This window comes from Loxodonta africana, chromosome 3, assembly GCF_030014295.1.
Source record: "Loxodonta africana isolate mLoxAfr1 chromosome 3, mLoxAfr1.hap2, whole genome shotgun sequence".
NCBI lineage: Eukaryota > Metazoa > Chordata > Mammalia > Proboscidea > Elephantidae > Loxodonta > Loxodonta africana.
This window is the reverse complement of record NC_087344.1, coordinates 212,215,414-212,359,592: the sequence shown is the minus strand read 5'-3', so window position 1 is coordinate 212,359,592 and position 144,179 is coordinate 212,215,414.

The window sequence follows — 144,179 nt, the reverse complement described above, 5'->3', positions numbered from 1 at the left end:
GTGAATACCCCTTTCCTCATTCCCCACCCTTGTAACCATCAAAGAATATTTTCTTCTCTGTTTAAACCTTTTCTTGAGTTCTTATAATAGTGGTCTCATACAATATTTGTCCTTTTGTGACTAATTTCACTCAGCATAATGGTTTCCAGTTTCCTCCATGTTATGAGATGTTTCACAGATTCATCATTGTTCTTTATCGTTGTATAGTATTCCATTGTATGAATACACCGTAATTTGTTTATCCATTCATCCATTGGTGGTCATCTTGGTTGTTTCCATCTTCTTGTTGTTGTAAATCATACAGTGAACCTGGGTGTGTATATATCTATTCGAGTGATGGCTCTTATTTCTCTAGGGTATATTCCAAGGAGTGGGATTGCTGGATCATGTGGCATTTCTATTTCTAGCTTTTTAAGGAAATGCCAAATCGATTTCCAAAGTGGCTTTACAATTTTACATCCCCAGCCAAAACCAAACCCAGTGCCCTCGAGTCGATTCCGACTAATAGCAGCAGTGTATAAGTGTTCGATCTCTCCACAACCTCTCCAACATCTATCATTTTGTGTTTTTTGGATTAATGCCAGCTTTGTTGGGGTGAGATGGTATCTCATTTTAGTTTTGATTTGCATTTCTCTAATGGCTAATGATCTTGAGCATTTCCTCACTTATCTGTTAGCCACCGGAATGTCTGCTTTGGTGAAGTGGCTGTTCATATCCTTCGCCCATTTTTTAACTGGGTTATTTGTCTGTTTGTTGTTGAGGTTTTGCAGTATCTTCTAGATTTTAGAGATTAGACGCTGATCGGATTTGTTGTAGCCAAATTTTTTTTTTCCCAGTCTGTAGGTAACCTTTTTACTCTTTTGGTAAAGTCTTTGGATGAGGATAAGTGTTTGATTTTTAGGAGCTGCCAGTTATCTAGTTTCTCTCCTGGTGTTTGTACATTGTTAGTAATGCTTCACATACTGTTTATGCCGTGTATTAGGGCTCCTAATGTTGTCTCTATTTTTTCTTCCATGATCTTTATCATTGTAGATTTTATATTTAGGTCTTTGATCCATTTTGAGTTAGTTTCTGTACATTGTGTGAGGTCTTGTATCATCATTTTGCAGATGGATATCCAGTTATGCCAACACCATTTGTTAAAGGGACTGTCTTTTCCCTATATAATGGATTTTGGGCCTTTGTCAAATATCAGCTGCTCATAGGGGGATGAATTTATGTCTGGATTCTTAATTCTTTCCCATTGGTCTATGTATCTATTGTTGTATAAGCACCAGGCTGTTTTGACTATCACAGCAGTATAATTGGTTCTAAAATCAGGTAGTGTGAGGCCTCCTACTTTGTTCTTCTTTTTCAGTAACGCTTTACTTGTCTGGGGCTTCTTCCCTTTCCATATGAAGTTGATGATTTGTTTCTCCATCTCATTAAAAAAAACATTGGAATTTGGATTGGGACTGCATTGTATCTGTAGATCTCTTTGGATAGAAGAGATATTTTCACAGTGTTGAGTCTTCCTATCCATGAGCAAGGTATTTTTTTCCACTTATGTGGGTCCCTTTTGGTTTCTTGCAGTAGTGTCTTGTAGTTTTCTTTGTATGGGTCTTTTATATCTCTGATTAGATTTATTCCTAATTATTTTATCTTCTTGAGGGCTATTGTAAATGGTATCGATTTGGTGATTTCTTCTTCGACATTCGCTTTGTTGATGTAGAGGAATCCACGTGATTTTTTTATGCTTATCTTGTATCCTGATACTTTACCAAAGTCTTCTGTTAGTTCCAGTATTTTCTTGTGTATTCTTTAGGCTTTTCTCTGTATAAGATCATGTCATCTGAAAATAGAGTTACTTTTGCTTCTTCTTTACCAATTTGGGTGCCTTTATTTCTTTTTCTATCCTAATTGCTCTGGCTAGGACCTCCAGCACAATGTTGAATAAGAGTGGTGTTAAAGGACACCTTGTCTGGTTCCCATCCTCAAGGGAGATGCTTTCAGACTCTCTCCGTTTCGAATGATGTTGGCTGTTGACTTTGTATAAATGCCCTTTATTACGTTGAGGAATTTCCTTCTATTCCTATTTTGCTGAAAGTTTTTATCATGAATGGGTGTCGGGCTTTGTTGAATGCCTTTTCTGCAACAATTGATAGGATCAAGCGGTTCTTGTCTTTTATTTATGTGGTGGATTACATTGATTGTTTTTCTAATGTTGAACCATCCCTGCATACCTGGTATGACCCACTTGGTCATGGTGAATTATTTTTTTGATATGTTGTTGAATTCTATTAGCTAGAATTTTGTTGAGGATTTTTGCGTCTAAGTTCATGAGGGATATTGATCTGTAATTTTCTTTTTTTGTGGTGTGTTTACCTGATTTTGGTATCAAGGTTATGCTGGCTTCATAGAATGAGTTTGGGAGTATGCCTTCCTTTTCTGTGCTGTGTTAAATCTTCTCTGAAAGTTTGGCAGAATTCTCCAGTGAAGCTGTCAGGTTCAGGGCTTTTTATTTGTTGTTCTTGGGAGTTTTTAAATTTCCTTTTCAGTCTCTTCTTTTGTTTTAGGTTTATTTAGTTGTTCTATCTCTGTTTGTGTTAGTTTATGTAGTGTGTTTCTAGAAATTTGTCCATTTCCTCTAGGTTTTCAAATTTGTTAGAGTACAATTTTTTTTTTTTTAGTATTCTGTTATGATTCTTTTAATTTCAGTTGGGTGTATTGTGATATTGCCTATCTCATTTCTTACTCGAGTTATTTGCTTCCTGTCCTGTTTTTCTTTTGTCAGTTTGGCCAGTGGTTCATCGATTTTATTGATCTTTTCAAAGAACCAGCTTTTAGTCTTGTTAGCTCTTTCAATTGTGTTTCTATTCCCTATCTCATTTAATTCTGTTCTAATTTTATTATCTGCTGTCTTCTGGTGCCTGAGGGCTTCTTTTGCTGCTCCCTTTCTATTTGTTCAAGTTGTATGGATTTTGGCCCTTTATTCTTTTTGGATGTGTGCATTTGTTGCTATAAATTGGCCTCTGAGCACTGCTTTGGCTATATCCCAAGGGTTCTGGTAGGATGTGTTTTCATTCTCATTTGGTTCTATGAATTTCTTTATTCCATCCTTAATTTCTTCTATAACTCAGTAGTTTTTGAGCACAGTGTTGTTCAGTTGCCACGTGTTTGATTTTTTTCCCTTGGTTTTTCTGTTACTGATTTCTACTTTTATGGCTTTATGGTCAAAAAAGATGCTTTGTAATGTTTCGATGTTTTGGATCCTGTTAAGTCTTGCTTTATGGCCTAATATGTGGTCTATTCTGGAGGATGTTCCATATGCATTGGAAAAGAAAGTATACTTGGCTGCTGTTGGGTGGAGTGTTCTGTATATGTCTATGAGGTCAAGTTGGTTGATTGTGGCATTTAGATCTCCTTTATCTTTATTGAGCTTCTTTCTGAATGTTCTGTCCTTCACCAAAAGTGCTGTGTTGAATTCTCCTACTATTATTGTGGAGCTGTCTAGTTAGGGTCCCTGTGAGTCAGAATGGACTTGACAGCAGTGGGGTTAGTGGGGCAGGGGTCTAATTAGAGTTTGTTTTATGTATTTTGGAGCCTTGTCATTAGGTGCATAAATATTTAACATGGTTATAACCTTCTGGTGTATTGACCCTTTAATCATCATATAGCATCATTCTTTACCCTTTTTGGTGGATTTAACTTTAAAAGTCTATTTTGTCATAAATTAATATTGCCACTCCTGCTCTTTTTTGATTGTTGTTTTTGTGATATATTTGTTTCTGCCCTTTGAGTTTTAGTTTGTTCGTGTCTTAAGTCTAACGTGTGTCTCTCGTAGGCAGCATATAGATGGATCTTTTTTTTTAAAATCCATTCTGCCGTTCTCTGTCTCTTTGTTGGTGCATTTAGTCCATTTACATTCAGTGTAATATTGATAGCTATGACTTTAGTGCTGTCATTTTGATGTATTTTGTGTGTGTGTGTGTGTGTGTGTGTGTGTGTTGTTTATAGTTTCTTGGTTCCACTTAATTTTCTGTGCTGAGTCATTTTTCTTTATATGTTTTCTCTTCCTCTCTTTCATTGTTGTTGATTTTGTGTTTGCTGAGTCTTTAAGTTTTTCTTGTTTTTTATTTTGATTGTTAGTTTCCTTTTTGGTTAACTTAACATTTACCCCTATTTTTCTAAGTTTAAACCAATCTTTTATTTTTTTATATTGCCTTGACTTCCTCTCCCTATGAAAGATCTATGACTACATTTTTTAGTCCCTCTTTTTTGTTTTAATGTTGTCATCTTTTACATAAAGACATCTCTGTTTCCCTGTTTTAAGCATTTTAGCTTTGATTTGTTTTTGTGACTTCCCTAGCTGGGTCGATATCTGGCTGCTCTGTCCTGTGTTGTAGTTTTGGGTTGTTATCTGGTGTTATTGACTTTCTAACCAGAGGACTCCCTTTAGTATTTCTTGTTATTTTGGTTTGGTTTTTGCAAGTTCCCTAAACATCTGTTTGTCTGGAAATGTCCTAATTTTGCCATCATATTTGAGAGATGGTTTTGCTGGATATATAATTCTTGGCTGGCAATTTTTTTCCTTCAAGGCTTTATATCAGTCACCCCATTGCCTTCTTGCCTTCATGGTTTCTGCTGAATAGTTTGAGCTTAGTCTTATTGACTCTTTTGTAGGGGACTTTTCATTTATCCCTAGCCGCTCTTAAAATTCTCTCTTTATCTTTGATTTTGGCAAGTTTGATTACAATATGTCTTGGTGACTTTCTTTTGGGATCTACCTTGTGTGGGGTTCGATGAACATCTTGGATAGATATCTTCTCATCTTTCATGATGTCAGGGACGTTTTCTGCCAACAAATCTTCAACAGTTTTCTCTGTATTTTCTGTTATCTGCCCGCCCCCCCTCCATTCTGGTACTACAGTCACTCGTAGGTTATTTCTCTTGATAGAGTCCCACATAATTCTTAAGGTTTCTTCATTTAAAAAAAATTCTCTTATCTGATTTTTCCTCAAATACGTTGGTGCTAAGTGCTTTATCTTCAGTCTCACTAATTCTGACGTCCATTGCCTCAATTCTTCTCTTAAGACTTTCTATTGAATTGTCTAATTCTGAAACTTTATTGTTAATCTTCTGAATTTCTGTTTGCTATTATCTCTCTATGGATTCTTGCAACCTATTAAATTTGTCATTATGCTCTTTTCTGTTCATCTTAACTTCCCCCCATCTATTGCTTTGTCTTTGTGCTGCTTGGCTTGTTCTGCATTTTACATGATCTTCCTGATCTCTTGAAGAGTTCTGTATATTAATCTTTTGTATTCTTCCTCTGGAAATTCCAGGATGTTCTCTTAATCTGGAAGATTTCTTGATTCTTTGTTTTTTGAGCTGGCTGAAACCATCATGGTCTGCCTCTTTATGTGATTTGATATTGACTGTTGTTGCCGAGCCATTAAGTTATTGTGTTTATTTATTGTATGTTTGCTTACTGTGTCCTAGGTTCTTGTTTTGATCTGCCCAAATAGTCTGCTTGAGTGAGGTGGTTTGATTATTGGAGCCTCTGAAGCTCTAACGTCCTGTCACCAGGTGGTTAGAGCTGTTACTAGGTATGTGAGCCCAGGAGTCTGTTCACTTTTCTTGTATGTATTCAGCTCAGGTGTCCACATAGTCAGTCACCAAGTGTATGATGCAGGCTCTCCCCTACGGTCTTAGACAAGCATGGGCGATTGGTGTAGGCACAGGTATCTGGATGCAGTAGGGAGTCATGCACTGAGCAAGTCAGGGGGCTGATAACCACCCCTGAGTGTCTGCGAGAAAAGCATGTCCTTATTCCCTAGAGTGTTAGGTGGGTGGGTTTGCATCCAGACTACGGGCACCCAAAGCTGTTGGCTGTAAGGACTGGGAGACACCACTCTTTCTTGGACCCCTGTCGCGGGTGGCTAGATGTCTTGGGTGGAGCCAACAGCCCTCAGGCTCCTGTTGTGGGTAGGTGAGGACCCTGCTTAATAAGCAGAGTGGTGTCAAATGATACGAACTTGCCTCTCCAACATGTAGCTGAAACAGTTGAAGTTAGATTTCAGGTATATACTCTGTTGTACTGTGCTAGTGAGGGCCTACACTGTTGAAACGGGCCCACACAGGTCTATGCAGGGGTGAGAGGCATTCAAAGTCTGTGGACCCCTTATGTCTGTGCCTAGGCAAAGGAGATGTTTCTGCCCTGAGTTCCTGGCTTAGGGGAGCCAGCAGATTATTTTTTTTCTCTTTGTTAATTTATTCCCTGTTCAAGGCTGGGAGAGTGGCTCAGGATGAGTGCAGGGTCCTTTTCCCAGCCCAGGGGATGCAGCCGACTGGGACCCATTGCAGAGTGGGATGGGAGCAGGTAAGTGGGTGAGAGGTTTTTCCCGAAGGTGTATTTTTGGATCCATGACATAGGGTAAATGCAGGTACTTACAGCTTGCCAATTGTGGGCCACTTCTTGCTTGGTCTGAATGGTTGAGGAGACTGTCCACTGTTCGACCTCCCCCAATGGGGAAAATGCATCCTGAATGCCTCTGCTCGCCTCACTGCGCTTGTAGCAGCAGTGGAATCAGCCTGCAGGGTGCCGGTTCCCACCAGGTCAGGTCTGGCAACTCCTCACTGCTTCTGAACTGTTTCTCCCTTCCCCTGCCACTCAGTCCAATTCTTCAACTTTGCCTTTGATGTTCAGGGCTTCTAGCTCGTCACGCATAATCGATTCACTTGTTTTTTTTTTTGGATCGTTGTTGTAAGAGGGACCAGAAGAAGCATCTGAGTACTCTGCCATCTTGGCCCCACCTTCCGAGCCTCAGTTTTATCATCTCTAAGGTAGAGATGATAATCTCAGTCTTGAAGACTGATTCTGAGATACAGAAATTCAAGGTGAAAAACACCTAGCAGAATTCTTGACCCCTAGTAGACACCTTTATTATCATTATTATTACTCTTAAAGAAGATGATCTTACAACCCAGCAACTGTGCTTCTAGGTATTTACCCAAATGAGGTGAAAATATATGTCCACCTAAAAACTTGCACATGAATGTTTACAGCAGCCTTATTCATAATTGCCAAAAATTGGAAGCAACCAAGAGGCCTTTCAATAGGTGAACGGATAAATAAGCACTGGTACCTCCATACAATGGAGTATTATTCAATGGTAAAAAGAAATGAGCTATGAAAAGACATGGAGAAGCCTTAAATGCATATTGCTAAATGAAAGAAACCCATCTGAAAAAAGCTACATACTGTATGTTTCTAACGCTATGGCATTCTGGAAATGGCAAAATTATAGACACAGTTAAATGATCAGTGGTTTCCAGGAGTTGAAGGGAGGGGAGGATGAATAAGTGGAGCACAGGCCACTTTTAGAGCAGTGAAACTTTAAGGTCACTGTGAGTCCGAATTGACTCAATGGCAATGGGTTTTTGAAATGATTCTGAATAGTTTCTGTAATTGGTACTGTAATTGTAGCACATAACATTATGCATTTGTCAAAACCCTTAGGACCATACAACACAAAGCTTAAACCCTAGTAAAACTGTGAGCTTTAGTTGATAATGCATTAATATTGGTTTATTAATTATGTCTTTGGCTGGATTCTCTAGAGGAGCAAAACCAGTGAAGCATATACATGCATACTATATATATATATATAAATACACATACATATATATGTATATATACACACACACACATGCATATATATATATAGAGAGAGAGAGAGAGATTTACTTCAAGGAAATGGCTCATGCAGTTGTGGAGGCTGGCAAATCCCAAATCCATGGGTCAGATATCAGGCTAGAGGGTTCTCCTGAGTCATGTGATTGCAGGGGCTGGCAAACCCAAAATCTGCAGGTCAGATGGCAGATTTCTTTCTCACATCCCATGAACCAGAAGACAGAGGATAATGAGTTGGGTGCAGGGTCCAGAGAGGGTGAGCTTTGCCAGAACATCCACATATATTGGAAGTAGGCCACATATCCAGGGAAGCTCCCCTTTCAACTGATTGGCTGCTCACATCAGATCACAAAATGGAGGATGATTACATAATATCTGCCAAACCACTGAGAATCACGGCCTAGCCAAGTTGACACATAACCTTAACCGTCACAGTCCACCCTTTGTCAACTTGGCACCTGTACACACCTCTTTAAACCCTACATAATATTTAAATAAAGATAATTATAGTCGTATGTGTGCCTAACATGATACAACTAACATATGTACCACCTAGAACGTACTAGCCCTGTTTACATCTTATATTTTACAATAAGTAATGGGAGAAGAGAGGGAAGAAAACAAATACATTATATATAATATATATACATACGCATACATACACAAATGCTCATACATATATAACAAAACAAGCAAGAGATACTAAAAACAATTACAGTTCTCTTTTCTGCAACTGGTCACGTGGTCGTAACTGGTATTTTCTTTCACTACCCGTTCTGTATTCCTTTTGCCCTCAGCAAGCCTCTTAGCTGGTTGTGGTTCTATGCCTGGTGGGGTGACCCAAACCTTCATTCCTGAAGAGTCTGGGCCATTAGTAGTCATGTTGGAATGGGGTTGCTGTAGTTTTCCATTAATTAATCATAGAGCGTGGTAGTACTAAGACACGTCCTAAGGGACCTCCTGCATTCTAGACCTACTCTTCTTTACCTCTATAATGTAATATCAATCCGATTTCCTCTTGGCAATCAGGATCAAATTCACCAGCCAATGCGATAACTCCTGTCTTTGCCTGTTGATCCAGAGGCATGAGGAACACAAAGTGGCTGGGTGGCATTCTTAACTTCAAGTTCAGTGGAATCAGTGTTGGGTCTCCTGTTGGGAGCATTCCTCCCTTTCAAATTAAGGCCTCTAGACCCAAAGAGCATAGGGTCATGGGCACAGGAATCAAAAAATTTGTGAATGGGTCACTAGAGGTAACAGTGAGTGATGCCACTCCCATTTCCACCCCTTGATTCTTGGACCCATGAACCCTGGCTATGGAGAAAAAGCACCATATATTGGACATTGGTTTAGAGCACATACAGCCTTCTGGAGAACACTGTCCCAATCCTGCAAGGTATTGGCACCTAGATGGTGCTGTAATTCATTGTCTTTAGAAGGCCATCCCGTTGTTCTGTCAACCCAGAGGCTTCAGGATGATAAGGAACATGGTAAGACAAGTGAATTCCATGAGCATGAGCTGATTGCCACATGTCATATGCTGTGAAGCAAGTTCCTTGATCTGAGGCAAGATTGTGTGTGATACTACCATGATGGTGGATAAGGCATTCTATAAGTTCAAGAATAGTAGTTTTGGCAGAAGCGTTGGTGCAAGAAAGACAAATCTGTATCCAGAGTAAGTGTCTATCCCAGTAAGAACAAAATGCTACCCTTTCCATGATGGAAGTGGTCCAATGTAATCAACCTGCCACCAGGTTGCTGGCTGATCACCCCTAGAATGGTGCCACATTGGGACTCAGTGTTGGTCTCTGCTGCTGGCAGATTGGGTGCTCAGCTGAGACTGTAAACAAGTTGGCCTTGATCAATGGAAGTATGTGTTGCTGAGCCCTGTGTATAAAGCTCCATCCCTGCCACAATGGCCACTTTGTTCATGAGCCCTTTGGGCAATGACAGCAGTAGCTGGGGAAACGTTGACTGTTATCCGCAGAACACATCATCCTATCCACTTGACTGTGAAAATCCTCCTCTGCTGAAGTCACCCTTTGGTGAACATTCACATGAGACACAAATATCTTCACTTCTTTGCCCATTCAGAGAGGTATATCCACAAGCTTTTTCCCCATACCTCCTTGAATATACCACAGACTGCCAAAAGAATGAACAAATCTGTCTTGGAAGAAGCACAACTGGAATGCTCCTTAGCAACAAGGATGGTGAGACTACATCTCATACACTTTGGACATGTTATCAGGAGGGATCATCTCTGGAGAAGGACATCATGATTGGTAAGTAGAGAGTCAGTGAAAAAGAGGAAGACCCTCAACAAGATGGATTGACCGTGGCTGCAGCAATGGGCTCAAGCATAACAATGATTGTGAGGATGGCACACAACTGGGCAGTATTTTGGGATGTTGTACATAGGGTGGCTATGAGTTGGAACTGACTTGATAGCACCTAACAACAACAACCTTGTCACCAATTTTCTAATCATGTTCTTTCCAAGACCCTGACCATCCATCCAGCCTAACTATTGGCCACAGCCTATGAATCAGTATACAATCACATATCTGGCTATCTCTTCTCCCAAGCAAAATGAACAACCAGGTACAATGCTCAAAGTTCTGTCTATTGGGAGGATTTCCCTTCATCGCTGTCGTTCAGGGAGGTCCCAGAAAGAGGCTGCAGTGCTGCCACTCTCTGTTTTCTGAGTTGTGCCTGCATATCATACAGAACCGTCTGTAAACTGGGCACAAGTTTTCTCTTCCTCAGTAAACTTATCGTAAGGAACCCCCATGAGGCCATAGGCACAGATTAAGAGAAGGAATGTAATGTGACAGGAGCGGGGACCATGGGTATTTGGGCCAGTTCTTCATGCAACTTACTTCTGCCTTCAGGTCCTACGTGAGCCCAATCTCGTATATACCACTTCCATTTAATGATGGAGTGCTGCTGTGCACGTCCAACTTTATGACTCTGTGGGTCAGACAACACCCAGTTCTTGATGGGCAGCTCAGGCCTTATAGTGACTTGTTGGCTCATGGGTAAACGTTTAGTCTCTACTAAGGCCATGTAACAAGCCGAAAGCTGTTTTTCAAACAGAGAGCAGTTATCTGCAGAGGATGACAGAGCTTTGCTCCAAAATTCTAAGGGTCTGTACTGTGGTTCACCATTAGGAGCCTGCCAAAGACTCCAAACAGCACCTCTGTCTACCACTGACATCGCAGGCACCATTGGTTTAGCTGGATCATATGGCCGAAGTGGCAGAGCAGCTTGCACAGCAGTCTAAACCTCTTGCAGAGACTTCTTTTGTTCTGGGCCCCACCCATAATTAGCAGATTTTCAAGTCACTTGATAAACAGGCTGGAGCAGCACACTTAAATGAGGGATATGTTGCCTCAAAATCCAGAGGCCTACCAGACATTGTGCCTCCTTTTTAGTTGTAGGAGGGTACAGGTGTAATAATTTCACTTTAGAGGGAATATCTCAACATGCCGCATACCACTGGACCCCTAGAAATTTCACTGAGGTGGAAGCTGCCTGCATTTTTGCCAGATTCATTTCCAAGCTTCTAGCATACAAATGTCTTACAAATAAGTTTAGAGTCATTGATACTTCTTCCTTACAAGCTCCAATCAGCATCATATCATCATGTAATGGACCAGTGTGACGTCTCGTGGAAGGGAAAGATGATTAAGGTCCCTGCGATTAAATTATGACATAGGGCTGGAGAGTTGATACAGCTTGAGGTAGGACAGTGAAGGTGTATTGCTGGCCTTGCCAGCTGAGGACTAACTGCTTCTGGTATTCATTTGAAACTGGAATTGAGAAAAAGGCATTGGCCAGATTAATAGCCACATATGAGGTACCAGGGGATGGATTAATTTGCTCAAGAAATGAAACCATTTCTGGAACAGTGGCTGCAATTGGATTTGTCACCTGGTTAAGTTTATGATAATCTACTGTCATTCTCCAAGATCCGTCTGTTTTTTGCACAGGCCAAATAGGTGAGTTGAATGGGAATGTGGTGGGAATCACCATCTCTGCATTCTTCAAGTCCTTGATGGTGGTGCTAATCTCTGCCATTCCTCTAGGAATGTGATACTGCTTTTGGTTTACTGTTTTCCTAGGTAGGAGCAGTTCTAAAGGCTTCCACTTGGCTTTTCCTACCATAATAGCCCTTACTGCACATGTCAGAGGTCCAATGTGGGGATTCTGCCAGTTGAATATTTCTATTCCAATTATGCCTTCTGGAACTGGGAAAGTCACTACAGGATGGATTTAGAGACCCAGTGGACCTACTGTGAGACTGACATGAGCTAAGACTCCATTAATAACTTGGCCACCATATGCCTAGACTCTGACTGGTGAGCCACAGTGATGTTTTGAGTCAGTTCAGAGCCAGTATCCAGAAATCCCCAAAAAGCCTGATTATTTCTTTTTCCCCATTGAACATCCAGTCTTGTAAAAGGCCATAGATCACTTTGGGGAAGGCTGGAAGATTAACAGTATAAATTTTTGACAGTGTATGGGAATCCTTCCCTGGGGGGACCTGGCCTCCCCTTCATTCAAGTGGGTCTGTTACCTGAATAAGGGGCCATGACTGTCTATTCTGACTATTCAAGTTATACTGCTGTTCACTTGATCTGGAATTCTTCCACTTGCACAGATCAAGTAAATATTTAGTAGATTTCCATCTATTTCACTCTTAGGGACATCATGACTAAGTGGAAAATGCCGTAACTACATATAAGTCAGACTATTCTGATTACTGCTTTGACCCTGCTGTCTATTAAGATAACCATGCACACATTGTCTTTGGTGATTAAGTGCTGCCACTTGGCCCCTATCACCGTGGGGTCCACTCAGCCCCATTATAGTTAGGTGTCTTAATTCAGTTAGGGCAGTTCCCACTGTCAAATTTGCCTTACATGAAATAGCAATCACAACACTCTTCAAGGATGCTGGGGCTCCCTTCACAAATTTGTTCCTCACTGTTGTAGTAAAAGGTGTGTCCTCTGGGTACTCTATGGGTGGAACTGTGGGTCCAACCTGATAAATCTACTCTAGCATGCCAATTTCCCTAAGCCTTTGGATACCTTCTTCTACTGTATACTAACCACTCAAACTGAAACATTGAATGAAGAATCTGTGCTTAGTCAACTTATATTTCACACAGTTGTGGAGGCTGGCAAGCCCCAAATCCATAGGTCAAACATCAGGCTGGAGGCTTCTGCTAACTCATGTGGTTGTAGGGGCTGACAAACGCAAAATTGGCAGGTAAGATGGTAGACTGCTGGGTGACAGGGCTGCAGGAGCTGGCGAATTCCAAAATATGCAGGTCAGACAGTAGGTTGCTGGCTCACATTCCAAGAACTGGAGGTCAGAGGATGACAAGTTTGGGGCAGGATTCAGAGCAGGTGAGATTTACCAGGACATCTATATATATAGGATGTAGGTCACACCCCCAGGGAAACTCCTCTTTCAACGTATTGGCTGGTCACATCAGATCACAAAATAGAGGATGATTACATATTATCTGCCAAACCACTGAGAGTCATGCCTAGCCAAGTTGACACATAACCTTAACTATCACAAACTATAGCAAACGTACTGTAGGAATGCAAGATGTTAACAGGAGAAACAATGCAGAGGGCAGAGGGGGCACATGGGATTCACTGCACTTTCTGCACAATTTCTCTGAAAATCCAAAACTGCTTTAAAAACGTAAAGTCTATTAAATAAACAACCAAAAAACTCATTAAAAAAAAACAGGTAATCTTGCAAGAATGTCTGAAATGTGGATTAACCGTGCCAAGAAAAACCAGAGACAGAGGGAGGCCGAAGGTGGTCAGGAAAGGCTCTGCAGATGAAGAGAATTTTGTTGTTGTTGATGAGAGAAAGGAGCCTACTTGTGGCTTCATTAATTTCTTGTCTCATGCAAAAGTTGACCTGCCTCCTTTCTGGAATCCTACATACTGTTGCTAATGGAGGATGTGGAGCCTGCTGACTCTGAGAAATGGACTGCAGCCAAGATTCAACATCCTGCCCCCGGGAGTTCAGAGGAGGCTCATTAGCTCTCTGTAAGAGCAGAAGGGAGCTGCTCTGGCCTGGTGCAGACATTGGGCTTAGTGGATTGGAAGAGAGTCAGAGAAGGAGGCAAAAGTCTGTAGAGAATTGGGCCCCCTGCGGCTGCTGGACAGGATAGGGGAGGAGGCAGAGGAGAGGAAGGAAAAGAGGAAGTGGGGAGGTTGCTGGTCTTGGCCACTATCAGGCCCAATCACCTCCACCTTTGCTGGATTTCTAGTCCAGTGTCTTGCCTTCACCCCCATTTACCAACCCCAGTCCAGGAGGGTGGGAAGAAAATCCTTGTTAAAAAAGGTCTCCTTAGTAGCAAAGAGTGTCTGCCGTAGCACCGTGCTCTTTTTAGATCTATCTATATGTGGTCAAATTGACAACAACAACTCAAAAAATTAGATAGGAAACTTGGGAGGCAATGAGTTTATGTTAATGGGGGAAGAACACTTTGGAAAAGGAAGGTGAGAATCGTTGCCCAGCTTGAAGAATGAAATCAAGGTCACTGAATCATACGTGTAGAAATTGTTGAATTGGTGTATGTTCTGCTGTGTATATTCTCAACAACATAGACAATAAACTAAAAAATAAATAATAAAAAGCAGATCCCCTGAGGATTATTTTAAATAGGTCATATACAAGAGGTAACCCTCGTGGTGTAGTGGTTAAGTGCTATGGCTGCTAAGCAAAGGGTCAGCAGTTCAAATCCTCCGGGTGCTCCTTGGAAACTCTATGGGGTAGTTCTACTCTGTCCTGTAGGGTCATTATGAGTTGGAATCGACTCGACAGCACTGGGGTTTTTTTTTTTTTTTGGTTTCATGTACAGGAGGAAACCCAGCACACTCATGTCCCACCATTGTTTTTTTCTCTTATTTTCATCCACACACTCTTTACCTCATGCAATTCAATTTTCTTTCCTTTACTTTTAAGGGTCAAGTCTAAGAGAACCGAGGGAAACAGAGGGAACACAGCTGAGGTGTGGTTATGTCTAATTTCCCTCCCTGGGTGCTGGGGTGTTGGGAGAACTGTCCTCTCCCAATGAATTTCTTTAGGGTCATGGAGACTAAAAAAAACCAAAAACCAAACCCGGTGCCATCGAGTCGATTCCGACTCATAGTGACCTATAGGACAGAGTAGAACTGCCCCATAGAGTTTCCAAGGAAAGCCTCACGGATTTGAACTGTCAACCCTTTGGTTAGGAGCCTTAGCACTTAACTACTACGCCACCAGGGTTTCCTCATGGAGACTAAATATCCCATTTTTAGTGAAATTGCCTTTTTTTTTTAAAGCCTTTTTGGTTGTTTTTTTTATGTCTGTCTCTTTTTTTTTTTATATATATATATAGGGCTTCTTACTTGGCTTACGAATCTGATAGGAGTAAGAAGATTAAAAGAAAATCGAGGCTCAGAAAAGCCAAGAGGATGAGATGTTCTTGGTGGCGTTCCAAGAAAGTCCTGGCTGCTGTGGGTATTGGTTTCCACCCCCTTTTCTTGCCCTGTCTGCCATCAAGTTCAGGCAAACTCTGTGCATTTCAATGGGCCTCTTTATTTTAGCTCTGCCTTCTTTCCAGAAGACTTCTTTCACCCCAACTTTGAGTTATTTCCTCCTCCTGTGGGATCTTACTTGTTGGACTTTTTCCACTGTGGCAATGATCACCTTGTACTGTAATTACCTCTTGGTAGAGTGTGCTTCCTTCTATCTTACTGTCACGTAGTAGACATTCAATGCTTTTTGAATGTTGAATGAATGAATATGCCTCCCTTACCCTCTCCTCTACCTCCTGAAGCTTACCTGGCTCCTGTCGTATTTCCCCAGGACCCTCCTGTCTGGCGTCTAAGGTGAGAGTTGAAGTAGAGCTCAGGGAGCACCTGCAGAGTCTTCTTCAGGCTTCATACATATTTTGGCCATGGGTAGACGGTGTCTCATCTTTGTGACCTAACAGCAGACTAAACTCAAGAGTAAGGAATGTAGGCTTTTTGAGGGGAAGCATGGCCTTGAAAGTAGTTGGGTTGTTGTTAGGTGCTGTCAAGTCAGTTCTGACTCATAGCAACCCTATGTACAACAGAACAAAACACTGTCTGGTCCTGCGCCACCCTCACAATCATTGCTATGTTTGAGCCCGTTGTTGCAACCACTGTGTTAATCCATCTGGTCAAGGGTCTTCCTCTTTGTTGTGTCCTCTACCTTACCGAACATGATGTCCTTCTCCAGAGACTCATCCAGCCTGATAACACGTCCAAATTATGTGAGACAAAGTCTCGCCATCCTTGCTTCTAAGGAGCACTCTGGCTGTACTTCCTCCAAGACAGGCTTGTTCGTTCTCTGGCAATCCACGGCACACTCAATATTCTTTGCCAATACCATAATTCAAAGGCATCAATTCTTCTTTGGTCTTCTTTATTTTCACTGGCCGATTTTTTCAGAAGTAAGCAATCAGGTCCTTCTTCCTAGTCTTAGCCTGGAAGCTCTGCCAAAACCTGCCTATCATGGGTGACCCTGCTGGTATTTGAAATACTGGTGGCATAGCTTCTAGCATCAAAGGAACTTGCAAGCCACCACAGTAGGACAAACAGACAGACGTGGTGGAAAGTAGCTGGGAGGAAAGCTAATTCTCTAGCCGCTCACCACTACCACCAGTTGCTGTCGAGTTGACATTGACCTGTGGGAACCCAATGTGTGTCAGTGTAGAACTGTGCTCCATAGGGTTTTCAATGGTTAATTTTTTAAAAGTAGACAGGCAGGCCTTTCTTCCAGTGCTCTTCTTGGTGGACTCTAACCTCCAACCTTCCAGTTAACAGCCAAATTACTTAATCATTTGCACTAGCCAGGGTGCAAAATCTCAGACCACAGAACACTACAGGGCAGAAAGGCGCACACCACATATCTTCAGGTTAGACTTGATTCAGGTGCAGATGCTTCAAAATTCCTTGTCAAGAAGCTAAAATCAGAGGATCTTCATTTTCAATTGAGCACTGAGTCACAATTTCTTCAGAAGTGTGAAGGAAGATGTTAGGGATTCTGTACTGCTAAAATGTGTATCAACTTGGCTAGGTCATGATTCTCAGTATTGTGTAGCTGTCCACCATTTTGTCATCTGATGTGATTTTCCTCTGTGTTGTAAATCCTACCTCTATGATGCTAATGAGCAGGATTAGAGGCAGTTATGATAATGATGCAGGACTCAGTTTACAAGATTAGGTTGTGTCTTAAGTCAATCTCTTTTGAGATACAAAAGAGAGAAGTGAGCAGAGAGACATGGGGACCATATATCGCTGAGAAACAAGAGCCTGGAGGATAGCGTGTCCTTTGGACCTGGGGTCTCTGTGCTAAGAAGGCCCTTGACTGGGGAAGATTGATGATAAGGACCTTCCCCCAGAGCCAACAGAAAGAAAAAGACTTCCCCTGGACCTGACACCCCAAATTTGGACTTCTGGCCTCCTAGACTATCAGAGAATAAATTTCTGTTTGTTAAAGGCATCCACTTGTGGTATTTCTGTTACAGTGGCACTAGGTGACAAAGACAGGAGGGAAAACCTAATGGGATAGAGGAGGAATAGCAAGTCAGAATGAGTCTGTGGGTGGAAAATTGCTTTTCACTCTGGTTTCTGAATAGATGATGGTCAGAACTGGCAGAGAGCTCAGGGCATGTCAGCAGTCCCGGAAAGGAGATGTTTTTGCTGTAAACCTTGTGTTGATTCTCCCCCTTCCTTTTCTATTCCCTTCCCCGTGGTGCCACAGTTCTTCATTACACAGGCTCACATTTCTTAAAGTACAGGGAGCTGCCTCCTTGTGCTCCAACACTTTCCACCTCTATTAGAGTAGGGACCTTATTCTGGCTTCCAGTAGTTAGGGGTGTAGCTGTCTCTTTCTCTCTAAACAAACATAATGTAGTTTTTTACTCATCCACATTTGGCATCAGTGGTTGCAGAGAACTTCCCCATTGTAAGAGTTCCCTAAATATTTTTGTTTACTAAATTCTGCTTTTTGGTTTAGGTGCCTGATAGACAGGGAAATTCACCAAGCCCAAGCGTAATTTTGGCTTCCAAATGGAAAATAGTTGTCTTGTATCTGGAGCCTTACCTGGGTCTTTCTACCATTCAGCCTCAAGACAGTTTCTCAGTCCTGCATTTCCTTCCCCAAATTGCTCTTACCTTTCTACTATTGCCAAGGTGCCAGGATCTCAGCTGACTTTTCCTCTGTTAGGCAATCCTCTCTCACTCTGTCCTTTCGGTGCTCTTTACACTTAAAAGTCCCCTAAGACTGGTCAAAAACAAGTCACAGTCCTCCTAGGTGACCCGTCCCTGCTACCGCTCAAAGGGAAGTGCACAGCTCTTCTTACTGCTTTTCATAAGGGAGAGAGGCTTGAACAAAAACAAAAATACAAAGCTGTCCCTAGTCTTTTATTCCTGGCTCCCCTTTCAGACAGAGATTGGAAACCATGGTGGAATCTGTGCTCTGCTTTTATTCAGGAAGGTGACACTCTGCCAAGACTGCCTCCTCCCATTCCCCTTCTTAAGTATAAACTGGGGGATACAATTGAGGTAGAACAATCAGGATAAAAGCAGACATTTATTGAGAATCTACTGGGCACCAAGTATTATAAAAACAAAGAAACAACAACAACAGCAAAAAAAAAAAAAAACCAACCAGTTGCTGTTGAGTTGATTCTAACTCATGGTGACCCCATGTGTGTCAGAGTAGAGCTGTGCCCCATAGGATTTTCAGTGGCTGGTATTTTGGAAGTAGATTGACAGTCCTTTCTTCCAAGGTGCTTCTGGGTGGACTCGAACCTCCAACTTTTTGGTTGCCATTTGAGAATGTTAACCACTTGCACCACCCAAAGACTCCACCAAACATTATACTAGTGCCTTACATATTGTTTCTTTACTTTGGCCACTAACCCTATGAGGTAAGTACTATAATAATCCCATTTTACTGTTGCAGAACTGAGACTCAGGAAGATTAATTTATGTGTTCAAGATCCCACAGCTATAAAGTGATGGACCGGAATTTATATCTTACTCCAAAACAATAATATTAACTAATAATCACCTATTGATAGATGCCTTCTAAACCCTAGTGAGAAGTTTGCATCTTTGAGAAGGTCATACTGGGTATAAATATACATTTTACTGAAGCTCTGCCTTTCACAGGAATTACCTACTGTAGTTTATTTTCTTATTACTGGTTTAACAGGAAATGGTCTGGTTCATTACTTATGAACTAAGTAAGTTCTTGTAACTAAGACCATAAATTCTTGGAGCCAAGACCATATGTCTTGACTTGGTGCAGGAAGTGGTGTGGTTTTGCATGCTCAGGAAACAGTGACCAAGATAAAATATTTGGTAAGTTTTATACTCTGATTGAGAATTGGAGGCATGGAAGAAATACCTGATCATCTTCCATGCCACTAAAAATTTTTCCACAATGTAATTTTTAATAACTGCGTAGTATTCCATTGTATGGCCCCAACACAATTTAACCACATATAATTTGGACAATAGGGGAGTTACCAAGAGAGCAGGGGTAATTTTACAAAAGAGAATCTGAGAATGTAGAAACTTGTTTGGAACTAGCTCTGTCCGTGAGATAATTTATACAGGCTGTGAGCTTTTCCAGACGATGAAGGAGCTTGCCTCTTAATCTAGCTTCATTACAGCCAACTCCATACAGGTCATTCAACTCAGTCTTGTTGTCTTGAAGAATGTCGAAGATTCAGGTGCCATTCTCATAAACCATCTACAGAAAACATAAACTTCTTAATCCAGTGGGATCAGGCTTATTTGTGACTTAGATCTGCAGAAGCATTTTGTAGGTGAAAAGGATGGAAGCCTAACACCATTTCTGACTGGCTGCCAGTCCTGATAAGAATGCCCAGAATGTGATCCTCTGCCTTAGCTAAGTTTGAAAGAATAGCATGTTCTGGAAAAAAAATGCAAGGAGGGTTAATATGATTTTACCTACTGGGTAAGGATCAAAATTTTGAGAGAGGCATGTTTGGAAGTGAATCTCTCCAAAGCAGGAAGAGTGTGCAAATATTGAATACCCTGAGTTAATTAGTGAGTCATTCCCTAGAATTGTGCCCAAGTACCTGGTCAAACAATTTCCTGTTTTGTTCCAGATCCAAGATAATAGATTTTCACCGTGAACCTTTAATTTAGGTCCCTCCTCCAAACTGGACAATAATGACGATATCTTTCATCAGAAGGGATTGGAGTACTTGGATAGAAAAGGAGATAAAGAACCGTTAAATTATTAGTTCAGCAAGGGCAGGGACCAAGCCTTTTCACCATCATATCCTTGGCACCTGGCACAGTACCTGCGATATAGTAGTAGATGGTTAATGCATATTTTGTGAATAAATAGAGGAATTAAAGGTTGAAATAGAACCGTAGTTATTCACTGCCACACTTGGTACTTCAGCAGAAGGGTATGGAGTCACCCTTCTCTCTATGTTTGGCGTGGGTCTGCCTCAACTTCTTAGCTCTATAGGTCAGGAATTGTCCAAGAGACCATTTTAATTCAGTCTTAGAAATAGAAGTAACTAAGAAGGGATGGTGCGTAACTAGAAATTTATAGATGGGATGAGTGGAAGGGAAGAAAGCTGACTTTATACTGACAGGGACCTCTGTTGTGCTGTTCCTAGGTGCCATTGAGTCAGTTTTTGACACAGAGACCCATGTGACAGAGTAGAACTTCCCCATAGGGTTTTCTAGGCTATATTTTTTATGGGAGCAGATCATCAGCTATCTCTACCCATCAGAAATTCTTTGAACAGTAGGGGCCATGGCGTAACAAAAGACCTGATCGACCTTGACTATTGGTCAGCCTCTTACAATGGAAATGTCGATGGTCACAGATTTAGATGTAAAGAATTAAACTTGTAATAAGTAAAACATAATGCTTCCTGCGTTTGTGTTCTTTCTGGGAAAAAGGAAATCTCTTTGTACAACAGAGGTGTCCTGGTGGTGACATATGAATAGAAATCAGATTCATGATCTCCAGATCCTGCTTTTTGAAGGACTGTCCTTGGATAAGTTAAATAAACTAAAGAAGAAAGGGTCTCAGTTTTCCAAATGCAAAACCAAGTTGACCCAAATTTGTATTCCTCCTTATTACAAGTTAGAGCGAGAGCTCTTGGAGCTGGGATGTCTTTTCTGTATTAAGCTGTCCTCAGAAAGTCTCATTATGTTAAGAAGGAAAACAAACTATTGCAAATGATGGCACTTCGAATGAGAACAAAATTTCTAGACAATAACCGGTAGGTGACCCAGTATTTTAACAATCTATTTCTGTCTTAGTCTATCATTAAGTACGGAGCTTCTCCTAAAGCTACTAATAACAGAATTAATACACGATGATTCAAAAGGGGCTGTATTAGTTTTCTAGGGCTGTCTTAACAAATTACCCCAAAGCATGTGGCTTAAAACAACAGATATATATTGCCTCACTATTCTGGAGGTTAGAAGTCTGAACTCAGGTTGTTGCCAGGGCCATACTCTCTCTGAAGGCTCTATAGGGGAAGACTCTTCCTTGTCTCTTCCAGCTTCTGGTAGCCTCAGGTATTCCTTGGCTTGTGGCAGCCTACCTCCAATTTTCTGCCTCAGTCTTACCTCTGTATCTATGTCTTCACATGGTGTTCTCTCCCCGTCTTATGAGGCTATCAGTCATAAAGAAGCTAGAACCTACCCTAATGACCTCATTTTAACTAATTACATCTGCAATGACCCTATTTCTAAATAAGATCACATTCACAGGTATGGAGGGGTTAGGACTTTAGCATATCTTTAGGACAGAATTCAACCCGTAACAAGGACTTCCAGTGCTGCTGTGAAATGCAGTTCGGTGGTTCCTTTAAAAAGTTAAGCATAGAATTACCATATGACCCAGAAATTCCAATCCTCGGTATATTCCCCAAAGAACTGAAAGGAGAAACTTAAACAGATATGTTTACACTAATGCTTATTGCAACATTATTCACAATCCTCAAAAGGTAGAAACAACCCAAGTGTCCATCAACAGATGAATGGATGGATAAACAAAATGTGATACATACATACAATGAAATATTATTCAGTCACAAAGGGACATGAAGTACCAATACGTGCTACAACATGGATGAACCTCAAAAACAATAAGCTAAGTGAAATAAGCCAGACACAAAAGGAAAAATATTGTATGATTCCATTTTTATGGAATATCTAGATTAGGCAAATGTATGGAGACTGAAGTTTATTAGTGGTTACCAGGGGCTGGGTGGATGAAAGAACGAGGAGTTATTGCTGAAGGGGTCCTGAGTTGGTTTGGGGTGATACAAAGGCTTTGGAAACAGATAATAGGTTGCACAGCATGGAGAACGTAATCAATGTCACTGACTTATACACTTAAAATTGGTTTAAGTGCATGCACAAAAACTAACTCCAAGTGGATCAAAGACCTAAACATAAAGACTAAAACGATAAAGATCATGGAAGAAAAAACAGGGACAACCTTAGGAGCCCTAATACAAGGCATAAACAGAATACAAAACATTACCAAAAATGATGAAGAGAAACCCGATAACTGGGAGCTCCTAAAAATCAAACACCTATGCTCATCTAAAGACTTCACCAAAAGAGTAAAAAGACCACCTACAGATTGGGAAAGAATTTTCAGCTATGACATCTCCGACCAGCGCCTGATCTCTAAAATCTACATGATTCTGTCAAAACTCAACCACAAAAAGACAAACAACCCAATCAAGAAGTGGGCAAAGGATATGAACACACACTTCACTAAAAAAGATATTCAGGCAGCTAACAGATACATGAGAAAATGCTCTCGATCATTAGCCATTAGAGAAATGCAAATTAAAACTACGATGAGGTTCCATCTCACTCCAACAAGGCTGGCATTAATCCAAAAAACACAAAATAATAAATGTTGGAGAGGCTGCAGAGAGATTGGAACTCCTTTACACTGCTGGTGGGAATGTAAAATGGTACAACCACTTTGGAAATCTATCTGGTGTTTTCTTAAAAAGTTAGAAATAGAACTACCATACAACCCAGAAATCCCACTCCTCGGAATATACCCTAGAGAAATAAGAGCCTTTACACGAACAGATACATGCACACCCATGTTTATTGCAGCTCTGTTTACAATAGCAAAAAGCTGGAAGGAACCAAGGTGTCCATCAACGAGTGAATGGTTAAATAAATTATGGTATATTCACACAATGGAATACTATGCATCGATAAAGAATAGTGACGAATCTGTGAAACATTTCATAACATGGAGGAACCTGGAAGGCAGTATGCTGAGTAAAATTAGTCAGAGGCAAAAGGACAAATATTGTATAAGACCACTATTATAAGATCTTGAGAAATAGTATAAACTGAGAAGAACACATTCTTTTGTGGTTACGAGAGGGGAGAGGGAGGGAGGGTGGGAGAGGGTTATTCACTGATTAGTTAGTAGATGAGAACTACTTTAGGTGAAGGGAAGGACAATACTCAATACAGAGAAGGTCAGTGCAACTGGACTAGACCAAAAGCAAAGAAGTTTCCTGGATAAACTGAATGCTTTGAAGGTCAGCGGAGCAAGGGCGGGGGTTTGGGGACTATGGCTTAAGGGGACTTCTAAGTCAATTGGCAAAATAATTCTATTATGAAAACATTCTGCATCCCACTTTGAAGTGTGGCGTCTGGAGTCTTAAATGCTAACAAGCAGCCATCTAAGATGCATCAATTGGTCTCAACCCACCTCGATCAAAGGAGAATGAAGAACACCAAGGTCACACAATAACTATGAGCCCAAGAGACAGAAAGGGCCACATGAACCAGAGACTTACATCATCCTGAGACCAGAAGAACTAGATGGTGCCCGGCCAGAACCGATGACTGCCCTGACAGGGAGCAGAATAAAGAACCCCTGAGGGAGCAGGAGATCAGTGGGATGCAGACCCCAAATTCTCATAAAAAGACCGTAGTTAATGGCCTGACTGAGACTAGAGGAATCCCGGCGGTCATGGTCCCCAAACCTTCTGTTGGCCCAGGACAGGAACCATTCCCGAAGACTACTCATCAGACATGGAAGGGACTGGACAATGGGTTGGAGAGAGATGCTGATGAAGAGTGAGCTACTTGTATCAGGTGGACACTTGAGACTGTGCTGGCATCTCCTGTCTGGAGGGGAGATAGGAGGGTAGAGAGGGTTAGAAACTGGCAAAATCGTCATGAAAGGAGGGACTGGAAGGAGGGAGCGGGCTGACTCATTAGGGGGAGGGCAAGTGGGAGTATGGAGTAAGGTGTATACAAGTTTATATGTGACAGACTGACTTGATTTGTAAACTTGCACTTAAAGCACAATAAAAATTATTAAAAAAATAGTTTAAGTGGCAATTTTTAAATTTATTGTACCACACACACACACACACACAGTTCTTCTAGACCCAGAAGAAGTCATTCCTCAGCGTTGCTCCTGGCTGGGAAAGGTGAGGAGGAAGCAGTGGTCTTGTCCCTGACTTGATCTGTGGTAACAGTCAGGGTATTGGAGTTTTACTTCTTTTCCTGATCCTACATACCTTCTACTGTAGGAACCAACTGTCATTTAATAAAAAGCTCTGTAGCCAGAGGGAAAATAGGCAGAGCAAACAGCCTTAATAATCCACTTAATTTTGATTCACACATCCTAATAATAACGGACAAACAAGAGTAATATTTAATTTCCAATGCTTACCACTTGTGCTATAATTAATGTAGCTTTCTGAACACTGGTACCCACGCCTGTATGTCTTAGTTACCTAGTGCTGGTGAAACAGAAATACCATAAATGGATGGCTTTAACAAACAGAAGTTTATTTTCTCACAGTTTAGGAGGATAGACATCGGAATTCAGGGCGCCAAATCATGGGGAAGGCTTTCTCTGTCTGTCACCTCTGAGGGAGATCCTTGTCTCTTCTGAGCTTTTGTTCCTGGATGATTTCACGTGACTTGGCATCTCTTTTCCTCCATCTCTGCTTCCTAGCTTGCTGTTTAATCTCTTTTATATCTCAGAAGAGACTGACTCAAGATACATCCTACACTAACCCTGCCTCATTAACATAGCAAAGACAACCCATCCCCAAATGAGATTATAACCACAGACATAGAGGCGGATTTACAACGCATATGTTTGGAGGACATAATTCAATTCCTAACACCCTAGTTGGGAAAATTGTTATCTACGTTTCAACTTATTTCAATGAACATTTATGGGATATCTTCCACATTGCAGGCCCTGTGGTCAGATGCTTAGCCAGAGTAAGGAGCCTTCGGGGCAATCTTTAAATTGTGACCCCTCCCAATTTCAAGACGAATAAACTTGATAGTGGTTATGTGTCAGCAGAAATGCCTTCCCCTCTCTTGTCTGGCTGCCTCAGTCAGACGTCTTTCATATTTTTGGCATTTTGACGTGTCCTTCTGCACTGCGTCTGGTGCCCCCTTAGACTTGCACGGGGGGGAAGTTTCTCCCTTCCCCCCTGCAAGCCTCTGCCTGTGCTAAACTTGAATGGGACAGTGTCCCTTCCTCCCAAAAGAGAAGAGGCGAGACACATATGTGAAAAACCAATATTAGGTTAAAGAATTAAATGTGAAGATTTGGAGGCCCAGAGGCTTGGAATAGATGGTGATTTCCTTTACCAGTGCGTGTTGGTAAAATCTTCATTTGTTTTGCCGGAAAAATATACCAAGGGCCTTCATGCTGAATTGACCCGAGAACCAAGCCTCATTTCAAGGCTCCAAGTGGCTTTCATATAGACTATATCAATAAGAAGTATAGGACCAGGCTGTCAGCCTTGGGACAATAGGGACATGATATGGATGAGAATAAAATTTAAGCTTTGCATGACTGTCTCAGGCTTTCCAATTGATTATCAGCAGAATTGAGCTCACACTCCATATCTTGTCCTGCTTCAGAGGAAATGATGCAGCCCATTTCTCTGCTGGGTGGGCTCCCACACATGAGATTTTCTTCTCGGCATTGGGAGACTGCCTCTTTTGTTCAGCCTAGCTCTTTTCCCTGGAGCGTTGTTTTCTATTTATTCCTGGTCTCATGGAGTTTCAGGCTACTGACCACTAAGACAGAGCCAAGCTAGTAGTTGTTGTTAGGGGCTGCCCAGTCGGTCCCAACTCATAGTGACCCCAAGTGGCAGAGTTAGAAATGCCTCCTAGAATTTTCTAGGCTGTAATCTTTAGTGCCCAGGTAAGGAAACCCCGGCGGTGTGGTGGTTAAGAGCCATGTATGCTGACCAAAAGGTCAGCAGTTCGAAAGCAATAGACGCTCCTTAGAAACTCTGTGGGGGCAGTTCTGCTTGTCCTACAGGGTCGCTATGAGTTGGACTTGACTCCACGGCAATGGGTGTGGGGAATATTTAAAGGAGCAGATCACCAGGCCTTTCTTCTGCAGAACCACTGGGTGAGTTGGGACCACTGATCTTTTTGGTTAGGAGCTGAGCGCAGAGCTATTGAGAGACCAGGGCTCCTTAACTAGAACTAGTTGGAAATCCCGCTGGCTGGGGAGAGCCAGGGATGCTGCCGGAGGCATTCCTCCAGTGACCTTTTTGGCAGCGTTAATTCATTCCCCATTCTCTAGAGAGCACTGTAGCTCCTGCTCTCAAGCTCCAAATTTTCTCCAGACGTTGAACTCTATGTACCCCATTGCCTGCTAGATGACCCACAAATCCTCAAACTCAGAGTATGTTTAACATGGAGTTCATTATATTTTTTTTCAGTTGCTATCGAGTCAGATCCGACTCATGGTGAGGTGACCCCAGGTGCATCAGAGTAGAACTGTGCTCCATGGGGTTTTCGGTGGCTGATTTTTTAGAAGTAGATCACCAGACCTGTCAAGGGTTCTACTGTGTCCCCCAAAAATACATGTATCAATTTGTCTTGTCCTTGATTCCCAGTATTGTGTAATTGTCCAGCATTTTGTCATGTGATGTTATTTTCCTATGTGTTGTAAATTCTACCTCTATGATGTTAATGAGGTGGGAGAGGTGGCAGTTATGCTGATGAGGCAGGAGTCAATCTACAAGATTGGATTGTATCTCAAGCCAATCTCTTTTGAGATATGAAAGAAGCGAGCAGAGAGACAGGGGGACTTCATATCACCAAGAAAGCAATGTTGGGAGCAGAACATGTCCTTTGGATCTGGGGTTCCTGCTGGGAGAAGCTCCTAGTCCAGGAGAAGATTGATGACAAGAACCTTCACCCAGAACTGACAGAGAGAGAAAGACTTCACCCTTCAAAGATGACTATCTGAATTTGGCCTTCTAGTCTACTAGACTGTTAGAGAACAAACTTCTGTTTGTTGAAGCCATCCACTTGTGATACTTCTATTACAGCAACACCAGATGACTAAGACAAGGCCTTTTTTCAAGGCGCCCTTGGGGGAACTCAAACCTCCAAACTTTTGGTTCATTAGCCAAGTGTGTTAACTCTTTGTCCCTCCCTGGGACTCCTCATTATATTTACCCTCCCCAATTCTGCTTCCCTTTTTGTAGATGCTAGGAATGATACTAACGTTCATCTGATTGCCAGGCTAGAAATCTGAGAATCCTCTTTGTCTCGCTCATCACCATCATCTAATAAGTCACCGATTCACCCTGCATCTCCCAGTGTCTCTTGAATCTGTCCGAGCCTCTTCTCACCAAATGTCCTTCAACATGAAAGCCCTGGGGGAGGGGAGCATTGGCAAAGACTATGGGTGGGTTGAGGGGTGGTATTTTCTTTCTCTTTGGAGCTGCCATGCTATCCTCATTTGTACTAGTTTCCTAGGGCTGACATAATAAAAAGACACAAAGTTGGTGTCTTATAAGAAGAGAAATTTATTCTCTCACAGTCCTGGAGGCTGTTGTTGTTGTTAGGTGTTGTGGAATCCATTCTGACTCACAGCTACCCTATCCTGCACCATCCTCACAATCGTTGTTATGCTTGAGCCCATAGTCGCAGCCATCTTGTTGAGGGTCTTCCTCTTTTTCACTGACCCTCCACTTTACCAATCATGATGTCTTTCTGGGCTGGCAGGGTGGAAAGAGGGGGCTTTCTAGGAGAGGAGATGGAGAGGAGCAAGTGGAGAAGCAGCAGCTCTGCCAAGCTACTGTTTTTCATGCACTTGTTGTAACCACAATTGTCATGGTTTAAAAGTAACCGGAGGACGCTGTGTCAGCAGCAATGGATTTCCACTAGACAGCCAGGTTAAAGGATGTGAGCATGCAGGCTAGTCTAGAGCCTGTTTCAGTAGATGGCCTTGGCTGGGAGCCTACATCTACAGAGGTCCACCATGTCCTCTGACCAGCTGTGATCGCTTATGGGCCTACTGTAGGCTGAGAATTGAGAAAGAAAAACATGTACCAAGAGAGGGAGCATGGAGAAGGTAAAGGACAGAAGAAAGAGAGGCAGCAATCCAGCTGGAGTTTGGAACAGGCACCTGATAGATGGAAGTTTACCAAGCCTGGAGCTAAAGCTCAGTGTCAGCCGCTTCTTGCTGAGAGGAAAAAGAGGAAGTGAGGTGTGGTGCTTGTGCTAAGGAATGGCTGAGGCCAACTTCTGACAGCAACTTTTCACCTGGTGCTCTTCCTGGGAATCTAGGGTTGCTAAGCTCCTTTAGGGAAGCAGAGAGATTGGCTTCGGTGATGGTCTGAGCCTAAATTAGGGAGCTGATTAACTAACTGAAGAGAAAGGACTCAGTCTACTCACGTTCAGACCCATAAACCCATTGCTGTTGAGCTGATTCTGACTCAGACTGACCCTATATGACAGAGTGGAACTGCCCCATAGGGTTTCCAAGGCTGTAATCTTTTTTTTTAATTGTACTTTAGATGAAGGTTTACAGAACTAGTTTCTCATTAAACAGTTAGTACACATATTGTTTTATGACATTGTGGAACAACTCCATGACATGTCAACTCTCTCCCTTCTCAGTCTTGGGTTCCTTGTTACCAGCTTTCCTGTCACCTTCTAGTCCTTGCCCCAGCGCTGGTATGCCCCTTTAGTCTCGTTTTGTTTTATGGGCCTGTCCAATCTTTGGCTGAAGGCTGAACCTCAGGAGTGACTTCATTACTGAGCTAAAAGTGTGTCCAGAGCCACACTCTCAAAGTTTCTCCAGTTTCTGTCAGGCCAGCAAGTCTGCTCTTTCTTTTTGAGTTAGAATTTTGTTCTACATTTTTCTCCAGTTCTGCCTGGGATGCTGTATTGTGATCCCTATCAGAGCAGTCAGTGGTGTACTGGACTCAGTCTAGTGAAGTGGACTAGTCGTACTGGACTCAGTCTGGTGGGGGCCATGGTAGATGTGGTCCATTAGTCCTTTGGACTAATCTTTCCCTTCTATCTTTAGTTTTCTTCATTCTTCCTTGCTCCCAAAGGGATGAGACCAGCAGAGCATCCTAGAGGGCCACTCACAGGCTTTAAGACCTCGGATGCTACTCAACAAAGTAGAATGTAGAACATTCTTTATAAACTCTGTTATGCCAGTTGAGCTAGATGTTCCCCAACACCATGGTCTCCACGGCCCTCAGCCCAGTAATTCGGTCCCTCATGGAGTTTGCATGTGTCTATGGAGCTTCCATGACCTTGCCTTGTACAAGTTGTAATGGCTTCCCCAGTATTGTGTACTGTCTTACCCTTTGTCAAAGTTAGCACTTACCTATTGTTTATTTAGTGTTTTTCCATCCCCACTACTCCCCTCCCTCTAACCGTCAAAGATTGTTTCTTTTTGCGTGTAAACCTTTTCAGTACAGTAGTGGCCTCATACAATGTTTGTCCTTTTGTGATTGACTTATTACACTCAGTGTAATGCCCTCTAGATTCATCCACATTATGAAATACTTCACAGATTGATCATTGTTCTTTATCATTGCATAATACTTCATTGTGTGTATGTACCATAGTTTGTCCTTTCATCTGTTGATGGACATCTAGGTTGTTTCCATCTTTTTGCTGTCGTGAACAATGCTGCTATGAACATGGATCTGCATATGTCAATTCGTGTGATGACTCTTATCTCTCTAGGATATATTCCTAGGAGTGGGATTGCTGGATCATATGGTATTTCTATTTCTAGCTTTCTAAGGAAGGGCCATATTGTTTTCCAAAGTGATTGTATCATTTTGCATTCCCACCAGGAGTGCATAAGAGTTCCAATCTCCCCACAGCCTCTCCAACACTTGTTATTTCCTGTTTTTTTGATTTGTGTCAGTAATGCCAAGGTGAGATGGTATCTCACGGTGGTTTTGATTTGCATTTCTCTAATAGCTAGTGATCATGAGCATTTCCTCATGTGTCTGTTGGTCATTTGAATGTCTTCTTTGGTGAAGTATCTCTTTATTTCCTATCCCTGTTTTTTAATTGGATTATTTGTCTTTTGTTGTAGAGGTGTTGGATTTTCTTGTAGATTTTGGAGATTAGACCTTTGTTTGGTTTGTAATAGTCAAAATTTTTTCCCCAGTCTGTAGGTTCTCTTTTTACTCTTTTGGTGATGTCTTTTGATGGGCATAAGTGTTTAGTTTTTAGAAGATCCCAGCTATCTAGCTTATCTTCTGAAGTTTATGTGTTGTTGGTTGTGGTTTATATTCTGTTAATGTAGTGTATGGAAACCCTGGTGGTGTAGTGGTTAAGTGCTACGGCTGCTAACCAAAGGGTCAGCAGTTCAAATTCACCAGGCACTCCTTGGAAAGTCTGTGGGGCAGTTCTACTCTGTCGTATAGGGTCGCTATGAGTTGGAATCGACTTGATGGCACTGTTTTTTTTTTTTTTTTTTTTTTTAATGTGGTGTATTAGGACTTCTAGTGTTGATCCTATTTTTTTCTTCTATGAACTTCATAGTTTTTGGCTTAATATTTAGGTCTTTCATCCATTTTGAATTAGTCTTTCTGTATGGTGTGAGGTAAGGGTCCTGTTTCAGTTTTTTGCAGACAGACATCCAGTTTTGCCAGCTCCATTTGTTAAAAAGGCTGTCTTTTCCCCATTTGATGGATTTTGGGCCTTTGTCAAAGATCAGGTGACCATAAGAGGATGGGTTTACACCTGGGTCCTCAATTCTGCTCCATTGGTCAATGTATCTGTCATTGTACCAGTACCAGAAGGTTTTGACTACTGTAGCTGTATAGTAGTTTCTGAGGTCGGGTAGTGTGAGTCCTCCTACTTTATTCTTCTTCTTCAATATTGCTTTACTTATCTGGGGCTTCTTCCCCTTCTGTATAAAGTTAATGATAAGTTTTTCCATCTCTTTGAAGAATGTTGTTGGTATTTGGATTGGGATTGCACTGTATTTGTAAACCGCTTTGGGTAGAAGTGCCATTTTCACAATATTGAGTCTACCTATCCATGGGCATGGTATGTTTTTCCATCATGAAGATCTTTTTTGGTTTCTTGCAGCAGTGTTTTGTAGTTCTCTTTGTATAGGTCTTTTACAACCCTGGTTAGATTTATTCCTAAGTATTTTATTTTTTTAGGGGCTTTTTTTTTTTATTAAAAATGATATTATTTTCCTGATTTCCTTTTCATTGTTCTCTTTATTGGTGTATAGGAATCCAACTGATTTTTATATGTTTATCTTGTATCGTGCTCCTCTGCTGTATATTTCTATTAGTTCCAGTCATTTTCTTGTGGAGTCTTTTGGGTTTTGTATGTACAGTATCATATCATCCGCAAATAGGGACAGTTTAACTACTTCATTACCAATTCGGATGTCCTTTATTTCTTTTTCTTGTCTTATTGCTCTAGCTAGGACTTCCAGCACAATGTTAAATAGGAGTGGTGATAAAGGGCATCTTTGTCTTATTCCTGTTCTCAAGGGGAATGGTTTCAGCCTCTCTCCATTAAGAATGATATTGGCCATTAGTTTTGCATAGATGCTCTTTATTATATTGAGGAATTTCTCTTTAATACCTATTTTATTGAGAGTTTTTATCATGAACGGGTGTTGGACTTTGTCAAATGCCTTTTCTGCGTCAATTGAGATGACCATGTGATTCGTTTCTTTCCTTTTATTTATGTGATGGATTATGTTGATTGATTTTGTTATGTTGAACCATCCTTGTATACCCGTATGAATCCCACTTGGTCGTGGTGCATTCTTCTTCTTCTTCTTTTTTTTTTTTTTTGATATGATGCTAAATTCTATTGGCTAGAATTTTGTTGAGAATTTTTTGCATCTATATTCATGAGAGATATTGGTCTGTAATTTTCTTTTTTTGTGCTGTCTTTGCCTGGTTTTGGTATCAGGGTTATGCTGGCTTTATAGAATAAATTTGGAAGTATTGCTTCCTTTTCTATGTTCTGGAATAGTTTGAGAGTACTGGTGTAAGCTCTTCTCTGAATGTTTGGTAGAATTCTCCAGTGAAGCCATCTGGGCCAGGGCTTTTTTTTTTTTTTTAATTATTTTATTTATTATGCATTAAATGAAAGTTTACAGATCAAGTCAGTCTCTCATACAAAAACTCATACACACCTTGCTATGTACTCCTTGCTGGTCTCCTCCTCATGAGACAGTACTCTCCTCCTCTGCACCCTGCATTCCACGTGTCCATGCAACCAGCTCCTGTCCACCTCTGCTTTCTCGTCTTGCCTACAGACAGGAGCTTCTGGGGCTTTTTTTGGTTGGGATTTTTTTTTTTAATTACCTTTTCGATCTTTTCTCTTGTTATGGGTCTCTTCAGATTTTCAACATCATTTTGTGTTAGTTTGCGTATGTAGTGTGTTTCTAGAAATTTGTCCATTTCGTTTAGGTGTTCAGATTTGTTGGGGTATAGTTTTTCATAATACTCTGTTATGATCCTTTTTATTTCAGTTGGGTCTGTTGTAATGTCTTCCACTTCATTTCCTATTTGGGCTATTTGTTTCCTTTCCTGTTTTTCTTTTGTCTGTTTGGCCAGTGGTTTGTTGATTTTGTTGATACGTTCAAAGAACCATCTTTTGGTATTGTTGATTCTATTGTTTTTCTATTCTCTATTTCATTTATTTCTGCTCTGATCTTCATTATTTCTTTCTTCTGGAGGGTTGGGCTTCTTTTGCTCTTTTCTTTCTATTTGTTTGCATTGTGTAGCTAATATTTTGATTTTATTCATTTCTTCTTTTTTTGATGTGTGCATCTATTGCTATAAATCGACCTCTGAGTACTGCTTTTGCTGTTTCCCAAAGGTTTTGGCATGAAGTTTTTTCATTCTCATCTGATTCTAGGAATTTTTTGATTCCATCTTTGATTTGTTCTGTTATCCAGTGGTTTTTAAGCAGGGCATTATTCAGTTTCCATGTAATTAATTTTCTTTCATTGCTCTTCCTGTTAATTTCTACTTTAAAAGCATTGTGGTCTTCAGTGTTTTTGGATTTTGTTGAGGATTGCTGTGTTGTCTAAGATGTTGTCTATTCTGGAGAACCGTCCATGTGTGTTGGAAAAGAATGTGTACTTTGCAGCTGTTGGGTGGAGTGTTCTATATATGTCTATGAGGCCAAGTTGGCTGATTGTGCCCTTTAGCTCTTCTATATCTTTGTCGAGTTTCTTTCTTTCTGTCCTTTATCGAGAGTGGTGTGTTGAAGTCTACTATTATTGTGGAACTGTCAATTTCTGTTTTCAGTGCAGATAGAGTTTGTTTTATGTGTTTTGGAGCCTTGTCATTGGGTGCATAGATGTTTATTATGGTTAAGTCTTCATGATGGATTATCCCTTTAATCATTATGTAGTGTTCTTCTTTGTCTTTTATGGTGGATTTTGTTTTAAAGTCAATTTTTTTTTTGAGATTAGTATTGCCACTCCTGCTCTTTTTTGGTAGTTATTTGCTTGATATATTTTTCCATCCTTTGATTTTTAGGAAATATATGTCTTTGTTTCTAAGGTGTGTCTCTTGTAACAGAATACTGATGGATCCTGTTTTTTTTATCCATTCCATCACTCTCTGTCTCTGTGTGGGTGCATTTAGGCCGTTTAAATTCAGTGTAATTACTGATAGGTGTGAGTTTATTGCTGTCATTTTACAGTGCCTTTTTAAATTTTTTTGTGATGCTGATGTTTTCTTTGTTCCTGTTACTCTCCTGTGCTGAGTTCCTTTTGTTCGTGGATTCTTTTTCCATTTATTTTGTTTTTGTAGATTTCAGGTTTTTTTTTTTTTTTTTTTGAGACTTTATGTTTTTCTTCTTTATTTTGATGAGAAGTTGGTTAACTTTGTGTTTACCTTGAAATTTACCCTTATCTTCCTAGGTTTTAACCAATCTATTATTACTTGGTATCACCTTGCCTTCCTCTCCATTAGAAAGCTCTATACCTACACTCTTTATTCTGTCTTTTATTGTTCTGATGTTGTTGTCATTTGTAGATTAACCTCTCTGGCTCCCTGTTGCAATTCTTTTGGCTTTGGCTAGTCCTTGAGAGTTCATTTTCTAGGTTGGTATCTGGCTGGTACACTCTTGTCTCCTAGATTCAGGCTATGGTCTGATGATGTTGGTTCTCAGACTGGTGGACTCCCTTTAATAATTCTTTTAAGTTTGGTTTTTACATATTCTCCTAATTTCTGTTTATCTGGAAATGTCCTAATTTCATCATCATATTTGAATGAGAGTTCTGCAGGATATATTATTCTTGGTTGGTGAATTTTTCTTTCATGCTTTTATATATGTCATCCCATTGCCTTCTTGCCTGCATGGTTTCTGCTGAGTAATCAGAGTTTAGTCTTATTGTTTCTCCTTTGTGACTTTTTGTTTTTCTCAAGCTGCTTGCAGGACTTTGTCTTTGGTTTTAGCAAGCGTAATTATGACATGCCTTGGTATTTTTCTTTTGGGGTCCATATGGGGTTTGTTGAGCTTCTTGGATGGTCAGCTTTTCATCTTTCGTGATATTAGGGAAGTTTTCTGTCAGCAGTTCTTCAATGATCCTCTCTGTGTCTTCTATTTTCTCCCTCTCTTCTGGAACTCTGATCACTTGCATATTTTTACTTTTGATTGTTTGCCACATAGTTCTCAGGGTTTCTTCATTTTTCTTCATTCTTTTTTCTGATTTTTCCTCAAACAGAGTTGTAACCAAGTGTTTGTCTTCAATATTTTGCTGATCTTGTCTTCTATTGTTTTAAACCTGCTCCTTGGCCCTTCTATGACACTGTCTGTTTCTGAAATCTTGTTTACCATTTGGATTTCTAATTCTTGTTTTTGTATGATTTCTAGTTGTGAATTTATTTCGGCATTTTGTTCCTGTATTATTTTCTTGAATTATTCCATTTTTTTTGTCTGTATTTTCCATGAATTTGTCTGTCTTTTCTATAAATTTGTCTGTTTTATTTTGGATTCCTACTGAAACCATCCTGTCCTGTTTTTTTTTTTTTTTTGTATGTGTTGATATGGTGTGCTGTCTTCCAGACATTCAGCAGTTATTTTCTTCCTTTATTGAGAGTAGATCTATTTGTTTTGTTCTGCTTTTTTGTTTCATTCAGTTATGTCTGAGCAGGCATGCTGTGGGTTCTTTGTTGTTTGTTCGTCTGTGGTCATGGTACTTTTCACCTCCTTGTCCAATGGGCAGGGCCAGTTGCTCAGTTATGGCACAGCAGGGCAGGTCCTGCTGGTGCTCTGTTTCCTGCTGGGAATTTTGTGAAGCTGTTTTCCTGTACTCCCTGTCCACTGATCTCTGATGTAGGTGGGGTGAATCTAATTGACATGGACACTGCACTTCCTGGCTGGCTGAGCCACCACTGCCAGCCAGGAAGCATGGAGGAGAGCAGTGAGGAGAAGATGGGGGGTGGGAAAGTGTGTATCATTGGATAGTGGGTGCTTTGTCTCCTGTTGGGAGCTCTGTGGAGCTGCTTTCCCCTATTCCTTCTGTGTTGATCTCCGACAGGAGTCCAAGATGGTGAATCTCTGCTGCATTAGCTGATGTGGGACCTCAACATGTATCTCTCTTTGCTCTCTGTTCTGTCAGTTTATTATTCCATTTGGTGCTTGGCTGAGTTCTTTAGCTTTTCATTTGACACTTTAGGTTCCACGGACGATGTTTGCCTCTGTTTTACTTAGTTTTTTGGATCTTTGCTGTGGAGGGACAGCATGGTGCTTCTGTCTATGGAACCATGTTGGCTGGAAGTCCCCAAGGCTGTAATCTTTATGGGGGCAGACTGCCACATCTTTGGTCCACAGAGCAGCTGGTGAGTTCAAACTGCCAACCTTTCAGCTAGCAGTCGAGCACTTACCCATTGTGCTACCAGGGCTTCTCACACTCAAATACCAATACGAAATTCAAGGAAATTTGTTTTTCTGAACCAACCCTTAACGTAGTCACAAACTGCCTCAGAACTCTCTTACACTTTGCTAGTGGGATTGTAACTAAGTATAAACTTCTAAGAGGACATTTTGGCATAATGGATATACTCTTTGACCTAACAATGCCAATTCTAGGGATTTATTCTAAGGAAATAACCTTGGATGTGAACAAAGATTTATTCACAAGGATGACTGCAGCATTGTTCTGAAGGGGTGAAAAATTGAAAACAAACTAAATGTTCAGAATAGGGACTTGATTAAATAAATGACAGAAAGTTCCTATCATGGGGTACAAATCATACATCAAAAATGAGGCTATATTGCCAGTATCTGCAAACTGCAGCCTGTGGGCCAAACCAGCTAGCCATCCAGGTTTTTTTTTTTTTTTTAATGTCCCTTGATCTAGGAATGGTTTTTACGTTTTAAAATACAAATATCTACATGATAGCTTCAATTTTCTCTTTGAGCCTGCAAAGTCTGAAAGATTTACTATCTGGCAATTTAAGGAAAATTTTGCCAACCACTGCTATAGAAGAATATTTAATGAGTTGCAGCATTTTTATGATACAAGTAATTAGGGGAGAATGGATTGCTGTTATGTGTCTAAGTTATCTATTGCTGCAAAACAAACTACCCTAGAACTTAGCATCTTAAAGACAGCCACCATTTTATTTGCTCATGATTCTGTGGGTCAGTACAAATTTGTACTCTGATGAGCTTCTCAGTGATCACCTTGATGGCAAGCTACAGGGGAGTACTAAAATGCAAAAGGAGAGTCCTACCTGTTTTGAAAATCTGTTATAGATATCTGTCATATTCATGGCTAGCCATCATATTTTGAATGACATTTTCAGAGCTGCGGAAATGAGCCCCTCTCTCCTGCAATGAATAAGAAAGAATTCAAATTTCAGGCCTCCTTGCAACTATGATGCGAGCAAGTGAATGTAATGCTTGAAAAAACAACAACAGCAAAGAAACAGATTAAGAAGTCTTGATCTCTGGAGCTAAGCTGCCTGGGTTCAAATCCCGACTCTGCCGCTTACTATCTGTCTGTCCTTAACTGGCTATAAAACCTTTATGTATCTCAGTTCCCTCATCTATAAAAAGGGACAATCATAGAACCGACCTCCTAGCATTGCTGTGAGGCTTAAATGAGTTGATTCCTGTAAAGAATTATAGAACAGTGGCTGGCACACAGTGAGCGCTCAGTAACTGTTAGGATAGGACCTGGATTATGCCAGTCAGGCGTAAACATGAAACTTCAGTTCAGACGTGAACAGCGTGAGGAGAAGCTGACTGTGTGGGGCCCCAGCTTGCTGGCACAGGTGGCTGCAAAGGTGGCCAGTTTCCAGTTGTCACGAGAGTAAAGTGGAATTGGTGCTGGTTACCGGTTACCGCCGGGTTACAGTCACGTCGAGTGGCAGGCGTTTACATTCGGCAGGTGGTTTCTCCATTGGACCAGCTCTGTGGCATGGCTTCAGGGATTATTTCCGGAAGCTTCAATTCTGGTCCGTTTTTACTGGTTGTTCAATTTTATAAATTGAATGTACACCTTTGAGCTACGTTAACAATACATTGTCAGTGCTCATGATGCTGTGAGCTAAAGCATCTTTCAATAAATCCTTTTATTGCTTAAGCTGTACCGAGTGGCTTCTGTTGTTTGCAATCCAGAACGGTGCCTGATATAACTGTGGCGTGGCTGCAGGGGTGTCAGGGAAAGCCTCCTGGGTTTTTTTTTTCTTCTCACATCCAGAATTCTAGCATCTGGGAATATTTCTTAATGGGCTTTTCTTATGTTGACATGCAAATCCTGGAGGAGAGGTGTCACCTAATTTTTCCCTACATAGATTTTTTACAAAAATTAAAAAAAAAATATTGTGATACAATACATACAACAAAAAATTTGCCATTTCAACCATTTTTAAATGTAAAATTCAGTGACATTAGTTGCTCTTACCGTGCTGCGTTGCTATTGCTCCTATCCATTTCCCAAAGTTTTACATTACCCCAAACAGAAGCCCAGCACCCCTTCAGCAGGAACCCCCAACCTCCCCCTCCAAGCCCCTGGTGACCACTAATAAACTCTACGTGTTTGTCTAACCTGGATGTTTTGTATAAGTGGGATCACACATTCTCTGTTTTTGGTGTCTGATTTATTTCACTTACCATAGTGTTTTCAAGATTCATTCATGTTGCGGCATGTATTAAAACTTCATTTCTCTGAATGGCTGAATAATATTCCATTGTGTATATTTTGCTTATCCATTTGTTTGTTTATGGGCACTTGGGCTGTTTCCACCTACAAATAAAGGTGTTAGTTATTATTGTGTAATGTACCTTCTCTGGAATTGGAGTGAGTGAACTTGGATTTCTGCCTAAGCAGCTTGGGTCTGGAATCAGATCTGTTCTGATTAAATTTTCTCCTCCCTTGTCCTCCAGGCCTGGGCAATATGTCGTCACTTTGTCATCTTGTGTTTCCAGAGCTGCCTGATAATGACCAGCACTTCTTTCTGTCTTAGAATGTTTTGCTTTTTTTCTTCTGGGAGATACATGGGATTTATACAATTTATACACTTGTCTGATCCGTTTAAACCAGCAAGTGAATAGACCCAAGAGATACCTTTGATGTCAAGGTTTGGAGCATACCCAGATTCATCTGGAAAATTTTCAGTAGCCATTGGCAGATACTCCCAAAAGATAACCAAGAACGCCAAAAAAAAAAAAAAAAAAAATGCAAACCTTTTGGGACTGGAGGGAAAGCTTGAGTGGCAAGCGGAGACTCCTCCCCCACCCAGATTATAGTCACACTATTTGTGGTGAGGGTAGGGAGCTGAAACTGGCAGAGGGTTGTACTACATTTAAATTCAAGAGGGAATTTTTGGGGGGAACAATGAGGGGATTTTATAAATTGAGTTTATATCTTTGAGTTATGCAGGGATACATGGTCAAAGCCTGTGATGCTGCAAGAATCATGACATGGAATTTCTTAAGATTCCATGAGGCAAAGTACTACCATCTCTATATTAATCCATGAATACTTGGAGGGAATTCTGATGCAAACAACAATGACCACACTCAAGGAGACGAAATCCATCAGGCCTTCTTCGGGTATCTGCTAGCTATGAGATGGTGTTGACTCTAGTAATGGGACAGGGATATGCAGGAAGGAGGTTGATCTGGCTGAGGGAATCAGGCATCTAGCCTGTCAGAGGGTGGTACTGGCTAGGGTTTGAGCTGGGAACAATGGAAGATGAATTGAGGGAGAGCAAAACAAAAAACCACGGGGAGTGAGAAGGGTCACCAAAAATAACAAAGTATTGTTGGAGATAAATTTCACATATTCATTTCACATTTTACTAAGATCACCCTTGCTGAAATGTTTCACGGAGATCTATGTGGCTTTTTGTCTTCTTTCACCCCATGTTTCTATGGAACCCTGCTTCAAGTGAGAAGGACTGGAGCCTGAGTTCTTAGGTTCTTTTTTATTATCTGTGAGTCCTCAAGACTTGGTTCACTTGATGTGTCTCAAAAGTCACATCTGTAAAATGAGAAAATAATACTTATCTTACAGTTGGGAATATTTAATTATGATTTGGATTATGAATTGAATATTATGTGATATTGGAGAATTATTATTAATTTTGATAGGTGTAATAAGGATAAATGCCATGCTGCTTGTAATTTATTTAAATACTTAAGTGAAAAAAAAGATGTAGATATACAGTGATATGTTCATGTTGTGAAATCTAGGAGATGAGTATACTGGTGGTATTAACACTACTGTATTCTATCTGCTGCTCTGCCTGAATTTTTCCATAACTAGGTTTTAAAAAATACCTATCTTGCTTACCTCACAGAACTGCTATGAAAATCAGATGAGAAATGAATGTTAAGTGCTTCGTCAGTGGTAAAGCAGTAAACAAGAGTAAGTTGTAGCTGTTTTTATTATTGTTAGGAACGGTAGAAAGTGAATCCAACTCTGCTCTTACCTGAGTGGGTGCTTTTGGTTTCTCTTTTCTGGCTTTCCTTACCTGGGTAATAAGACCAAAGGGTTGGCCTATTCCAGACGGTTCAAGGGACCTTTTTATAATAATGCTTTCTCTCACTGTACAGAACAGAGTCAACAAAGTCTATGTAGAGCACTGGGGAAAATAGAGGCTGGATTCCATTCCGCTCTATATGTAGGGGTGGGCTCTGGATGTTCTTGCCTTCAGCTAATTACAGTGCGTCATAGCATCCATTTGTACTCGCCAGCACCTGGCTTCAGAGAGACCTACATGCTCGATTCTAATAAATAATGCTTTCAATATAAGACAGAGAAGAAAATAATGGGAGGTCAATTACTGAGGTAGTGTGGGATCACCTTTCAGCCATTTATTTGGCGTTTTCATTCAAACTTGAAATCCTATTAAGAGCTAGTGTTTAGGGAAGGTGTATATATCTATTGTGCCCATTGATCTCCTCTCGTTTTTTCCAAAAATCTAAGGCTGATTCCTGAGAGTAGGATACAGGTTTATTTTCCCCACAGATACTAATGAAAAGGAAATTGATTAGCAGCATGCTGTCCTTTGCAATTTTTTTCTCTTTTAATATATAAATATATATATATATTTCTGAGGAGTTGGAAGTATTGCTCTGAGTAAAAAAAAGACACTTTATATTCAGTTATTTGCATGTTAATGCTGTCGTATCACCCTTCACATGAATGACGTCTTAGTGACACTAGATATTAAATTGCTTGCTCTCTTGTACTTTGAATGGAACTACGCAGTGGACAGAATACTTCAGGCTGGCTAGAATCCAGGCCGCCTCTCTTTCTTTGCAAACCACTAACACAAGGACCTTGGATAATCTTGGAAAATCACTCTGCTTCTGCTACTTCTCCTTCTACCTTCGTGAAATGAGGGTAATGGTGTGTTCACCCCATTTCTTTCCTTGGGGGATGTGACTAATGGGAAGGACATTTACAAAGTACTTTGGCTGCTTTAGAGATGTTCTACTGAAGGCAGTAATAGAAAATCTTATAAATCACGAGACCTCTGTATGGTATGTTGTATGGATACACAATACTCATATTATTAGTTTACTCTTTGCAAATTAGATCTCTGTAGCACAATTGGAATTAGATTGGATGGGCATTTTTTCATCCTTAGAAACTCTATTGTTGTTCTAAGTAGAGGAAAAAAAAAAACAAAAACCCTTGACCAAAGTCATAATAATGATAAATAAGGTTTGCAAAGTATATGAAATAATCCAGTGGCCTGAGAGGAAAATTTTATTAGAAAAAAAAAAATCAGAAAATCTACTCTGTTAATCATTCTTAGCACAAAATCACTGTGAATTACTAAACACCAAATACTCTTCTCAATGAGTTCCACAGCTCACTTGCTAGGGCAGAAACATGAAATCATTGTGGGAAAGTCACGGACTTTGATCACGAAAATGAAATACATTTTGTAGCAAAAACTAATGATGTAAAATGATGAAACCATAACCCTTGGTGTCTTAGTTAGGATTCTCTAGAGAAGCAGAACCAGTGACATCTCCCTCTCTGTCTCTCTAGGTGATCTCTATAATAGGAGAGATCTCATGTAAGCAAATAGAGTACAATAGTTCTATAGCTCACAGAGTTATGAGAAAGAGAGCTGCCTGCTATACCTGGCACAAGAAATAGCCTAGAACAGCAATTCTTAAACATCATTTCTTAAAATACAGTGACTTACAATGTTAGGTACCTTGGTAAAAAAAAAACAAATCTTGGTTATATATAGTTGGGATATGTTGCATAATTTTTTTTCTTGGAGATTCACAATGAAAATGAGTATATTAAAAACTCTGAGAAGTCCTGCAGTTAAAAAAAATGCCTTTCAATTTATTTGAACGTGGAAATACCCTTTGGTCCAAGTTTCTTTCCCCTCTCCCTCTTTGCCTTCTTCCCTGCCTCTTTCCTTCCTTCCTTCCTTCCTTCCTTCCTTCCTTCCTTCCTTCCTTCCTTCCTTCCTTCCTTCCTTCCTTCCTTCCTTCCTTCCTTCCTTCCTTCCTCCCTCCCTCCCTCCCTCCCTCCCTCCCTCCCTCCCTCCCTCCCTCCCTCCCTCCCTTTCTTTCTTTCTTTCTCTCTTCCTTCCTTCCTCCCTCCCTCCTCCATCCTTCTTTTCTTTCTTCTCATTGTCCTCATCCTTTTCTGCCTTTTTTTCTGGCAGAACATGTGTTTAGATCTCACAGAACTCTCATACCCTTTAGGAACTTCTGAAAAGTGTTTTGGGTAACTTTAGTTAATTAGAAAGCTCCATTAGCTAAGAGGTTGTATTCCCAAAAGATTCAGCTAATGGAGATTTACTGTAGTTCCAAACTGTGATTGGAATAAATGTCCCAATGGTAATAAATTAACATTTCCCCATCACATATTATGTAACATGTTGAAGCAATAATGAATATAATTTTGGGAAATTAGATTATTAACTAGCAGTCAAGCAATTTACAGATGTAAAATAATGAACAATTCTTTCCTGTTTTGCTCCAGTTGATCTAATTAATAGACATGACACAAGAAATAACACAGAAGATACAAGATTTTAGACAGCATGTATATATTGGGGATATGGCCCTAGCCACGAAAAAATTCAGCCCAAAACTCTGAATGTAAAAATAGTCCATTTCAGTAGGAATTAATGAAACCACAAGTGTTGGAGCTCTTCTTTATTGATGACATTTTATTAACATCGAAAATTACAAATCATTCCCTGGGGTAGTCAGATTACATAGCTGTTTTTTTTTTTCTTGACATCTCATTTAGTTCAGAATGATTGCAACACATCTCTGCATACTATTTTACTGAGTATATTATCACTATTGCTTGGAAATTGCCTTAGTTTTTATTGATAGGGAGATGTTATCATTTCTTTCTTTTTATACCCTTGCTTAAAATTCTGCACTGCTGCAGTGATCTAAATAATAACCTGGAAATGGCATTTGAGGACCAAGCTGAGTGATGCGCCTCTGTATCATTTGCCAAGTCAGTACCTATGGGAAGTCTAGAGGCCACATCTGTTGGATTTTATTTTTTACATCCCCCCACTCTTGTGTGTTTTATTTTCCAATCTCTTGTAATCTCTGACCACAATTGTAGATAGCCAATACAAATCTAATAACCAATAATGGATGCCCCAGCAAAGTATGCAACAAACCCTACTCATTTGTTCAAATCTTAGCTTTGTGTTCACTTCATCAAGGAAACTTCTAATTTCCCAACACTGGACTAAATACCCTTCTTCCGTGCTTCCATAACATCTTTCATCTATGACACTTTCTCTATTTCCCCCTCTCATTGTCTATCTCAGTCTCTCAGTCTCTGTCTCTCTTTCTCTCATCTCTTGATGTAACAAATTTCCGTATAACTTATATTGTTCCTGAGTTTCCTCTTTAAGACAGCTGATACGTTGCTATACTGATGTTGCTTGTTTGTCTGCATCCCTCACCAGGCAACCTATAAGTTAGGTGAGGAGAAAAATCATGTCTGTATTGTTTATTATGGAGTCCCTAGCAGCTAGCAAAAAAAGTAGGCAGTAAATAAATGTGTTGAATGTCATTGAGTTGAATTGACCCCTGTTCAGTTCAAATGCTGCTACACCTTTTCATGTACATTCTGGGCTGGGACTGCCTTATCCACTTATCAAACAAGACTTAGATTAAATGATTTGCCCATGGACCCACATACAGTGTTTCTGAACTTGGACCTCTGCACTGTATCTCCTAGCAGAGCCTGAATCTGTTCCAGAGACAGCCCGAAATGCTCTGGCTCTCTCCGTCAAGTCATGTGTGTAGACTTCTTCAGAACCCAGGCCTACATTCTACTACTTCAGGAAGCCTTCCTGGAATGTCCCCAATTGCCCCTGTTTGTACAGCTGATAACTTCTCAGAACTTAGGGGCTCACCCTCCCAGACAACAGGCATAGTTGTGTGTTAGCCTATGGTTGACCATTCTGTATCTGGGCTATTTTGTTTGTGGGCTAACAAATTCAGAATGAGGGTAAGGGCGTAGGTCCTAGAACCCTCTCCTTCCTTGGTTACCTCATCTTTTTGCAAGGTAGAAACTCCATTTACCTCTACTTCCTTGATTACCTTAATCTTTCTTAACGTCTTTATGTTTTCATCCTGTAGCTACTCCCCTTTTACATCTTTTCAAGGTAATATGTTTACATTTTATTTGCCCTCAATTTACCCCATTAATGCTCTGGGTTTATAGTCCTATTTGTAACTATGAACTACCTTTTGAGCTTGAAGAAGTGTCTTAACCTCTCTGGAGACTAATTAGAAAGTTGCTTTATGTCTCAGCTCCAAAATGCTATGACTATTGTGCTGTGGAAACCGTGGTGGCGTAGTGGTTAAGTGCTACAGCTGCTAAGCGAAATGTCGGCAGTTTGAATCCACCAGACGCTCCTTGGAAACTCTATGGAGCAGTTTTACTCTGTCCTATAGGGTCGATGAGTCAGAACTGACTTGATGGCAATGGGTTTGGTTTGGTTTTGGTATTGTGCTGTAATTCCCTTTTGGATTAAAAGCACAAAACAAAACAAAAAAACTAGTTGCTGTTGAGTTGTTTCTAAATCATGGTGACTCTATGTGTTTTAGAGTAGATGTGTGCTCCATGGGTTTTCACGACTGTAACCTTCAGAAGCAGATCACCAGGCCTCTTTTCTGAGGCACCTCTGAATAGGTTCTAACCACCAGCCTTTTGGTTAGTAGCAAAGAGCTGAACCATTTGCACTACCTGGGGACTCCCACCTCTTGGGTAAAGAACCATAATAATTATAATACTATAAATGTTACTACACTGTGTTTTCAGTCACCTCATATGCATGTGAAAGCTGGACAATGAATGAGGAAGACCGAAGAAGAATTGATGCCTTTGAATTATGGCATTGGCAAAGAACATTGAATACACAATGGACTGCCAAAAGAATGAGCAAACCTTTGTTGGAAGAAGTACAGCCAGAATGCTCCTTAGAAGCAAGCAAGGCGAGACTTCATCTCACATACTTTGGACATGTTATCAGGAGGGATCAGTCCCTGGAGGAGGATATCCTGCTTGGGTAAAGTAGAGGGTCAAAGAAAAAGAGGAAGACGCTCAATGAGATGGATTGACACAGTGGCTGCAACAATAGGCTTAAGCATAACAATGATTGTAAGGATGGTGCAGGACTGGGCAGTGTTTTTTTCTGTAGTACATAGGGTTGCTATGAGTTGGGACTGACTCAACAGCACCTAACAACAACAAATGTTACTATTACTGTAGCTATTGAAAAAAAAAAAAAAGGAACTAATTATTGAGTATTACTTTGTGCCAGGCACTTTGCATGTATTATTTATGTAATATTCATAAAACACTATTAGGCAAGTAGCATCCCCATTTCACAGATGAGGAAACTAAAATTCAGAAAGGCTGAGTAACTTGCAGGAGGTTGCAAAGTTGGTTACTGGTAGATCCCAGATTCATATTTAGGTATCTTTGAGATTATAGTTAATTCTTTTATGGGCTGACTTTATCTCCCCTTGGCTGGTGCTGGAAACTTCATGGATCCAATCATAGGGAAAATTTTCTTGGGCCCACTCAGCATCTACTCACTCAGGCCCACCTCCAAGGAGTTAGGTCTCCTCTTTTTGCAAGATAGTTCTAAACTCCAGACACTGCAAGGCTTTCTGTTTCCCTATTGTGCCTGTTTTCATGACGTGCTTATCAGATGATCCTCTCCACTAACGACACTGCTCTCTTTCCAGGGCCAAAGCCAGAAACTTTGGGGCCGCCTCTTTTTCACTCCCCACACTCAGTCCCTAAGGAAATCCTATTGGCTCTATTTTCAAAATGTCCAGAATCTGATCACTTCTCATTATCTCCACCTGCTACTAGTCTGGCCAAAACCATCATCAACTCTTGCCTGGATTATTGAAATAGCCTCCTCACTTTCTTCCTTGTCCCTGTTCAGGCTTTTACAAACTCAGCAGTGATGTTAGAATACATTGCCCTTCTACCACCAAACCTTCCTCATTCTGACTGAAAGCCTTACAACAGTCTAAAGGCCGTTCATAATCTGCCCACACCTCCTGGCTCCCAGCCTCACACACCCTCTGTGTCTCCCTGCCCCTATGGCACCCTAGGTCAGCCTCCTCAAGCACAGGACACACAGTGGCCCCAGGGGTCTTGCACTGGCTCTTTTCCCGCCTGGAAATCTTTCTCCAGATATCTCCATGGCTGTATGCTTACCTCCAAGTTTTTGCTCAAATATCAACTTTTCAATGTCCTCCCAACTTGGAATTGCAACTTCCCTGAATTTCCAACTCTCCATTTTTTCTATATCCCTTATCAACTTTACAACATGCTGCAGAATTCTACTCTTTATGTTTATTCCTATTATCTGTTGCTCGCACTGGAATATGAGCTCAGGGAGAGCAGGGATTTTTTGTCTTTGTTTACTAATATATCCCTTCTGCCCAGAATAGTGCCCAACACATGATACATGCTGAATTAACAAGCTGTTGAAGGAATAATGAAATGATTACCTAATTTTTATATTTTACTTGGCCCTCTCTTGTCTCTGCAGCACATTACCAAGAGGATTGCCAAAAAGAGAGTTTGGGGTTTCCAGGTAATGTTTTCCCAGACTTGTGGATCATGTTATCTTCATGATTTTTAAGATTTATCTTATATCTTTTTCTCCAGCTTTCTATTTTATGGTCTGAAGAGCCATTATCTTGTCAGTCTGTCCTCTGATTTCAACTCCTCACCTATTGTCATTTAAATTACAGCTTTTTGGACCTCATATACCTTCCCTGGAGGTGGGGGTTTCAGATGTAGCTGCCTGTCATTTTTTATAAAGCCCATGATTGCTCTGACACTTTTAGTATTCTCTACAATTATGCCCAGCCCTTAGGTGATACTTCAGCCTCAGGTGCATTAGTTAATAGTGTCCAGAAGCCATTAACCAACATCCCAGATGTCTTTCTTGGAGAGTAACTGATGGCTGAACCCATTAACCCATAAATATAGTTTGATTTATATTCCTGCTAGTTGCTTTTCTGCTTCCTCACCCAGATAGAAGAGAACATTCTGCAGGTTCTTGTCACTGATTTGCATTTAACATCAAGAAGACTTAGTGTAGAGGAGGTGGGGCCAAGATGGCAGAGTAGTCAGACACTTCCAGTGGTCCCTCTCACAACGAAGACCCAAAAAAACAAGTGAATCGATTATATATATGACAAGTTAGGAGCCCTCACAACTGGACCAATGAGCAACATCATGGTCCAAAAACATCATGGTAGGTGGAGAGAAGATTGAAGTTGTTAAGGATTTCATTTTACTTGGATCCTCAATCAACAGCCACTGAAGTACCAGTCAAGAAATCAAAAGACTCATTGCATTGGGTAAATCTGCTGCAAAGGACCTCTTTAAAGTGTTGAAAAGCAAACATGTCACCTTGAAGACTAAGGTGTGCCTGACCCAAGCCAGTAGTATTCTCAATCGCATCATTTGCATGTGAAAGCTGGACAATGAATAGGAAGACCAAAGAGGAATGGCTGCCTTTGAATTGTGGTGTTGGCAAATAATATTGAATATTGAATACCATGGACTGCCAAAAGAAGGAACAAATCTGTCTTAGAAGAAGTACAGCCAGAATGCTCTTTAGAAGCAAGGATGGCGAGACGGCATCTTACATAGTTTGGACGTGTCGTCAGGAGGGATCAGTCCCTGGAGAAGGACATCATGCTTGTCAAAGTACAGCATCAGTGGAAAAGAGGAAGACCCTCAATGAGGTGGATTGACACAGTGGCTGCAACAATGAGTTCAAGCATAACAACAACTGTAAGGATGGTGCAAGACCGGGCAGTGTTTTGTTCTGTTGTGCATAGGGTCGATATGAGTCGGAACCGACTCGATGGCACCTAACAACAACAAAAACAACAGAGCCCTGAACATCAAAGGCAAAGTTAAGAAATTGGACTGAGTGGCAGGGGGAGGGAGAAATGGTTCAGAAGCAGCAAGGAGTTGCCGGACCTGACTTGGGGAGAACCGGCGCCCTTCAGCCCCGATCCCTGGTGGCGTGACTGTGGTGGGGCTAGTGGTAGGTGTTGGACGCGGTTTTCTCAACAACTGCCTCTTGGTCTATGTACAGATTCCTCATGAGCACAATCAATTGTTCTGGAATTCCCATTCTTTACAATCTCATCCATAATTTGTTATGATCCAATATGTAGTCAATAAACACAGGTAAAGATCTTTCTGGTATTCTCTGTTTACAGCCACAATCCATCTGACATCAGCAATTATATTCTCTGTTCCATGCCCTTTTCTGAATCTGGCTTGAATTTCTGGCAGAGCCCTGTGGATGTACAGCTGCAACTGGTTTTGAATGACTTCAGCAAAATTTTACTTGGGTTTTTTTGATATTAATGATATTGTTCGATAATTTCCACATTCTGTTGAATCATCTGTCTTTGGAATGGGCAGAAACATGGGTCTTTTCCAGTTGGTTGGCCAGGTGACTGCCTTCCAAATTTCTTGGCACAGATAAGTGAGCACCTCCAGTGCTGCATCCGTTTGTTGAAACATCTCAATTGGTATTCCATCTATTGCTGGAGACTTGTTTTTCAGTGCAGCTTGGACTTCTTCCATCAGTTCTTGATCTTTGGTTCTTGATTATATACTATCCCTGAAACGTTGACCGTTGAACATTGACCTACTCTTTTTAGTACAGTGACTGTGTGTGTTCCTTCCATCTACTTTTGAAGCTTCCTGCATCAGTCAATATTTTTCCCGTAGAATCCTTCAATATTGCAATTCCAGGGTTGGATTTTTTCTTCAGTTTTCTCAGACTGAGAAATGCCGAGTGTGTTCTTTCTTTTTGGTTTTCTAACTCCAGGCCTTTGCATATTTCATTATAATACGTTACTTGGTCTTCTCAAGCTGCCATTTGAAATCTTCTGTTCAGCTCCTTCACTTTAACATTTCTTCCATTCAAGAGCAATTTCAAAGCCTCTTCTGAGATCCATTTTCGTCTTTTATATCTTTCCTTTGTCTTTTTTCTTTTCAATTGTGCTTTAGGTGAAAGTTTCTTGAGCAAATTGGTTTCCCATTAAATAACTCATGCACATATGGTTTTGTGACATTGAACGCCAACCTTGCAATGTGTCAACACTCTCCACTTTGAGGCCTTGGGTTCTAAATTTTCATTTGCCTAGCTTTCCTGTCCCTTCCTGCCTTCTCCTCCTTGCCCCTGGCCTGGTGTGCCCATTTAGTCTGGTATACATGGTTGAACTACCTGTGTTAATGTTTGTTTTATAGGTCTGTCAATCCTTTGGCTGAAGGATAAACCTCAGGAGTGACTTAGGTACTGAGTTAAAAGGTGTCCAGCGCCACAGTCTCAGGATTTCTCCAGTCTCTGCCAGATCAGTAAGTCTGGTCTTTTTTTTTTTTTTTTTTTTGTGAGTTTGAATTTTGTTCTATATTTTTCTCCCTCTCTGTTTTGGACCCTCTATTGTGATCATTATTGGAGAAGTCAGTGGTGGTAGCCAGGCACCATCTAGTTGTGTTGGATTCAGTCTGGTGGAGGCTGTGGTAGTTGTGACCCATTAGTCTTTGGACTAATCTTTCCATTGTGTCTGTGGTTTTCTTCATTCTCCCTTGCTCCAGACAGGGTGGGACCAGTAGATGCATCTTAAAGCTTACAAACTTTTAAGACCGCAGATAATACTCATCAAAGTAGGATGTAGAACATTTTCTTTATAAACTGTATTTTGCCAATTGTCCCCTAAGACCCTGGTCTCCAGCCCTCAGCCCAGTAACTCAGTCCCTAAGGGAGTTTGGATGTGTCTATGAAGCCTCTATGACTTTGCCTTGGTCAAGTTGTGCTGACTTCCCCAGTATTGTGCACTATCTTACCCTTCATCAAAGTTGCCACTTAAGATTGTTTCTTTCTGCCTAAGCCTTTTCATAAGTTTTTATAATAGTGGCCTCATACAGTATTTGTCCTTTTGTGATTGACTTATTTCACTCAGCATAATGCCCTCCAGATTCATCCATGTTGTGAGATGTTTTGCAGATTCATCATTGATTTTTATCATTTCATAGTATTCCATTGTGCGTATGTACCCTAGTTTATTTACCCATTCTATTGATGAGCACTTATGTTTCCATCATTTTGCTATTGTGAATAATGCCGCAATGAACATGAGCGTGCATATGTTTATTTGTGTGATGACTCTTATTTCTCTAGGATATATTCCTAGAAGTAGGATTGCTGGATCATATGGTATTGCTATTTCTAGCTGCACTATATTATTTTCCAAAATGGTTGCACCATTTTATATTCCCATCAGTAGTGTATAAGAGTTCCAATCTCCCCGCAGTCTGTCTACCATTTCTTAGTTTCAGTTTTTTTTTTTTTTTATTAGTGACAGTAATGTTGGGGTGAGATTGTATCTCATTGTAGTTTTGATTTGCATTTCTCTAATGGCTGGTGATACCGAGCATTTTCTCGTGTGTCTGTTAGCCCCCTGAATGTATTCTTTGGTAAAGTGTTTGTTTGTATCCTTTGCCCATTTTTTAATTGGATTATCTTTTGTTGTTTTTGTTGTAGAAATGTTGTATTTTTCTATAGATTTTAGAGATTAGAACTTTGTTGGATATGTCATAGCCAAAATGTTTTTCTCAGTCTGTAGGTTCTCTTTCTACTCTTTTGGTGAAATTTTTTGATGTACCTAAGTGTTTACTTTTTAGAAGATCCCAATTATCTAGCTTATCTTTTGGTGTTTTTGTATTTTTAGTTATGGCTTGTATCCTATTTATGCTGCGTATTGATCCTATTTTTTCTCCCATGATCTTTATAATTTTTGGTTTTATATTTAGGTCCTTAATCCATTTTGTATTAGTTTTTGTGTATGGTATAGGATATAGGTTCTTTTTCATTTTTTACAGACGGACATCTAGTTTGGCAAAACCATTTGTTAAAAAGGCTGTCTTTTCCCTCATTTAATGGACTTTGGGCCTTTGTCAAAGATCAGGTGACCTTAGGTGGATAGATTTACATCTGGGTTCTCAATTCTGTTCCATTGGTCGATATGTTGTTGTATCAGTACCTGGCTGTTTTGACTGCTGTAGTTGTATAGTAGGTTCTGAGGTCCGGTAGTGTGAGGTCTACTTTATTTTTTATGCTTTACTTAGCTAGAGCCTCTTTCATTTTGATATAAAGTTAGTGATTATTTTTTTCCATTTTGTTAAAGAATGCTGTTGGTATTTGGATCAAAATTGCATTGTGTTTATAGATTTCTTTGGGTAGAACTCACATTTTCACATGTTGAGTCTACCTATCTATGAGCATAGTATGTTTTTACATTTATGTAGGTCTGGGCTGAGTGTGTTTTGCTGTTTGCTTGTCTGTGGGCACAATAGTTCTCACCACCTTGTCTAGGTGAGCAGGGCCAGTTGCTCAGCTATGGTGCAGAATGGAAGGTCCAGCGGGGGTGGGGGGTGGGGTGGGGGGACGGGTCATTTTCAGCACAATATGGGGCCAGCAAGGCAAATCTAGGGGTGGCATGGTGGTGTGGAATCTGGGAGTTCAGAGGTCTATGAGGGTCCCATTCAGGGGCCTGGTGCCTGGCGGGGTCATGTAGGGGAATGGCATGGGGCATGGTTCATGGTTCCATGCTGGTGCAGCTCAAGTGCATGGCACTCGGTGAGGTAGCGTGGGGGCGTGCCATGGGGCAGGGCTCAGGGGTCCTGAGGTCTGTGCAAGTGCCACCTGGGGGCACAGCATTCAGCGAGTGGTGCAGAAAGGCAGGAGGAAAGGGAGAGGGTGTGATAAGTGGAGCTAAGTGAGAGAGAAAAATAACAGAAAGATGAGAACAGAAGCAAAAAAAAAAAAAGAAAAGAAAAAGTAAAAATAAATAAATAAAATGATACAAGGTGGGAATCAGTGGATGGGGTTGGGCAGATCCAAGAAGGCCATGGGCTGGTGACTCTCTAGCCAGCAGTGCAGCATGGCTTGTTGATAAGGGGCAAAGGCAGGGCAATGGGCTAAGTGGATGTAAGAAAGGAACGGAAGGAAGGTAAAGAGAGAGTACAAACAAACAAAAATGACACTGAAGGAATCGGCTGTTGGGAACAGGCCAAAAACAGGATGGTGGCAAGCTTGTGTCTCTCTCACTGGGCAGTATGGCACGGCCCATTAGGAAGGGGGGAGCCAGTACAGGGCCTAGGCGGGAGAGAGCAGGAAAAGAAAGGGAAATATGAAGAAAAAATATGGCACTGAGGGAGTCTGTGGATTAGGGCGGGGCAGACCTAGGAAAGCCCTGTGCTGATGGCTCTCTAGCCAAGTGAAGCTGCATGGGCCGTTGAGAAGGGTGGAGGTGGCATACAGGGCTAGGTGAGCAGGAGAAAGGAAAGGAAGAAAGGGAGAGAGAGAAGAAACCAACAAAAAAACAAATATTAAAAACAAAAAATAATGTGGTACTGGGGGAACTGACACCATTGAGGGTGGTGCAGAACCAGGATGGTAGCAAGCTGGTGTCTCCCTGGCTGAGGACCATGGCCTGTTGGAAAGTGGTGGAGGCAGCATACAAGATAGAAACGTGGGGGGTGGGAATGCTTGTATCTCTGGTTACCGGGTGCTCTGTCTCCTGTTGGGAGCTCCGTGAATTTGCCTTCTCATACTCCCTATCTGAGGTGATTGGTGGCTGTGCTCAAAGGAGGTGAATCTGTGCTGCATTAGGTGGCAGGGGACCTCTACTTCTTAGCTTTTTTTGTTCTCTGTCAGTTTCTTCTTTCATTTGTTGCTTGATCTAGTTCTTCATACCTTCATTTGATGCTTAGGGTTCCAGGATTGATGTTTGTATCTGTTTTACTCAGTTTTTCAAGTCTTTGCTGCAGAGGGATGGCATGGTGTTTCTGTCTATAGTGCCATGATGGCTCTGCCTCTTCTTTACCATCATTTTAATCAGAAGAAGTTACAGTAAATTAAAAAAATATTTGGTTGGATCAAAACTAAAGAAAATTAGAAAGATGAGGAAGTTGATGAAATACCTAGTAGCATCCTCTCTTTAGGAAGGGCTGAGCAGCAGGAAATGGCTTTACCTTGCAATAGCTAATGTATGGATTCGATTTTAGAATTCGCTTCCTGGAAAATCACTGTAATGGTCCTTTGCTGGAGATACATGTGAGTAGAATAGAAACTTATTTTGTGGACTGTTAATAAGTGCATTTCAACCTACTTAGACCTGTCTTTCATAATAATTGTTGAGTATACAATGAATAGACTCGAGTGCTTTTCTTTATTGCACGGGTTAGATTCCCTTGCAGCTAGATTTCTGAATGCAAATTAGGTTTCAATAATTGGATGTTTTTGTGAGAGATTTGGAACGCAGAAGTGTGAGTGTGGCTATCTTCCTACTCTGTAAGCTGATTTTTGGCTGACAAACTGGTTTGTGGCAACCTGAGGTTTTCTGTGGCAGCATTCTAGTGCTTACCGTTGAGGAGAAATAACAGCAGGACTCAGCATTTCTGAGCCCTGTTCATCAGGTTTGAGGGGGTGAAGGGGCAGTTGCTGGGAAGGATTTCAGAGCCCAGCATTTTTTCCTGTATCTCAGCCATGGGGGAATTTCTTAAAGGCACCAGCAATTCCAGGGCCTCAAGGTAGTAGTGGCCCTAGAGAATCCAGTCAGTATCCTGGAGTTGTTTGTAGAAGATGAATGTCAATCATGCTACTCCAGTCCTTCCAGTGATTATGCAAGCCTCTGATCCCCTTTATTAAATTTCATCTCCTTGAACACCTAGAGCAGTTGCTATTCTACATGAAATACCAACTGATACAACCTCTTTTCTATTTCAGCAGCTGGTTTACCCTTAAAGGAAGGCTCACTTTTTCTCTAACCTCTCTCTCTCTTTAAAAACAAACAAACAAGCAACAACAACAAACACTAATTTAAAGCTTAAGTCACATGAAACTCACTGCCATGGTAGAACCATATACTTCTTTTGATTTCTTTTCTATTTTAATCCAACAGAATTCAACCTACAAACACAGTTTTTGATGTCATCCCTGTGCATCTTTCAGACTGCCAATTATCTCTACTCTGTCTTTGCCACTAAAGAATTTCATAAAGATGAAGGACAAAGGGACTTTTGAGAGGAGAGGTTTTATTCTCTTTAATAATTCTCCTCTCCCTTAATAACAAAATCATCCTGAAAATAAACTATCTTCACGATACCAGTGGAAGCAGAAAAGACTAAAACTAAACTCAAGATGGCTATTTGAAAGCATATTCTTGGTATGCTATGCTAGCATACTTCTAAAATATAGGTCAGGTGAACTATATAAATACCTAAGACAATATTTTCAGGCACTAAATGCTACTCATAAAAAATTAAAACGCCTTTAGAGTGAATTCAAAGTTTGGTACAAATGACAAATTGAAAACAAGCCAAAAGGCAATATAAATTTCAGTTCTATATTTAGTGTTTAGAAGCCACAGAAATCCCTTGGCTAATGATAATGGAAAATTTAGATTTGAGACCATAAACGTTAAAATTCCAGTAGTGTTAAATTATTTAAAGGAGGTTAAGAATGTTCTAAAAAATTTATTACCTGGTTCATTTCAGTACTAAAATGAATGATTCCACATATTTTATATGCTAAGTATTTCCTTTCTTTGATTTAATTTAATGGGTTAAAAAGTTTTCCATGTGCCCACCTGTCTTAATAGAGTGAAGTCAACTAAGTTGCACACTTCTGTTTTATCTTCTCAGTGTAAGTGCGAAGATCAGAAAGAAGAGATTTTTAAATATATTTTATTTTTGTTGTTGTTGAAAAGATACACAGCAAAACATACACCAATTCAACAATTTCTGCATGTACGATCAATGACATTGACTACATTCTTCAAGTTGTAGAACCATTCTCATCACCTTTTCTAAAAATTTCCTTCCCTGTTGACATAAACTCACTGCCCCTAAGCTTTCTATCTAACCTTTTGAGTTGCTGTTGTCAGTTTGATCGCATACAGAAAGTTCCTTTAAAGAGCATACTGCTCAAGGAAGACATTCTTTAATAATTAAGCTAAACTATTGTTTTATTGTTTGATTTAAAGAAAACTTTAGGAGATATTTTTGGTTTAAGGTTTAAAGATTATTTCAGGGTAATAGGGTCAGGGGTTCACCCAACCTTAATGTCTCCAAAAATGCTGGATTCTATGAGAATTTGAAATTCTGTTCTTCATTTTTCCGTCTTTGATCAGGATTCTGCTACAGAATCTTTGATCAAAATGTTCAGTGATAGTAGCTGGGCACCATCCAGTTCCTCAAGGCAAAGGAAGCAGTTGTTCATGGAGGCAGTTATCCACACATTCCATTTCCTCCTCTATTCCTGACTCTCCTTTTTCCTCTGTTGCTTCAGGCAAATAGAGATCAGTTGTTGTACCTTGGATGGTAGCTTACAAGCTTCAAGACCCCAGACATAACACAATGAGCTAGGCGGTAGAATAAAAGCACTAAAGATTTTGTAAGGTGATGGTTATAAATTTGAGGTGGGGGGGGCAGGAATTGTATTTGTTACTTATTGCACAGTTTCAAGTAAATTAGTAGAGAAAATATTTGGAGGCAAAGATAATAATAATTTGCTAATAGAAAATCATCTTTATTCATTAAAGCAATTTCTCTAAGAACTATTAGATTATATTTTATCAGCCTCATGTATTCCTTTATATATAGGTGAAAATAATGAAACCACATTTTGTTTAAAAGATATTTTGTCATTCAGACTTTTTACTAACCAGATGGGTCTTCTCCTGGTTTGTGATGGTTTTAGTGCATTTTGAAGATTTGGTTCTGGTGACTATCCTTGTTCATGAAAGTCACGCTATAATTCATTTCAGTTTTCATGGTTTCCAGGAGAAATTAAACATTTACAATGAAAAATTCAACATCTCTAGTGTTGCCAATGTACTTTTAGCATTTCCTTCCACTTGGGAGAGAGATATATGATTCATTTATCTCTCTAGCTTCTGTTTAGTTTCCATATCTTTTGTGACAATTTTCTTCACTCATTGTGTGTTTTAACTACAATTTTCCACATTTTAAAGATTTATCAGAAGAATGGAAAATAACACACAGCTTGCCTTTGAAAGTCTATTTTTTATGATGTGTCTTTTTAAAAAACAGAATCTATATTTTGTGCCTTGACTAAGGCAAAGTTGTTAAAGTCAAATTTTTTAGTTCTTTATGTTTTTCAGAAAGGTAATTTCAGGAGCCTCAAAAGAACTGAACAGAAGATTTCAAACGGCCTTTCGAGAAGACAAAGTAAACTAGTATAATGACATGTACAAAGAGCTGAAGATGGAAAACCAAAAGGGAAGAACACGCTCGGCGTTTCTCAAGCTGAAAGAACTGAAGAAAAAAATCAAGCCTTGAGTTGCAATGGTGAAGGATTCCATGGGGAAAATATCAAATGACGCAGGAAGCATCAAAAGAAGAAGGAAGGAATACACAGAGTAATTATACCAAAAAGAATTAGTCGATATTCAGCCATTTTAAGAGGTGGCATATGATCAGGAACCAATGGTACTGAAGGAAGAAGTCCAAGCTGCTCAGAAGGCACTGGCAAAAAACAAGGCTCCAGGAATTGATGGAATATCAATTGAGATGTTTCAACAAACAGATGCGGCGCTGGAGGTGCTCACTCGTCTATGCGAAGAAATATGGAAGACAGCTTCCTGGCCAACTGACTGGAAGAGATCCATATTTATGCCTATTCCCAAGAAAGGTGATCCAACCGAATGTGGAAATTATAGAACAATATCATTAATATCACATGCAAGCAAAATTTTGCTGAAGATCATTCAAAAACGGCTGCAGCAGTATATCAACAGGGAACTGCCAGAAATTCAGGCCAGTTTCAGAGGAGGATGTGGAACCAGGGATATCATTGCTGATGTCAGATGGATCCTGGCTGAAAGCAGAGAATACCAGAAGGATGTTTACCTGTGTTTTATTAAGTATGCAAAGACATTCGACTGTGTGGATCATAACAAACTATGGATAACACTGCGAAGAATGGGAATTCCAGAACACTTAATTGTGCTCATGAGGAACCTTTACATAGATCAAGAGGCAGTTGTTGGGACAGAACAAGGGGATACTGATTGGTTTAAAGTCAGGAAAGGTGTGCATCAGGGTTGTATTCTTTCACCATACCTATTTAATCTGTATGCTGAACAAATAATACGAGAAGCTCAACTATATGAAGAGGAACGGGGCACCGGGATTGGAGGAAGACTCATTAACAACCTGCAATATGCAGGTGACACAACCTTGCTTGCTGAAAGTGAAAAGGACTTGAAGCACTTACTAATGAAGATCAAAGACCACAACCTTCAGTATGGATTAACCTCAACATAAAGAAAACAAAAACCCTCAGAACTGGACCAATGAGCAACATCATGATAAACAGAGAAAAGATTGAAGTTGTCAAGGATTTCATTTTACTTGGATCCACAATCAACAGCCATGGAAGCGGCGGTCAAGAAATCAAAAGACTTATTGCACTGGGCAAATCTGCTGCAAAGGACCTCTTCAAAGTCTTGAAGAGCAAAGATGTCATCCTGAAGACTAAGGTGTGCCTGACCCAAGCCATGGTATTTTCAATCGCATCATATGCATGTGAAAGCTGGACAATGAATAAGGAAGACCAAAGAAGAGTTGACACCTTTGAATTTTGGTGTTGACAAAGAATATTGAATATACCGTGGACTGCCAAAAGAAGGAACAGATCTGTCTTAGACGAAGTACAACCAGAATGCTCCTTAGAAGCAAGGATGGCGAGACTGCGTCTTACATACTTTGGACATGTTGTCAGGAGGGATCAGTCCCTGGAGAAGGATATCATGCCTGGCAGAGTACAGGGTCAGCGGAAAAGAGGAAGACCCTCACGAGGTGGATTGACACAGTGGCTGCAACGAGCTCAAGCCTAACAATGATTGTGAGGATAGCGCAGGACCGGGCAGTGTTTTGTTCTGTGGTGCATGAGGTCGCTATGAGTTGGAACTGACTCGATGGCACCTAACAACAACAACAACAACAACAGAGAAACAACAAATCCAAACGGATCACTTACTTTACATTTTCAGGTGGCAAATTTTTCATATAATTTTATTGGCCATATATTGAATATAATTCCTTCTTTTTTTTAATTAAAATCTCTATTATAAAAGAATATGATTTCACCATGGTGTATGTCTATGTTTTCAATTAAGAAAATTGCTTAGCTTAACTTTCTAAACTTTCTAATCAATAGGGCTGCCCAACAGATAAATTGGACTGCTTCTTTGGGAAAGAGTGAGTGCCTCATCCCTGTAGACACCAGGCCAGCCTGGAAGGCTATCAGGGCACTGAGGACAGGATTCCTTCCTGGGAGAAGGCTGTACTAGAAAGGCTTTACATCCAGTCACTGTAACCTTGGAGTGCTGTCATCACTAAATCCGGAGAACACATCCTTTAGCTATTTCTCCTTTCAAAGCAACAGTTTCTTCCAGGAATACCAGTCTCTGCTAGGCAAGAGTACTCCACTGAGATGGGGAGTGTCGTGTCCTGTTTTCCTGGTGCTGCTTTAACAGAAAACCTCAAATGGTTGGCTTTAAAGAACAAAAATTTATTTTTGGCAGTTCTGGAGGCTAAAAGTCCAAATCAGGGTCTCAGTTATGTTCTTTCAGTTTCTTGTGTCTGCTATTGATACTGGCCTTTCTTTACTTACCGTCTTTACAGATGGTCCTGGTATGGCACCTGCCTTCCTTTGTATGTGTGTTTCCTTGCCTATTATGGTCTTATTATAACTCAAAAGTGATTAGGTTTAGGATACGTGCTACACTGGTATAACCTCAACTGATTGGTTGACTACATTACATTAGATTTCAGCATGAAAGATGATGCATTACATTACATTAGATTGCATTATGGAAGGTAATCTGATCTACTCAAGGTCAGCTGATTTAATCACATGTAACTACTCATGACATCAACTAGACTAGTGTTTGATCAAAAAACTGGGAACCATAGACTAGTCAAGTTGACATGAAAAATTAAAGATCACAGGGGGTCAGTCACCTAGGTTCTGTTTCTAACCAGATATGCAAACTTGAGCAAGCAGCTTCTTTATCTATGAAGTAATTTTGGATTTCAATATTTTCATTCGTGTGGGGTAGAATAGTGATTCCTGATATGGTTCCTTCCCCTCCTCACGTCCGCTGGTTGTCTCAGAGTCTTGTTTTATTTCATCTTCAATCCACCTTGCTTAGGTTTGCAGGCATATAATTAGGCAAGAATATCTTGGTATTTTGTTTACATCATATTTATCTTTTCCTTTTCACTAGAGGGATACAGTGTTAAAGAGGTCTGAATTGTTAAAGTTCAGTGGCATAACATTAACAGGTGGAATTAGTTGTTGTAACATGATGTTTTAAACACGTAAGTATTTACTGAGAACTTACAATGTGTAGGCAGCTAAATACCTAGTGCCACATGCAGGGGTCACTATATAAAAATAAAAGATTCAGATCTCATTTAGAAAACTCTACAGTCTACTTGGAGGTACAATTCAAATACACAGAAATACACCTAACCATAGGAGGCTTTTACTTCCTTATTTCATTTGGTACAGCTCAAATGTTACATCTTTAGAGAGTCCATAGTTGACTACACTACATCAAGTATTATCAGTACACACACACTATCCCTGTGATGATTAATTTTATTGTTTCCAGTTGTTTGACCAAACACCAATTTAGTTGCTGTCATGGAGTAGTTATATGTGATTAAATCAGTTGGTTTTTGGTTGGAGCAGATTCCCCAAAACTCACAACTGTCACTTTGACTCCATCTCACAGAGACCTTATAGGACAGAGTAACTGCCCCATAGGGTTTCCAAGGCTGTAATCTTTATGGAAGCAGAGATCTTTCTTCCGAGGAGTGTTTGGTGCGTTCTAGTTGCCTACCTTTCAGTAAACCACTGCACCAGCAGGACTCCTCAGAGCGGATTACTTTCCATAATGTAATGTAATTACATGTAATGTAATCATCTTTCATAATGCAATACAATGTACTCAATAAATAAGTTGAGGTCATTTCAATGTAGGATGAATTTTAAACTTAACTATTTCTTAGTTATAAAAAAAGATCAGAAGAGTTGTGGAGACACCAACACATGGGGAAGCAGACAACATATGATGACACATCCACAAGCAAAGGAATCCCAGCAGACCCAAAAGCTCTGAGAGAGGCTCACAGAAGGGACCACACAGCTGAGAATGTGATTTGGATTTTCAGCTTCCAGAACTGTGAAAAAATAAAATTCTTTTCTGTAAAGCCACCCACTTGTGGTATTTCTTTTATCGTAGCGCTAGGTAGCTAAGACAGTCCCTTCAACTGTTTTTTTTTTTTTTTTGTCTACATGGAACTGAGCACTACCTGACAACGATATACGTGTGTCTTTGTGTTTATGTTCCTTTATGTGTTTATTGTTTTTCTTTTCCACTAGATTTAAGTTTAAGGAGGGTAAGGATTTTGTTGTTGTTTCCCCAGTGTCTAGAACAGTAGCTGGCACAATAAATATTTGTTGAATAAAGAAATGAATAGTGTATCTAGCATATGTTCAGGGAATATCAAACTTTTTATTAGCTCAAATTAAAAAATAGAGAATTCTGTCAAGAATCTTCAAGAAAATGAATTATTATGGGGATGCTTGTTCTCCTTTTAAGTACTGATGATAAGTTCTAGGCAGTGGCCGTGCAGGTATGAGGGCATGCTCTTAATTTGCTCTCTAGGGTACTTTACAGCAGGGATCAAGATGGGGCAAAGAAAGAGAGCTGGTTGGGCCCACCAACCCCAAAAGCAATACTCATTGGTTGATCTGTTCCTACATGGTTTAGAGAGGAGTCTAAGGAAAAAAAATAAAAACAAACAATGAAACAGCGAGTGGTCTGGAGGCAAAGGTGGTAGAGTCTACATCAGCTGACAGCAGGCTGTTCCCTAGTTCCTCCAGGGTGCGACTCACCACACATGCCTTGCATACAGTTCTTCCGAGAAAAAGGTGGGCAGATCAGTGCCTGTTTGTATTCTAAAGGCCACATCACTGTGCTTTAAAGTGGGCTCTAGGACTGGAGTCTTTATTTTCATGCAGTTAAACATTAAATTTATTTTTATTTCTTGAATTAAAAAAAAAAAATCATGTAGACCCCCAGAAACTATCACATCAGTCAGGGCTGCACTAAACCTAGAGCAGGGCTACCAGTTCTGCCTGCCGAGTATTTTGTGTTGGTGCAGCAGGAGATGGGAATGAGGGCAGAGTCTGGGGTCTTTTGAGCCTCTGGATGCCCCCCACAGGTGGAAAAAAATCAAAGACTCTTTGAGGAATCTTCCAGTCTTGTAGGATCAAGTTCAGCCAAGTGTTATAGAGGGGCTGAGAAAGTATAGGAGGAAAGCTGGTAGAGGTACAGCAATAGAAAAAAGATAGGTTTACTGGGGTTTCTCTTAGGAGCTTTCTCTCTCCTTGGCCGCGGAGGAATGCTTTGTTTGATTTCACCGGTCATGCGTCCAGTTGTTCCGGGGACATACCACTTATGTTTTTCCTTGGACAGTCCTGCTTCTATTTCCAGCTGATGATGTGCAGGGCTGCATCTCCTGACAGGAGTTACTTCACTCCACAGCTGGCTCGTGTTAATGAAGCCAATATCATGACCTCAGTTCTGATTAATTGTCTTTGCATGAAGAACTTGACTTTTCCCAATGTAAAGACCCTTAAGCCTGCTCAGAACATGCATGCTTTTGTGCTGCTGCACCCAAGGGAAAAAGTTGGAGTAAATATCCCCAAGAGAGAAACTAAGGGTATCCTCTTCAGTCAGAAAGGCAGGCCATTAAATTATTATTGTCTTGAATTTGAAATTTGTTGCATTAAGCAAGAGATAACATATTTGTGGGAAGAATTTGGGTGGGGTTTATAATCTCATTCTCTCTGGTTTGCCCATTACTTGGTCATGAGAACTTGGGTCTGTCATACACCTCTAGGCCCCTGTTTGCTCATCTCTAGAGTGTGGAAGGTGGTCAGTGGTTCTCAACCTTTTCGATCAAATTATCTTTAACAGCAGAAAAGAGTAAAAACATATTGATAAAATTGCCATATCTGATGGTGTGAAGTTGTTCACTAGATTCCCTTTTGCCTACAGAATAGTATAAACTCTTTCACTTGGCACTTAAGACCATGTATAACCTGGTTCCAATTTATCTTTCTGCCCTGCAGTGACATTGCTCCCTTTCATGGAGTATCTCTCCATGCATACCTATGATCTTCTGCCTTTGTGCCATTTCTCCTTTGTCCCTCAATGTGGAATGTCTTTCCACCTTCCCCTCCATCTCTAAATCCCACGAATCCCTTAAGGCCTTGTCAAATATCACCTCCTCTGCAAGCTTTCTTTGTTTCCTTCAGAAATAACCTCTCCCCTTTTGTTTCACCATGTCTCTCTTTTGCACACACTTTCTACTTGGTTTTTGGTATTATTATCTTATCTTCCCTGCCAGTTTGTATATTCCTTGAGGTAGATATGGTTTCTTTTTCATCTTGATATTCTCCTCACTGTCCCTCCACCAGTTCAATATCTAGCACAGAATCTTGTGTATAGTATGTTTCCATTAAATTTTATTGAAGGAATAAACAATAAACTTTAGCCATAACATTGTTAAGCAAGAGAATACTGGTGGGGCAACAGAAATATATCTAAATTGCTGGAAAAAACAACTGTAAGAAATTGCTTGGCACGGGGGAGGGGCAGAGGGGGCAAGATGGCAGAGTAATCAGATGGTTCCTGTGGTCCCTCTTACAACAAAGACCCAAAAAAACAAGTGAATTGATTATATATAACAACCTAGGAGCCCTGAACATTAAAGGCAAAGTTGAGGAATCTGACTGAGCAGCAGGGGGAGAGAGAGACAGTTCAAAAGCAGTGAGGAGTTGCCAGACCTAACCCGGTGGGAACCAGTACCCTGCAGGCCAGGATCTGCTGGTGCCAGTGGTGAGGCAAGCAGTGGCATTCCAGACATGTTTTCCATATTGGAAGAGACATAGTGGTGGAGAGGTTACTCATGCCTCCAGAATCAGTGAAAAGTGGCAATCAATTGGCAAAAGATAAGTCTACGGGTCTAACCTACTGCACAGATCAAAAAACACCTCTTTAGGGGAAAAAAACTCTGCCATTTACCTGACCCCTCTCTGCTCTACACTGGTCCTGAGTGGGTTTTGGTGAAAGCTGCATTCCATGGGCCAGAAGTAGGACCCATAGTTAGGACCCGTTGTGCATGCTGAGCTATTCTCCCAGCCGTAGGGAGAGAACAAATTAACAAACAGGGAAAAAATAATCTGCTGGCTCCCCTAAGCCAGGAACTCAGGGCAGAAACTGTTCCTTTGCCTAGGCACACGTATAAGGGGTCCACGGACTTTGAAAACCTTTCACCCCTGCATAGACCTGTGTGGGCCCATGTCAACAGCATAGGCCCTCATTACCACAGTACAACAGGGTATACACCTGAAGTCTAACTTCAGCTACTGCAGCTATATGATGGAGAGGTAGGTTCATGACATTTGACATTAAGCAGGATCCTCACCTACCCACAACAGGGACCTGAGGACTGGTGGCTCTACCTACAACACCTAGCCACCTGTGACAGGGATCCAAGAATAAACAGTGGTTAAAAGTCCTTACAGCCAACAGCTTTGGGTACCCATGGTCCGGATGCAAAATGCACCCAGCTACGCACTCCAGGGAAAAGTGACACGCTTTTATCACAGACATTCAGGGGAGGTTGTCAGCCCCCTGCCTGGCTCATCGTGTGACCCCCTACTGCAGCCAGATACCTATGCCTACACCAATCACCCCTGCTTGTCTAAGATGTAGTTGAAAGCCTGCACCACACACTTAGTGACCGACTACCTGGACCTGAGCTGAATCCATACAAGAAAAGTAAATGTACTCCTTGGCTCACATACCTAGCAACAGCTCTAACCACCTGGTGACAGGACGTTAGAGCTTCAAAGGCATGAATAATCAAACTAGCTCACTCGAACAGCCTATTTGGGCATATCAAAACAAGAGTAAGCAAACATAAAATAAAATAAAATAAACACAATAACTTATTGATGGCTGGGAGACAACAGTCAATATCAAATCACATAAAGAGGCAGAACATGATGGCTTCAGCAAGCTCCCAAAACAAAGAATTGAGAAATCTTCTGAATGCATGAAAAGAACTTCTTGGAATTACCAGAGGTAGATTACAAAAGATTAATATACAGAACTCTTCAAGAGATAAGGAAGGAGATCAGGCAAAACACAGAATAAGCCAAGCAGCACACAGACATAGCAATAGAGGAACTTCAGAAGACTAGAGAAGAGCATAATGACAAGTTTAATAGGCTGCAAGGATCCTTAGAGAGACAGCAAACAGAAATCCAGAAGATTAACAATAAAATATCAGAATTAAACAACTCAATAGAAAACCATAGGAGCAGAATTGAGGTATTGGAAGTCAGAATTAGTGAGCTTGAATATGAAGCACTTGACACCAACATATTTGAGGAAAAATCAGATAAAAGAATTTAAAAAAATGAAGAAACCCTAAGAATTATGTGGGACCCTATCAAGAGGAATAACCTACAAGGGACTAGAGTTATCAAGAGGAATAACCTACAAGGGACTAGAGTACCAGAATGGCGGCGGGTGTGTGTGGGGGGGGGTAACAGAAAACATAGAGAGAATTTTTGAAGATTTGCTGGCAGACAACTTCCCTCATATGAGGAGATATCTATCCAAGATGTTCATCGAACCCCATACAAAGTAATCCCAAAAGAAGGTCACCAAGACATATCATAATCAAACTTGCCAAAAACAAAGATAAAGAGAATTTTAAGAGTGGCTAGGGATGAACAAAAAGTTACCAACAAAGGAAAATCAATAGACTAAGCTCAGATCAGTCAGCAGAAACCATGAAGGTGAGAAGGCAAAGGGATGACACATATAAAGCCTTGAAGGAAAAAAATTGCCAACCAAGAAGTATATATCCAGCGAAACTGTCTTTCAAATATGAAGGTGAAATTAGGACATTTCCAGATAAATGGAAGTTTAGGAAATTTGCAAAAAACAAACCAAAATTAAAAGAAATACTAAAGGGAGTCCTTCAGTTAGAAAACCAATAACAAGATTAGAACACAGGACAGAGCAACCAGATATCAACCCAGATAGGGAAATCACAAAAACAAACCAAAACTAACATGCTCAAAACAGGGAAACAGACATGTCAATATGTAAAAGATGACAACACTAAAACAAAGAAGAGGGACTGAAAAATGTAGTCATAGATCTTTCCTATGGAGTACAAGTCAAGGCAATATAAAGAAAAAAAAAGATTAATTTAAACTTGGAAAAATAGGGGTAAATATTAAGTTAGCCACAAAGGAAACTAACAATCATACACATCAAAATAAAAAACGTAAAGACTCAGCAAATACAAAATCAACAACAGTGAGAATAAATAAAAGAAAATATATAAAGGAAAATGATTCAGCACAGAAAATTAAGTGGAACAAAGAAACTGTCAACAACACAAAAAAAGACATCAAAATGACAGCACTAAACTCATAAAAAAAACCTATCCATAATTATGCTGAATGTAAATGGATTAAATGTATTAATAAAGAGACAGAGAGTGGCAGAATGGATAAAAAAGCACTATTCATCTATAAGCTGCCTACAAGACACGCACTTTAGACTTAAAGACACAAATAAATTAAAACTCAAAGGATGGAAAAAATATATCAAGCAAACAACAAGAAAGAGCAGGCGTGGCAATATTAATTTGACAAAATAGACTTTAAAGTAAAATCCACCACAAAGGATAGGGAAGGACAATATTTAATGATTAAAGGGTTAGTACAACAGGGGGACAGAACCATAATAAATTTTTGTGCACCCAATGAAAGGGCTCCAAAATACACAAAACAGACTCTAACAGCATTGAAAAGAGAGATAGACATCTCCACAACAATAGGAGACTTCAACACACAACTTTTGGTGAAGGATAGAACACCCTAAAAGAAGCTCAATAAAGACACAAAAGATGTAAATGTCACAACAAACCAACTTGACCTCATAGACATATAGAGAACACTCTACCCAAAAGCAGCCAAGTATACTTTCTTTTCCAATGCAGATGGAATATTCTCCAGAATAGGCCACATATTAGGCTACAGAGCAAGTCTTAACAGAATCCAAAACACCAAAATTTACAAAGCATCTTTTCTGACTATAAAGCCATAAAAGTAGAAATCAACAACAGAAAAAGCAAGGAAAAAAAAATTTAAATATATGGAAACTGAAAAACACCATGTTCAAAAACTACCAGGTTAAGAAGAAATTAAGGACAGAGTAAATGTGTTCATAGAATCAAATGAGAATGAAAACATATCCTACCAGAACCTTTGGGACACAGCAAAAGCAGTGCCCAGAGGTCAATTTATAGCAATAAATGCACACATCTAAAAAGAAGAAAGGGCCAAAATCAGGGAATTATCCCCACAGCTTGAACAAATAGAAAGGGAGCAGCAAAAGAAGCTCTCGGGCACCCAAAGAAAGGAAATAATAAGAATTAGAGCAGAATTAAATGAAATAGAGATTAGAAAAAGAGTTGAAAGAGTTAACAAAACCAAAAGCTTGTTCTTTGAAAAGATCAACAAATTTGATAAACCACTGGCCAAAATGACAAAAGAAAAACAACTGAGGAAGCAAATAACCTGAAAAAGAAATGAGACGGGCAATATCATAACAGACCCAAATGAAATGAAAAGAATCATAATGGAATACTATGAAAAATAGTACTCTAACAAATTTGAAAACCTAGAGGATATGAACAAATTTCTAGAAACTCACTACCTACCTAAACTAACACAAACAGAGGTAGAACAACTAAATAAACCTATAACAAAAGAAGAGGTTGAAAAGGTCACTAAAAAACTCCCAACAGAAGAAAAAGGCCCTGGCCCTGACAGCTTCACTGGAGAATTCTATCAAACTTTCAGAGAAGAGGTAACACCACTACTACTGAAGGCATTTCAGAGCACAAGGATGGAAGACTTCCAAACTCATTCTATGAAGCCAGCATAACCCTGATAACAAAACCAGGTTAAGAGAACACAAAAAAAGAAAATTACAGACCAATATCCCTCATGAACTTAGATACAAAAATCCTCAATAGAATTCAACAACATATCAAAAAAATAAGTCACCATGACCAAGTGGGGTTAATATCAGGTATGGAGGCATGGTTCAGCATTAGAAAAACAATCAGTGTAATCCAGCACATAAATAAAACAAAAGACAAGAACCACATGATCTTATCAATTGATGCATAAAAGACATTTGACAAAGTCCAACACCCATTCATGATAAAAGCTCTCAGCAAAATAGGAATAGAAGGGAAATTCCTCAACATAATAAAGGGCATTTATACAAAGCCAACAGCCAACATCATCATACATGGAGAGTCTGAAAGCATTCCCTTTGAGATCAGGAACCAGACAAGGATGCCCTTTATCACCACTCTCATTCAACATTGTGCTGGAGGCCCTAGCCGAGCAATTAGGCCAGAAAAAGAAATAAAAGGCATTGAAATTGGTAAGGAAGAAGTAAAAGTATCTCTATTTGTAGATGATACGATCTTATTAAAAAAAAAAAAAAACCCCTAAAGAATCCACAAGAAAACTACTGGAACTAATAGAAGTGTTCAGCAAAGTATCTCAATACGAGATAAACACACCAACATTCGCTAACACCAACAAAGCGAATGTCGAAGTGGAAATCACCAAATCAATATCATTTACCCCCCACATGTCTGTCAGTTTGTCATACTGTGGGGGCTCGCGTGTTGCTGTGAAGCTGGAAGCTATGCCCTGGTATTCAGATACCAGCAGGGTCACTCATGGAGGACAGGTTTCAGCTGAGCTTCCAGACTAAGACAGACTAGGAAGAAGGACCTGATAGTCTATTTCTGACAAGCATTAGCCAGTGAAAACCTTATGAATAGCAGTGAAACATTGTCTGATATAGTGCTGGAAGATGAGTCCCCCAGGTTGGAAGGCACTCAAAAGATGACAGGAAGAGCTGCTTCCTCAAAGTAGAGTCAACCTTAATGATGTAGTTGGAGTAAAGCTTTCAGGACCTTCATTTGCTGATGTGGCACGACTCAAAATGAGAAGAAACAGCTGCAAACATCCATTAATAATCGGAACCTGGAATGTACGAAGTATGAATCTAGGAAAATTGGAAATCGTCAAAAATGAAATGGAACGCATAAACATCGATATCCTAGAAATCAAATTGACTATAACTGTGGAAAGAGACGATGGAAAAGCTCAATAGCATCAGTGAGAACAAGGCCAGGGGCCGACTATGGAACAGACCTTCAATTGCTCATATGCAGGTTCAAGCTGAAACTGAAGAAAATCAGAGCAAGTACACGAGAGCCAAAATATGACCTTGAGTATATCCCACCTGAATTTAGAGACCATCTCAAGAATAGATTTGACGTGTTGAACACTAGCGACTGAAGACCAGGTGAGTTGTGGAATGACATCAAGGACATCATACATGAAGACAGCAATGGGTCACTGAAAAGACAGGAAAGAAAGAAAAGACCAAGAGGGATATCAGAGGAGACTCTGAAACTCACTCTCAAGCAGCTAAAGCAAAAGGAAGAATTGAGGAACAGAAGATTTCAAAAAGAACTGAACAGAAGATTTCAAAGGGCCTCTCGAGAAGACAAAGTATTATAATGACATGTGCAAAGAGCTGGAGATGGAAAACCAAAAGGGAAGAACACACTCAACATTTATCAAGCTGAAAGAAATGAAGAAAAAATTGAAGCCTCGAGTTGCAATAGTGAAGGATTCTATGGGGCAATAGTGAAGGATTCTATGGGGAAAATATTAAAAGATGCAGGAAGCATGAAAAGGAGATGGAAGAAATACACAGAGTCATTATACCAAAAAGAATTAGTCTATGTTCAACCATTTCCAGAGGTAGCATATGATCAGAGACCCATGGTACAGAAGGAAGAAGTCCAAGCTGCTCAGAAGGCATTGACGAAAAACAAGGCTCCAGGAATTGAGGGAATATCAATTGAGATGTTTCAACAAACAGATGCAGTGGTGGAAGTGCTCACTTGTCTATGCCAAGAAATATGGAAGACAGCTTCTTGGCCAACTGACTGGAAGAGATCCATATTTATGCCTATTCCCAAGACAGATGATCCAACTGAAAGTGGAAATTATAGAACAATACCATTAATATCACAAGCAAGCAAAATTTTGCTGAAGATCATTCAAAAATGGCTGCAGCAGTATATTGACAGGGAGCTGCCAGAAGTTCATGCTGGTTTCAGAAGAGGACATGGAACCAGGGATATCATTGCTGATGTCAGATGGATCCTGGCTGAAAGCAGAGAATACCAGAAGGATATTTACCTGTGTTTTATTGACTATGCAAAGCTATTCGACTGTGTGGATCATAACAAACTATGGATAACACTGCGAAGAATGGGAATTCCAGAACACTTAATTGTGCTCATGAGGAACCTTTACATAGATCAAGAGGCAGTTGTTGGGACAGAACAAGGAGATACTGATTGGTTTAAAGTCAGGAAAGGTGTGCGTCAGGGTTGTATTCTTTCACCATACCTATTTAATCTGTATGCTGAACAAATAATACGAAAAGCTCAACTATATGAAGAAGAACGGGGCACCGGGATTGGAGGAAGACTCATTAACAACCTGCAATATGCAGATGACACAACCTTGCTTGCTGAAAGTGAAAAGGACTTGAAGCACTTACTAATGAAGATCAAAGACCACAACCTTCAGTATGGATTAACCTCAACATAAAGAAAACAAAAACCCTCACAACTGGAGCAATGAGCAACATCATGATAAACAGAGAAAAGATTGAAGTTGTCAAGGATTTCATTTTACTTGGATCCACAATCAACAGCCATGGAAGCGGCAGTCAAGAAATCAAAAGACTCATTGCATTGGGCAAATCTGCTGCAAATGATCTCTTTAAAGTGTTGAAGAGCAAAGATGTCACCCTGAACACTAAGGTGTGCCTGACCCAAGCCATGGTATTTTCAATCACATCATATGCATGTGAAAGCTGGACAATGGGTAAGGAAGACCGAAGAAGAATTGATGCCTTTGAATTTTGGTGTTGGCAAAGTATATTGAATATACCATGGACTGCCAAAAGAAGGAATAAATCTGTCTTAGAAGAAGTACAACTAGAATGCTCCTTAGTGGCAAGGATGGCGAGACTGTGTCTTACATATTTGGACATGTTATCAGGAGGGATCAGTCCCTGGAGAAGGACATCATGCTTGGCACGCTACAGGGTCAGCGGAAAAGAGGAAGACCCTCAACGAGGTGGATTGACTCAGTGGCTACAACAATGAGCTCAAGCATAACAATGATTGAAAGGATGGTGCAGGACTGGGCACTGTTTCGTTCTGTTGTGCATGGAGTCGCTATGAGTCGGAACTGACTCGACGGCATCTAACAACAACAACAATACCTTTTACATAGCCCCCAAGAAGATAAAATACTTAGGAATAAATCTAACCAGAGATGTAAAAGACCTATACAAAGAAAACTACAAGGCACTACTGCAAGAAACCAAAAGAAACTTACCTAAGTGGAAAAACATACCTTGCTCATGGATCGGAAGACTCAACATTGTGAAAATGTCTAGTCTACCCAAAGAGATCTATAGGTACAACGCAATCCCAATCGAAATTTCAATGGCATTTTTTAACGAGATGGAGAAACAAAGCACCAACTTCATATGGAAAGGGAAGTGGCCCCGGGTAAGAAAAGTATTACTGAAAAAGAAGGACAAAGTCGGAGGCCTTGCATTATTTGAAAAAAAAATTTTTTTTTTTTTTTTAGAACCTATTATATTGCCACAGTAGTCAAAAACAGCCTGGTACTGGTACAACAACAGATACATAGACCAATGGAGCAGAATTGAGAATCCAGATGTAAATTCATCCATGTATAAGCAGCTGTTATTTGACCAAAGCCCAAGGTCTGTTAATTGGGGGAAAGGCAGTCTCTTTAACAAATGGTGCTGGCATAGCTGGATATCCATCTGCAAAAAAGTGAAACAAGACCCATACCTCACACGATGCACAAAAACTAACTCAAAAATGGATCAAAGGCTTAAATATAAAATATAAAATGATAAAGATCCTCGAAGAAAAAATAGGGACAATGCTAGGAGCCCTAATACATGGCATAAATAGTATATAAAATATTACTACCAATCCACAAACACCAGAAGAGAAGCTAGATAACTGGGAGCTCCTAAAAATCAAACACTTATGCTGAAAGACTTTGCCAAAAGAGTAAAAAGTCAACCTAAAGACTGGGAAAAAATTTTTGACTAGGGCAAATCCGATCAGTGCCTAATATTTAAAATCTATAATATATTGCAAAACCTCAACAAAAAGACAAGTAACCCAATTAAAAAATGGACAAAGGATATGAACAGACACTTCACCAAAGAGGACATTCAGGTGGCTAACAGATACATGAGGAAATGCTCAAGATCAATAGCCATTAGAGAAATACAAATCAAAACCACAATAAGATGCCATCTCACTCCAACGAGGCTGGCATTAACCCAAAAAACACAAAATAATAAATGCTGGAGAGGTTGTGGAGAGACTAGAACACTTATACAGTGCTGGTGGGAATGTAAAGTGGTATAACCACTTTGGAAATCGATTTGGCAACGCCTTAAAAAGCTAGAAATGGAAGTAACATACAATCCAGCAATTCCAATCCTTGGAATATATCCTAAAGAAATAACAGCCCTCACACGAATAGATATATGCACACCCATGTTCATTGCAGCACTGTTCACAACAGCAAAAATATGGAAACAATATAGGTGCCCTTCAACAGATGAATGGATAAACAAATTATAGTATATTTACACAATGAAATATTACACAATGATAAAAAAAATGATGAATCCATGAAACATTTCGTAACATGGATGAATCTGGAAGACATTATGCTGAGTGAAATTAGTCAGTTATAACAGGACAAATAATGTATGAGACCACTATTATAAGAGCTCAAGCAAAGGTTTAAACATAGAAGAAAAAAATCCTTTGGTGGGTATGAGAGTGGGAAGGGAAGGAGAAGGGTGTTTACTAACTAGATAGCAGAAAAGATTTATTTTAGGTGAAGGGAAGGTCAACACACAATACAGGGATGTCAGCACAATTGCACTAAACCAGAAGTTAAGAAGCTTCCTGAATACAACCAAATACTTCGAGGGACAGAGTAGCAGGATCAGGGTTCTGGGGACCATGGTTTCAGGGAACATCTAGATCAATTGGCATAACAAAGTGCATTAAGAAAACATTCTGCATCCCACTTTGGTGAGTGGCATCTGGGGTCTTAAAAGCTAGCAAGCAGCCATCTGAGATGCATCAATTTGTCCCAATCCACCTGGAGCAGAGGAGAATGACGAACACCAAAGACACAAGGAAAATATGAGTTCAAGAGACAGAAAGGGCCACATAAATCAGAGACTCCATCAGCCTGAGACTGGAAGAACTAGGTGGTGCCTGGCTACCATCTATGACTGCCCTGACAGGGAACACAAGAAAGAGTCTCTGATGGAACAGGAGAAAAGTGGGGTGCAGAACTGAAATTCTAGTAAAAAGACCAGACTTAATGGTCTGGCTGAGACTAGAGGGACCCCAGAAGACATGGCCCATGAACTCTCTGTTAGCCCAAAACTAATACCATTCCCAAAGCCAACACTTCAGACAAAGGTTAGACCAGACTATAAGACTTAAAAAGATACTGGTGAAGAGCGTGCTTCTTAGCTCAAGTACTCACATGAGACTATGTGGGCGACTCCCGCCTGGAGGTGAGATGAGAAGGCAGAGGGGGACAGGAGCTTGTTGAATGGACATGGGAAATACAGGGTGGAGAGAAGGCAAGTGCTGTCACATTATAGGGAGAGGAACTAGGGTCACATAACAATGTGTGTATAAGTTTTTGTGTGAGAACCTGACTTGAATAGTAAACTTTCACTTAAAGCGCAATAAAAAAAGGAGAAAAAAAAAAGAATGAATGAGGTTTGAGCATTATTCTCTTTTAAGAGCTATCTGTAAGGGATCAAATTGAGAAGAGCAAGTTGAAAGACTAGCTAGGAAGAAAAACTCAGAAAAGAAGGTTGAGAGTGGTTGCACAACTCGAAGAATGTAATCTATGTCACTAAATTGTGTGTGTAGAAACTGTTGAATTGGTATACGTTTTGTTGTGTATATATTTTACAACAACAAAATAAATCAGTTTTAGAAGAGAAAAAAAAAAAAAAAAACTCATGAAACAACCGGAATGGAATTAATAAGAATGTTGACCTATTGTGAAAAATGTAATCAATGTCATTGAATGATTTGTGTTGAAGTTGTTAAATGGGAACCTAATTTGCTGTGTAAAGTCTCACCGAAAACACAATAAAATATTATTTAAAAAAAGAAGAAAGAAATTGCCTGGCTGATCTTTCATCAATACACAGTGTTTTGTTTTTGTTTTTTATTTACATAAGTAATATGTATTTAACCCTTCACAATTCATATTTTTTTCATACATCATTGTATTTTATTCTTAAAACAGCCTTTGTGGGAAATAAAATTATTATCCTTTTACAGCTGAGGCTTAGGAAAGCAACCTACTCAGTGTCACAGGCTGCATAATATTGGACCTGGACTTCTGACCCCAAGTCTCTGTCTCTCCATTGCACCGTGATGCATATCTAAGGTACTAAAGGTATTGCACGTGTCCTGTGCGCCACTTAAACGGAGGAAGGGGGCGCCACAGAGCAGTTTCTATTAACCATCGCAGTTTCCATCACCAGCTGTGATAGATCATTTTCCAAGTTAAAACTAATACTTTTTTATTTGAGAGCCTCCATGGGTCAAGGCAGACTCTGTGATCTTGCTCCTCTGAGTTTAGAAAGAGAAGAAACTGAAAAAAATTAAAAAAAACAACTTTGAGTGTGTCATAGAACAATTTCCATCAGTGAAAGTGAGAAACGTGCAGTTGTAGTTTTCATGTAGTGCCATAATGTGTTAAGTAAAAAGATTAACGAGCTCGACTTGTATTTTTGAGCTGACATTATGGTAAAGTTATCTAAGAGAGGGGTGTCCGATGTTTGGACAGGGGTTCAGAGGCTAGCAAGGGGGAGCAGAGGGGAGAAGTTGCAAGTCCAAGGGAACACCAGATGAGGTGTGGAATGATATTCCGAAGCACCACAAATATGAAAGGTGCCTAACTGAGGCAGCGAGACAAGTGGGGGGAAGGTGTTTCTGCTGACTCTCACCACTATCAATGTCTGTTCATCTTGAAATGGGGGTAGAGGGCAATTTAGAGATCACCCCTGGGTGCTCTTTACCCTCCCTACCTTCTGCCCTGATGGTACCTCTACAAGAAGAGTAATTTAGCATTAATATTTTCATTATATTATTCAAACTCCACTAAACAGCTGGATGTGAGCTAACAGATCCCCTTTGGAACTGTGAACACTGTTCCCCATGGTTATTAAGAGCTCCTTCTCCTGTGGGAGGAGCCCCTGTTGCAAGAGTTTGGGGATCAGCAACCTGCTTATCAAGAAGCCCATTGTATGACAGGTGCACACTTTTCACTTTGCCGAGTATGAGGGTAACACACAAGCCAGAGCTGTTCTCTTTGTTGAGCCACAGGGATGCGTGGAGCAAAGGGGTCATAAATGCACAATTTTAATGTCCTTTGTGTAGGGAAATCTCCTTTCAAGGTCAGAGCCTTTGTTATTGGAAGGCTGTCTACCTACCTACCTACTTACCTACCTATCTATCTATATCACCCATCCCTCCACCCACCCATCCATCCATCCATCCATCCATCCATCCATCCATCCATCCATCCATCCATCCATCCATCCCATCCATCCCATCCATCCCATCCATCCATCCATCCATCCATCCATCCATCCATCCATCCATCCATCCATCCATCCATCCATCCATCCATCCATATTTTCCTATCCACAAGCTTCAAGCAACCCTGCAGACCAAGTGGCTATGCCTGTTTCTTACAGTGGGGAAGGAAGTGTAGGTAAGGTTGAAGTTCTCAGGCATGACTGCAGTACAGTTGGTGATTTTTCTAACATCAGTTCCTTCTTCTTTCCAATCTCTTCCATAACTTTTCCTCTGGTCCCTCCTGTTTCCTTTTTTCTTTCGCAGTCTTCAGTGTACTTTTTTATTCTCTGCCTACATGAAGGTGTTACCCTAGTTAAACAGCACATAATATATACCAGTCACAATTATAAGTGCATTAATATAAAAAAAAATTTTTTTTTTTATTAACAGGTAATCTCATTATTATTATTCACATTTTACACTGAACTTCCCCAGGTGTTTCATTTAATTCGTAGCGGATCTGGGATTCAAACCATGGCAGCCAGGTGCCTGAGTCAGTACTCTCATTACCTCACCACATCTCCTTGATTAAGCAGAAATAGCTTTTCTAGACTTTGAAAGTCATGTGAATTTGGGTTCAGTTGCTGGCTTTGTTCTTTAAGTCTTGTGTGACCTCAGTCAAGTTATATAAACTGCCTAGGCCTCAGTTTATTATCTCAAGAGCAAACACTCCCATCCTCAGCACAGCACCACATGACAGAGTAAGAAAACGCACTTTGGGTACATGCTCCCATTTACATCCGTTTTTCCCCCTAGGTCAGAGGAGTGGAAGACTTTGAGAAGGAGTGTCCCTTTTGCAGTCTGTCACTATCCTCCAGCCGAGTAACCATCACCACGACCACCTTCTGAAACTTGCCCAGAAAGGAGCTAGCCCTGCCTCTTATCACACCAGCGCAGTTGCTGGGCCAGTCACTGTGGAGGAAGAGCTGCCTTGTTTAATAAAGGCTTTCAAGAAAGTGAACTGCGGCCTGGAAAACCCAGATATGTCAAGTCACAGTACAGGAATCTGTTTTACACCCCCCGGGGTATTTTTCTTTCTCTCTGTTTTGTGACACCTTCAGCCTCTGCAGCAGAGAGGCTGTGGGCAGGAGGTCTGTGGCTTGGGCTTTTCATCTGGAAGTCCAGCGGAGACGAAGGCAAGCCACAGTCATCTTGCCCTCCGCCTTGCTGTGCCACTCAGTGCAGTGACTGGTGCTCACAAGGCCTTCTGCTATAAGTTTCATCACTTTTTAAGGCACTACCGCCTACAGAGAACGTTTTTTTTAGTTGTGCTTTAGGTGAAAGCTTACAGCTCAAGTTAGTTTCTCATACAAAAATTTATACACACATTGTGATGTGACCCTAGTTGTTCTTTACAACATGACTGTACACTCTTCCTTTCCATCCTGGATTTCCTGTGTCCATTCAACCAGCTCCTATCCCTTTCTGCCTTCTCATCTCGCCTTAGGACAGGAGCTGCCCTTTTAGTCTCGTGTATCTACTTGAACTAAGAAGCACACTTTTCAGGAGTATCATTTTTTGTCTTATAGTTCCGTCTATTTGTCTGAAGAGCTGGCTTTGGGAATGGTTTCAATTCTGGGTTAACAGAGAGTCCAGGTGCCATGTCTTGTGGGGTTCCTCCAGTCTCAGTTGGACAATTAAGTCTGGTGGAGACCTTTCTTAACCATCAAGGCCAAGCTCAAATTCTACCCTGGCTCTGTGGAGTTACTGTGCCTCCTCCCCACCCCTAACACGCACAATCTCACACAAATACCAATCCTCTTTTTCTGTTTGATTTTCAGCTTTTCAAGAGGCTTGTTGAAAGTTATTGCCTCTTCCTTTCTTTGTTGAGTGCCTACCTCAGTGTTTGGTATTTATATGCCTGCTTGCCTTTGTGCTTTTTCATATATTAGTATTGTCCCAGAACTTTCTACTGTCTATCTCAGAGGTTCCTCATTAGGTGCTTACGTTGAGGTTGTTCAGTCCATTATCGCAAGGCATTTCCTTGATCTCCTTTTTTTCCACCCCAAATAACCAGGACAGTCCAGCAGAGTGGAATAAAAATTAGGTTGTAAGCAAACACACCTGGTTTGGAATACTGATTCTGCCATTTATTTACTACTGTGACCCTGGTCAAGTGGTTCACCATCCCTGAGCCTCAATTTCCCAGCTGTAAAATGAGGTAATTTCATCCAGGGCTGCTGATAGCCCACATAGCACTTAAGTGTGAATTAAAACAGGGACTCCCTAAGGTCTTGGCTTGGCCAGCTGAGTGTGAACTGTTTTTCAGCCTCCACTTACTCCCTTGGCTGAGGACCCTGATGTAGGCTGTTGTTGTCATTAGGTGCATTGAATCAGTTCTGATGCATAGCAACCCTATGTACACCAGAATGAAACACTGCCTGGTCCTGCATCATCCTCACAATTGTTGCTGTTAGAGCCCATTGTCGCAGCCACTGTGTCAATCCACCTTTTCAAGCGTCTTCCTCTTTGTCACTGACCCTCTACTTTACCAAGCATGATGTCCTTCTCCAGGGATTGGTTCCTCCTGAAAACATATCCAAGGTCTGTGAGATGAAGTCATGCCACCCTTGCTTCTAAGGAGCGTTCTGACTGTACTTCTTTCAAGACAGATTTATTCGTTCTTCTGGCAGTTCATGGTACATTCAATATTCTTCACCAACACCATAATTCAGAGGCTTCAATTCTTCTTCAGTCTTCCTTATTCATTGTCCACCTTTCACATGCGTATGAGGTGATTGAAAACACTATGGCTTGGGTCTGGTGCACCTTAGTCCTCAAAAATGACATCTTTGCTTTTGAACACTTTAAAGATGTCTTTTGCAGCAGATTTGCCTAATGCAGTGCATCTTTCGATTTCTTGACTGCTGCTTCCATGGGTATTCATTGTGGATCCAAGTAAAATGAAATCCTTGACAACGTAAATCTTTTCTCTGTTTATCATTATGTTGCTTATTGGTCCAGTTGTTAGGATTTTTGTTTTCTTTATGTTGAAGTACAATCTATACTTAAAGCTGTGGTCTTTGATCTTCATCAATAAGTGCTTCCTCTTCACTTTCAGCAAGCAAGATTAATGAGTCTTCCTCTAATCCACGTAAAATAGCTCTTAAAGGAACTCCCTGAGAGGGCCATCACAAAGGCCGAATGACATCATGTATGTAAAGGGCATAACAAGAAGCTGGGACTCTGTAATCGAAGTCTTTTACTTTATTTATTGGTAAGCTGAAGGAATATAGCACCAAGCTACTTGCACTGTACATCCATGCCTGCCCCACCCCCACGAAACCCAAGTCCTCTTATGTCTGTCCTCTACCATGGGAATATCCTGGGCAACACTGAATTGACAGTGAAGTTTGTCACTGGAGTCCCAGTCTCTTTTCTGAGTATCAGGCCCTCATCCCATCCCCCAGGTCAGGAGCCCAGTGAAATTATTCTCTCTCTTCCCCTAAACAAATTCTGTTTCTGGAAAGAAGCTGATCTTCATAGTTTGAACCTTTTATTTTTCCTAATTGTGGACTAACAGGCTTTCTTTGCTACTGGAGATAGATCTGGCATTATCAAATTTATGCGGGAGGTGTTTGGGAGATGCGGACCCATTTCTGCATTACGAAGCAGATGCTTCTTTTGAGACATGGGGCAGATCTGAAGATGGACCCTAAAAAGGGTTAGTACTTTATTTGCTGAGACAGATTTCCCAGACATCCTTCTAGGTACATGGCATTTTGATAGTCACATATTTGTCAAATCCTAAAATAAATCAATGCACTTTAAACACAGCAATGTACCCACCAACATTCCCCCGGTATCCTGACTACATTCCATCCCGGGCCTTACCCAGGCTGGCTTTGTGCTTCTCTCTCCTGTCCTCTATACCTCCTGCCTACCCTGAGAGAACACAGCCAGGGTCGCTCACATTTTTGTCCTTGAAGCTCTCATTTGCAGAACACAGGAGAGAGAGTGGGAGGAAGGTGGATGCCAATTTCATCCTGGCTCCATGGTGTGTCCTGAATCCCAATCAGGAACCACAGTCATACACACTGGGCACGAAGTTTCAAGACACCAGGATCTCATAAACGTCACCATAACCTTGAGCTGGAGGTTTAAGGGAATTGCTAATGGTGTACAAGACTACAGAACTTTCTCCCACAGTGAGTTTGACAGTTTAGAGGGCTGGGAGTTTATATGTTGAGTGTCCTAGGAGACATAGTAAATTCTGAATCAAGAAATGGAACATTTATTATACTGTAGCTAGCCATTCTTATGCATGTCAGTTAGACTGGTGTTAAATTTCTTATGTGAGCGTATTGTCAGTATAGCGGAGTGGCTAAGTCTTGGGTTATAGAGGCAGGTGATTTAGATTTGGATCTTGCATCCTCCAACTGTGTAACTGAGGCTATGGGCAAATTCCTTTATGTTTTCATGCCTCAGGTATCTTTTCAGAATAACGTGGGTGGTGATTTTTTTTTTTTTTTTCACCTACCTAATCAGGTTATTGTGAGGGTTAGATGTAAAATGCCTAGCATGATGCTTGGCACACTGTAAGTGTGTTTACTTGTTAGCTGCCTATTATTACCCGAGATAAAAATGACAACCTTGCCTTGCAAGGTTTATATGAAACGCAATTTTATGTCAAATATATTATTTGGAAACTGGGAGAGTTTTTTCCATTTCTTTCTGGCTATTCCACAGCAGCATGAGTCTGTTGAACGGTCATTAGACTTGAATCCGAAGACCTGGGTGTGAGTTTTGATTCTGTCTTTATGAGCCTATGATGTCGTGCACGTCATCTGAAAGGCCTTGGCCTCAGTTTCCTATTCTACAAAACAACAGGCTTTCTAGCTCCAAAGCCCTGATTCTTTGTGTCCACTTAGCACCTCTGCCTCAAGGAAGAATCTGAATCTGAAGAAATGTCTTGTTACCTAGTGCTGCTATAACAAAAATACCACTATTGGGTGCCTGTAAGAAGCAAAGATATTTTCACAGTTTGGGAGGCTAGAAGTCTAAATTCAGGTGCTGGCTTTTGTGGAAGGCTTTCCCTATCTGTTGGCTCTGGGGAAGGTCCTTGTTCCTTGTGTGGTGTGGCATCTCTCTTCCCCCATCTCTGCTTGCTGACTTGCTTGTTCAATCTCTTATATCTCAAAAGAGGTTGATTTAAGACACACCCTACACTAATACTATCTCATTAGCATAGCAAAGAAAATTCATTCCCAAATGGGATTATAACCACAGGTATAGGGGTTAGGATTTATAACACTTATTTTTGGGAGACACAATTCAATTCATAACAAGAGTCTGATCCAGATGAATGTCTGGCATGCTGTTGGGTAGCTGGAAGGCCTTGGCCGCTTCTGCTCTTGCCTTGGATCACTCACATTTGTTTCAATAAATTGAGTAGATGAAGTAAAATTTTCGTCAGCTTGGACTTACACATTCTTGCCTGGACAGGTGGCTGTCCGACAATGGACTTTCCAGGTAGATGGTTCAATGTCGGCAACTTACTCTAGGACAGAGACACCTGAGGCCTGCGTATTTCTCTTTACTGCTGCCTAGTATCTCTTGTTGTCCTGGTTTTGGAGAATCCAAAGTGTTAGAAAGTGAATTCCAGACATTTAATCTCACCCCAAAGCCACGTACCTGGGCAATCTGCTCTACTGTGTTGGTGATGCTGAAATGCCATTCTAAAGGTTCTGCCTATGAACCTATCAGATAAATTAGTCTATGTGCAATAACGTCCTGTAAAGCAGCGATAAGGCACTATATATGTGACTAGTGTGTAAGGAGACCCTAGTCATTTCTAGTTAGAAATGGCCCCAAAAGAAGTCACGTTGACAAGTGGAGAGGGAACCAGTGTTTTTTTTTTTTTTTCTTTGCCTTGTTCTAGGGCACAGAGAAGGTTCCTGTGGAGGAAGGCTATGCATGTGGCTCTGACGATATGTGCCACTCTGAATTCCTTCTCCAGAGCAACTTCGGGGGGACTTGCCTAAGTTCCCCCCACAAAGGCACTGTGGCAATGAGGCTGCCTTGGTGCTGTCACACATGGGTGGCCCCTAGGGTGGTCAGAGTGGACTGCAAGGGATCTTAGGATCGTTTGTCACAGTTTCCATGTGACTAGCCTTACAGAAGCCCCTTGCAGGGTCAGTCATGCTGTGCACATTGGCTTTGGATATCATGGAGTCAGAGGCTCTGAGTAGATGTAGTCTTTTTGTCAATCTGACTGGGGAAACACTCCCCCAAATGAATTCAGAGCCCTTGTTTGCACCTTAAACCCAGAAGATACACAGGAGTTTTCAGGTGGCTGTCCTAAGGAAGGAAATGGTCTAGGCAGTGGAGTGGTTGCTCCCAGTGTGCTCAGAATAGATGTGAATCCCAGATGTTTACTCTGATTTTCTTACCTTTGAATAGTCAGATATGATTCACCTAAAAACCATCTTGTGCGCAAGTCCAATACTTTTCCTAAGAGTTCTGCAATTTCATGAGGGACTCATGTTTCATAGTTATCTCTAGCTCTGAGCTTCTGCTGCCACTGAATTAGTTCGGTTTATGGGTAATCTTTTGTGTACAGTTGCTTTTCCACACTGGCCAGCCTGACTATGGAGAGAAGGCAAAGAGGTGTGGTGTTCTTTAGGCAACACAATAAACTTCATAGTCATTATGAAATGCCTTTGTTGTCAATAGGCCTTGAACCGTCTGCCCTGTTACTTGGCCATCCTCTCTCCCCGGCTTCCTGTTTTTTTTTTTTTTTTCTCCTTTGATTTGTTTGCTGTAACTGCTGATAAACTTGGGGTCTCACATTCCTCCCCAGCAATTCCCCAAAGATGCTTCCATGTCTAAAGGGATTCTGGTGACAGATGTTCAGATAATATTGACCTTCACCAACATGCACTATACATGGCGTTGAACATAGTCTCAGCCCAGAGCTTGTTGCTGATCTATGTGTCTCTCTGGGCAGTAAAATAGTCGTCGGTACAATTGTACATGCTTCAGTCTGTTTTATCTCCAGGCCATTTTGTTATACCCTTTCAAGGAGCTGATTGGCTTGCTAAGCCCTACACCTTCACGACTGGAGTGGGTTACCTCTGGAATCTCACACAGTTATTATCAGTGTCAGGTTTTTCCTTTCTAATATGCTAACTGGTAGCCCTTCTGGAATTCTGTCATCTACTTTTATTCCTGAGAGCGGGGTTTAGCAGTCTTCTCCCCTTCAATCCCTTCCTAGCCCCCACTTAGCGGAAGTCCACATTGACCCCTTACCCTATCATCTTCCCTTTGCTGGGTTCTACATTAGCAGGGGCACTTGAGGTAGACAGTGTCCCCCATGGTCCTAGGTGAATAAATGTGCATCTGAGGACTCCCAGAACAGCCAGCTACCACTTTTGTGGGTCTCCCTTCCTCAGAGAAATGCTTCTCCATGGGCAATTCTTCATAGAGCTTTCCTCTTATCTCCAATTCATCAATCAGTAGGAATTTGTTGAGAACCCGCTATATTTTAGTAACCATATATTGGTCGCTGTAAACAGGGGCAGGCTATCCAATAGGCAAGGTAAGTACTACCATCCATAGTGAACAATTTCACATGTTTTCACACATCAAAGATTCTGCTTCTAGGTATGGCTGGCGTCTGTCTCTCTCCCAACCCCACACAGTACCTTCCTACAGAATCAAAGCCCCTTTTCAAATTTATCATCCCTGACACAGGCAGATGACCCAGTAAGTAAGATAAGCATGGACTTATTTGTGCTTACTTATTAATCTGTACTGAACAATTTCACATGGCTTTTACCACATCAAAGATGTGAAATGTTCACTACAGATGATCTAGTAACCAAGGTAAGCAAAGGTAAGCACTATGTTTACCTTGCCTATTGCATAATCCACCCTGTCTATAAATCATACATTGTACCTAATTTTGAAGTTTTCATGATATTTTTGTTTTTACTTTACATCTGATCTACTCAAGGACATATTGTTTTGGGTAGATATAATTTAAATTTTCTTTTCTGCTGCATTATACTTACGTAAAGTTTCTAGAAACTCAGCCCCAAGCTCCTATTTTGACTCTGAAGAGCAATCTCATTGGTTTTTACATGGCTCAGAACCCAAGGAATAAACTGATCAAGCTCTTAAAATAACCCAATCCCCTCCCCCAGAGGGGTATAGTAGAGTTGAATCATTGCCGGGGAAAGTCTACATTTCAAGTGTCATTATAATCAGAGAAAGGGTAAATACCACAACTTCTTTCCAGAGCAGCTTCTGAGCTTCTGAGAGCCATGTGGGCTCTGCTGAGCAGAGCTAGGAGAGCTGGGCCTGATGGCAGGCCTGCTGTGTGGTCTCACCTGGACTCGTGGGTCCTGGTTCTCAGGCCTGGCTTCCATCATGCTAACAAGGAGAAACAGAATCTTAAACTCTGTGAAGAAACAGGCCTGGGATGGGGTGCACAGGATGTATCCATTCATTAAAAAAAATGTAGACAGAGAAACCACTGCAATGGAATGAGAGTCAGTTTTTCTCATTAGGTGTCTGCGTGGGGTGTAGAATATGACTAGGGGTACGTGCTAACCAGTTGCCATAGAGTGGGTTCTGACTCATGGCGACCCATCATGTGTCAGTGTAAAACTGTGCTCCATAAGGTTTTCAGGTCTTCTGAGGAGCTTCCAGGTGGACTCAAACTTACAACCTTTTGGTTAGCAGCTGAATGATGAACCATTTGTGACTCCCAGGGACTTTCAGGGATACATGATGATGGGTGCTATAAAAGAGCAGAGGGTGAAGGTCCAAACTCCTGTGAGGGAGGATAACTCATGATGTGTTGGTGCTTATAGCTGAGGAAATGGGAAGTAGGAAATGTGGGCTGGGAGAGCAAAGGAGAAGTATGATCTAGGGGTATGAGATGATTTGGTGGGAGAAAGATGACAGGGCAGCTGCTGCTGGATGGTGGGGAGAGAGGAGGAAGCTGGGCCTTTGACTTAGTGTTAGGCTAGGCAAGAAGCAGCCCGTGACCTGTCATTATTTGTTGAAGGAGTCTGACGCACATCAAGGTTACAGGGGAAAAGGGGGTACATTCTCAAACCACATATGCATAATTTGACTTGGGCTGTAGACTGAAGGAATGAACGGAATCTACTCAGCTGACTAGAAGGTGAGAGTCAGCATGCATTTACTCCAGGTTTTAGGTCTGATAAACACTAACTCAGATAAGGTTACTTTGATAGATCACAGCTCCACTGTCAATTCTTCAAGAGGGTGTCCCTGACCCCTCAGGGAAATCAAATATCCCAGTTACACACACACTATTAACAGTTGTAGTTTTCCTTCTTAGCACTTACAGCTGTAATGAATTGTCTATGTATCTGTTCCATGTCTGTTGCCCTACTAGACCATCATGTTTTATAAAAGCAGGGATTGTTATCTGACCTGTTCACCACTGTATCTCAGCCTCCAAAGCACAACCTGTCACAGTTTAACAATTATTTGTTGTACGAATGGGCTCATTAAACAAACGTTCATTGTGCACTTACTTGGTATCAGAGGCTGAGGTAAGTGCTTCAAGGAGGTGATGCAATGCTTTGGCCACGGGCCCTGTCTTCAGGTGGTATGCTGGCCAGTAGTGGAATGATGTACGCAGACAGCACAGGTGCAGTGTTGAGTGAGTCATAGGAGAGGAACAAAGGGGTCACAGGGGACATGACAATTAGGAGTGACTTGTCCATGCTATCAGTTATAAAGACTACAAATAAAATAACTTGTTCAATCCTTACCACTAGGTTGAGGAACGCAGGGTGGGCATTATTCTTTTTCACAAACAGGGAAGCCTGAGGTCTGAGATTTGCCCCAAGTGGTGGTATCAAATCCACCCCCCCGACCCTGTACATTGATTTCCCATTCCTTTTCAGACAGATTTCGAAGAATTAGAAGCTGTCATCAGTTAGGAGGAGGGAGCATCAGTAAAATCACAGACGCTGAACATTGCAGGATCCGGGCCTCACAGCACCAAGACTGTCAGTCATCTATTCCAAGACCTTTTATTTTACAGACCAATAAGCTGATGCCCAGAGAGGTCAACTTGCCCTTCCACGGGCACTCAGCTAGTTAATGGATGATGGGTTAGCTAGAACCTGGCCTTTGGCATTTTAGAACATTGTATTTACCCCCATAGGGTGGTTATGAGACTCGAATGAGGTAACACTTTTAATCACTCTAAACAGCACCCAACACAGAGCAAACACTAAATAAGTGTGTGTTGGTCAATAATAACACTCTATGGATCAGCTTCTGTTAGTTCAGTAAGTCAAATCACATTTACACAAATTTAGCAGAAGCATAGTGGTTAGTACTATAACTCATTGCCATCAAGTTGATTCCAACTCATGGCAACCCCATGTATTACAGAGTAGAACTGCTCCATAGGGTTTTCTTGGCTGTAAACATTACAGGAGCAGTTCACCATGCCTTTCTCTGAGGAACTGATGGGTGGGTTTGAACCACCAACCTTTCGATTAACAGCTGATAGTAAACTGCTTGTGCCACCCAGGCTCTTTGGTAGGTACTACAAGGGTTGCTAAGGAGCCCGGTGGTACAGTGGTTAAGTGCTTGGCTGCTAACTGAAAGGTTGGTAGTTTGAAAAAAATGTGACACTCTACTTCTGTAAAGATTTACAGCTCAGGAAACTCTATGGGGCAGTTCTGCTGTGTCCTATAGGGTCGGTATTAGTCAGAATCAACTCAGTGACCATGAGTATTGGGGGTTATAAACGTGCTAGCTATTTTCTTTGCTTTCCAGAAGGTAAAAGCCTAATAGAAATATAGATTCAAATATCTGCAGCACAAAAAAGAAAGCACTCAGTGGCACAAAAGAGGAAAAAGTGCTATGGGGGGAGCGCCAGGGGAGTCCAAAGTAGGAAGAGCTCAAGTGCAACTAGAGAGGAAGAAATGGGTAGTAAGTGGGAGCTGAGAGGCTTCTCGAACTCTGAGAATTAAACTGGTGAAATCACCATGCAAAAGATGAACTCTGTTCTATGTAGAAGATGCCTGTAAACATTATGATATTTCTCAGGCAAAATTCAGGAAAATCTCATCAGGGTTTGCCTGAAATGAAAAGCTGAGACCTAAGCACAGGCGGTAATATATATATATAAAGAGTATGCATTGTAAGAACGTGTCAGTATAGATCTGAGATAATTTTTAAACATTAAACCAAAAATACCCCTTGAAGTCTTCTTTCAACCAAACGGTGTTGTCATAAAAAAAAAAAAAATTTTTTTTTTAGGTGCTGTCAAATTGATTTCAACTCATAGCGACCCCATGTAACAGAGTAGAACTGCTCTGTGGGTTTTTTTTTTTTTAAAAAAAAAAAGTGGGGTTTTTCAGGCTGTAATATTTGCAGGAACAGATTGATAGGTCTTTCTCCCACCAGGCCACTGGGTGGGTTTGATCCCCCAACCTTTTGGTTGACAGCCTAGTGCTTAGTCATTGCACCACCAATAAAAAACCAAAAAAAAAAAACCCACCAAAAGTTAGCTTAATTAGTAAAGAATGTCTGCCTTGAGCATTGTGCTTTTAAAAAACCATATGTGAGATCAAATTGACAACAGCAGCTCAAAAGATTAGATAGAAAGCTTAGGGGGCAGTGAGTTTATGTTAACGGCGGAAAAATAATTCCGAAAATGAGGGTGAGAATGGTTGTATAATTTGAAAAATGTAATCAATGTCACTGAAGTGTACATATAGAAATTGTTGAATTAGTGTATGTTTTGCTGTGTATATTTTCAGTGAAAACAACAACAAAATAAATTATAAAAAAAAATGGTTTTTAAAGCTGCTGCTGGGTACCACAGGGAATGCATCGTAGTCCAAAAGCCAGCAGCAGAGCTGAAGTTGGCATCTGCTTTTCTGGTTTAGAAGGGAAAGGCAGGACGGGTATTTTTCTATTACATTAAGGAGTTAGTATAATTTTAAGGACATGGAGAAGGCTCCCATTGCTAATAAAGACTCTGTCACATCTTTCAGCTGATATCATGAATTCTATTAACTTGAACAAAGGTTTTTTATTTCACAAGAGAGTGCTTAAATGTCTTTTTGAGTAGACAACTCATTAAGCTGTGAGTTTTTTAGTGGGTTAATCTTAGACATGAGCTTAGTTTTGAGAATTATATTCCAGCTCTGCTGTTGGCTTTTGTGCTTGAGTTTGAGGTATAGATGTTGAATGAACTTAGGACAAAACAAGCAATAATGATAGGAGCTAACATTTACTCCGTGATTCCCGTGTTCACAGCCTAAGGCATACCTTCAACCCCCTTATGGAGTACATTCTGCTTTTACTCCTATTTTAAAGATGAGAAAATGAAGGGACAGAGAGCTGAGATAGAGATTTGCATAGAGTTAGAAAGCCAGGAAATGGTGAACTTAAGACGTGAACTCAGGCAGGCTATCTCTGATGTCCACTCTCCTAACCACCATGTGGCTCCAGAGCTCAGGAGAGGACATGGAAGGTTTTAATTTGATTGGCTATCAAAGACATTACTAAGAAATGGAAATTGCTTATAGGTCAGCAAGTTTCTGGTATTAACTCTGATTCTGTGCCGACATAGGAAAATGTGGCATCATTTATTTTCAGGAAGCTTTTCTGGTCTAGTTTAAGATGTTTAGAAAAGTCTGGGAATTCCTGCTACTTTATCATAGACACTTGCAAAACTTTAAGCCACTTACCCTCAGAGTTAGCCTTGTCTTCTAGTTGTCGCTTCAGCTAAAAATAGCTTCTTTTCAGATTCTCAACTGATAGAGCCATAGATTTTGGGGACTCAATTTCCACTGGTCTATATGAGGGCTAATGAATGTTTGCAGCTGTGACTTCTCATTTTGAGTCATGCCACATTAGCAAATGAAGGTCACAAAGGCTTTACTCTATCTGCTTCATTAAGGTTGACTCTACTTTGAGAAGGAAGCTCTTCCTCAGTCATATTTTAACTGCCTTCCAACCTGAAGACCTCTTTCAATTCCAAAAATTGAGTGACACAGGAAGCATCAAAAGAAGATGAAAGGAATACAAAGTCACTGTACCAAAAAGAATTGGCTGAAGTTCAACCATTTCACTAGTAATGAAGAAAGAAGTTCAAGCTGCACTTAAGCCATTGGTGAAAAACAGGGCTCCAAGAATTGAAGGAATACCAATTGAGATGCTTCAACAAAAAGATGCATCATTGGAGGTGCTTTATACATCTATGTCAAGAAATTTGGACTATAGCTCTAGCTACCTGGCCAACTGACTGGAAGAAATCCATATTCTTGTCCATTCCAAAGAAAGGAGATCAAATGGAACGTAGAAATTATTGAACAGAGGCAGGGCCAAGATGGCGAACTAGCCAGAAGCTTCTGTTGATCCCACTTACAACAAAGACCTGAAAAAAACAAGTGAATCGATTATATATATGACAAGCTAGAAACCCTGAACATCAAAGGCAAAATTAAGGAATTGGTCTGAGTGATGGGGGAGGGAGAGATGGTGCAGAAGCAGTGATGAGTTGCCGAGTGCATGCAGCATCTCAGCTATGATTCCTTGGTGAAAAAAGGCAAGCAGAGTGGCACACCTCTGACCCTGTGGCGTGTCTACAACCGGGCTGGGTGCAGCATTTAGGAAGCAGCTGCATCAGCAAAAGGCAACTGAAGTGCCAGCACCCCAACCTCCTGGTGTGATGGCTGCAGGAGTGGTGGTGGAGTTTGGTATACGGCTGCTTCAGCGAAAGAAGGCAGGCATGGGATGCAGCCCTAACCCTCAATGGAGACCCAGCCAGCACACAGGCTACACATGCCTCTGGAATCTGAGATAAAACAGCACTCTTGACATAAGATAAGTGATTTTGTCTAATAAACCACATGCAGATCTAATAGCTCCTTCTTTTGAAAGAACTCTCTCCTATCTATCTGATCCCACCCTCCTCTGCCCCAGCTGGCTTCATTAACAGTTGATTTCCCTGGGCCTGAGATAGAACCTGCTGTGCTTCCTGAGCCATTCTCCTGACCTGGGAGAAGGAACAAATTAACAAACGGGGGAAAATACTCTGCAGACTCCCCTAATCTGGAAGCTCAGAGCAGAAGGGGCTCCAGTCCAGGTGTAAGTGATACACAGACTTTGTCTCTCACCCCTGGATGGATCCAGGTGGCTATTATATTGCAAGGGCAAATCTGTTTGAGGTCTGACTGTAACTGTTTCAGCTGTGTGCTGGAGAGGCAGGTTTTAGAGGTCTGATACTGCTCTGCCAATTAAACAGGGCCTTCACCCACCTACAGCAGGGGCCTGAGGACTGGAAGCTCCATCCATGCCACCTAGCCACCCGCGAAAGGATAGTGGTGCCTACCACTCCTTACAGGTATAAGCACTGGGTGCCTAAGGTACAGCTACAGAGCCTACACACCAGAGCACTCTAAAGAACAGAGACGCTCCTTCCTCACTGACACTTGGGGAAAGGTTGTCAGCTCCCTGCCTTCCTCAGAGTATGACCCCCTGCTGCTACCAGAAACCAATGCATACACCAATCACCACTGCTCCTCTAAGATAGTTGGTGAGAGGCTACACCACACACTAGGTGACTATCAGGCGACCTGAGCTGAAGCTATACAAGAAGAGTGATTGGACTCCTAGGCTCATATACCTGGTAACAGCTCTAGCCATCTGGTAACAGGATATTAGTGTTTCAAAGACCCCGATAACCAATTTAGCTCACTCTAGTAGCCTATTTGGCTGTATCAAAGCAAAACAAAGCAAGAAACTAGGACACAGTGAACAAACATAAAGTAAATTAATACAATAACTTATAGATGGGTTGGAGACAACAGTCGATATCAAATCACATAAAGAGGCAAGCTATGATTGCTTCAACAAACTCCCAAAACAGAGAATCAAGGATTCTCCCAGATGAAGATGTATCCCTGGAATTACCAGAAGTAGAATACAAAAGATTAATATACAGAACTCTTCAAGACATCAGGAATGAGATCAGGCAAAAAACAGAAAAAGCCGAGGAACACACAGATAAAGCAGTTGAAGAAATTAAAAAGATTATTCAAGAAAATAATGAAAAGTATAATAAGCTGCAAGAATCCACAGAGAGACAGCATTCAGAAATTCAGAAGATTAACAACAAAATTACATAATTAGACAACTCAATAGAAAGTCAGAGGAGCAGAATTGAGGAACTGGAATGCAGGATTTGTGAGATTGAAGATAAATCATTTGGCACCAATATATAAGAAGAAAACTCAGATAAAAGAATTAAAAAAAAATGAAGAAACCTTAAGAATCATGTGGGACTCTACCAAGAAGAATAACTTGAGAGCAATTGGAATACCAGAACAGGGAGGTGTAACAGAAAATACAGAGAGAATTGTTGAAGATTTGTTGGCAGAAAACTTCCCTGATGTTGTGAAAGATGAAAGGATATCTATCCAAGATGCTCATCGAACCCTATACAAGGCAGATCCCAAAAGAAAGTCACCAAGACATGTTATCATCAAACTTGCCAAAACCAAAGATAAAGAGAAAATTTTAAGAGCAGCCAGGGATAAGTGAAAACTCACCTACAAAGGAGAATCAATAAGTATAAGTTTGGACTACTCAGCAAAAACCATGCAGGCAAGAAGGGAATGGGATGACACATATAAAGCATTGAAGGAAAAAAATTGCCAGCCAAGAATCATATATCCAGCAAAACTGTCTCTCAAATATGAAAGCAAAATTAAGACATTTACAGATAAATAGAAGCTTAGGGAATTTGCAAAAACCAAACCAAAACTACAAGAAATACTAAGGGAGTTCTCTGGATAGAAAATCAATAATATCAGATATCAACCCAACACTAGGACACAGAACAGAGCAACCAGATATCAACTCAGATAGGGAAATCATAAAAATAAATCAAGATTAAAAAAAACCCTCAAAACAGGGAATCAGTGATATCATTATGTAAAAGATGACAATAATCAATAAGGGGGATTAAATAAAGTAGGCATAGAGCTTCCATATGGAAAGGAAATCAAGGAGGTATAGGGAGATACAAGTTAGATTTAAATTTAGAAAAAAAGGGGTAAATATCAAGGTAACAACAAAGAAGACTAACAATCCTACACTTCAAAATAAAGAACAACATAAACCTAAAGACTCAGCAAAAACAAATTCAACCACAATGAAAAAGAGGAACACACCACTTACAAAGAAAAACTTAGCACAAAAAGTAAGTGGAAAAAGGAAACTATCAGCAACACACACAAAAAAGACATCAAAATGGCAGCACTAAACTCATGCCTATCTATAATCACACAGAATGTAAATGGACTAAATGCAGCAATAAAGAGACAGAGTTGCAGAATGGATTAAAAAAAAAAAACACGATCTGGCTATATGCTGCCTACAAGAGATGCACCTTAGACTTAAAGAGACAAACTAAAATTCAAAGGATAGAAAAAAATATAAGCAAACAACAATCAAAAAAGAGCAGGAGTGGCTATACTAATTTCTGACGAAACAAACTTCAAACTTAAATCTACAACAAAGGATAAGGAAGACACTATATAATGATTAAAAGGACAGTATACCAGGAGAATATTACCATATTAAATATCTATGCACCCAATGACAGGGCTTCAAAATACAAAAAACGTTGAAAAGTGAGATAGACAGCTCCACAATAATAGTAGGAGACTTCAACACACCACTTTCGGTGAAGGAGAGAACATCCAGAAAGAGGCTCAGTAAAGACATGGAAGATCTAAATGCCCCAATTAACCAACTTGACCTCAGAGATATATACAGAACACTCCACCCAACAGCCTACAAGTATACTTTCTTTTCTAGTGCACATGGAACATTCTCTAGAATAGACCACATATTAGGCCTTAACAGAATCCAAAACATTGAAATATTACAAAGCATCTTCTCTGACCATAAGGCCATAAAATAGAAGCCAATAACAGAAAAAGCAGGGATAAGAAATCAAACACTTGGAAACTGAACAATACCCTGCTCAAAAAAGACTGGGTTATAGAAGATACCAAGGGTATAATAAAGAAATTCATAGAAAATGAGAATGAAAACACTTCCTGTCAGAACCTTTGGGACACAGTGAAAGCAGTGCTCAGAGGTCAATTAATAGCAAGAAATGCACACATCCAAAATGAAGAAAGGGCCAAAATCAAAGAATTATCCCTACAACTTGAACAAGTAGAAAGAGAGCAACAAAAGAAACCCTCAGGCACTAGAAGAAAACAAATAATAAAAATTAGAACAGAATTAAATGAAATAGAAATCAGAAAAACAATTGAAAGAGTTAACAAGACTGAAAGCTTTGAAAAAATTAACAAAATCAATAAACCATTGGCCAGACTGACAAAAGGAAAACAGGAGATGAAGCAAATAACCCGAATAAGAAATGAGATGGGTGATATTACAGCCGACCCAACTGAAATGAAAAGAATCATAAAAGAGTGCTATGAAAAGTTGTACTCTAACAAATTTGAAAACCTAGAGGAAATGGACAAATTTCTAGAAACACAAACAGAGACAGGACAATTAAATAACGTATAACAAAAGAAGAGATTGAAAAAGTAATCAAAAAACTCCCAATGAAGAAAACCCCTGGCCCTGACGGCTTCACTGGAGAATTCTACCAAACTTTCAGAGAAGAGTTAACACCATTACTACTAAAGGTATTTCAGAACATAGAAAAGGATGGAATACCCCCAAACTCATTCAATAAATCCAGCATAGCCCTCATACCAAACTCAGGTGAAGACTCCACAAAAAAAGAAAATTCCAGGTCAATATCTCTCATGAACTTAGACACAAAAATCCTCAATAAAATTCTAGCTAATAGAATTCAACAACATATCAAAAAAATAATTCACCATGACCAAGTGGGATTCATACCAGGTATGCAGGGATGGTTCAACATTAGAAAAACAGTGAGCGTAATCCATCACATAAAACAATAGACAAGAACCGCATGATCTTATCAATTGATTCAGAAAAGGCATTTGACAAAGTCCAAAACCCATTCATGATAAAAACTGTCAGCAAAATAGGAATAGAAGGAATATCCCTAAACATTATAAAGGGCATTTATACAAAGCCAACAGCCAACATCATCCTAAATGGAGAGAGATTGAAACCATTCCCACTGAGAACAGGAACCAGACAAAGATGCCCTTTATCACCACTCTTATTCAACATTGTGCTGGAGGTCCTAGCCAGAGCTATAAGGCTAGATAAAGAAATAAAGAGCATCCAAATTGACAAAGAAGAAGTAAAAGTATCTCTTTCGGCAAATGACATGATCTTACACACAGAAAAACCTAAAGAATCCTTAAGAAAACTACTGAAACTAATAAAAGAGCTCAGCAGAGTTTCAGGATATGAAATAAACATACAGAAATCAGTTGGAGTCCTCTACATCAAAAACGAGAGCGATGAAGAGGAAATCACCAAATCAATACCATTTATGGTAGCCCCTAAGAAGATAAAGTACTTAGGAATAAATCTCACTAGAGACATAAAAGACCTACATAAAAGACCTATACAAAGAAAATTACAAGACACTACTGCAAGAAACCAAAAGAGACCATCATAAGTGGAAAAACATACCTTGCTCATGGATAGGAAGACTCAACATTGCAAAAACGTCTATTCTGCCCCAAACAATCTATAGATACAATACAATCACGATCCAAATACCAGTGACATTTTTTAGTGAGATGGAGAAACAAATCACCAACTTCATATGGAAGGGAAAGAGGTCCTGGATAAGTAAAGCATTACTGAAAAAGAAGAACAAAGTGGGAAGTCTCACACTGCCTGACTTTAGAACATATTATACTGCCATGGTAGTCAAAAGAGCCTGGTACTGGTACAACAACAACATAGATCAATGGAACAGACTTGAGAATTCAGACATAAATCCATCCACATATGAGCGACTGATATTTGACCAAGGCCCAAAGTCTGTTAAATGGGGAAAAGACAGTCTCTTTAGCAAATGGTGCTGGCATAACTGACTATCCATCTGCAAAAAAATGAAACAAGACCCATACCTCACACCACGCACAAAAACTAACTTAAAATGGGCCAAAGACCTAAACATAAAATCTAAAACGATAAAGTACATGGAAGAAAAAATAGGAACAATGCTAATAGCCCTAATACATGGCATAAACAGTATACAAAACATTACTAGAACTGTAAAAACAGCAAAAGAGAAATTAGATAACTGAAAAAACAAAAACAAAAAAGAAATTAGGTAACTGTGAGCTCCTAAAAGTCAAACACCTACGCTCATCCAAGGAGTTCACCAAGAGAGTAAAAAGATTACCTACAGATTGTGAAAAAGTTTTTAGCTATGACATCTCCGATCAGCAGCTGATCTCTAAAATCTACATGTTACTTACTGCAAAAACTCAACAACCAATAGACAAATAACCCAATTAAAAAAATGGGCAAAAGATATGAACAGGCACTTCACTAAAGAAGACATTCAGGTAGCTAACAGATACAGGAGGAAAAGCTCACGATCATTAGCCAGTAGTGAAACGTAAATCAAAACTGCGATGGGATTCCATCTCACTCCAACAAGGCTGGCATTAATCCTAAAAACTCAGAATAATAAATGTTAGAGAGGTTGTGGAGAGACTGGAACACTCATACAGTGCTGGTGGGAATGTAAAATGGTACAACCACTTTGGAAATCAATTTGGCACTTCCTTAAAAAGCTGGAAATAGAACTACCATACTATCCAGCAATCCTACTCCTTGGAATATATGCTAGAGAAGTAAGAGCCTTTACACGAACAGATATATGCACACCCATGTTCATTGCAGCACTGTTTACAATAGCAAAAAGATGGAAGCAACCAAGGTGCCCATCAGTGGATGAATGGATAAATAAATTATGGTATATTCACAAAATAGAATACTATGCATCGATAAAGAACAACAATGAATCCGTGAAACATTTCATAACATGGAGGAACCTAGAAGGCATTATGCTGAGTGAAATTAGTCAGTTGCAAAAGGACTAATATTGTATGAGACCACTATTATAAGAACTCAAGAAATAGTTTAAAGAGAGAAGAAAATATTTTTTGATGGTTACGAGAGGAGGGAGGGAGAGAGGGAGGGAGAGTGGTATTCACTAATTAGAGAGTAGACAAGAACTAATTTAGGTGAAGGGATGGAGGACACACAATACAGGAGGGGTCAGCACAACTGGACTATACCAAAAGCAAAGAAGTTTCCTGAATAAATGCAATGCTTCCAAGGCCAGAGTAGCAGGGGTGGGGGTTTGGGGGCCATGGTTTCAGGGGACATCTAGGTCAATTGGCATAATAAAAACTATTAAGAAAACATTCTGCATCTGATTTTGGAGAGTGGCTTCTGGGGTCTTAAACACTAGCAAGCGGCCATTTAAGGTGCAACAATTGGTCTCAACCCACCTGGAGCAAAGGAGAATGAAGAACACCAAAGACACAAGGTAAGTACGAGCCTAAGTGTAAGAATGGGCCACATAAATCAAAGACTACATCAGCCTGAGACCAGAAGAACTAGATGGTGCCCGGCTACAACCGATGACTGCCCTGACAGGGAGCACAACAGAGAATCCCTGAAGGAGCAGGAGAGCAGTGGGATGCTGACCTCAAATTCTCTTAAAAAGACCAGACTTAATGGTCTGACTGAGACTGGAGGGACCCCGGAGGTCATAGTCCTCAGACCTTCCATTAGCCCAAGACAGGAACCATTTTCGAAGCCAGACAGGATTTCGAAGTTCAGACAGGGAATGGACTGGACTACAAGACAGAAAATGATACTGGTAAGGAGTGGGCTTCTTGGATGAAGTAGACACACGAGACTATGTGTGTAGCTCCTGTCTGGCGGGGAGATGCGAAGGCCGAGGGGGACAGAAGCTGGCTGAATGGACATGGAAACACAGGGTGGAGAGAAGGAGTATGCTGCCTCATTAGGGGGAGAGCAACTAGGAGTATATAGCAAGGTGTATATAAGGTTTTGTATGAAAGACTGAATTGATTGGTAAACTTTCACTTAAAGCACAATAAAAAGAAAAGACGAGGTGGCAAATATCTGCAAGGAACAGGAAAAAGAAAAAGTAAATCGTAAAATTAAAAAAATTATTGAACAATATAATTAATATCACACGCTAGCCAATTTTTGCTGAAAGTAATTTTAAAAAGCAGCTGCAACCATATACGGACAGGGGACTGCCACAAGTTCAAGCTGGATTCAGAAGAGAATGTGGGACAGAGATATTGCTGATATTAGATGGATCTTGGCTGAAAGCAGAGAATGCCAGAAAGATGTTTACCTGTGCTTTATTGATTATACAAGGGTATTTGACTGTGTGAACCATTACAAATTATTGTTTTGATTGGATAACATTACAAAGAATGAGAATTTCGGAACACTTGTACATGAATTGTTTGTACAGAACAAGGGTATGCTGCATGGTTCCAAACTGGAAAAGGTGTGCAACAGGGTTGTACCCTTTCAGCCTTATTTATTCAATCTGTACACTGTATAATAAACCCACAGAGCTGGACTATATGAAGAAGAATGTGGCATCAGAATTGGAGGAAGACTTACCTGTGATAAGCAGTAACACCCTCAGTATGGGTTACATCTGAATGAGAACAAAATGAAAATTTTCACAACTGGTCTGATAAAGAAGATTATGATAAATGAAGAAGAAATTGAAGTTCTCAAGGATTTCATTCTATTTGGATAAATAATAAAAGTCCATGGAAGCAGCAGTCAAGAAATCAAATTACATTTTGTACTGGGCAAATCTGCTGCAAAAGACTTCTTAAAAGTTTTAAAAAGTGAAGATGTCATTTAAGTGACTAAGATGTGCCTGACCATGGTCTTTTCAATCGCCCCATATGCATGTGAGACATAGACAATGAAAAAGGAAGACAGAGGAATTGATGCATTCAAACTGTGATGTTGGCAAAGCATATTGAATATACTGCGAACTGTATACAACAAGAATACTCCTTACAAATGAGAACGGCAAGACTTTGTCTTGCTTACTTTGGACATAATCTCAGGAAAGATCAATCACTAGAATAAAGGGCATCACGGTTGATAGAGCATCAGAGACAACAAGGGAAATTCTCAGTGAGATGGATTGATACTGTAGCCACAACAAAGGACTCAAACATACCAATGGACATGAAGATGGCACAAGACCAGACAACATTTGCTTGTGTTATACATAAGGTCACCATGAATCAGAGCTGACAACAACTAACAATAAAATATGAGGGTTTATTTGCAGTTTGTTGACCTCCCTTGATGGATTGGGCTTTATTAAAGGGTACACAAGCCTGTCAATGTTTCAGCACCATTTATCCTATGTTCAAAAGGTTGCAGGGCTTTAATTATCTGGAAGGATAGAAGGAAGGAAGGCAGACTGTCTTGAAAGGTTCAGTGTCAATGCAGAGACTAGAGGGTATAGCTGGCACTGAAGTTAAAGACTTGGATAGATGTTCCTGGTATTCTCAAAAGTCATCTCCTGCTTGGGGATTTGCCACAGCATATAAAACCCAGGTAACGTTTTGGATGTCAGCAGTGTCCAGCTAACCTGAGGTGGTGTGTTAGCTTCAACAGGGTAGATTGCTGAGGTGGGTCTGGCCTCAGTCAAGAATAAATGAATTTTGGTGATAGCTGTTACAAGCAGACGGCTCTGCACTTACGTTAAAAATAAATGTATTGTCAAGTGCTAAGAGTCTTCAAAGTCACACAAGACTGGAGTGTACTTGTGGGAAATTGCCATTTCCTGTCATGCATCATAGAACTTAGAGAAAGATTGCCCACAGTGTGCGCTATGTGGAGGCTGGTGTGAAGCTGTTAAGCGATCAAAGAGGAGAGAACAAGGTGGCGTGTGCTTCTTGCTGCGGAAGAGTGTTTGTTCTGAGTACAGACTTGTCGGCTTCAGAATCCCAACCTTCGCCCAGGACACTCCCTTTGCTGGAAGGTCCTCCTCCCAACACAGCATTTAACAAAAATCCTCTTCGTCAAAAAGATCAAGAAATTTACTAGTTACTTTCTCTCTCTCGGAGGCTAGGGACTGTGTCTTTCTCTTACAATTTCCAGGGCCTAGAAAAAAAAAAAAGTTTTTTTTTTTTTTTTTTTAGCACAGTGCAAGTTGTCATGGTGGCACAGTGTTTAAGCGCTTAGCTGCTAACTGAAAGCCCAGTTCAAACCCACCAGCCACTCACGGGAGAAAGATGTAGCAGTCTGCTCCCGTAAATATTACAGCATTGGAAACCCTATAGAGCAGTTCTACTCTGTCCTATAGAGCCACGATGAGTTGGAATCTATTCCACAACAATGGGTTTGGTTTTTTGTTTTTAGCACAGTGCAGTCAAGAATTGTCTTTGCATAAAGGAGCCTTTTTTGTAGAACACTGCATCCACTTTCCTTTTGCCTAATCAAGGATGTTATTCCCTATTATTTATTCTCTATCTTGCCTCAAATAAATGATCCCATTTCCAGAAGGTGTGTCCTTGTCAGTAGCCACTGAACAGTTTTCCCCACTGCCCTCCATGTTCCTGCAACACTCTGACTGGAGGGCTCATCTCTTCTTCCCTGGCATGATGGGGCAAGGGAGACCTCATTGCCAATGGGCTGATATGAACACCTGTCCCAAAGGAGTTATAAAACCAGGGTGGAAATGATGACTTAGCTTGTCCTGTTCTGAGTCTATAACAAAGAAGTCTGCTTTCTATTTGCCTGGATCTTTGGCCTTGCTCCCTATATTTACCAAGACAGTACAAAGAATCAGAAGAGAACTTCCACCACCATTTTCCTCAGTCTACCTTCCCTTCTAGTACTTTAGATAAAATGTCTCTGCTCCTACCAAAGGCAAGCCTTCCTCCAGTGTACTGGATTCTACATCCCCTCTTGCCCAATCAGGAAACCACTCCAGCTGTTGTTGCTACTCTCTCTGGTACCTACCTCCTCTTCTAGATATTCCTATCAACATATAAATATGTGGTGCTATCTCCCATCTAAAACCCACATCTTTCTTGAACCTTGAACTGTTGGTCCCTTTCTCTGTTCCCCTTTATGGTGAAACTCCTCAGAAGGGTTATCTTTACTAGCTGTCTCCATTTCTTCCTCTCACTTTTTCTCTTGTACATATTGCTTTTGAGTTTTTTTCATCACCACTCAAAAAAAAAAAAAAAAAAAACACAACAATAACAAAACCCAAAAAACCTTAACCCTGCCCTTGTCAAGGTCACCAATAACTAGGATATAATATGTCTTGTTTTGCTCAGATCAATCCTGGTTGATGCCTGTTGTACTGGCATATTTTAATTCTTAGAGCTTTTGCCTTCACTCTTAAAACTGTTCTGACTTGGGCAATAGGTTGTATGGTCACCCTACTTACAAATAGGAGCCCTGGTGGCACAATAATTAAGTTCTTGGCTGCTAACCAAGAGGTTGGAGGTTCGAACCCACCCAGCGACTCTGTGGGAGAAAAACCTGGTGATCTGCTCCTGTGAAGATTATTCCCTAGAAAACCCTATGGGGCAGTTCTACTCCTCTGTCACATGGGGTCACTATGACTTGAAAATCAACTTGATGACACCTAACAACAACAACTTACAGAAAACCTCCAAATCCAACGGTCAATTCTTATTTTAGTCCCCTTGATTAAACATATTTGACATAGATTATACCACCCTTGCTCTTGAGATGCGATCTTTCCTAGCTTCTGGGATACCACTTTCCCTAAGTTATCTTCTTACCTCTCTGGAGACCGTTTTTCAGTCTCCCTTAGGGTCCTTGAACCTCATCTCTATTCAGTTTTTGATGATCTCATCCAATTTTTTGGCTTTAAATGTAATTTAAATGCCGACACTCAAAATTGTATCTTGAGCCTGGCCCTTTGCTCTGGACTCCAACTCAGTATCTAATTCCACATCTCCATTTGGATTTCTTGTAAGAGTCTCCAGTTTAACACATCAAGAACCAATTCCTGATTTTCTCCCTAAATGTGCTCTACTTTAGTCTTCCTATCTCAGAGAGTGACAGCTCCTTCCTTTTACTTCCTCAGGCCAGGACTCTGGCAGCATCTGTCTCCTCTCTTTCTCGCACATGCCCGTCTAATCCATCAACAAATCTGTGTGCTCCAAATTAAAAAAATAGCCAGGATAGAGCCACTTCCCCTTCTTCATCAGTGCTTCTAGAGTTCAAAACCAAAAACTAAACCCACCGCCGTCAATTTCGACTCAGTGACCCTGCAGGGCAGAGCAGAACTGCCCCATAGAGTTTCCAGGAAGTACCTGGTGGACTTGAACTGCCGACCTTTTGGTTAAGCAGCTGTAGCTCTTAACCACTACACGACCAGGGTTCCTTGGAGTCCAGGTTACCATTATCTTTTATCTACTTTATTTTGGTCACCAGCTACCTGGTCTTCCTGCCTCCACCTGGCCGTCCTTCCTACCCACTCCCCTCTCCTCCCACCTCCAGCTATGGTCTACCCTTTCGATGGCCTTCGAGATCATCTGTGGTCTGGCCTGGTTACATCTCTGACCTTATCACCTACCACTCTACTCCTCGCCCACTCCGCTATGACCAGATTGGCTTCTTTGTTCTTCTTCAAATACACCTAACATGTTCACACTCCATCTACCTGAGTGTCTTTGCATATGTTATTTCCTCTGCCTGGAATTCTCTCCTCTTTCCACAGTCTCACTTCATTCTATCCCCGTTCAAGTTCACCGTATCACCTTTCCTGACCAAAGACCAGTTGCTGTTGAGCCAATTCCAGCTCATGGTGGCCCCATGTGGATCATACTAGAACTGTGCTTTGTAGGGTTTTCAGTGGCTGTGCTCTTGAGGAAGAGGATTGCCAGGACTTTGTTTTGAGGCACCTCTGGGTGGATGCAAACTGCCAACCTCCCGGTTAGTAGTTGAGCACTTAATTGTTCACACCACCCAGGAACTCCAACTTTCTTGACAGCCCTGTAAAAAATAACGCCACCACCACTTCCGTTGCCTCCTCACTGGCACTCTGTTCCCCAATACCCTGCTTCATTTTTCTCTTCTATACTTAACATTACATGACACTGTTTGTTGTTTCTTCTGCTGTAGGATAAGTTATGAAGACAGAGACTTAATGTTTTCTTCTATCTTTATCCTCAGCACCTAAAACAGCTCACAGGCATATGACAGGCATGTGATAAATATATGTCGAGTAAATGCATAAAACTATTTCTAGCCGTAAAAAAAGAGACTGATGACACATTTCTAAAATAACTTTTGATGTCCAAGAGTTGATATCCATTGTCAACCATGAGAAATAACATAACATATTAAAAATGAACAAAAAATATACAAGTTCTTTTTTTTTAAATAATACTTTGTGTTTTTGTAAGTTACACAAAAATTTGACAATTTTCACATAAATTGTTCAGTGACATTAGTGATGCTTTTTCACAATGTGTCTATCATGTTCTGGTTGTTCCATTTCCAGTACTCTAGTTTCCCTACTCCCTTATCTGCTCATTTACTTTAGAGTAAACATTGACCTTTTGATCTCATATAGATGGTTTTTTAGTAATATCCTTTATTTTGTGTGCCACTGTTCTACTTTGCTAAAAGGTGATCTCAGGATAGTTTCAGTTCAAGGTTTAAAGAGTGTCTCAGGGTGATAGTCTCAGGGAGTCTTCTGACCTCAACTGGTCAGTTAGTCTTTTTTTTTTTTTAAGTTTTTGAGTTTTGTTCTACGTTTTTCCCCTTTCTATCCAGGACCATCTATTGTGTATTGGTCAGAATGGTTGGTGGTGGTAGCTGGGCACCATGTAATTCTGGTCTCAGGGTAGATGAGGCTATGGCTTGTGTAGGCTCTCAGCCCTGTAGACTTGTTTCTTCTCTGATACTTTGATTACCTTCTTATTCTTTTACTCCTGATGTCTAGAGACCAATAGTTGTATCTTAGATAGCTTCTCATAAGCTCTTAAGACCCCAGATACTTCTCACCTCACTAGGATGCAGAACATGAATTTTGTGAGCTATATATTAGGACAATTGACCGAGTTGTTCCATGAGACTATGGTCCTAAGCTTTCAAACCTGGAAAATCAATCTCAGAAGGTGTTTGATTATGTCTGAGGAGTATCTGTAGTTGTCTCCTCAGTAAACATATGTTCCTGCACACACACATCTGTATTTACATGTGCATATGGACACTTCTATCTGGTCTCACATATGCATACACCTGCACCCACCCATGCACCTATATGCCTATCCGTCCATATGTGATCATACACTTGCTTTTGGTCTTTGTTGGAGTGAAAGTGTCTTGATTAAGGCTCAGTTCTACTCCTGCCCTGCACTAATTCTTCTTGATATAAAAGATGACAGTATCACCGAAATGTTCCTAAACCCAAAACAGCTTTCCTTCATATCACATCTATATGGGGAATATTATGCAACAACTAAAATGATTTTTTGAAGACTATTTAGAAGCATAGAGAAGTGCCTACAATCTAATGCTAACAGAAAAAAAAGAAAAAAAGAAGGGATAGTCTGTGGCAGCATCTCAGGTATGTAAGCTTATATATGTGTTTGTCCTTGAGAAGGGAAACACTGAAAGGAAATGCCCCAAACATGAATTTCTAGGCAGTGCAATTATGGGCAATTCTATTATTTTCATCATGAGTGTTTATTGTTTTACCATAAGAAAAAAAGAACTTTTTATCTACATCTAAAATGATAGCATTCTAAACCCATTGACATAGGTATTCGCTTTGGGTCTTTGCAAGCGTGGTAGAGGGTTGGTTTCGATAAGTCCACACATTCTCTCCTGCGTCCATTCAGGCTAACACTATGCATTTAAAAGTCAGCTGGCTGAGGTCAGTGGTCCATGGTCTAAGAAAATCACTTGAAAAGTCTTGGTAACTATATTTGTATATAACTTACCAATATCAAATTATCTTTACCTGTTAGAATAAGCCCTTTGGGGCTAGTATACGGTAACACCTAGTTTGCTTTCATATAATGGGCATTGAATAGTTGGGGGTTCTGGGCGGTGCAAACGGTTAAGCATCTGGCTGCTAGCCGAAAGGTTGGCAGCTTGAATCCAGCCAGAGGCACCTTGAAAGAAAGGCTAGTGATCTCTGACGCATGGGGTCGCTATAAGTCGGAATCAACTCCACAGTAACTGGTTTGGCTTGGGTTTTGGTTTAGGGAACAGTTAACACAATAACTCTTACTGTAGAGACCTCTGGGTAATGTGGACAATGCACATGGCCGTCATCCATCTGACTCCCTGCGGCTGTATTGTTAACTATTACTAAACTGCTTCTCTTCTTCATGCTGGCTGGTGGTAACATTTTGGAAATTCATCTTCCGGTTAGTAGAAAATCATCTGAGTACTGTTAGAAGTACTTTCTGAGGTTTCAATTCATTGCAGAGAAAGGGTTGACCCAAACTTGGCAAAGATCAAGTGTTCTAAAACCTAAAAGTCGAACTCAAATTAACTCTTAGACCCATAGAGTCAGATTTAAACTTTTTGCTCTTATCCTCCTCGTTGTTGACTCTGTCAAGGAAATAGTGAGATTAAGTCCCTGAGTCTCAGATAAAAGACATTGGGAATATTCATCTAATTATTGCCCCCACCCCCTTGATATTTTCCTAAGCTGGGACTCAGTTTTTAAAAGGTCATCTATTTAAAAATGTATATTTGGGGTCCGAAGAATTTGACAGTGTAATAGTGAGAGTAAGCATTGTGCTGTCACCAGTTAAATTGCGAAGGCTTGGTAAGTTGGATCGTCTCATATCTCTTTTCAAATCATTAAAAAAAAAAAAAGAATAAGAGCACAATTTAAAAGAATAATAACAAAATGAAAACTGTGTGCATATCTGCCACCTAGGTTAATGAATAAATTAGCAGTGTGCTAAAGGTCCACAGGCACTTCTCCCCAGGCTTCTTTCCCTCCCCCCACCTCAGACAACAACTTTTCTGAGTTTTATGTTAATATCCCTCTTTTGCTTTTATTTATAGTAGCATATGACAGTGGGATGTACATACATACATATGTATTCCTACACAACATATTTTTCAATTTTTATGTATTTTTAAAGTTTATGCAAATACAGTTTTACTGGGCGTACTTTTCTGATGTACTTCTTTCTTCAGCTTTGAATTGAGATCTATTCACATTGGTTCATGGGGCTGGAGTTCATTCTTTTTCACTGCTGTACAAAACCCCGTTGTGTGAACATAACGTTCTTCTGTGGATAGGCAAGTGTGCTATGTCCAGTTTTTGCTGTTATAAACAAGGTTGCAATGAAAAAATTTGAATATAACTGCTGGAACACGTGGTCTAGAGTATCTCTAGGTGTAACCCTGGGAGTGAAGTTCTGAGTCACTGAGTAGCGCATGTTTAATTTTACTACGTTGTGACAACCTGCTTTCCAAAGTACTCCTATAAATCTACACAGCCAGAAGCGCGGTGGGTGAGAATTCCCCTTTTCCCCATGTATTTGCCAGCACTTGGTATTACCCAACTCTTTTCTAATTCCTGCTCCCCACCCCCTCCCTCTCAAGGTATTTTTCTTACTGATTGTAGCAGGGTTTTTTTTTTTTTTTTTAATTCTACTATTTTATGCATTATATGTGTAGCAAATTAAGGTTTGCATTTTTGCCCTCTTTATAATACCTACAAGAACAGAAGCTATTAATTCTAATGTAATTAACTTTATCAATCTTTTCCTTTAGGGTTTACATTTTGTTTTAGTCATAATAATCTACATTTTCTTCTAAAAGTTTTCTAGTTTTGTTTTTCACATCTAAGTCTTTAATCCATGTGTAACCATTTTTCTTTCTATTTCTCTTTATTTTTTAGAGCAGTTTTAGGTTTCAGAAGAATCGCACAGAGTGCAGAGAGTTGTTCCCACACCCCATCTCTCTCACACCGTTTCTCTTATTATTAACGTATGGCGTCTATGTGGTATATTTGTTACAACCGATGAAGCAATATTGATACATTATTATTAACTGAAGTCCGTACTTTGCGTTAGAGTTCACTCTGTGTGTTGTACGCCCCTGTGGGTTTTAACAAATGCGTAAAGTCATGTATCTGCCATTACACTATCACGCAGAATAGTTTGACTGTCCTTAAAATGCCCTGGGCTCCACCTAGTCATCCCTCTCTCTCTGCCCCTGAGCCCCTGGCAGCCGCGGATCTTTGTACTGTCTGTATTAAAAAAAAAAAAAAAAAAATTTTTTTTTTTTTTTAGTTCTAGCTTATTGGGAACTTTTTATGGCTGTGAGGTAGCGGTCTTATTTCTCCTCGCTACCTCCCCCACACAAGGGCAAACAGTAGTCCCAGAAGGGTTTATTAAATTATCCTTTCCCCACCGACCTCAGCGCCCCGCCTTAAACGGAAGTGATAGTATCTGTCTCCTAGGGCAGGTCGCCAGGGTTCTTCTCCGCCTCTTCCTCCTCCTCCATCTAATTCAGAAGTGTCTTTTCTGTTCTCCTCGCTTCGTTTCTATTAATGAGTCTTTCAGTCTGTCTAGACTGACATACAGCCAAAAATGGCCGTGCCATGCTTCCTCCTGTTTTCAATTATTCTCTTACAGGGTTGCTTTGAAAATCACAAAAGACATGATGAATGGAAAAGATACTAGAGGAGAGAAAGTGCCCTTAATGACTTCTAGGGTTAAGGACTTTTCCTTTCCTTTTAATCATTTTGTTTACCCTCCAGGCTCTATTTTTCTTTTTCTCCTCAACTCACAGATGTACTCAATACATGGAATATCTAAGATGGTCTGTAAAATGGACTCAAAATCTTCAGACGAAAAGTGTCGGCATTTAGGAACACACCGTGAAGGCTCCACTTCCTGTGACGGCTCAGTTTCATTTTCTGCTTCTTGGACAAAGCAGGTTTGGTGATTACACATGATGTCTTGAGGAATGGGAGAAATAAAATTCTCAGAAAGAGTACAGGATGAGCCATTGTGGGACCTGGCAAGCCCCCTCGCCCTCCCCCGCTTCCTCCCCGCCCTCCCCCGCCCCCTCGTCCTCACCCCACCCTCCCCGCCCCCTCGCCGTCCCCCACTCTCCTCCTGCGCAGCTCCTCAGGTCAAGTGCAGCTCAGAGCCTGGAGCAGGGCCCAGGTGACAGGCCTCCTACAGGCCTCCTAGTCTTTCCTTGAAGCTGAGGGCTGTTCTTCAGCAGGCAAGGAGAAGCTGCGTTGCAGTTAAAGACGCTGCGCCTTTCCCTGTAGGCGGCTGTGGGTGTGACCTAGCTACTGGGCTCTTGTATGCAGGAGCAAGCAGACATCATCTGGGGTGAAAAGAACACTAAGACTCCGCGATCCTTGTGGTGGGTTTCCTTCTCACCGCACCAGCTTCTTCTATTTTAATCTACATTGTCCTAGCTCTTGGGTCCTTTGCAAATGCCATCATCTTCTCCCCTGCCTCCTCCTCATTTTCTTCTGTGACCTTTTAGGCACTCTCATGGGCAGGGCTTCCGTTTAAGGGGGCTGGTTGAATGATGGAGGGTTGCTTCTTCCATTGTCAGGGCGGCTGACAACCACGTTGCTCAAGTCCAACACGTTTGTCTAAAAGGAATACGTTTCTTCGCAAGAAATTCCCAAGCAAAATGCTATGGAAAAATCTTCCTTTTTTTGTTTTCTCTTTCGTGTTAATACCTGAAAAGGGGGGTACAGCTGGTAGTAAAAGCAACTTTGTATGGAGCTGAGTGTAAGTGGTGGAGCTTGTCCTCTGTGTGATGGAACAACATCCTCTCCTCCCTCGCTCCCCAAAATAATATCAGTAAAGTTGTTGATCTCCCAGGTGCTCGATGTGAACAGAATTTCTGCTGAGATCTAAGGAGCTGAATTTCTTGTCAGCACTGATGTAGACCTGATGAAGAGGGGGCACAAAATACCAGGAGAGATGGAAACCCACTCCCACTGCCCTCGGAGAGATGGAAAGTCTCTGGGAATCTGCAGAAATTGGGTGTTTTGAAATGACAAAAGCTGAGGAATTTGAGGCTTCAACTTTGACCTAGATGTCAGAGTGACAAGGAGGCCTGTTATGGCTGTGAGGTTACTTGAGGAAAGTGATTTGGTGATCATAAAGGGCTATAAAGCATCTTATCTAGTGAGGACAGCTTAGCTATTTCACTGGGGTTAGACTCTTACCTTCTTCCTGTCTCCTTTTTCTTGTTGACTGTTGTGCTGAAAGTTTTGACAATTGACACTGTCAGTGTGTATGCATGTTATGAAAACGCTGGGTGTTTAATTACCTTAACACCCCAGAACCCATGGTTCAAGGAGTCCCTTAATCCCAGAGAACCTAATCAATATTTCTGTAGAGGCGAATTTATATACAAGGCACTGTTGTACCTCTTAACATCAGAGCTGATGACCTTCAACAAATCAAGGCGTACTCTACTTGTGAGAGGACCTTTATCCCATAAACTTATGTGAAAATTCAAATTTGAATATTGTGTAAATAAAATCATATTTTATATGTGCCATAAACTGATGCTGACCTTGAGAAGCTGTTTTATAATGGAGAAGTGAAGCTACCTGAAAATATTTCATGCAAGAATAAAAAAAAATAAACAAACCTGTTGCCATCCAGCCTATTCCGACTCATAGTTACCCTATAGCATTAGAAATATAGGACAAGGTAGAACTGCCTCATGGGATTTCCAAGGTTTTAAATCTTTACAGAAGCAGACTGCCACACCTTTCTCCTGTGGAGTGGCTTGTGGGTTTGAACTACCAACCTTTCAGTTAGTGGCCAAGTGCTTTAACCACTGCACCACCAGGGATCCTTTCACTCAAAAATAGGCTCCTATTAAAACATAACAAATGCTTTCAATATAGATCTTTAAATTCATAGATTCTGGAGGGATCTCAGAAGACATAGAGTGTGAACAAAATGAAACTCATCTAACTCGAAAGACTGAGTGACTTGAATCTGGTAATCAGTGAGATGACTCATATAAGAAGCAATATCGATAGTGTATTTTTTTGTAAATATGAACAAACATTTTTAATTTTATCTACTTTATAAGTTTACTTTTTAATAATACCGTAACAACTTTAGGGATCCATCTATGTTAAATTTAAGACCAAATGTGTAGATTATGTGCAGTCAATATGGTGCAGCAAGTTGACATATACACATCCTTCTCTACTCCAAACATATAGAATTGCTGAGCAAATATAACATAATATCATACGGTATGATATAAATATAAATTAATTCCTGAATTCCAAATCATAGAAGGGAAATCTACAGTTCCTAGAACTGAAAGCGACATTTAAGACAGAGCAGTAAGCAGGAGCCGAAGCTGAATAGCTCACAGTGCTATTCATGCACAGCTAAGCATACAGACCTTAGAAGCAGGGCCTGGAATTTTCACGAATGAGGAGGCAGAAGATGAGTTCTCAGGCTCCTATGAGGTGAAGAGTTGAAGCTTACAGTCTGGGCCAAGCATGCTACTGGGCCACATATCCTAAGCTATAGGTTGAAAAATGATCACCTAAGATAAATAAGAATTCCAAGCCTATGTTGAGAGCAGGTACGTAATCTTAATTTACACAACACGTATAGTGTTGAAGCTCCAAGCAAGAAAATTAACAAAAAACTATTCCATGAATAGTGAAACCAATGGATTCCAGCAAAAGCCAGTGCAACACTACCCCATTAGGACTTCTCCACCACTGTGAGCAAGAAAGGATGCTCCTTTAGAAGAAAACTTCCACATTTCATTGCTGATGTCAGATGGATCCTGGCTGAAAACAAAGAATACCAGAAGGATGTTTACCTGTGTTTTACTGACTATGCAAAGGCATTCGACTGTGTGGATCATAACAAACTATGGATAACACTACGAAGAATGGGAATTCCAGAACACTTAATTGTGCTCATGAGGAATCTTTACATAGATCAAGAGGCAGTTGTTGGGACAGAACAAGGGGATACTGATTGGTTTAAAGTCAGGAAAGGTGTGCGTCAGGGTTGTATTCTTTCCCCATACCTATTTAATCTGTATGCTGAACTAATAATACAAGAAGCTCAACTATATGAAGAAGAACAGGGCATCAAGATTGGAGGAAGACTCATTAACAACCTGCAATATGCAGATGTCACAACCTTGCTTGCTGAAAGTGAAGAGGACTTGAAGCACTTACTAATGAAGATCAAAGACCGCAGCCTTCAGTATGGATTACACCTCAACATAAAGAAAACAAAAACCCTCAGAACTGGACCAATGAGGAACATCATGATAAACAGGGAAAAGATTGAAGTTGTCAAGGATTCCATTTTACTTGGATCCACAATCAACAGCCATGGAAGCAGCAGTCGAGAAATCAAGAGACGCATTGCATTGGGTAAATCTGCTGCAAAAGACCTCTTCAAAGTGTTGAAGAGCAAAGATGTCACTCTGAAGACTAAGGTGCGCCTGACCCAAGCCATGGTATTTTCAATCACATCAAATGAATGTGAAAGCTGGACAATGAATAAGGAAGACCGAAGAAGAGTTGACACCTTTGAATTGTGGTGTTGGCGAAGAATATTGAATATACCATGGACTGCCAAAAGAACGAACAAATCTGTCTTGGAGGAAGTGCGGCCAGAATGCTCCTTAGGGGCAAGGATGGCGAGACTGCGTCTTACATTCTTTGGACACGTTGTCAGGAGGGATCAGTCCCTGGAGAAGGACATCATGCTTGGCAGAGTACAGGGTCAGCGGAAAAGAGGAAGACCCTCACGAGGTGGATTGACACAGTGGCTGCAACAATGAGCTCAAGCATAACAACAATTGTAAGGATGGCTCAGGACTGGGCAGTGTTTCGTTCTGTTGTGCATAGGGTTGCTATGAGTTGGAACTGACTCGATGGCACCTACTAACAACAAGCAGGAACCCCATGGCCATGAGAGAGACTGTTGGCAAACCCCAGCAAATCAGAAAATCGAAACTCAAGGAAATGCAGAAAGTAGGGCAATCTCAAAGGGAATTATTCAAAAAATAACAATGAGTAAAATATTCACGGAAATAAAGTCAGTGATAGAAATCCTAAGTAAAGAAGTTTTGAAAAAGTTCCCCAAATATTGAGAATAATAAACCCTCATAGGACAGATGGAACATTAAACTAGACACACTTGAACAGAAAATTAGCAAACAGGAATTTACTTGTGGTAATATTAATTAGAATTCATTATAAGATGTGGAAAGTGTTGAAGAGAGGTTATGAGACACGGAGGGTAAAATGAGAAGGTCCAACACATTTCTAATAGGAGTTCCAGAAGAAGAGAGCTGTAAAAGAGTGAGGGTAATAGTAGCAGTATCAGACCTCGCCTGACTTCAGGGTGATAATGACCAGGATCAGCCCAAAATGATTCCTGTGAGGTGGAGGTCAGACACACCTGCACTCTCCAAACTTTTTACAGTTCTGACACCAGCCATTCCTCCCACGGCACTCTCTACTTCTCCTCTGGTTTTGCTAAGACATTGCAATAGCCACATAAAACTTACAGACCATACTTACAGTTAAGTGGTTTATTAAGGAAATAACAGGGTACAACTCAGTATCAGGATCAACAGGCTACAACTTGGCATCAGAATCAGGAAGCATGTAAGCAAAGTCTGGAAGACTCCTCCAAAGAGGTGAACACTTCCCTCCCTTCTTCAATTCAGGACAGCTCTCTCAGCTCCTCTAGACTGTGCAAATAAGCAAGCCCTTCTCTCTGCCATGCAGGCCTCCTCTTAGCCCCCGGAAGACAAGCTCTTCTCAGCCCCTCAGGACAGGTTTCTCTTCTCTTGGCCCTGCAGTTTCTCACCAGTGGCTCTGCCATTGGACTCCTTCTGGGTCTCACCACTGGTCCTGCTGCAGGGCCCCTTCTGAGTCTCACTAGTGGCTTTACCATTGGACTGCTTCTGGTCTTCTCACTTACTTCAGTGTTAACAGCCTTTGGCCCATGTTACTGTACTTTTAGGAGGTTCCTTGCCTCTTCTCTCTCTGCTTCTTCCTTTTCTCTCTCCTTTCTTCCTTCTGCTTCTTCTTATTTCTTCTCTTCCTGCTTCTTTATGTCTGAAAAACCTCTGTGGGGCGACAGCATATATACACAGCTTTTTGTCAATTTTAAGGCATGGCCCCTCCCAACTCAATTGGACAGCGACCAATCCCTTCTCAGTAGGCCACAGTCACTTCATTTGCACAGTCTATTGACCAATACCTACAAGGTACATATCAATCATAGGGCAGGTTGCAGCCCAGAACTAGACAAAAATATCAAACCAAATTGTTTACAGCTTACTCAGGAAATGTCGGGCTATCTAACAAAAATAATAGACCCTCGGGGGTAGAAAACTAGGGCAAAGGTAATTCCTCAGGGCTTAGGGGAAAAGATCTCTCAAGCTGTTTTTCCAAAGAACCACACAAAGGGCCACATAAAGGAACTCATTTCACCAAGGGACCAGAGGCAATAAAGGAAAAGAAGTATTCAAAGTGATGAGGGCTAAGAATTTAACAGAAATGATGAGATGAGTTGTCAGATTGAAGGAATATATTAAACTCCAAGAATAGATAGAAAAAAAAAATCCCCATCTGGACATATTATAGTGAAAACAAAGACCATCAAAGACAGAGAATATTATTAAAAGCCACCAGAAAGAAAAGATAAATTACCTGAAAAGCGTTGTTGCTGTTGTGTGCCATTGAGTCGATTCCAACTCATAACGACCCTATATGACAGAGTAAAACTGCCCCATAGATTTTCCAAGGAGTGGCTGGTGAATTTGAACCACTGACCTCTGGTTAGCAGCCTGAGTTTTTAACCACTATGCCACCAGGGCTCCATCTGGAATGTAGCCCCCCAAAATTTACAAGCAGTGAACTTTTTTATTAATGACAATAAATAATGGATGATATTTTGGAAAGATATCTTCAAAACGTTAAAAGAATGTTTATGTCCATCTAAAATTCCACATCGGGTTCCATAATCAAACAAATGTACGGAAAATAATGACATTTTCAGAGACAGAAAGAGTTAATTTCCCACTTACCTCAGTGAAAGAACTAGTAAAGTATGTACTCCTAGAGAAAGAAAACTAAATCAGAAGGAAGGAGAGGGGTATGAGAAACAACTGTCAGTAAAGAAATTGGTGATTTACTGGTAATTCTGAATAAGTACACATGTGCAAAAAAAAATTAATGTTTTTAATTTTTGGTTAAAATGCAACAAAAATACTATGCAATGATAGCTCAGAAGATACGTGTGGTAAGATTGGAGTTAAAATAACAGTACCTAACTTGTTAGATTGCTAGAAAACATAGAGTTAATAATTGATAAAGTGCTTGAAATGGTGGCTTGGTAATGTAAATGTTTGTTGAATAAATACCTAAACATGAGGAAGACCTATGGAGGAAATATTGCATGATATAAAAGTAAACCTAAATCATGGAGAGCTTGACCAAGATTCAACATTATAAACATGTCAGTTCTACATAAACTAATGAATAAATTCAAAGCAGCTTTACTCATAATACCACAGGGTTTTGTTTGCTTGTTTGTTTTTAACTTAGCAAGCAGAGTCTCAAATTACATGGAAGAATAAATGAATAAGTACTATCAAAACAATTAGGGAATAATGAGGGGGAGAAATCTGTCTTATTAGACCACACAAATAAAATAGTGCAATATTAGCATAAGAATAGACAGAGTCCACTAAAACAGAATATGTATGTTGTAGCTGCGTGCTGTGGAGTTGGTTCCAACGCATAGTGACCCTACAGGACAGACAAGAACTGCCAATAGGGCTTCCTAGGCTGTAATCTTTACAGGAGCAGATCACCAGGTCTTTTCTCCCACAGAGCCACTAGGTGGATTTGAACCACCAACCTGTCAGTTAGCAGCTGAGCACTTAGCCATTGTGCCACCAGGGGTCCTTAAAACAGGATAGCCCCAAAGTAAATCACCCACTTAAGAGAACATGGTATATGATAGCGATAGTATTAGAAATCAGTGAGAGAAAGGATGAACTTTTTTTAGTGTATTTCAAAGTTTTTGGCCATAATCAATAGTAAAAATATATTTTATTTCTTGATCCAGTACATACACCACCCTATGAATATGTATGAGTATATGCATATATATAGGTACATATATGTATGTATGTTCACGAAACATGATTTATCCTTATTATATGCAATGTAGTCTGATATTTTCTATATTATTTCATTTTCTAAAAAGTACTGGGGAGGACCCACTAACTTGTTTTCGTGTCTCATTAATAGGTTGCAAACCCAGACATTAAGAAGTACTGGCTTAGCTAATAGATGGCATCAGGAAAACTAGCTTTCTGTATGGAAAAATATAAAATTAGATCCCTGCCTACTCCGTACTCAAAACCAATTACAGAGGTATCAAATGCTTATTTACATTAAAATATTTGGAAATATTTTGATGGCGCGATGTATCTCTGAAGTTACAAAGGTCAAACAAAAGAAGATACTCATTAGTTTGACAATTTCAATTTAAAACTTCTCCACCACTTCTGTACGACTAGGAGATACATTTGTAGGATTAGTATTCAGAATATTATAGAACTCTTTAAAATCAATAAGAAAAAAACTAACAGCCTAATTAGAAAATGCGTATGCTAGACCATTTACAGGAAAGGAAGTTTGGAAGGCTAACAAATATACGAAAAATGCTCAAACTTCCTGGTAATTAGAAAGATGCAAATTAAAACAATGAGACACTATTTTACAACCACTGGATTGAAAAAAGTGTAAGACAGACAATTCCAAGTTTTGGGAAGATGTGTTAGTCTGTAACTGGGAGCAAAACATAAAACATGGGCAATAAAAGTACACATCAACTACAGGGTAATGCTTGCCCCTGCCAAGGATGGTGAGGAAGGAGACGGGGCAGGGGATGAGGACCAAAGGTACTGCAACCGTGTTATTACTATTGTGTAAATTCTGAAGTAAATCAGGCACAACTTTATCATTTGTTAATTCTCAGTGCCGAGTTGATATTGTTATTTGATGATATTGACTCTGATATTTGTTATTTTATTTTTTGTATTTTTCTTTAGGTTTGAAATATTTCTTATTTTTAAAAAAGAAATGTAAAGAAAGACACGATTATCAGATTTACTGTTTCCTCAGCTGAAGGCGTTATACAGCCACTAGCCACAATTATGTACAAATCTTTCAGGAGGCTTATTCCTGGACTAGTTGTCACCCAAGTCCTCAATCAGAGTGGTGGTGAGTGGTTCTGACAAGTTCCTTCACCCCTCAAGGCTGAGAACCATTCATTCTGTTTAGGCTTGTGTGGGTTGTAGGTTGTAGGAAGGACCTTCAGAATTGGTGCCTAGAAAGATCTCAGCTTTCTAGGGGTTCTCAAATGGGGTCGGGGAGTGGATGGCTGGGGAGAGACATGTCAGGATTACCAAGGGTTTAAGAAGAGCACATGCATTTGAGAAGCACTGCTCTAGGCTGACTTTCCCCGATCTTGCTTCAATTTCATCACATTTCATTTATGCCCCTAACATCCATTCTTGGAGTGTTTGAATCAAATTAATTTCAGATGGTGAATTCAGTCAGTAATCGTTTATTGAGCACATGTTTTGTGACAGGCACCACAATCTGTTCTGGAGGTAGAAAAATGAATAAGAAAACAACTACCTTCAGAAGCTCATAGTCTCTTTCAAAGAGAAGTTTAATGTGTAGGGCTAACCTATTTCCTCTCTAGGGTAATTAATCAGATTAATGTTTCCAAACATGGACCATTTAAGACTGAATTTTGATTCCTGTGGCAGATGATGGTTGATGGTGCTGTATTCATCCTTCAAAGCATGAATAGAAATATCAGCATTGCAACTATGAAACCTCTCTATTGTTAGTGTAGTCTTTGGCCGGTTCAGAGGGCCTAGATATTGTATGCTGTTTAACCATCTAATTCCCATGCCTAGAAAATAACTTTGAATTTTAGAACCTAGTGGACAATTAGAGATCATTATATCAGAGTCACTATACCAAAAAGAACTGGTTGACTTTCAACCATTTCAGGAGGTAGCATATGATCAGGAACCAATGGTACTGAAGGAAGAAGTCCAAGCTGCACTGAAGCCATTGGCAAAAAAAGCAAGGGTCTAGCAATTGATGGAATTCCAATTGAGATGTTTCAACAAAGAGATGCAGGGCTGTAAGTGCTCAGCGGTCTATGCCAGGAAATTTGGAAGATAGCTACCTGGCCAACCGACTGGAAGAGATCCATATTTATGTCTAGTCTCAAGAAAGATGATCCAACTGAATGCAGAAATTATTGAACAATATCATTAATATCACATACAAGTAAAATTTTGTTTTAAGATCATTCAAAAGCAGCTGCAGCTGTATATCGATAGGAAACTGCCAGAAATTCAAGGCGGATTCAGAAGAGGATGTGGAACGAGAGGTATCATTGCAGATGTCAGATGGATCCTGGCTGAAAGAAAAGAGTACCAGAAAGATGTTTACTTGTGTTTTATGCTTACTTGTGTTTTATTGACTATGCTAAGGCATTTGACTACGTGAATCGTAACAAATTATGGATAACATTGTGAAGAATGGGAATTCCAGAACACTTAACTGTGATCATGAGGAACCTGTACATAGATCAAGAGGCAGTGGTTCAAACAGAACAAGGGGATACCGTGTGGTTTAAAGTCAAGAAAGATATGCCTGAGGCTTGTATCCTTTTACCATACCTATTCAATCTGTATGCTGAGCAAGTAATCCAAGAAGCTGGACTATGTGAAAAAGAATGGGGCATCAAGATTGGAGAAGACTCATTAACAACCTGAGTTATGCAGATGACGCAACCTTGCTTACTGAATGTGAAGAGGATTTGAAGCACTTACCGATGAAAATCAAAGACTACAGCCTTCAATATAGGTTACTCTTCAACATAAAGAAAACAAAAATCCTCACAACTGGATCGATAAGCAACATCATTATAAATGGAGAAAAGGTTGAAGTTGCCAGGAATTTCATTTTATTTGGATCCACAATCAACACCCATGGAAGCAGCAGTCAAGAAATCAAAAGAAGCATTGCACTGGGCAAATCTGCTGCAAAAGCAGTGTTGAAAAGCAAAGATGTCACCTTGAAGATGAAGATGTGCCTGACACACGCCATGGTGTTTTCAATTGCCTCATATGCATGCGAAGCTGAAGGATGAATAAGGAAGACAGAAGAAGAATTGATGCCTTTGAATTGTGGTGCTGGCAAAGAATATTGACTACACCACCGACTGCAAGAAAAACAAACAAATCTGTCTTGAAAGAAGTGCAACCAGAATTCTCCTTAGAAGCAAGGGCGGTGAGACTACATCTCACATACTTTGGACGCGCTATCGGGGGGATCAGTCCCTGGAGGAGGACATCATGCTTGGTAATGTAGAGGGTCAACAAAAAAGAAGACCCTCTACAAGACGGATTGACACAGTGGCTGCAGCAATGGGCTCAAGCGTAACAACGATTGTGAGGATGGTGCAGGATTGGGCAGTGTTTCGTTCTGTTGTACATAGGGTTACTATGAGTTGGAACCAACTTGATGGCACCTAACAACAACACCAACAACAGAAATCATTACATTTAACTTTCTCACTTTGCAGATGAACAAGTCAGTGCTCAGAGAGGTAAAGCAACTTCCCCAGGCCTCACAGTCACTCAAGTGTTCCAACTGCTTTTAATTTTACTATATTCACTGCCACTTAGCTGGTTAGGGGCTGAGTGGGTCCAGAACACAGCTCATTGATACTAGCCTAGTGGTATCAAAACAGTTTTCCAGTTCAAAAAGAGGCATCCTAGGCCCTGCCACTAAAACCTGGAGTCTAGTCCTGTCTTTTCGATGTGAAGCCACCTAATACCAGACAATTTGGATCTGTTATTATCTGTGTATTGGCCTATGAAGATTCCAATCAGGTTTCGTTCTCCCTCTTTCAGATTTCTCTGTGCCCTGCTCCATTCCTGAGTCAGGTGCAGAGCAACTGCGGTCGGTGAGAACGCACTTTCACATGTAATCGAACGGCAAGCAGTGAGAACATTCACTTTCTCTTCTGTTTTCCCCCCAAGATCTAGGGCAAGGGGCGGGGTAAGCTGTAGGTCTCAGTCTTTCGCTGTGTCTGCCACATGTTCTCCCAAAAGGCCAGCAATTGGCTGCAGAAAGTACTGACATGTGAAGGCGAGAGCGGTTCTGTAGGGCATTGCATCAGGACTTGGTGTTCTCAGTTCTTCAGAATTTCAGAGAAGTCTGGGATGCTGCCTTAGGCCAGGTCACTTGGGTTCAAATCCCAACTAATCATTTACTAGCTGTGTAATCTTGGGTAGGTGCCTTAACCTTCTCAAATTTTAGTTTTGTCAGCAGTAAAATGCAGTATCAAAAGAATGCGTGTCAAATGTTTAGCAAAGTGCCAGGCATGGAATAAGTGTTTAATAAAAGTTAGCTACTAATGTTAATGTTAAGCTATGATACAACAACACATGAAAATGTGTGTGTGTGTGTATGTACTTGTAAGCGACCCTTCTAAGCCAACACAGTCTAAAAAAACTCTTCTTTGTTCTGTGCAAAGTGCTAAACTATTAAAAAATCAAAAGTGGGAGAGTAGACAGCCTGAATAAATAGAAAACTAAAATAGGGTCTAAAAGAATAAAATTGAGGCAACTGGTAGCAGCAAGAATATATTAATTATTTACTAGAAAGGAGATTAAAAAGCTTCGCTGAGAGAATTATGAATAATTTTGTTGCATAATTAATTATATGTAGATTGAAAGTAGGGATCAAGAAACCAGAGGGAAACTCGGAAGTTTTTCAAAGTTTTCACTACTCTTGGTTTGGGGCAAAAGGAGAAGCAACAGGAAGGAAAGACTGAGGTGTGTTTTACTAAAAAGCTAAGCTGCAGTTGAGGTGGAGACCACAACTTGAAAAGTTTATTCATAAGAAATAATTGGTTAAAGCAATGCCATAAACATTAAATGCTGAAATCAGCATGAAAGTGACTTCTGAGGCAGGGAGGTACTTCATATTGAACTACCTCAAAAGTGAATGTCCCATCCCCCATTAGGGGGAGCACGGATGGTAAATATCTGACTTTCAGGACAAGTCCATTCTTCTATAGATATTGCTGTCCAACATTCCCTGCTAGGGGCTAGGAATGGGACTAGTGCTTGTAAAGGAAGACAGAGAAAAGAAGAATATCGTTTCAACATGTGGGAGAAGCTTTGTTGTTAGTTGTTCGGTACTATCGAGTTGGCTGTCATTCATAGCAACCCTACATACAACAGAATAAAACACTGCCCGGTCCTGCACCACCCTCACATTCATTGCTATGTTTGAGCCCATTGCTGCAACCATGGTGTCAATCTGTCTCAACGACGGTATTCCTCTTTTTCGCTGACCTTCTACTTCACCAAGCATGATGTTGTTCTCCAGGAATTGGTCCTTCCTGATAACATGTCCAAAGTAGGTGAGACAAAGTCTCATCATCTTTGCTTCTAAAGAGCGTTCTGGCTGTACTTTTTCCAAGACAGATTTGTTAGTTCTTCTGGCAGTCCATGGTATATTCAGTATTATTCTCCAGCAGCGTAATTCAAAGGCATCAATTCTTCCATCTTCTTTATTCGTTGTCCAGCTTTCACATGCGTATAAGGCGACTGAAAACATCATGGTTTGGGTCAGGCGCACCTTAGTCCATAAAGTGACATCTTTGTTTTTCAACACTTTAAAGAGGTCTTTTGCAGCAGATTTGCCCAATGCAATATGTCATTTGATTTCTTGACTGCTGCTCCCATGAGATTTGGTTGTGGATCCGAGTAAAATCGCTGACAACTTCAATCTTTTCTCCGTTTATCATGATGTTCCTTATTGGTCCAGTTGTGAGGATTTTTGTTTTCTTTATGTTGAAGTATAATCCACACTGAAGACGATAGGCTTGATCTTCATCAGTAAGTGCTTCAAGTCTCCTTCACTTTCTGCAAGCAAGGCTGTATCATCTGCATAACGCAGGTTGTTAATGAGTCTTTCTCCAATCCTGATGCCCTGTTCTTCTTCATATAGTCAAGGTTCTTGGATTATTTGCTCAAATTGAATACAGATTGAGTAAGCATGGTGAAAAGATACAACCCTGATGCACACCTTTCTTGACTTTAACCACGAAGTATCCCCTTGTTTTGTTCCAGTGATTGCCTCTTGGTCTAAGCACAGGTTCCTCATGATCACATTTAAGTGTTCTCCAGAACACTTCTTCGCAATGTTATCCATAATTTGTTCTGATTCACACAGCTGAATGCCTTTGCATAGCCAATACAACACAGGTAAACATCTTTCCGATATTCTCTGCTTTCAGCCAAGATCCACCTGACATCAGCAATGATATCCCAGAAACCTGTCCACCATGGGTGACCCTGCTGGTATTTGAAATACTGGTGGCAAGGCTTCCAGTATCACAGCAACACACAAGCCATCACAGTACAAGAAGCTGACAGATGCTTGGTGCAAGAGTAGCCTTAATAGACTCTATATAGATGCAGCGCCACTGATGATAACAATGAGAAGAACTTACTTTTTACAATATTTTAATGCATACAAAGTATTTTCTTATGTCTTTAATTTTGAAATCACACTTGATAGTCATAATTGATGTTATTTTTTCCACATTTTTACATGAGGGTGCTGAGACTTCATTTAAGTGACCTATCCAAGGTGACACAGTATGCTAGTGCTGGAGCTGAGTCTAGTTCTGATTCCTTGACTAATTCCCCTTGGGGAATACGGTGCTCCTATACTACTAATTCTTTCTGCTGGGTGAAAGCCTCGCCACAATTCACTTAACTGGCATCTACTCATTGTAATTTTGGGATTCTTGGCCAAGCTCAAGCTACCTCAGCCCTCTTTAACACCTTCCCCTATTGTTTTGGAGGGGTCCTCTTAGGCCAGCAGTGAAATGCAGAAAGCCACAGAGAAGTACTTGAGCTTTTTTTTCACAAGCTCTTAGGCACCCAGTGGCAAGATAATATGCCCATGCTTCTTGAGTGGTCAAAGAAGAAAGAGAACCTTGACATGAAAGAAGACAGTCAAATCAACAAGTCCCTGGGCAGTGTAAGCAGTTTGTAATGACTACTAACATAAAGGTTGGCAGTTCAAATCCACCCAGTGGCACTGCGAAAGAAAGGGTGGCGATCTGCTTCTGTAAAGATTACAGCCAAGAAAACCCTATGGAGCAGTTCTACTCTGTAACACTTGGGGCTGCCATGAGTCAGAACTGACTCTACAGGAATGGGTTTGGTTTGGTTTATTATGTGCCTGACCCTGAGGAAAGTACAGACAAGCAGCAGGTATTTAATTAGATAACTATTCCAATTAATGGGTAATCTCACCAAAATTCTCCTACCTGGTATCTTACATTACCACTTTGGTTAAAGTGCTTCCTAAACGCCTTGAAGTTAAAATCCACGTGCTGGGTTAAAATGTGAAATCCTTTGACATTTGGCCTCCTCCTACCTCTGCTGTCCTACATCTCATTGCACACCACTTCGCCCCATCCATACCTGTGTGTTTGCCTCTCACCTTCCTCTCCATGTCTTTGTGCTTTCCCTTTGCCTAGAAGACTGGAGTGCCTCTCCTTCCTTATTTTTATGGTTACCTACTCATTCTCTGAGGCTCATTTCAGTGATCAATCCTCTGAGTTTCTTTCCTTCTCATCTCTATCCATGAGGGAAGATGCTCCATCTCTGTGGTCCCATAGCACCCTCTGCTTTTCTCTGTCACCATATTGTTTTCCCGTATTAAAGCTGTTTCCTTGACTGTACCATTGTACCCAGTGCCATCACTGGGGTTGGAGTTGCTAGATACTTAGTAAAAAGTCTATTGAGTGGATGAGTAAAAATATGAATTAATTGCTGTCAAACAAGCATGAGGTAATGATTGACATCGAAATTCTAATTCCCAGTGACACAAAACCACCTACCTATCAGTTTGCTGTTCTGCGTGTTACTGTGGTAGCTGGAAGCTATGCCACTGGTATTTCAAATACCAGCAAGGTCACCCCTGGTAGACAGGTTTCAGCAAAGCTTCCGGACTAAGATAGGAAGAAAGACCTGGCAATCTACTTCTAAAAATTAGCCAGTGAAAACCTACGGATCACAAAACAAAACATTGTCTTGCTTGCTTTGGACACATCCTCAGGTGAGATGGACTGCCACAATAGCCACAACAATGGATTCGAACATGCTGGTGGTCATGAGAATAATGCTGGACCAGGCAATGTTTTGGTCTGTTGTACGTAAGGTCGCCATGAGCTGGAGTTGATTTAAGAGCAACTAGCTATGATGAAAAAGATGGAGCTTAGGATATGACGAATGTTTGGATCCATAACCCAACTCTCATATAGGCCCTCATATGCCTCAGGACCTCTGGGGATTGATAGGATACTTTAAAGGGATTCAAGGTGCATCCTAGCTAGTCCAACACCAGGAAGGTGCCAAGGATTCTTCTTCTTAGAGTGGAGTTATTGATTCACCAGCAATATCAGGTGAAGGTCATGGGAAAGCAACAGCAATCATGAGGGCACGTGGATATCACAGTAGAAAGTTTGACTTAGAAAAGTGGCCTTTGCCACATGTACCTCACAGAATGTAGTATACAGAAAACACATTGAATTAAAAAATGCTGTAACCTAGAGTCACATGGTGAAGCTTCATGAAGAATAATTATTATTTAGGGAGAGAAGTAGAATGTGACATTTATGTGGTGGTGAATGGAACAAAGGTCAGCTTTTCCACTCACACAGTAGTTCCACTCAGACCACCAGCTTCTCTTGCAGAGCCCACCCCGTGCAGATGGCCCTTTCACCAGCCTGTTGGTTAGGTGGCTGTGTTGGTGTGCCTGCACTTGGAGGAAATCGTGGCTCAACAGAAGGACCTGAGAACTTTAGAGTCTCCTGTGGAAAGTCTAATGAGTAAGATTTTAGGTCTGAATAGCAAAGGCTGAGAAACTTGGAGGCTGAGGGCAGGTCAGAGTTTTCCTATGTGTCTTGAGCTCCCCTCCACTCAATGCTTTCAAGTTATAAACTATTTCCTCTCTGCTCTGCTGTCTGCCCCCAACCTTGGCTTCTAGGTGGTCTACCACAAACATTCTGTACTGACTGACAGTGGCGAAGCAGCCCAACCTTCCTGTCAGTCACTATACCAAGCTGAGGAAGGTTCAATCCATGTTGGGCAAATAATAATAATAATAATAATCATTTTGAACTTTGGCTGGTTAGCATGAAGAGGGAATGGGGGCTGATGAGAAGCTCTGGAAAAAACACATTGCCTGCTGTGGGTCTGAATGAAAGCAGGAGAAAAAAGTACTGATGATCTGCGAAATTTTCATGGAGATCCTTGAGGATGGGGACAATTTGTCCTTTATACCTCTCAACCCACCATATATAAGTATCACTATAGCTCCTTGGAAACTCTATGGGGCAGTTCTACTCTGTCCTGTAGGGTCGCTATGAGATGGAAGCAACTTGATGGCAGTGGGTTTGGTTTGAGTGGTTTATAGAATAGGTAAAAGAGTTAAACATAGTTTTCTCTAGGGATCAAGACTGGGGGGCTCAGGATGAGTGAGTCAGAAATCATTTATGTTCATTATATATCTTTGCCTTACAAAGGTATTTGAAATTTTTTAAGCCATGTTCATGTGTTATAATGAAAATTTTAATTTAAAGGGCATTATTGTTAGGTCGACATAACAGTTTTTAGTGAATCTTACCTGATTTCTACTAATCATGGCTTCTTTTTCTAAATACAAAAAAATTATCTAATAATCTGTTCTAGAAGCTGGGTCAAACTCAAAATTGTGTTGTTTTGGAATCTACCATTTCCTCATATTTGCAGATGGAGACAATACTTGCTTCCCATCTTCTGGCACCGTTTCATTCTCTATGATTTTTTAGGTATTACTTACACTGCTTATGTACTGTTAGTATCTCAGGCTGGCATGTTTCCTTGGGGCAACATAAGGGCACATGGCTAGCGGGGAATTAAAAGTAAAATGTCCTCAATGATGGGTGGGCTTGGTGGGTCCATGTTCATATATTGTGGCACAAATATTGTCATGATTCAGCAACAGTAGGATACAAACAGGCTGGCAGAGCAGAGTGTCATGGACTCGAAGAAGATATACCTTTGAAAATCAGAAAATCATTCCATATCTTTTTGGTCTGAATATAGAGGAAGAACTGGGCTCCACTCAGAGCTCCTGTTCATAGGTCGAGGTTTGGCAATTTTTTTCTTTTTTATAGAAAGTGCAAGAGCAAAAGAGAAGCTCTGTCCTGGAGACTGGGCATGTGTGCTATGGGAGGGCAATGGCTTTGGGGCTGTTCTGGTCAGGATTCTAGGATGCAAACAGAAAATAGCTCTAGATAACTTAAGAGGAAGAAATTTATAAGAAAGCTGTTGGATAGTTCACTGAGTTGTCAGAAAATCTGGAGAATCCAGCTGACAGAACATGCAGGCAAGGGATAATTGAGATGCCTCCACAGAGCAGTTTCCTCAGCTTGCTGCTGCTGGCACCATCTCTACCGGCCAGATGCCAACACAGCCTTGCCACTGGATTCTTGATTCTGTCACAGCCCCCACAAATAATCCCTGACTATCTTCAAACTACTTCACCCTTAGGGAGAAGTGTCCATTTGACTAAGTTTACCTTGCTTTCAGAGGACTGGGAGAGAAAACGTGTGTCTTTTTCCAATGTCCACAGTGGGATGTAGGGGCTTGCCTCCCATTTATCTTGGGCTTCATCCAAAAGGATAGGTGTGTGGATGCTGGTTAGCCAAACTCTATGTCCAGATTTATTAGTGATCAGATGTTAAGGCTGTGCCTACAAAGGAGAAAATTAATGGTCTCAGGTAGGGTGACATGGGAAGGGCAAATTCTGGCTTTGAGGCACACTGACATAATTCATCGTGGTATAGAGACTTGAACTTATTAAAGTGCCTAGATTCTCTCTTGCTATTTACCATCTTTCTTCAACGTCAAATCTCTTTTAATTGTTTGCCCTAGCCTTGTCAGTTTGAAAATCATTCCCCTTGATAGAGAAAACAGAAGATAATAGAAGCTGATTCATTCTGCTTTCTCTTTTAGTCAACTGGCTTATGTTCCCCAAAACTAGAAAATGCAAGCATGCTTATGGGTGGGCCCTAAAAAAGTGGTACACAAATAAAACTACAGTTATAGGATCTTACTGAAAGGTAGCTAGAGTGGATTTTGGATAAGGGACCAAAGCCTAACAGGAAAATAATATTCCCTTCGTCGTTTGTAGCTAAGTACTATACACACGTGAATCACAGCTTCATGTTCTCACAACTGGAAGTAGGGCTGCCTAATTAGAATTTCAGGTAAACAATGAATAATTTTTAGTATAAGCATACGATGTTTGGGGTATAGTTATGCTAAAAAATTGTTATGTATCTGGAATTCATATTTAACTGGGCATTCTGTATTTTATTTGGCAACCTTAGTTGGAAGAGACCTGGCAACACTGTTTGGAAGAGACCTCAAAAGAATTCAGTCCAGCTCGCACTTAATACAGAAATATGCTCTGCAGAGCAGCAGATCTGGCTCTGTCTCCCCACCTCCTTCCCATGCTGCACTCTTAACCTCCCTATTCAAAAAAAAAAAAACCAGATCATGTAGAAACAGAATGTGCTTGGTCAGTGATGTGGGTTCAAACTCCAAATCTGAAAAGTAAAAAATGAAAAGGAAAGTTGAGTTTCTAGGCAAATCAGAAAAGATTCCCCTTCAGTTGTTTAGTCACTTAAGCAAAAGCAAGTGTTTTGTTCCCTCTCTACTGGATTAAGTGGCTAATTATCCTCACATAGCATAACTCTAAAATATTCTTTTAAGAATTTGCACTCTGAAAAACAAGATTTTGTATAATCTTAACAATATATTAATAGCATCAATGAATACGTAGTGAATACACATAAGGAATGATTCTAAGTACTTTACATGTGTTAACTTTTTCATTCTTGGAACAGTCCCATGTGGTAATTAGTATTATTGCCTTCATTTTCTATAGACCAAGAAACTGAGACACAGGGCGATTAAGTGTATTAAGTAAATTGCGGAAGATCGTAGTTAGTAAGAGATTAATCAGGATAGGAACACGGCATGCTGGTTCCAGAGCCTGCCATCTGAACCACTACAATATGCTTCCTCTTGGAGGTAGATATTCCATGAAGAATCAAAACCACATTAAAATAAAAACAATATAAACTGGGTGTTCTGGAGTCTGAAGCTGTAGATTTGATTCTATGACTTTAATAGACTTCCTGCTATTGACTCCTTGACTAAATGTCTCCACATTATAACATCTTTTATAAGCTCTGTTAGCTTCTGCCTGACACCTCTAGAGTGAGAAATTCTCAGCGTAGACAAGTCTGTTTGCTTGGTTATTCTTCTCTGTGGCTTCCTTCCTCTCATCTTAGATTGATTTCAGTGGAGCATATTGATTGCAAGTAATCCTTCTTCCAGTGGTTGAAGATCAGTCTGTCTTCTTGAAGTTTTCTTCGCTCTGGCCCAGGCACTCCCAGCCCTTTCAACCATTTCTTTTGAACTGTCAGAAATAACTAGATCATGTTTGAGTTCTGTGATTGTGCATGGATTTTATCTTCTTGAGCATAAACCTGTCTGTAGTAGTTTTCTATGTACTTCCTATCATAAAATTCGAGTATATGTTCACATGAAAAAATATGGTCTTTTACAGGATGCCCACAAGCACACTTGTTCCCTTGGAACTATGTAATGGAAATTCTGTCATTATAACTTTTCATGGTGGGTCTATGTGCACTGCTCTTCCCATGTCAATTCTTGGCAATGAAGGGTAAACATTAGGAAAATCTTTTCTATTGGGCTTTAGTCCTGCTACATTTTTTCTGTGGATTTAAGTGTAAGAATTTTATGTTGTGTGCTGTTGAGTTGATTCCAACTCATAGTGACTCCATGTGACAGAGTAGAACTGCTCCATAGGGTTTCCTGGGTTATAATCTTTATGGGAGAACATCACCAGGTCTTTTCTCCTGTGGAGTGCCTGGTGGATTCAAACTGCTGACCTTGTGGTTGGTAGCCAAGTGCTTAATCACTGCACCACCAGGGCTCCTTAGGACTTTTATAGTTAAAGCAAATCATTAAGTTCCTACATTTTCATACTCTCACACCAAATTAAAATGCATTTCCCAATTTTTCCCCCTTTATTTTTTTTTTAATTTCCACTTTCAACAGCAAATCTTGGCACTTAACAGATTGTTTTAACTTCTGCTTATACAACCTAACATCAGAACTTATAGCAACATATGGAAGGAGCCAATGACCTGAGAAGGAATCTGGATTACCCGATCACATTAGGGTGACTGGAGAAGCTTAGTGCATATGACTAAGTTTAGCCTCTGAGGAACGTCTGATGGTGGTCTGAATCTAAGGACTAATGGTTTTTTGAAAGTATTCATCACCAGTGGTGACAAAATTTCACTGCAGTTTTGGTTACTTTCAAGAAACCACATAGGCGCACTGTGAATTCCATTAACGTGATGTAGTTAACACTCAGCACGGTGTGTACCAGCATGTTGGGTGGTGTGTGTGTGAGACTGAGAGACAGAGAGAGGAAGTGATGGGAAGATAGCAGCAGTGATGTGATTTGCCTCCATATAATCTTTTTATACAATGGGAGTTCCTGAGTGGTACAGTTATGTGTTCAACAACTAACAGAAGGGTTGGTGATTCAAATCCACCCAGAGCTATCTTGGAAGATAGGCGTCGTGATCTGCTTCTGAAACTCCACAGCCTTAAAACCCTATGACTGCAGTTCTACTCTGCAACACCTGGGGTCGCCATGAGCGGACCTTGGGAGCAACTGTTTGTTTAATCTATTTACAGCAACATTTCTGTTCTTTTAGGATGAGCCAGGCTTCAGCAAGAGTACCATTGCTGTTATTAGGGTCACTTCTACCAGGTTTTGTGCTACTTTATCAAAAACAACCCCAGACTTGTTTTTATACTTTTTCACTGAGATGGGTTCTGGGAGTGTAATTCTCATCCACAGATGTGGGTGATGCGAAGAAACCAATGGATACCACTGGACTCAGCAGTGGTGCTTTTGGGAATTTGCCCAAAGAAATGATTGGACTAGTGCTTAAAGATATACCCAAAAGAATATTCATTGCAACCTTGGTCAAGAGTGGATTATCCAATAGGCAAGGTAAGCATGGTGCTTATGTTGCTTACCAGATCATCTGTAGTGAACAATTTCACATTTTTTTCACCACGTCAAAGATTCTGCTTCTAGGTATGGCTGGCATCAATCTCTCTCTCTTAACCCCACAGTGCTTTCCTACAGAATCAAAGCCTTTTTTCAAATTTACAGTCCTTGACAGGGACAGATTACCCGGTAAACGGGGTAAGCATGGGTTTACTTGTGGTAAATACTAATCTGTAGTAATCTGAGATGTGGTAAAACCCAGGTGAAATAGTTCACTACAGATTAGTAATTATGCAAAGGTAAGCCTGTGCATACCTTGTTGTTGTGCAATCTGGTCCTGCTCCTGGTAATAAAAACAAACCCCCTCCAAATGCAAAAGGAGCTCTGGTGTCACAGGGGTTAAAGTGCTCAGCTGCAAATTGAGAGGTTGGAACCCACCAGCAGCTCCTTGGGAGAAAGATGTGGCAATCTGCTTCCCTAAAGATTTACAACCTTGGGCAAGGTCATGGAAGTTCCATAAAACAAAAAACCCAAATCCAGTGCTGTCAAGTCAATTCTGACTCATAGCGACCCTATAGGACAGAGTAGAACTGCCCCATAGAGTTTCCAAGGAAAGCCTGGCGGATTTGAACTGCCGACCCTTTGGTTAGCAGCCGTAGTACTTAACCACTATGCCACCAGGGTTTCCAGGAGGCTCCATAGACACATCTAAACTCCCTGAGGGACTGAATTGCTAGGCTAAGGGATGTGGGGACCATGGTCTCAGAGAACATCTAGCTCAATTGGTATAACATAGTTTTTAAAGAAAATGTCCTACATTCTACTTTGGTAAGTAGTGTCTGGGATCTTAAAAGCTTGTGAGTGGCCATCTAAGATACTCCACTGGTCTCACCCTGTCTGGAGCAAGGGAGAATGAAGAAAATCAAAGATACAGGGAAAGATTAGTCCGAATGACTAATTCATCACAACTACCACAGCCTCCACCAGACTGAGTTTGCTACAACCAGATGGTGCCTGGCTACCACTGGCTGCTCTGACAGGGATCACAATACAGAGTCCTGGACAGAGGTAGAGAAAAAATGTAGAACAAAATTCTAACTCATGAAAAAAGACCAGACTTACTGGCCTGCCAGAGACTGGAAAAACCCTAAGAGTATGTCCCCCGGACACCGTTTTGGCTCAGTAAGGAATTTACTCCTGAGGTTCGCCCTTCAGCCAAAGATTAGATAGGCCCCTGAAACAAAAGGAGACAAAACGGGCACACCAGTGCAGGGGCAAAGACGAGAAGGCAGGAGGGAACAGGAAAGCTGGTAATAGGGAACCCGATGTCCAGAAGGGGAGAGTGTTGACATGTTGTGGAGTTGGCAACCAATGTCACAAAACAATATGTGTACTGATTGCTTAATGAGAAACTAGTTTGTTCTGTAAACCTTCATCTAAAGTACAATAAAAAAGAAACAAAAGAAAAGCCTAGTACAGTAAAAAAAAAAAAAAAGATTTACAGCCTTCAAAACTCTATGGGGCAGTTCTTTTCTATCCTACAGGGTTGCTATGAGTCAGAATCAACTCAGTGGCAATGGGTCAACAGGTTCCAAAAGAAAGTAGCCAAGTTGTTGTTGTTAGGTGCCATCGAGTCTGTTCCAATTCATAGCAACCCCATGTACAACCAAAGGACACATTGCTCAGTCCTGTGCCATCCTCAAAATCGTTATGCTTGAGCCCATTGTTGCAGCCACTGTGTCAATCCATCTCATTCAGAGTCTTCCTCATTTTCATTGACCCTCTACTTTACCAAGCATGATGTCCTTCTCCAGGGACTGGTCCCTTCTAATAGGAAGTTCAAAGTACATGTGATGACGTCTCGCTATGCTTACTTCTAAGGAATGCTTTGGTTGTACTTCTTCCAAGATAGACTTGTTCATTCTTCTGGCAGTCCCTGACATATTCAGTATTCTTCACCAACACCATAATTCAAAGGCGTCAATTCTTCTTTGGTCTTCCTTATTCACTGTCCAGTTTTCATATGCGCATGAGGTAATTGAAAATACCCTGGCTTGGATCAGGTACACCTTATTCCTTAAAGTGACATCTTTGCTTTTTAATATTTTAAAGAGGTCTTTTGCAGACCCGCCCAATGCAATACGCCATTTGATTTCTTGACTGCTGCTTTCAATAACATCGATTGTGGATACAAGTATAATGTAATCCTTGACAATGTCAATCTTTTTTCTTTTTATCATGATGTTGCTCATTGGTCCAGTTGTGAAGATTTTTACTTTCTTTATTTTGAGGTGTAATCCGTACTGAAGGATTTGATCTTCATCAGCAAGTGCTTCAAGTCCTCTTCACTTTCAACAAGCAAGGTCGTGTCATCTGGATATCACATGTTGTTAATGAGTCTTCCTCCAATTCTGATGCCATGTTTTTCTTCATATACTTCAGTTTCTCAGATTATTTTTTCAGCATACAGATTAAGTATGGTGAAAAGATACAACCCTGATGCACACCTTTCCTGACTTTAAACAATGCTGTATTCCCTTGTTCTGTTCCAACAACTAACTGCCTCTTGGTCTGTGTAAAGGTTCCTCATGAGCACACTTAAGTGTTCTGGAATTCCCATTCTTTGCAATGCTATCCATAATTTGTTATCATCCACACAGTTGAAAGCCTTTGCATAGTCAATAAAACACAGGTAAACATCCTTCTGGTATTCTCTGCTTTCAGCCAAGACCCATCTGACATCAGCAGTGATATCCCTGGTTCCGTGTCCTCTTCTGAACCCAGCTGGAGCTTCTGCAGTTCCCTGTTGGTGTACTCCTGCAATAGCTTTTGAATGATCTTCAGCAAAATTTCACTTGTGTGTTATATTAATGATATTGTTTGATAATTTCCACATTATGTTGGGTCACCTTTCTTTAGAATGGGCACAAATATCGATCTCTTCCAGTTCGTTGGCCAGAAGGCTGTCTCCCAAATTTCTTGACGTGGATGAGTGAGTACCTCCAGCGCTGCCTCTGTTTGTTGAAACAGCTCAATTGGCATTCCATTAATTCCTGGAGCCTTGCTTTTAGCCATTCTCTTTTTACCTAAATGTCCACAAATAGAAGATTAGTTAAATAAATTTTGTTACGCACATTTAGGGGAATTCTCTATGGCCATTAAAAAAGGTCTGGACTATTCTCATGCATGTTTTTGGGTGAGAAAAAAAAAAAAAAGCAGGCTAAAGAACAGTGTAAAGTTTTTTCTCATTTTTGTTATCTATGTATATCTGTACCTAAATGCATATGAAATATTCTGGGTAGTAGAATTATAGGTGATTTTAACTTTTAATTTTTGCTTGTCTGTTTTTTAAAATACTTTCTCCATAATTAATATTCATTAATTATATGTTAATTATATATTAATTATATTCATAATTAATATTCATATAAGGAAAAAATTTATTTTTCAACTGAAATAAACTACATACTTTTTTGTTTCTAGAAATATCACTTCCTCAACGAAACCATCCCTAACTTACTGGAACATATATAGGGGATTCTTCCAACATCATCTTGCCTAAACATGCAATTTCTATGGATCTACCTTATTCACAAGATATACTAATGTCTTGTTTGGATGTAACACTAATATACAATTATTATTTTTAAATCATAGAGTTGCTACTTCTCAAAAAAAAATTCAGCTTATTCTTGTTAGAAGTGTTTCTATCATCTTAAAATGTTCAACTATTTTCTCCATTGTTACCACTGTTTCTAAGCTAGTGCATCTAATCAAATGGAGAGCCTTACCACATCTTTAAAGCACTTTGGAGTAAGAAGAACATCATCCCATGTTTTTGGAGAGTAAATGTAAATAACATAAACTGAGAGTCTACTATTCTCTGCTAAATGCTTTTTGACTAATATCATTTACTTATCCAAAATAACCTCATGAGGTAGAAGTAGTCTTCATTTTCAGATGAACAAATGGAGGCTTGGGAAAGTTGGTTGATTCCTAGTATCAAGTTAGTAATTTCAAAGCCAAGACTTAGACCTAGGCCTGTTGACTGAATCTCATTTCTTTCCTCAGTACTACGTTGCCTCAAAAAGAATAATAAAGATCTAACTACATTTGGCAATTTCTCATCAAAAGCATATCGTGGGCTACCTATGAAGGTCACTCTTTCAGTCTGAGTTCTCGCTTGTAAACAATAGAACATGGTCTTGTTATTGCTGTTGTTGTTGTTAGGTGCCATCCAGTCAGTTCCAACTCATACCAGCACTATGCACAACAGAACGAAACACTGCCTGGTCCTTAGCCATCTTCACAATCCTTGTTATGCTTGAGCCCATTGTTGCAGCCACTGTGTCAATCCATCTCATCGAGGGTCTTCCTCTTTTTCACTGACCCTCAACTTTATTAAGCATGAGTCCTTCCCCAGGGACTGGTCCCTCCTGATAACATGTCCAAAGTACTTGAGATGAAGTCTTGCCATCCTAGCTTATAAAGGAGAATTCTGGCTGTACTTCTTCCAAGACAGATTTGTCTGCTCTCTGGCAGTCCAAAACCTATAATGCCAACACCATAATTCATGGTCTAAACCAAAAAGCCCGTTGCTGTTGACACGATTCCAACTCCTAACAAGCCTATAGGACAGAGTAGAACTGCCTCATAGGGTATCCAGGGAGCAGGTGGTGGATTTGAACTGCCGACCTTTTGGTTAGCAGCCGACTGCTTAACCACTGTGCCACCAGGGCTCCAATTATTCATGATCTGTTGTTGTTATATGCCGTCGAGTTGATCCCAACTCATAAAAAGAACAAAACAAAACTCAAGCTTGTTGCCATCAAGTCAATTCCAACTCATAGCTACCCTAAAAGATAAAGTAGAACTGCCCCATAGCATTTCCAATGAGCGACTGGTGGATTCCAGCTGCCAACCTTCTGATTAGTACCTGTAGCTATTAATCACTACGCCACCAGGGTAGAACAGAGTAGAGTTGACCCATAGGGCTTCTAAGGAGTGGCTGGTGAATTTGAACTGCTGAACTTTTGGTTAGCAGCTGTAGCTCTTAACCACAGCACCACTAGGGCTCCATTGACAGTCTAAACAAACAAACAAAAAAGCCCAAACCCCATAGGGTTTCCAAGGAGTGCCTGGTGGGTTTGAACTGTCCACCTTTTGGTTAGCAGCCATAACTCTTAACCACTATGGCACCAGGGTTTCCCTATTCATGCTCTAAAGCCCAGTGCCGTCAAGTCAATTCTGACTCATAGTGACCCTATAGGACAGAGTAGAACTGCCCCATGGAGTTTCCAAGGAGCACCTGGTGGATTTAAACTGCTGACCCTTTGGTTAGCAGCCATAACACTTAACCACTACACCACCGGGGTTTCCCATTCATGCTCTAATCAGGAACAATTCTGAAAGCACACTTTGGGACTGCCTACAGGTGAGTCCTCTTGGCACTAATCACAGGCACAAGTGTGAATCTTAGAAATTTAATGGATCATATTCCCTAGGACCTCCCTGCAAAGGTGACTTCTTGAAACTCTCTGACTCTTGTTCATAATCATCATACTGTTCCAAAAATGGATTCCATGTAGAGTCCTCTCCCTCCATGTTGATATCTTCTGAATTCAAGCTCTTAGGGGCAGTTTGATTGGTTTAGCTTAAGCCATATGCCAGTGAGTACAGGTTAGAAATGGAGCTGTAGATTCTACCTTGGGGAAGAGGACTCATGTAGGGGACTTGCACAGACATAGGATATCAGACTGCCACCATGGTGGCAAATGTCCACTACAAACACCAGTGTAGAAAGGAGAAAAAATTTAATACTTTTCAACAACTAACCCCATTACAGGCATAAAAGACCCAATAATTAATTCACTCTCTTCTCCCCACTGGAAGGAAATCATGTCTTTCCCATTTTGCTATTTGGATTTATTTTGCTTCCTTGGATTTCTAGAAATGCAATTTTTTTTTGGATCCTAATCAGAAATGCCTAAAGTACACTTAAAACTTGTTTGAACTGTTTTTGATATATTTACATCTAGGACCTGTTTACTAAAAGGGGTAGCATTTTCTCCCCACCAACATTATAAGCACAAATTAAAGCAAAGCTTAACCATTTACTAAACTCCGTTATGGAAGTTATATAAATGCAATTGCCCTTTGAAGATTTATTTGAGCTACCTGAAAAGAATTCAGATCCTGGAGAAATACCCAAAGATGCTTCTTTTCTTTTTTTTAATGTTTGGATCACCAAATGGCTATATCTGTGGGAGAATGATTCCATCTTTGATTTTGATGGCTAACTTGGAAATTAATGGAGTGGGATGTTATAAATGGAAATAAAAATATGAGGATTAAGAAAATTCCTATGTCAGAAATAATACATAAAACATGCAGATAAGAGGAAGGAACCAGAGCAGAAAAAAAGGCAGGCTCTGTAAGAGTAGAGGGTGGTGAAGTCAAGGTGATTATCATTTCTATAGGGAATTGGTTGAGACCTAAAGGAAAATAATCATGATGATAAAGAGAAGGAAAAGGTGAGTTGTAAGCTCAGTCTAAACAGCTAAGGAGAAAATAAAACTTTTACAGGTATGCAGAAGGACTAGAAAATATTGGCTGGAAGTTAGCATGAATAGAGCTTTACATTTATGGCTTGGATGGAGTCAAGCTTTTGGGACCTTCATGTGTTGATGTAGCATGATGCAAAATGAGAAGAAAAGCTGCAAACATCCACTAATAATCAGAATGTGGAAAGTACGAAGTACGAATCTAGGAAAACTGGAAATTGTAAAAAATGAAATGGAATGCATGAACATCGATATCCCAGACATTAGTGAGCTGAAATGTACTGGTACTAGCCATTTTGAATCAGACAATCATGTGGTCTATTATGCCTGGCATGACAACTTGAAGAGGAATGGCAATGCATTCATCATCAAAAAGAACATTTCAAGATCTAACCTGAAGTACGCTGTTGTCGGTGATGGAATAGTATCCGTATGCCTACAAGGAAGACCAGTTAATATGACTATTATTCAAATTTCTGTACCAACCACTAAAGCCAAGGATGAAGCAATTGAAGATTTTTACCAGCTTCTGCAGTCTGAAATTGATCGATCATGCAATCAGGATGCATTGATAACTACTAGTGATTGGAATGCAAAAGTTGGAAACAAAGGAAAAGGATTGTGAGTTAGAAAATATGACCTTGGTGACAGAAATGACACCAGAGATCACATGATAGAATTTTGCAACACCAACTACTTCATTGCAAATACGTTTTTTCACGAACATAAACAGTGACTATACACCTGGACCTCACCAGATGGAATACACAGTAATCAAACCTACTACATTTTTTCAAAGAGATGATGGAAACGCTCAATATCAACAGTCAGAACAAGGCCACAGGTTGACTGCAAAACAGACCATCAATTGCTCATGTGCAAATTCAAGTTGAAACTTAAGAAAATTAGAATAAATCCAGGAGAGCCAAAGTATGGCCTTGAGTATATCCCACTTGAATTTAGAGACCATCTCAAGAATAGATTTGATGAATTGAATACTAATGACCAGATGGGTTGTGGAATGACATCATATATGAAGAAAGCAAGAGGTCATTAAAAAGATAGGAAAGAAAGAAAAGACCTGAATGAACGTCAGAAGAGACTCTGAAGCTTACTCTTGAATGTCTGGTAGCTAAAGCAAAAGGAAGAAATGAAGTAAAAGAGCTGAACAGAAGATTTCAAAGGGCAGCACAAGAAGACAAAGTAAAGTATTATAATGACATGTGCAAAGATCTGGAGTTAGAAAACCAAAAGGGAAGAACATGCTTGGCATTTTTCAAGCCGAAAGAACTGAAGAAAAAATTCAAATCTCGAATTGCAATACTGAAGGATTCTACGGGAAAAATATTAAATAATGCAGGAAGTATCAAAAGAAGATGAAAGGAGTACACAGAGTCACTATACCAAAAAGAATTGGTTGACATTCAACCATTTCAGGAGGTAACATATGATCAGGAACTGATGGTACTGAAGGTAGAAGTCCAAGCTGCACTGAAGGCATTGGTGAAAAACAAGGCTTCAGGAATTGATGGAATATCAACTGAGATGTTACAACAAAAGGATGCAGTGCTATAAGTGCTCTCTCATCTAGGCCAAGAAATTGGAAGGTGGCTTCCTGGCCAACTGACTGGTAAAGATCCATATTTGTGCCCATTCCTAAGAAAGTTGATCCAACGGAATAAGGAAATTATTGAACAATAGCACTAATATCACACACAAGTAAAATTTTGTTGAGGATCGTTCAAAAGTGGCTGCAGCAGTATATCCACAGGGAACTGCCAGAAATTCAAGCTGGATTCAGAAAAGGACATGGAACCAGGGATATCATCACTGATGTCAAATGGCTCCTGGCTGAAAGCAGAGAATACACAAAAAAGATTTACCTGTGTTATCTTGACTATGCAAATGCATTCAACTGTGTGGGTCATAACAAATTATGGATAACATTTCAAAGAATAAGAATTCCAGAACACTTAATTGTGCTCATGAGGAACCTGTACATAGATAGAGAGGCTGCCTTGCAAACAGAACAAGGAAATACAGAGTGATTTAAAGTCAGAAAAGGCCCAAACTAACACAAAATGACTTTGAAAATCTGAACAGACCCATGCCAAGAGAAGAGATTGAAAAGGTAAGAAAAAAAAAAACCCAACCAAAAAAAGCCCTGGCCCAGATGGCTTCACTGGAGAATTCTACCAAACATTCAGAGAAGAGCTTACATCAGTACTACTCAAACTATTTCAGCACATAGAAAAGGAAACAATACTTCTGAATTCATTCTATGAAGCCAGCTTAACCCTGATACCAAAACCAGGCAAAGACACCACGAAAAAAGAAAATTACAGACTAATATCCCTCATGAATATAGATGCAAAAATTCTCAACAAAACTCTAGCCAATAGAATTCAGCATCATATAAAAAAAAAAATACACCGCAACCAAGTAGGGTTCATACCAGGTATGTAAGGATGGTTCAGCATTAGAAAATCAATCATAGTAATCTACCACATAAATAAAAAGAAAGAAAAGAATCATGTGACACAGAAAAGGCATTTGACAAAGTTCAGCACCCATTCCTAATAAAGAGTCTCAATAAAATAGGAATAGAAGGAAAATTTCTCAACATAATAAAGGGTATATATGCAAAACAAATGGCCGACATCATTCTTAATGGAAAGAGGCTGAAAACATTCCCCCTGAGAACAGGAACAAGACAAGGATGCCCTTTACCACCACTCCTATTTAACATTGTGTTGGAAGCCCTAGCTAAAGCAAAAAGGGGAGAAACAGAAATAAAGGGCATCCAAATTGGTAATGATTTGTGGATGATATGATACTACACACAGAAAACCCAAAAGACTCCATGAGAGAACTCCTGGAACTAATAGATTCAGAACAGTAGGGTACAAGATAAACATACAAAAATCAGTTGGATTTTTCTTATACTCCAATAAAGAGAGTGATGAAAAGGAAAACAGGAAAACAATACCACTTATAGTAGCCCCTAAAAAAATAAAATACCTGGGAATAAATTTAACCAGGGAAGTAAAAGACCTGTATGAAGAAAACTACAAAACACTACTGCAAGAAACCAAAAGAGATCTGCATAAATGGAAAAACATACCATGCTCATGGATAGGTAGACTCAACATTGTGAAAATGACAATTCTACCCAAAGCGATTTACAAATACAATGCAATACTGATCCAAATACCAACAACATTCTTTAGAGATGGAAAAACTTATTAACTTTATGTAGAAAGGGAAGAAGCCCTGGATAAGTAAAGCACTATTGAAGAATAAAGTAGGAGAACTCAGAAACAGCTATGGTAGTCAAAACAGCCTGGTACTGGTACAACGACAGATACATTGACCAATGGAACAGAATTGAGAACCCAGATGTAAATCCATCCACTTATGGTCACCTGATCTTCAACAAGGGCTCGAAGTCCATCAAATGGGGAACAAATGGTGCTGGCAAAACTGAATGTCCACCTGCAAAAAACTGAAACAGGACCCATGCCTCACACCATATAGAAAAACTAACTTGAAATGGATCAAAGACCTAAATATAAAGCCCAAAACCACGAAGTTCATAGAAGAAAAAATAGGATCAAGGCTAGAGGCCCTAATACATGGCATTAGCAGGGTACGAACCACAACCAACAACACACAAGCTCCAGAGGGTAAGCTAGATAACTTGGATCTTCCAAAAATTAAACACTTATGCTCATGAAAAGTCTTTACCAAAAGAGTAAAAAGAGAACCTAGAGACTGGGAAAAAACTTTTGGGTATTGCAAATCAGACAAAGGCCTAATCTCTAAAGTCTACAAGAAAATCCAACACCTCTACAACAAAAAGACAAATAATCCAATAAAAAAATGGGCAAAGGAAATGAACAGACGCTTCACCAAGGACAACATTCAAGTGGTCAGCAGACACGTGAGGAAATGCTTATGATCTCTAGCCATTAGAGAAATGCAAATCAAAACCACAATGAGATGCCATCTCACCCCCAGCTTTACTGGTACAACTCAATAAAACAGGAAATAGCAAATGTTGGAGATGCTATGGGGAGATCAGAACTTTTATGCACTGCTGGTGGGAACGCAAAACGATACAACCATTTTGGAATACGATATGGCACTCCTTTAGAAAGCTAGAAATAGAAATACCATATGATCCAGCAATTCCACTCCTAGCAATATATCCTAGAGAAATAAGAGTTGTCACAAGAATAGATGTAGGCACACCCATGTTCACTGCAGCATTGTTCACAATAGCAAAAACATGGAAACAACCTAGATCCCCATCAGCAGATAAATGGATAAACAAACCATGGTACATACACACGATGGAGTATTATACAATGATAAAGAACAAGGATGAATCTGTGAAACATCTCATACCATGGATGAACCTGGAGGGCATTATGCTGAGTGAAATAAGTCAATCACAAAAGGGCAAATATTGTATGAGACCACTACTGTAAATACTCATGAAAAGGTTTACATACAAAAAGAAACAATCTTTGATGGTTACAAGGGAGCAGAGGGGTGGGGATGGTAAAACACTTAATAGACAATAGATAAGTGGTAACTTTGGTGAAGGGTAAGACAGTACACAATACTAGGGAAGCCAGCACAACCTGTACAAGGCAAGGATATGGTAGCTCCATAGACACATCCAAACTCCCCAAGAGACTGAATTGCTGGCTGTGGGGACCATGATCTCGGGGAATATCTAGCTAAATTGGCATAACATGGTTTATAAAGAGTACTTCTACATTCTACTTTGGTGAGTAGTGTCTGGGGTCTTAAAAGCCTGTGAGCAGCCATCTAGGATATTCCACTGGTCTCACCCCTTCTGAAGCAAGGAAGAATGAAGAAAACCAAAGATACAAGGGAAAGATTAGTACAAAAGGACTAATGGATCACGTCTACCACAGCCTCCACCAGACTGAGTCCAGTACAAAGAGATGGTGCCCAGCTACCACCACTGACTGTTCTGACAGGGATCACAATAGAGGGCCCTGGACAGAGCTGGAGAAAAATGTAGAACAAAATTCAACTCAAAAAGGAAGACCAGACTTGTTAACCTGACAGAGACTGGAGAAACCCTGAGAGTATGGCCCCCAGACACCCTTTCAGCTCAATAATGAGGTCACTTCTGAGGTTCACTCTTTAGCTAAAGATTGGACAGGTCCATGGAACAAAACAAGACTAAAGGGGTGCACCAGCCCTGGGGCAGTGATTGGAAGGCAGGAGGGAACAGGAAAGCTGGTAATAGGGAGCCCAGGGTTGAGAAGGAAGAGTGCTGACATGTCGTGGGGTTGTTAACCAATGTCATAGAACAATGCGTGAACTGTTTGATGAGAAACTAGTTCGTTCTGTAAACCTTCATCTAAAGTACAATAAAAATAAAATACAATAAAAACAGTCAAGACAGTGCATTGGGCAAATCTGCTGCAAAAGACCTCTTTAATGTGTTCAAAAGCAAAGATGTCACCATGAAGACTAAGGTGCATATGACCCAAGCTATGGTGTTTCCAATCGTCTCATATGCATGCCAAGCTGAACGATGAATAAGGAAGACTGAAGAAGGATTGATGCCTTTGAATCGTGGTGTTGGTGAAGAATATTGAATATTCCACGGACTGTCCAAAGAACGAACTACTCAGTCTTGGAAGAAGTACAACCAGAATGCTCCTTAGAAGCAAAGATGGCGAGGCTATGTCTCACATAGTTTGGACATGCTATTAGGTGGGATCAGTCCCTGGAGAAGGGCATCCTGCTTGGTAAAGTAGAGGGTCAGGGAAAAAGAGGAAGACCCTCAAAGGGATGGATTGATACAGTGGCTACAAGAATGAGCTCAAGGATTACAGTGACTTTGAGGATGGCGCAGGACCAGGCAGTGTTTCATTCTGTTGTACATAGGGTTGGAACTGATTCAACGGCACCTAACAACAACATCAACATTCAAAGATATTAAGAATACCACAAATAAGAGAATGTGTAGTAAATTTTGAGCATTAAATATAACACTTAAAAGGAAGACACTCGACTAATGCTTTGGGTTTTTTTAAAAGTTACTAAAATAATGTCATTTACAGAATGACAGGAAGTAGATGCACTGGAACTGTGTGCATTTCCCCAGCTGCATGGCAGATTATAATTAATTTTGCCCCAATAAATGTCCTAGCCAAATGCACTGAACTATGAAAAGGATCAGCAGAAAAGGGCCACCGAAGGTGACGGAGAGAAGACTAGTGTGCAAGCACGCGTCCACCACAGGAAAGTTTCATTCCCCATTTTCCAACAAGAGCTCAGTCTTATGTAGTTGGAAAAACAGATACATGAATCTTAATCCCCCGGATATCATACGTTTTGTTGTTGCTGGCCTTTCTTCTGACTTTCACTGAGCCTTCCTGAGGGATGTGGCAGGATGGGTGTTAGTTTCCTGATGTTGCCCATAATTTTAATTTGTTTCCCTGTTTGAAAACACTGAGGGGAGAAGATGATGGATTGACTAGGTAACATTTAAGGCCTATTTTTAACATCTATATCCTCCCATCCTTTTTTATCCTCTGACCTTCCCATCCTTTCTACCCTTAAGTCACAGAATGTTGGAAAATTATTTTAAATCTTACATGGTTTCTCATACTAGGATAATATCATCGTAAAGTACTTAGCATCAAGTTAAACCGAACAGGGCTACTTTTAGTTCTCAGAAGAAAGTAGAAAATGATAAGAAAATTAGCTTATGTTCATTGAAGTCAATACATATTTACTGAATTCCTACATCTTTACAGGCACTGAGGATACATAGTGAAACAAAATCTTGAGGTCCTGGAGATTACATTCTATTAGGGAGAGACAACGATGCAGAGAATATAGGAAAATACGTCAGGTTGTGATAAGAGATATGAGTCAAAATAAAGTAGGGGGCAAGATAGATACTTTAGGAATAGGGTAGGGGCTGCTATTCTACATGGATGGCCAGAATAGTTCTCTGATAAGACTACATTTTTTCAAATTTGTTTCAATGATCAAACTTCGGGACCCATTCAGCTTCAGTCCAGTATTAATCCCCTTTAAGGTAATGCATGCATTCTCAGAATCATTCTAGGTTCTGAGGTATAGGTTATTGACTTGAGGAACTAATACTAAATAAGTAGACTGAGCCTCTATCTACTTTTTTTTCCCCCACTATGCTCTACCAGGAAAAAAAAAAAAAAAAGTAAACTTTTTCAATTAAAATTAAAATAAAAAGACCATTTTAGTTAATTTGTAAATTAGGTAACCCACATGCTGTATTTGTGACTAATTCTTTCACTGGAAAGAAGGCAATGTCTTGAGGTTAGAGCTGTCCAGAGATATGCCTACATCTTCCTGCTGGTGTTTGGGACACAGGGGAGAGGCCAGGTATGGTGAAGCAGAGAATCATAGGTATTGCTGACTCCAATAAATCAATCATTATTATTCATAAAAATAAAATAATAGGCTCTGATTAAAAGCCTGTGTTGCTCCTTTGTCACCAACTTCTCTGGCACACGTGGCTCTAGTTTCAGTGTCTTTGAGATTTCATTGTGTTTTGATTACAATCACAACCATTTATGGAGTCCCTCCCATGATCCAGACATTTTGTACGTTCTAACTCTCACATCTGTGAGGTGGGATGATTTTGGTTCTTCTTCATGTTACACATCTCACAGTGGCTGAGCTGGGTTGACCAGATTCTACAGTGCTTGGTTTCCACTACAGCATTGGCCTCTCAGGATTATCTCCTGTGGGCAGCTGTTGGTCACTCATGGTGGGCCTCAGGTCCTGGTCAATATATATTTCTTTGGCAGGCAGACTGAGTCTGACATCCAGTTTAAGAAATCCATATATGCTGTGAATTCTGCACCACAGAGAATTTGGAGTTTATGGCAGACTCTGTGGCAAAATGGCAGTCTTCCCGAAAAAAATACTTCTGTGGTTATTCATTTTAATTTCCTGATGAAGCGGTTGGCTTCACATCCTAGAGATCAGGTATCTTTTTCTTTTCCAACCTAACCTTCCCTGGAGAACAAGGTACGACAAAGAACAGTGTTCCACTCAAACCAAACCCATTGCAGTCAAGTCAATTCTGACTCATAGTGGCCCTACAGGACAGAGTAGAACTCCCTATAGGGTTTCCAAAGAGTGCCTGGTGGATTCAAACTGTTGACCATTTAGTTAGCAGCTGAGCTTTTAACCACTGTGTCACCAGGGCTTCATGAACAGTGGGACCAAGACTAACTTTTAAGCAACTTCCGTTTAGCGGCCAAAGTGCAGAATTTCCTCTGTTAACCTTGAGCCTGTGGGTTCCTGACCCCAAGTGATGATGTAGAGCGGTGGTTTTTAAACTTTTGATAACCACAAAACTCTTTAGAAATTTCTTTGGGTTCTTCTTTGGTGGCTGTGTAATTTTTATCAAAAACAAAAGTGAATATGAACCCATCTGATGAGAAAGTACCTGCATGTATTAATACCATGTACTTTCACTAATATGAAAAAGATTGTTGCATCAGAATTTGAGAAAGACTAAATTAACAACCTGTGTTATGCAGATGACAGAGCCTTGCTTGCTGAAAATGAAGAGGACTTGAAACACTTACTGATGAAGATCAAAGACCACAGCTTTAAGTGTGGATTTCACTTCAACATAAAACAAAAATCCTCACAACTGGATCAACAAGCAACATCATGATAAACAGAGAAAATATTGAATTTGTCAAGGATTTCATTTTACTTGGATCCACAATCAGTGCCCTTGGAAGTAGCAGTCAAGAAATCAAATGACAAATCTGCATTGAGCAAATCTGCAGCAAAAGGCCTCTTTAATATGTTGTAAAGCAAAGATGTCACTTTGAGGACTAAGGTGCACCTGGCCAAAGACATGATATTTTCAATTGCCTCATATGCATGCAAAAGCTGGGCAATGAATAAGGGAAAGTGAAGAAGAATTGATGATTTGAATTATGGTGTTGGCGAAGAATATTGAATATACCGTGGACTGGCGGAAGACGGAACAAGTCTGTCTTGGAAGAAACACAGCCAGAGTGTTCCTTTAAAGCTAGGATGGTGACACTTCATTCCTGTACTTTGGATATGTTGTCAGGAGGGATCAGTCCCCGGAGAAGGACATCGTGCTTGGTAAGGTAGAATGTCAGCAGAAAAGAGGAAGACCCTCAGGGAGATGGACGACACAGTAGCTACAACAATGGGCTCAAACATAGCAACGATTGGGAGGGTGGCTTAGGACCAGGCAGTGCTTGGTTCTGTTGTACATAGTGTCACTATGAGTCGGAATTGACGTGATGGCACCTAACAACAATAACACAAGCACGTTCATTAACAAAGAGTAAGTAAATAAAAGAGCTAATAAATGATACAGGCGCTTGAAATGTCAGAAACTAGCTCTTGCTAGATTTTCACCTTCACTGGCCCAGCCTGACCATGAACTTGGCAACTTCCTGGGGGAATTCTCCATTGTAAATGTTTTTCTGTATTTATTTCTTTAGTCTATTTTCTGTCTCTGCATGTTTTATATAGTTGATATCCTACCGAACACAGCTGATTTTAATAATAAAGTCAAGGATGGACACAGGGATCTGCAAACTTTTTGTAAAGACAGTTCATTGCGTTGGACCTTGAGTAATGATAGTCAAACCTGTGAAACCATACCAAATGTATTAATCACAAAAATGTTAATTCCTTATTCATCCTACCATCTTGGGTGCCTTTAAGAAACCCAGTGTCCTATTCCAAGTAATTGATTAAGCCTACTATTGCTCTTGTCATGTTGCAAGGAATATGTATATTTATTTCTCACTCACCAGAGTGTGAGTCATTCCTTATTCTTTTTTTTTCCCTGTTTCTAATATAGGATCTTACACATAGTAAGAACTGTTTCTGATGGACACATGAATAACTTTATGAGTGGATAATTTTTAATGGAAAGATTTCAGATATTATGCAGCATTTATGAGGATGTTATTTGGCAGCCAGAGGGCTTTTGGTGGCCATTTGAAAATCAAAATATGAAGACAACTTATTTTCATGGGCAACACCTGCCAGGCTGTACCTAGGAACCATCAAGAGGGTGCACAGA